Below are 117,347 nucleotides of genomic sequence, written 5' to 3'. Positions count from 1 at the left end.
TATGTTCAAGGTTACAGCTGCCATTAAGTGGTAATAATTGAATATTCAAAATATTGAGGAAACAGCTGAAGTTATTTCCTCAACATTTTGAGGCATATTTAAACCTTGTACCTTTCTTTGTTATGCCCTTGCTCCACTGCTAATAATTAACTACTGTGTAGTGCGTCAGGAGTCAGGCAGCTTTTTATAATGTACCTGCTTGAAGGTTAATCATTATGCATAATCTTAATTTGAAGTACATTACCTCGAATATGTAGACTACATTCAAAGAGTTCTTATCCACTCACGCAATATGTAAAACTCCATAGCATGACCTTAGCACATACTTTAAAACTCAGAGCATGTGCTGATGTCATCAGCTGTTATTGTCTCCTGCTCCCACGCCGGCTGGTCGGTTTGTCTGCGTTATGCCTTCCTGTGTATTAATCACCCAACAAGCCTGAAGAAGCTCGCAGCGCTCACGGGTGGTTGATTTGTATTGTCTGGGTGGATCGCAGCGCGCTGTTGCTCCGCCCTCGATTATTCAGCCTGGTCGACGTGCGGCTGCTGCACAGCATGTGAAGGCAGAAGCGTCCGACAGGGATCGGAGCGAGGCTGCTGGAGTCAGATTAGTGTTGTTGTAGGGAGGGAAAATAAAAAAAAAATCCTCAATTCAGGTTCACACGCTGCAACCTCTGGATTAAAAACACCGCAGTGTTTTCTCAGGCGTTTCCAACAGGGAGGACGGCACTGAAAGGATTTGCGCAAATCGCTGTTATAGAAGTTTGTACGCGGAGTTTCGAGAGTAGTTTCGGGTGGGCTGACCGAGCTAGCCCGGCTGCCCGCTGTGCCTCCCTCCTGTCACGGCCAGCCAGCCGTAAGTGAGCCCGCTGTCCTGCTCTCCTTCCAGCTGTGGTGAATCATGGCGCTCAAAGCCAGAGCGCTGTACGACTTCAACTCTGAAAACCCCGGCGAGGTGTCGGTGAGGGAGAATGAAATCCTAACTTTGTACGGCGAAAAGGACATTGAGGGCTGGTTGGAAGGGGTGAACAGCAAAGGAGAAAGGGGACTGTTCCCCGCTTCGTACGTGGAGATCTTGAGGAACGACGCCGCCTCCACGGTCAACAACAACAGCTGCAGCACATCTGGGAACGCTTACCTGGACTCCAGATACGCAAACATCCCATCCGGGGGGTTTGACGGCTCTCATAAACCTAAAGTTGATAACTTATCTAAACCGTCTGCTCCTGCTTTCGCCACTTTCTCTCAGCCTCTGCAACAGCCGCAGCATCACAGTTACCAGCAGCCCAGCCAAGGGAGCGATGATGACTGGGATGATGACTGGGATGACAGCTCCACTGTGGCAGATGAGCCAGGTACTATTGGAGGACGGTACCATGACTATGAAGGCAATGGGCCCTCTACTTACAGAGTGACAACATCCTCAGTGTCAAGAGGTAATGCGCAGCAAGCAAAGAGCTCTGCTACAGTCAGCAGGAACCTGAACAGGTTCTCAACTTTTGTGAAGTCAGGGGGAGAGGCGTTTGTGCTCGGGGAGGCATCTGGCTTTGTGAAAGATGGGGATAAAATCTGTGTGGTGATGGGCACGTATGGTCCAGAGTGGCAAGAGAACCCTTACCCATTCACCTGCGCGATTGATGACCCCACTAAACAGACCAAGTTCAAGGGCATGAAAAGTTACATTTCCTATAAGCTGACACCCACGCACACGCAGAACCAGGTGAACAGGAGGTATAAGCACTTTGACTGGCTGTATGCTCGGCTGGTGGAGAAGTTTCCTGTTATCTCAGTGCCGCACATTCCAGAGAAGCAGGCCACAGGGCGCTTCGAGGAGGACTTCATATCCAAGAGGAGGAAGGGCCTCATATGGTGGATGAACCACATGACCAGCCACCCTGTCCTGGCCAGGTGTGATGTTTTCCAGCACTTCCTCACCTGCAACAGCGCAGACGAGAAGGCCTGGAAGCAGGGGAAGAGGAAGGCGGAGAAGGACGAGATGGTCGGAGCCAACTTTTTCCTCACCATCAGCCCCCCACCGGCTCCACTAGACTTCCAGGAGGTGGAGAGCAAAATAGACGGATTCAAGACTTTCACCAAAAGAATGGACGACAGCACCTTGCAGCTCAATGCCACTGTCAACGAGTTTGCCCGAAAGCAGATCAGTGGCTTCAAGAAGGAGTATCAAAAAGTAGGGATGTCATTTAAGGTCCTCAGCCAAGCCTTCGAAATGGACCAGCAGGTATATTCTGTAGGACTCAACCAGGCTATCTCCTTCACTGGGGACACATTTGAAGCCATCGGAGAATATTTTGCTGAGCAGCCGAGCAAGGATCTCGACCCAATCATGGATTTGTTAGCTCTTTACCAAGGACACCTGGCAAACTACCCAGACATCATCCATGTCCAGAAAGGTAAACACAGCCATAGACATTTTCTAGATTTATCACCTTTTCCTTCGAGGAGCCTCAGTAGGCAAATTCTTCTTATTATTATTATTATTTTATTGATTCATGGCACATCAGGAATTAACTATAATCAATGTAAACAAATGTATGCTGGGAACATAAAAGACCAAACTGAACTACAAAGCCGGGAATGTGTGAGATGCGCACAGTTCAGATCCAGGAAAAACACTAGAGGACAAAAAAAAATTCAAATGTTTCTTAATCCCAGTGTTCCAGTCCATTTAAAACTCACCACATATACACTTAAAGTGTGTGGCAACTGCAGGATCATAAATACTGTTTCTAGGCTTTAGTTTCAACCACAGGTCTGGCTGAGGTGCAGCCAGCAGGTTAAGTAAAGCAATAAGTGTGTTTTCTAGCTGTCACAAGATAAACAGGGTAATTTGTCTGAGACATAGTTGCTGTTGTTAGACTGCAGCCAAGTTATTACACAGGATATGGTATCTTTGCAAAACAAATAGCCAGTATTTGCATTTAGAAATGGGTTTACCTGCTGCTGCCACTGTTTGACCCACCTGTTGAAATGATTGGGTGGAACCCTTTGGTCTCTGTTTGAGTTTCCATTGCTGGTGAAGCATCACGTGGACGCAGAGAACGTCCTTCCCTGACGAAGCTGAGTCATTCCTAAATGATGTGCGCTTGTTTTTTTAGTCTTTACACAGATTAAGTAAATTGTTAGACTAATCTAGGCCATCCTCCTTCCTACAGGGCCCTGACCCAATAATTGTTCATTGTGTGGCAAAATGTCACTCTCATGAGAGGCAACACTGTTACGCAAAAGGCACCGTGGAACTGTTTAGAGGGACGCTCTCACAACCGCTGCGGACAGTACATGCTGCAAAGTTGCTTCTTGAAAAGAGAGAATAATATTGCAAAAGAAAAAGAAAACCCAAACTGCTCTTCTGGTCTGTAGGTCATACCTGAGAGGCCGCCTTCCGCTTTTGTAATTACAAACTGAGAATCCTATCTGAAACATTGCAGTTTCAGATAGGGTCAGCATACACTCAAACGAATCCTTTTAGTGCCCTGTCCTGCTAAACACATCGTCCTTGTGCTTAATTTGTCAGATATTTAAAAAAAAAAAAACAAAAAAAAAACTTTAAAACTTGCCAAAATTACATTATGGCAGTGATTTAAGTTGAGCCCCTAAAAACATTGGGTCCTTTCACTCCACCCTCGATGACGGCGGGTGAGGAAACAGGACAGGCTGTGTCGTGGCTGCGGTGGGATGCAAACTTCCCAGTCAGCTCAAAATCAAGATCGCCACGTAGGCCACATACAGCCCCAAATAAGGTGACAGCCACTTACACAGTCTGGTGTGATAAGCCCAGCCTAATTCCACAGATACGATATTTGGAAGACCTTGCTGCAGGCACAATATTAAGATGACAGAGCGGTGCAAGCACAGCTGTGAAATAAAGACGAGAAAAGACAGGGCACGCAGCAGATGAAAGGAAGAGCATATTGAATCTAAAATTACTTTGATCTCCTCTTGCTCTTTCCCTTTTTCTGAGTCCAGTTGAGCTTGTTGTTTTTCCCCATATTAGTATTCCAGTCCTTGTAATCATTCTTCAATAGTTTATTTCAAACAAGACAGAATTACAGCTTTATTCAAACTTATCATATCTATAAGAGACTGTAAACACTTATAATCCTGCACGGTAGCTGCAGACATAGAGGATGTGCTTACTTTACATGAAATATTTCTAAATGTGTTCTTGTTTATGACACCTGAATGGAAGCCTGTCACTCAGACCGGCCGAGGAGCATTAAATGCAAATACCTGCTGCGAAGGTATCCATGCAGGTATTAATATATTCAGGCTCCAGTGTGTATTTATATTGTCTGCTCACCTCTGTCTTGTATAATTAGCCACCACTTGACAACTGCTGGTTAATACTGCAGTGAAACACTATAATTAGAGCGACGGGTATCTGAATGATTAAGGTTTATATGAAACACTGAGAGCTTAGATTTCACTGTCACATTGTTGAAAAGACAATACCGCGGGGATGGGAACTTAAAGGTAAACCAGCCACGTGCATGCTCTTCAATAATACTCTTTAATGATAAACTTTCATTTTCATTTCCATCTATTGCTTGGTTTTAATCTGCCGTCGCCACATGCAGAGGAAGTGTCCCGTTAGCCTCCCTCTGCACCCGAAAAGAGGACAGACCACATCCTTTGTTGTCAGAAACAAAAGCACACGTTTCCAGAGTACAAGTGACATCAGCTGGGATTGAAAGGAGATCTATGTTACTTTCATTTCCAGCTTGATATTTTTATTCTTGGACTCCACTTGAGCAGCTTCACATCTTCTAAATAATCCTGTGCTTTTGTGCAGCCCCTCACTTCACCCTCTGTCTGAAGCAAAGCATTCCTCCCCCACCCTTTTAAAGCCAGCTTTCTTCTGATTGGCTGGCTCTTTTAAACCAAAGGTTAAAACAACACCTGGGTGGGGCTTCTGCGCTCACAGTGTTATGCCTGGTAAATCCGTATTAGAGATTTCTCCTCTCTGTGATGTCACACAGAGCCAAGAGTAGAAAAAGACTGCAGTGAAATGGAGTGTTTAAAGCGGGGTGAAGCCTGAGCTTTTGTCTCGCAGGGATTATTTGAACACATGCTGGCCTCCTTATTTGAAATTTTAGTCATATTAATTATGAACACCCACATGATAACAGCATATATATGACAGAAAATAAGGGAAAGCAGAAAAGGTTATCACAGTGTCATTTTTCCTTTTTTTATTTTTTGAAGGTTATCTCTGGAGGTGGTCTTGCACAGATATGATGGTTTTTATCTGTGATAAAAACACAGCAAAGCAGCTGCTTATCAGTCTATTTTTAGTTTCCTGTTTCTGTCTCACTGGGACCGCAGACTCCAGGCAGGTTTTTTAGTTGTCTGAATACAAGTGACTAGTGAAATGTGAGCTTTCCTGCAGAGGGACATTGACCGTCACCCTATTGATCTCCACCTCTGCAGGGACCACATTAGCTGTTAGAGTGCAGCCTAGCAGGGACAATGCTAGCTCACACTATTGACATCATATATGGCTTTGCTTTAAAAAGCCTGTTGAGCTTTACAGCCATTATATTTACAGTAATCTAATATTGAGGCTCGCATTGTTGCGATGTTTCCACTAACTTGAGGCTCTTGAGAAACGGTTATTAGGATTTTTGCCATCCAGGAATAACAGTGAGTACAATTTGTGTTGGTTGTCAAAGAATAGGGGTGTAACATGAACACGAATATAAAAAAACAACAACTTTTGACTGTATATGTTTTGGTCTAAATTTAGTTTAGCTGCTATCAGTATGTAGAAGTGAAAGTGCAGCTTTTTTTCTTCTGAGTTGACCTTGTCTGTTAGCCAACATTAAACAACAGCCACTTCAGCTGCTGAAATTTCCTGTTCAGATATAACTTTGTGTGATAAAACTGATCTAGCTGTTAGTTTTTCTTTGAGGAAAAATGTGCTGATTGCATGCAAGAGCACAACATTATGTTCTGATCTCTCTAATATAGTAGCATTTCCTCAAAAGATGTGTGTTTTTTTTTTTTAATCAGTCAATTAAAAATGCTCAGACACCAAGTTTTTATCAGGCTTAAAAAGTAGTATTAACACATCATTGTACTTGGCTGTAAAGAGGAAGTTTACTGTTGCTTGCTGTCTATTTTAATCCCATAGATTGCACACACAGCACACATTCAGTTAGAGAGCATCTAAAAGTTATGTTGAAGGCAAAATGTTTTTTCTGTTTTTGCTTTCCCTCCTTTATCCCTGTTCTGACCTTTTTTTTTAATTTATGGATTTAATTCCCTTGTTATTTTTACCAATTCAGCACATCCTTAAGAGCAGTATTTTGTCTGATCTCATCAATTTTTATCACCACATGGAGTTATAAAACAATGGCAGGCACACAAAAGGAAAGCATCGATTTACAAGGATGTCAGGCTTTCCTGCTGAGTCAGCCTTTCAGCAGGCACCCCTTCTGTGCAAACTCCGAGGGTCTGTCTGATATATTGTTGACGGGTATTTAAATGTCCTCTGATGCACAAATGGATGGGAGAGGTGACAGAGGGATGAGATGGGCATTGCAGCTGGTTGTCCAGGTCACGGGCTCGCTGTAGCTTGGTGTTGTGCAACCAGGGATTACGTAAGACCTGAAACGGCTGCCTCCAGTAAGCCCAGGAGGGCAGGGTGCCACCTCCGTGCGGGGAGGACTTCTACATGAACACTATCAGTGATGGGTTTATGCACCTATCAGTATATCTGTATCTAGCAAATATAAAATAAGCTTCATCTCAGATACAGCGAGTAGCTTTAAAACTGGAAGGTGAAGAAGCCACAAGGAGAAGTAGAAGTAGTAAGTTAGAACTCAGACGTCACATACAGTATTCTGTGAGACCTGCCACGTTATATGGTTTGGAAATGGTGGCACTGCCGAAAAGACAGGCGACAGAGCTGAAGATGCGAAAATTTTCACTGGGAGTGACTAGGATGGACAAAATTTGAAATGAGCACATTAGAGGGACCGCTCAGGTCGAGCAATTAGGATACAAAGTTAGAGAGGCAAGGCTGAGATGGTGTGGACATGTGCAAAGCATGTTGAATATGGAGCTGCCAGGCAGGAGGAAAAGAGGTAGATCACAGAGGAGGTTCATGGATGTAGTGAAAGGGGACATGTAGAGGGTTGGCGTGACAGAAGAAGATGCTCGGCCCGTGGTCTTGTTAATCCGGCCCGTCGAAGATTGGTACAGAGTTACCCAAATCAAATCATATCATAATTATGACTGAGGATTCTGAGAATTGCTACAACAAAACTAACTCCAGACTTTGATGCACTGGCAAAAACAACACTGTTCCCCCTAAAAGTAAATGTGAGTAGTAATACTGTAATGCCTTTTTTTGTTTTGAATTTATGCTTGATGTATGCATCTGGTGCTGGCCCGGCCTGTCTGTCAAATTTCAAAAAGTTAATGTGGCCCCAGAGCCAAAAAGTTTGCCCACCCCTGTGCTAGGGACAGGGTGAGATGGAGGCAGACAATCCACTGTGGTGACCCTGAAGGGAACAGGCAAAAGAAGAAGAAGAGGATTACACAAGATAACAGTTGCTCTTGTTTCACGATTGTTTCGAAGAATTTCCTCAGCAGCGATAACATGAACACAGTAACACAGTGAGATTTTACCTCACTAATTTCTGTTCCCAGTTTGCCTGTGATTGACTGATGAAGTCTGCAGTGTTACATATTCCACGTCTGAAAAAGGCTTCTTCCCCTGTTAGCAGTTCTGATTGTGCAACAGGTCTGCAAAACTAACCTGCAGCAGGAGTGAAAATCACACGGCTCTGCATATTACACTTGGTTGACACCATCTCCCCTGTGACCGAACTCTTGCCTTTCTCAAAGTCTCCAGGGTAACAGGTATTACCTCTTAATCCATTAGTGGGCTTTTGAAACACAGGAAGGCAGAGACATTTAAGGTACAGGTAAATACCTTCAGGATTAATATTTAAGTCTTCTATATGCTGTTTCCACCACTGAGATAATAACCCAAAATTTTGACTTATGAATGGCCAAAAAAAAAAAAAAAGCTCTTTTTTTCCAGTGGTGTTTAAAGCTTCCATACTTTAAACATCTGGGGTTAACCTCAGGTGACTTTTTTTTTTTTTCCCACGCCCCTTCACCTCTCTTTCTGTCATGTTCAGTCTGTTATACGTCACACTAATCGCAAAGATGTGGGTTAAACTGCAGCTGAATGAAGTACAGCCAGAAGGCAAACTGAGCAGATTTTGGCCTCGATCATATGGTCTTACAGCTTGAGTGTATGTAAAGAAAAAGGAAGGCGCTTTCTGCAAAACCAGGGTGGTGGGTTAGGTCAGTATGTCCTTTGTGGTGTCACATTTCAGGAAACAAGTAAGCTGCATCTGTGTTTCTACTGAGTGCTGCTGGTGACTCAGCTCATATAATGATAACAACAACAAAAAAAAAAAATCCCATGACACAAAAACACAGGAAGTTTTTCATGCCTTAAGGCCACAAATCTCACCTCCAGACTGTGAAGCCACGATTGCAGTTGGCTGTGCCGTACGTGTTGTTTCACTCCGCTTGCTACATCACGCCAGTGTCAACACCATCCATCCACGTGCAGTGAATCACATCAGCGCTGGTTTCAAAGTATGGGTCAAACCAGTGTTTCAGCATGGACCAAGGTGTTAGTTACTCTGGGCGTAATTTTCTGGACAGTTTGGTTTTGGAAATGCTGTAAAATGACAAGCACGATGTCTTATTTTGTACACGCAGCAGTCCACAGAGAACACAGAGAATCAGCAAGTCTTCACAAATCAAAAACTGGAACTATGTTATACATTTTCTTTGAAATACCCTCCATTTCTCTAACTTTAAAGCTAGTTTCATACTCCCTCTTATCGAAACTGTAGAAACTGCAGTTATTTTTGATTAGGTCAAATTCGAAGAACCAAAAGGAATTGTAAGAAATTGTGTGGGGGCGCACACGCGGCTTTCATGTTCCCATCTGTGGCTGTCCTGTTTGCTTCCAGCTGTGATATGTGATCATTTTTTAAGTAGCGAGTTCAGAGTGAACATCACTTCCCACTACTTTCTCTCACTCTGCAGCTTAACACTAATTTCTCGTGACATTTCTTCCTTTTAGTCGGTCAGCAGTTTGACAAGTCATCAGCCATGAGCTCCTGGTGTTGTGACTCTGCTTTCTGCTCTCATTGAACCCCCTGTCTGGAAAACTGGAGGCTAATTTCCTGTTTTGTTTTTTTTTTCCTTTCTCTTGACTAAAGGTTTATTTTTCAGCAACCAAAAGTAGGTAGTGCGTTCTTGTAAATGAAGCAGAAATTGATAAGTATGTGAAAATGCAGGCTTATAAACCATCATTTCTGGTGCTCTGACACCACAAGAGTCCACCACAGTGACGACAGCAAGTAGTTCTTTGTGGATGTGCGACGGGCTCGAGCAGGCACTGCTGCTACTTTCAGTATGAGTATGATTTTGTGGGTTTGCTGCAAGGGCTTCACTAAAGGTGCAATCACAGTTTTTCATAATTCACACAAATGCACAACAAACATGCAACACTTGAACTCGATCAGGTATTCGGATGAGTTTGTAACGACCAAATTACCCATTATAATAATTTGCCCCTTTAGTCACAAATATTCTTGGTAGTTGAGAGAAACTGCCAGGAAAATCCCTTAAATGGTTGGCCCAGGCTTTGAAATGACTTAATGTGATGGATATTTTTAGACTTGGGCTCCTAAATATAGATACAGATGTGTTCTCAGAGAGTTGTTCATGCTCGAAGTCTTCCAACTATTTTTGGTCAGTCTGATAAGTTAAAGGTTGAGTTTAACCAAATAAGAGAGGTTTCAAGTTTTGTTTTTTTTTTTGTTTTTTAAAGGGAAACTGCTCATATGTTGTTTTATCTGGTTGTGTCTGGATGTTTTTACATTAATACGTTAAAGCTCGACTGTGGGATTTTTACGTACGGTTTATTTTTTCAAACATGTTGGACTTTCCTGGATTATTTTTTTGTAAATAAAACCAGAATCTAATAATTTGCACAGTGTTTGAACTCTGTTAATAGTAGGAAACAATATTTAAGGTTGATTTCTTCTTTCTTTTTTTATCTATTGGTACATCGATCTTCTAAAATGCTTTTGAGCGGAGTTTCCTGTCTCTCTCCCCTCAGCCCAACCGGTCACAGCAGATGACCCACTGTCACCAAGTGCTGCTCACAGGGGGTCGTTTTGACTGTTGGGTTTTCTCTCTATTATATTGTCAGCGCCTTGAGGCGACTGTTTGTTGTGAATTGGCTCTATATAAATAAAGTAAAATAAAATTGAATTAAATTAACTGCTCATCTGAGTTGTAGGGGTAGCTGGAGCCTATCCCAGCTGTCACAGAGAGACAGACAACCATTCTCACCAGTTAACCTAACAAGCTCATGTTTGGACTGTGGGAGGAAACCCAGAGAGAACCCAAATGTGCCCCCAATGGCTGGCCATCGGATTTGAACCAGCGACTTTTTTGCTGTGAAGTGATATTGCTAACAACTGTATTTTTTTAATAGATGCTCTCTTTAAATTTTACTTCCAGCAACACATTTGCTCATTGGTAGCAGAATACTACATCAGCCAGAAGTTACTGTTTTGCCAGCAGTGAAGCAGAAATAAGTAACCAAATATGGCTGCAGAGAAGACTCACAGCTTACATGACAAGAAGGCTTACATGTGTGGCCTATATCAGATAGTGACAACAACAACTTGGAACCTGGTGGAAAAACCATAGACGCAAGCATGACATCATCCAGTGATTCATCCTTTTCACTGTGACTCAGTATCATCTAAAGAGGGATGCTTACTTTGGGTAGTGAAAACCAGACTTGCAACAAAATGCACCTACCAGAGGAACTGAATAGCCAGCTCCTGTGAGTGTTTTCCTTTTTTTAGAGTGTACGCATGCTAGGCACAGTTGCCAAACACGATCGTCCCAACCCCGCCTCTGACCTGAGTTTGTATTGTACTTAAAGACCCAAGCCAAGTAAGCCAAAGTTTATGTCAGCATTTCAACTCTTCTTTCTCGTGGTTGATCACTCTTTTTCATGCATACACACACTTTTTAAAAAAAAAAAAAAACCACAGTGAGGTTCCTGAATTCTTGAATTTTGTGGCTTAAATGGGATCGTATTTAGAAGCAGTGACACATTGCCTGAAGCTATCACAAGGCTTAACAGTAATTTTCACTGAGATAGCCATCATAGAGGAAGCAATGGACTTCCTTCTTGGACACTTAGAGGGATCACAGTGCACAAGTTTCTGATGCTGTGGTTAAGCATGCGTGCACTGGTGTGGCATGCAATCACCTGAAGCATACGCATCCCAATAATGCATATCTTTGAAGCTTGAATGGATTCATTTTGAAAAAAAAAAAATCACTCCAAGTGCTGATGTCACAAATTTCCTCGTTCCAGGCTGCAAACCTCTATTCATTTTGCAAGGTTGCATATATAGTGTTAAAAAATGGGCATTTTGCAGTTCTGGTTCCCTAATGTTAAGGTCAGTGGGTCCTGAGGGGATTAACACCACTTCAAACGTTTCCATCTTTTGTTCTGCAGCATAAAATATGTCAGTAAATGCACCACTTGTGAATTCTGAAGCCATTTCCTGTCCCAGAGAGGGTGTTTGCTAGCAAGTTCTGCACCGGAGGTGTAGTGGTGTGGGTGTTTTTCTGTTTGTCGAACATTGTCTTACATGTAACAGAAAACAAAAATAGTTAATAATGTGATTTTGGAACGAATAGAAAATAAATCTAAAAGTTCCTGCTGTTTTTTAATGTTTTTAAACAGGAGCGCTGACGAAGGTGAAGGAGAGCCAAAAGCATGTGGAGGAGGGCAAGATGGACCGGGCGCAGGCGGAAGGCATCAACGATCGCTGCAACATCATCTCCTGTGCTACGCTGGCTGAGATCCAGCATTTCCACCAGATCCGCGTGCGAGACTTTAAGGCGCAAATGCAGCACTACCTACAGCAGCAGATCACCTTCTTCCAAAAAATCACGGGCAAGCTAGAAGAGGCTCTGCAGAAGTACGACAACGCGTAATGGATTGCTCGTCTCGATCCACTGGTTTAGACTTGGTGATGAATGACCACGCACTCCCTTTGTCCAGCCTGCGGCATCTTGGCAAAGATCAGCCAGCTCCACACACACACACACACACACACACACGCACTGCTGAATCCTGCTTATCCAGCAGGGAGGGATTTTAAAGGAGATTATCCTCCAGTAATAGCAAAATTTCAACCAAATCCAGGTTTCAGTGTGCGTTGGCCACCTTTTCTCGGGCACCGGATGTCCTTGTTTAGGAGAGGATGGGTACTTTAATGAAGTTGGGTTATTTTTAAAACAAACTAAGTCTAATTCTTCTAGGTTTCTTGAGAATCAATAAAAATGATGGTGCGCCAGTTTGGTCTGTGGGTGACTTAAATCTAACTTTGTATTCGCTGCTGCCTACACATCTGGTGCAAAATTTCATATGTTAAGCATTTATAGCCTTTTATCTCTGGTGTGAACTGCTGAAGTGGCTGCCGCCTCAGGAGCAGCGATGCTCTCGTGGCCAACACACTGCCTTCTGGAAACACTCGAGCCCTTCCTGCTATAACTCTTCTCAGACAAACAGGACAAAATGTTTACAGTCTCCTCACTGTCACCACTGTGTCGCTGTGCCTTCTGATCATGTATCTCTGGTTATTTTTGTTAATAGCTCCTTAAAAGCTTTATATATTGATTGTGTAGAAATATGTTGTATTTGTTATTATAAAGCTACACATTTTGCAGTCTTTGGGGGAAGAAAAGATCGCCATGCTTTGAACGAGGGCAGTGGCTTTGATGGGGAATGATGTTACCTGATGATTATTTGAGGACTTTTTTTCTTAACGCTTGCAGTGTGATGACGTCAGGATCAGAGATGACCTGTTTTAATAATTAAAAATCCATGCTTTACTTACTGCACAGCAAACTGATTTTAGGGGACAAGGATGATGGAAACCTAACCATGCCGGATGCCTGAATTTGTTTTCAAATGCTGGTTTTCAGCCTTAGTTTTGAGGTAGTGCTCAGAGCCAGGATGCAAGGGGGTTCAGGGGTTCCTCACCTGTTTTAATAATGCAGTCCTTTTAATAGCACACTCATGTTTTTAACATTTTATGATGCCGGCTGCGTCATAAGAAGATTAATGTAGAAGCAGAGAGGCGAAATAAATTCCTTCTTCACAGAAATGTTGTTTGGTCCTCTGAGTTTTGTCAACTGCTTGAGAAATGTAATCACTTTATCTTAATTGCGTTTGGTTGCGAATGCGTTTGGTCAACAACTGGGGAAAAGCCAGCAGAAAAGGGTGCATGTGCTGACAGTTAATTAGCTGTCAGCAATCTTTCGTAGAGCCTCAGACAGACGAGCTTTCCATTTCACAACAGCACAAAGACAAAGAGAGCGAACTGCACGGCTCTGTGTGTTTCCTTGGCTGCATCCCCGGAGGAGGACCCGCTGCCGTGTTTGTGTTTTCTGATAAGCTCATGCTCAGCGCGCAGATCTGCTGACAGCGCAGGAGCCCGGCCGCCCATACGGGATATCTGGGACATCTGGTCACCGTTAAAAGTGTCAGAGTGGATGACAGTGAACACGTAGTGAAGAGGATGAGGTTAAATACAGCGGCTCGGAGAGGTTTTCGGTAGCTATTATCATCCCCACCAGTGGCGGTTTCTGATATGGGCGACATGGGCAGCCGCCCAGGGCGGCATTTCATCTAGGGTGGCATGACCGCCCCCCTCCCCCCAACGCATTGCGATCGCCGCAGCAGCGCCTACCGCACTGCTCCACTTGTGGGGTAATGGGCGCCCTCTGCCTGCTGTGTATTGCATGTAGCTTTCTGCAATGGTCAGACAGGTTGTAACAGAAGGAAAGGGGCAGGCGGGGGATTCTCTGTCTCGCTGTCACTGCTTCACTAGACCGTCACACACACACAGCGCTGCCCCGCCCCCTTCTCCTGCGAGTCAAGTGAAGCAGTGATGGCGTGAGAGTGAGACAGTCAGCCGGGTTCATTCATTCATGCCTGTACAGTTTTGGCCTGGTTACAGCCAACAGTAACTGCTGAATTATAAATAAAGGCAACTCACCCAAAGCTCTGTATATTTACCTCCGCCAAGGAGGTTATGTTTTCGGTTGCGTTGTTTGTTTGTCTGTCTGTCTGTTTGTCAGCAGAATTACTCCAAAAGTTATGAACGGATGTCACTGAAATTTTGTGGAGCGGTTGGAAATGACAAGAGGAAGCAGTGATTAAATTTTGGTGGCGATCCAAATCACGATCTGGATCCAGGAATTTTTTTTAAGGATTCTTCAGTATTGCGGGATACAGGCAGAGCCTTCCCCTTTAAGAGACACCACCCACTTTTCTCTGCCCCGTGTGTGTGTATGCGGGCTAGCGTGGGAGACGAGCGCGAGGGAAAAAGTGTGTTCGGTGGCGGTGGAAAAAGGAATAAAAGTTCTGTTGCTAAAATCCTTCGACTTGCTGCATTTCTCCGCCTTGCTAAAGGTGACCCACATGGATGAGCAAGTTAGTTACTAGCCACGAGCCAAGCGAAGTAGAGACCAGAGGTCTCCCTACTACGGTTAGGAGCCGCGATCTGGTCGAGGTAACACACTATTGCGGGATAGGGGGTTATTGTTGTCTGGGAAAGATGAAAGATTATTTCAAAGTATTTAGATACACGTATTACAGCGTCAGTGACCCTATGGCCTTGGCGGAGGTTTGCGCTCTCTGAGTGCTTCTAGTTAAATATATATCACACCTGGTGCTATTAACATGAGTTTCAATGGAGGTTTTGTTGTGTTGGGCTGGCAACTGTCAGTCAGATCTGACAACCCTGTGGATGGGCGGTGGTTATAACCTATTCAGCTTCAGTGCAAATTACGGCAGATGGAAAGGAAAAGGTCAAAGCCATCAGGTGTGCAGTTTAGGAAAAAGAGAAAAGAACAGGAGAAATAAGCAAAGATGAAGGTAAGCAGAAGCTGTGTAATATTTCAGTTTCTTCCATGTTTTTTCAAATAAAATTTAAAAGAAATTCTGAGTGTGCCTGTGATGGTGGGGAGACCTTCTGTTAAAACCTGTCTGTCAGACCATGGCAGAAAGCTACATGCACCACACAGCAGGTGCTCATTACCCCCCAAGTGGAGTAGTGCGGTAGGCGCTGCTGCGCGATTGCTATGGGGGGTTGGGGTGGGGGTGGGAGGGCGCCGGCAGGGATGCTCGCCCAGGGCGCCAAACAGGCTAGGACCGCCACTGATCCCCACCACCCATTACCGGGAAAACCAAGAAGCAGAATGACGCAAAATGTCTTATTTGTCAGGAAAAACTCGCCCCGTACAGGTCAGCCTTTGTTTCCTCTCTTGAGGCGGATACACTGTGAAGAACTTCAAGAAGACAAGAATTCATTTTGATAGGTGTGATATTGAAACGTTAATGTCAAATGCTCCCACCAGCAGATTATCGATCTGCTCGAAAACAGAAGACAAATGCAGAGGGTTACCACGAAACTGGATATTCTCCTGGCAATACATCCAACTGAAGGCAATTTTAAAATTATGCTAATTAAATATACCAGGATAATACTCATTACTATAATAAAACGCAGACATTAAAGCTTCTTTATGAGCAGTTAATGAATCCATTTCCCAAGGGATAAGCAGATGCCTTTTAAATCCAAAAAGACTAATCTTCTGCAGCCGTGCCAGCAGCCGTGTCACTGTACTCACATTGTTCCGAGCAATAACATTCTCACAGTGTTAATGTGTAATTTAGCACATTAATATTTGTTAATTAACCTGGACATGGTGCTAAATGAAAAGTTGGGGGGGGGGGGGGGGGCTGTCCTGTTTGTAAAACTGCCAAATCAATTGTCAGATACTGGTCATACCGAAGGAAAAAGTAAAAAAAGAAAAAAAAATAGGACTTCCTCTTCTGAGGTTTTGTGGTGATGCATCAAATAATCGTTGAGAAAATTCAGTACAAAGGGATGGACCATCTGACGTGGGCGCTCTCACCACGTCTTTTCCTGTTTTCTGTCGTTTCTGTTGAAATCTCTGGATTTCCTCTCCTGTGCAAACTCGACAACATCCACGCAGCCGTGAGCGAGCTCATCCCTCAGGCGCTCTGTCAGCGCTGCCAACGCCTGAGGAAATGGGTGCTCCTGTTTTTACATTCTTGTTCTGGCGGGCCTGAAGGTTTTTTTTTTTTTCCTGAGTGTGTTAAACATAAATGTTAGGCAAAAGAGTTTGGTTGATTAAGCTTAAGCACAGCTACTCTTTCTACGTGTGATAGTTGTGAAAAGTAGAAATTGCATGATTTTTAAAGACACCGATGTCACAGGATTGTATTTTAAGTTCTGCAAGAATGTGTCATTGTGTAAAGCCATCATGCAGTGTGCAAATGTCATCTCGAGAAAAGGGTTGGTGGTGGGCGGCGATGGTGTCTTGCTCACCGCAGTCTAGCCCCTGCAGGAAACAAACAGCTCTTAACTGACACTTGGATTGCTCATCAGGCAGCACAGTGTCAGCAGCCGGCCACATTCCACAGAGAGAGGAAAAAAATCAACGGGTACCAGAGCAGTGCCGGAAATACCGACTGGGGGGGTTAAGGGGTTACAACAGAGCACGGCGCAAGTGTAAATGGGGATGAGTGAAAAAGAGGGCGCAAGAGTCACAGCACTTCAGCACTAATGAAAAACATCACATGTCCAAAATAAGTTAGCGCTCCTCCTCTGAGACTTGGCTCTCTTCCTTTTGGACTTGGAGTGGATCTCTGGAATTCGCCGAATGTAACCCCAAAAATATTCTTTAGCCTCTCCAGCTTCTCTCCCTCAAAGGATAAAGTAACACTTGGATAGCTTTCACCTCTGCCCTCAGTAAACAGCTCCTTTCACCTTTTTAAACCCTGTTAACACAGATAATGAGAAGAACAGCAGCTGAGTGAAAGGGAGTTCTCCTGCATGTGACCTGGCACTGACTCTGCATTTGACCACATTAATTTCATCAGAACTGAATCAGTGTCTCGAGATCCTCGTGGAGATTATATGCTGCAATACACAGGTCCGATTCTTCCCAGAAACTGGGACAAAAAAACAAAACAAGACACTGAAACATAATTGGAACCTGTGCCAAAAAGCTGTGCAGCGTTTCACATCTGGTACCCTTAACTCGTACACCCCCCCCCCCCCCCCCCCCCCCCCCCTTCTTGAGAGCACTTGTACTCACATGACATAATTTCACACCATTCCTGCCATTGTGAGTTTGACCCAGGCTTCCTCTTATTGCTTCAGCTGATTAAAGGCTTCCAAAAGTTACATTATAATACCAGGAAATGCCCCGATGCAAACCACAACCTCGTATTTCTTTTTTATATTATTGAATTGAAAGAGGAAGCACATAACCAAACACAGGATTTCTGTTAAAGGAAACGGTTTGTTTCAAATGGCAGGGTGATATTTTATAGCTGAAGTGTGACTGTGAAATGACAGAACGTGTCATTGAAACTGCTCTTGTTTTTTTTTTTTGTTTTTTTGGTGGCTTTAATTCAGCTGTTTCAGTAACATACGAGCTCACGCCTGTAAACCAGGACTGCGCGCTCGTACTTGACTGGTCACCACCTGTCTGTGCCAGATGATGCTATATTATTGTCTGGCAAAAGTTATGCCAGGTACAGGTTTCTGCTACAATTTCATCTTCCAACATGCACAGTGGATGGGATCAAGTTTAAAGCTCCAACAGTACTCGTAGTACATAGAATAATTCAACTGAATCAGTTCAGTTCCACCTGGCTTAAAGCTGCAAGACCACATACCTAACCCATCCCTGCAGGTGCCTCATTAGCTCCTGTGAATGTGCAGTCCTGTGAAAGATTAACTACACCCTATGATTCAGTAGCTTGCAGAACCATCTTTAGCAGCAATAACTTGAAGTAATTGTTTTCAGCGTCTGACATCACTGTGGAGGAATATTGGCCCGCTCTTCTTTATAATCTCGCGTTAGTTCATTGAGGTTTGCAGGCCTTTGTTTATGCACAGCTCTTTCCTTTTTCAGACGTTCTGTTGCAGATTTCTTGGTGCGTTTGGGATCTTTGTCCTGTTGCATGATCTCATTTTTGACTCTAGAATACTTTGGTACACAGAGGCGTTCACGGTCGACTCAATGACGGCAAGTTGGCCCCCCATCTTGTGGCTGCAAAACAAACCCCAAACACTACCCCTCCACCACTGTGCTCGACAGCTGGTTTGAGGTGTTAGCGCTGATATTCTGTTTGGTTTTCACCAAACACGGTGAAGGTGCATTATGGCCAAACCTCTCCGCTTTGTCGTCGTCGATCCAAAGCACGCTGTTCCAGCACGTTGTGGTTTGTTCGGTTGCAGCTTTTCTGCCACGTTCTTGTCACAGAGGAGACGCTCTCTTCTGGCGACCCTTCCAAACAACCCATATGACTTTTGTTTGTTATGTAAGCGCTGGCAGAACTAAGATGCCAACTAAGTGACACAAGAGTTTACATTTACATTCACATAGTCACTTTGTTGTCACTGTGTTTATTTATATATTCATCACTCCAAGTCTGCATGTAAAAAAAAAAAAAAAAACTGCACACCAAAAAACTGACTTGAGTATCACTTCATAGTGTTTCCTCAGGCCATCAGGCGTCATGCAGTTCATTTTACCTGCATGTTTGATCGACTGGCTTGAAAATTATGATCCCATTTCAGGAATTTCTCTGTAAATTTTACTTCACTGGCACTGAACAAAAACATGCAGATGCTCGGATAAAATCACGCATCGCGTGTCCACATCATCCTCCGTCTTCTTTGTCCGCGCAGCTGAACAGCTTTCTTTCTTGTAGACTTCATGCTTTTGTGAGGCGTTTGCTTGTACTCAGCTGGAGGGGGGGGGGGGGGGGGGGGGGGGGGATCTGTTTTCAGTTACTGGCTTTTGATCTGAGGGGAGATTTTGCTCTGACACAGCTGACAGACTCAGGTGCGAAGGCGATATCAAACACTGAACCTCTGGCTTTAACTTGTTCTCTTTCTCCAGGGAAAACACGCAGAACCACTCTACATGAAAAACTGTGGAGGAAGAGTGAAGAAGCATGTTTTATGTCCTCCTGGGAGTTATTCAAATTTTTTTTTTTCCTCAGTGAAACTGAACCAGAGCTGAAAACTCCTTCAAGCAACAGCTGACTTTCACCATCAACAGGTCTCATATTTCACACAAAGTGCATTTTGGGAAGGCTGGTCAGTGCGGTTGTCCCCGGAGTGTCAAAGGTTTGAAGGGGGGGTGTTCAGCACGGTCCCTTAAACACGGATCACGTCGAAACACCGTCTTCCTTTGGTATCAGATCACGCGACGTGCCTGAAATATTTACGCCCTCCCATGTTTTTAAAAGAAAATGAAAGCATCTCATTTTTATGAAAACAGTTTGAGAGTACAGGATGTGCTATTGTTGTAAATGATTAATGAGGTGTTAATGAAGTCTAACACGCACTTGTGTCACTCCCAGGAGTCTGATTGCTTGCCCCACAGGGATACCGCTCACATACTTGAACTCGGTGAGTCTAAGTGGAATAAACCAAAGGAATTTCCTGATTTTAATTTCTGTAATCTTTCTTTTCTTAATCATTATATTATTTTATTACATAAGATCAACAGAAAACAACTGAAAAACAACTTCTTCCCAGTCAGGCCCACAGCAGAAAATGTCTCTTATCTTTATTCAGCTATGACGGTTAAATCTGTGAGCTGTGCGTGTTTTGGAGCTTTTCATTGCTTTAATGATATTTTGTTCAAATCCAGTACAAGTGGTTCTTAGTTGTGCAGGAACCGTGATTAGACAAACACGCCGGTCTGGTCAGCAGCTCCCATGAGATCATCCACTGACCTCAGTGCAGCAGCACCCTGCCCACTCCTGGGGCGAGGCTAGTCGTCCTGGAAAAGGCTCAGACATGCTACACCCTGCTTATAAAACATTATTTTAGGCTAAAAATCACATTTGCTGCGGCTAAATATTTTACTCTTCTTAATCTGATTCGGAATGAACACTGTATAGTATGTAGGTGGCTGTGGTCTGAAATAGCGCGAGAAGCACAACAAATACATCATTTTTGGGTTTGCCTAGTACTGGTATCATGAAATCAACATCCTGCCAGAGCCCCACCCACAGTTGGAGTTACTGGAAAATGTCCAGTACTAATTTCTGGCTGCTAAAAAAGACTTGAAGAGACCAGCTTGTGTAACTCGTCTGCTGACTTGCTTTAAGTTGCTATTGTTTTTTTTGTTTTTTTTTCCAAGCACAGACAAAAGCCAAAAGCTGCAGATATTGTTTGGAGGAACAGGTTAGGACACCGTCTGCAACTGCTGCTTCTTACATGTAGCACACAGCAGGAGATGATCCGCTTCAGACCTGTTCTCACTACCGGAAATTCAGTGTTTGGTTTAGGCAATGGAGCTGCTCGAGCAGTGAACGGAGGAGGCAGGAAGTGGGACACAAGAAGCCCACCAGCTTGTTGTAATTCACTGGACAAAAACCTGCACTATCTACACACTATCTGTGGATGTTGCAGAGACTTTGTACCAGGGAGCTGGCAGGGTCAAAACTGTTCAACATTGCCCGTTAAGTATTATCTAAAAATGTTTAAGGCTGCCTTTCATGGGCCAGCAGCTTAAGGCAGAATTACATTCAAATTTCATGGTCTTCAGAGGGTGAATTCCTCTTTTGGTGACCCCTCTGACCTGTTCTCCATTGCTACCATCAGCCCTAACAAATCCTGATGAACCTACCTGATAAGACAAACTAAACATTTTCTGCCACAAGAACAAGAAAGGAATCTTTATTTCTTCTCTGTTGTGTTGCAGCATTTTCTTAATGACTGTGACGACTTTCATGGACCACCGGCTGAGATTTTAAGGGTGAGCCTTGGATAAAAATATACAGTAGCAGAGTTTTTACCTCAGGGGTCTACACTTGCATGTATCCATACAAATGTGCCGTGGGAATTATTTTATTTTTCTGTTGATACAAGGGAAGAGTGGAGGGCACGCTGTGTGTCCTGTACCTGGCAGAAGGATCGGGAATGTGGGAGCGCTCTGCATTCTTTAGCCCCGGTTTTGTTTTTATAGCCCTCACACAGGAAGCTCACTCCAGCGGGGCCTCATTCATGTTGTCTGAAAAATGCTGACGGCCATCCCACCCCCACCTCTCTGGCTGCTCTCCAACACACACACACACACACACACACACACACACACACACACACACACACACACACACAGACCATGCATTTTTGTAGTTGTGGGCTGCAGTGCATTCTCCCCACCCCCATAGGAGAGTTTCATTTATAGCTCTAATTACAATAAACAAGCAAGAAGAACTAGGGAAGAGCCCCCCCCCCCAACCCCAAATGATAATTTCTCAGCAATAGAAGCTTTTAAATGTCATTCTCATACCAGCTCAGGAGTCTTAAGATGTATTTCCTTGAAAGGTGTTTTGGTTATTTATTTTGGTTGTTTCCTGTTGCAAACACATGTTTTCAAACTGTATTTGCTGATTTTACACAAGCTGGATTTTCAAAACTAAAATAACCTCACAGGTTCCTGCAGTTTTTACAATTTCACAAAGTTCAGGGACAGGATGTGTTTGTTCTCACTGAGTTTGCACGCTTAAACTTTCAAATTTAACTTGCAGTTTACACACAACCTCGCTTATCAGCCAGACTCCATATTTGTCCACTGCCGCCCCCGGACGTCAGTTGACTAGAGTCAACTGATGGCCTGACTTCACTTGAAGTCAACGCACACACTCCTCCCACTGTATGCATTCACTGCTCAGACATTCACACATCACTGATTGACAGATTATCAGTGTGGAAGGCGTGCGTGTAAATGGGAGTAATGAGTGAATCTGTGTGAGCAAGTGTCAGAGTTTCAAGACAACAACAATCCTGTTACATCACCTCACCCCTCTTTCATTCCTCTCCACACTGTTCAGTAATGTTTTAACATTGAGAACATGCTCCTCGGGGGACTTCAGAGAGAGCGTTTAAGGCCAAACATCTGTTTATAGTCCCACTGTGGATGATTCTATCGACTAGCTTTGACAGGGAGTTGCCATATCAGTGGACACTTGGGCGCACGGGAATTGTCCCCATGAATGTGTGTTTGCATGGTGATACTAGGAGAGGAGAGGCTGTTTATATTAGATTATACGGGAACTCCGAAAAGTATCAAACGCTGATGATCCTGTTGTCCTTTAAGAATAGCCAAAGGCTTCAAAATCAGGTCAGGACCAAACCAGCAGGACCAAATTATTAAAATGTTGCCTTTTTGGATCACATTAGAAACAAAATGCAAGAACCATTGCAACAACCCAACAACCTTTACCACTTAGTTACATGTGCAGAACCATCCTTACAGATGCAGTCATGAGAAAATAAAAAGTTTTAACTGGACTTTGCAGTCCTGTGACAAACTACACCCCATGATTGTGTATTTTGCACAACCACCTTTAGCTGCAATAACTTGAAGTAGTCTGTTCCTGTATGATTTTATCAGTTTTATCAGTAATCACATTGTTGTGCAGGAATTTTGGTCTACGCTTCTTGCTTCAGTTCTTTGAGGTTTGCGGGCGATTGTTTACACGCCACTCTCTGAAGTTCTTGCCACAGCATGGCACTTTGGTTGAGGTCTTGACTTTTAACTGTGCCGTTGCAACACTTTGATGCTTTTCTTTTTTCAGCCATTCTGTTGCAGATTTGCTCCTGTGCTTGGGGTCGTTGTCTTGTCGCACAACCCAATTTCAGCCAAGCTTTAGCTGTTGGACAGATGGACTCACATTTGACTCTAGAATATTTTGGTATACAGAGGAGTTCATGGTCGACTTATTGACTGCAAGATGCTCAGGTCACAGCTGTGCTTGACAGTTCGTTTGAGGTGTTCTGATATGCTGTATTTAATTGTACTGCCACAAAATTCAAAATTGAACATGCTAACTGAGGCCTGTAGACTCTTGGGTTTTTGCATTGGCGGTCTGACATTGGGGTGAATTTTCCAGGGTCTCCACTCCTGGGAATATTGGCAACGGTCTTGAATATTTTCCACTTGTGAATCAATCTGTCACAGTGTAGAATGACAGACTTGAAATAGTTAATTCCTCTGGAAGCAGTAAGGGTGTGCTTAGTGATTCACACCGAGTCATGTGAAAACTTTACATTTCACGTGACTGTAAATTAGATGATCAAACATTATCGTTTTCCTGGCTATGCATTTCTTTAAAAACGTGCATGATCTGTGTTTTCTGTGCCACTTCAGATCACATCAGACATGTGCAGAGAAGAGGGGGGAAGCTCCACTCGCTGCCAAAAACAGAGAAAAGCCTGTCATGTCTGTGAATCAAGCAGCTAATCTCTTCCCCAGCAGAGGAGAAACGTATAAGCACCCAGATTAAAAAAAAAGGCGCCTGATTCTGATCCTGCTTGGGTGAAGAACTCTGGGAAGGAAAAAAAAAAATAGACAGCTTGCAGCAAGGCCTTTTTGTTTTTTACCCCATCATTTGTGCAGTAGTGCTTTCTCCTAAAAGGAAACCATCTTGGCTTTTGGCACCAGCGTGATAGATTCTGAAACCTTTTGCAGTATTTTACGTGCCTTGATTAGCTTTTAGGAATAAACTAAATGACACTTCGTGGATGGTTTATTGGTGGCTTTTTCAAGACAGCGACATTGTTATTGCTGCAGCCATTTAGTAAGTATATGCAGTCTTTTTCCAAACTGAAACACAGTCTTTGTAAAATCCAACTGCGAGCGGAAGAGATTCAATTACCCATCTGGGCTGAGTGTGTGGAACCTTATTAAACCAAATGAGCCAAGACGCTATTGTCTCTCTTAGCCCTGCCTTACAGGGTGCTATTGTTCTTTAACCCTCAGCCCCACAATTTCCAACCTTTAAATTACAGCAATTACGCTGAGATCTAATATCTGAGGGCAAGAACCCATCATCTCACAGTCTCTATTGCTCTGTTTTGTTGCCCATGAGTACAAAGGGGTTAAATGCTCTCTGCATTAGCTCATTTTTGCTCATCAGAGCTGCAATTTAAACGCTGTGCTGAGCCGTACTGCTGCAACTTTGACACACTTAAGTTAGCATGGCACTGGATCTCTTAAACTCTGACTTTTCTGAATGCTGAACATGTGACCACACATGAACGCACGCTATAATATCAACCTCCTCCACCTTCGTCCCCATATTTGTCTCCCTTTTTAACGTTCATGGCAGTACACTCATGTGTACTCATGCAAAATGAGTAATAAACATATGCAATACCATGCCAACACAGTTAGAGATATAATGTATCTTAAAGTGGTAACGTTAAAGTTCAAATTGATAATGAGTGCTGCAGACAGGTTTTATCCATGTTGTTGCACCCATCAAAGCTAGATTAGAACTGATGTCATGTTACAGTGAGAGGCACACATGCATGACAGGCAGTCAGCAGTGCACATCGTGCTCATTCTTTTCCGTGAGAGCTGGATGCGTGACTCTGCTGGGCTGTGATGTCACTCCATTTTGTTCCAGACTGAAACCTTTTGACTCTCACAATAAACTGGGGCAGATTCCTTAACTTGACATATGTATGAATGTACTGAAATATATTTCTGTAGACATTTTGTATTTCGGGGGTAATTTTAGGAACAACAAACTGTGTTTTGTTGCCAGTGTTAACACTGTCTTTCTCAACACGGGGACATGAGCAGCAAGGTTAAAGCAACGGTAAGGTACAAGCACACAGAGCCACTGGGAAATTTTCTTTGACAGCTTACTGGATTGCATATATGTGACATCTCTGACATAAAAGTGGTAAGTTTAAAACCCAAAACATTTACATGTTTTCAGGAAAAACCTTAATTATTCTTTGAGATTGTAAAGTGATACATTTGCACGGAAAAACTAATTGTGAGATAAAAGTGAAAACTGGGATTGAGAGGATGTGGAACAGTAACCAATAAAAAGCTTGTTCTCTTCTGAATCGGCCCAGCTCCCTCTGATAATACGATGATTCAGGGCTAAAATACCAAAACACTCCTTGCTGCAAATAACACTGTTCAAAAAGAAAAGAAATTACAGGAACATTTTTTAATCAGAGTTAAGCATCAGGTCAGTTAAACTTTTGGGATACTGATCTGGTCAGTTAAGTAGCGGAGGGTGTTGTTAATCAATTTCAGCTGCACTAGAGGGGCAACAATGAGACAACCCCTAAAACAGGAATGGTTTTACAGGTGGAGGACACTCACATTTTTCCCTCCTCATCTTTTCTGTTTATTAACTAGTTTTGCATTTAGCTGGGGTCAGTGTCACTACTGGTAAAATGAGGCGACACATGTATCCTACAGATGGTGCACAGGTAGTCCAGCTCCTCCAGGATGGCACATCAATATGTACCATTACCAGAAGGTATGCTGTGTCTCCCAGCACAGTCTTAAGAGCATGGAGGAGATTCCAGGACACAGGCAGTTCCTCCAGGAGAGCTGGACAGGCTCGTAGAAGTTCTTTAACCCATCAGCAGGACAAGTATGTGCCACTTTGTGCAAAGAGGAACAGGACGAGCACTGCCGGAGCCCCGCAAAATGATCTCCAGTAATCAGAAACAGACTACATGAGGGTGGCCTGAGGGCCCAACATCCTCTAGTGTGCCCTGTGCTCACTGACTAGCACCGTGGAGCCTGATTAGCATTTGCCACAGAATACCGGAATTGGCAGGTTTGCTACTGGGACCCTATGCTTTGCACAGATGAGCACATGTGAGAGACAGGAAAGGGTATGAAAAGCTGTGGAGAACATTATGCTGTCTGTAACATTGTTCAGCATGACCAGTTTGGTGGTGGTGGGTCAGTGATGGTCTGGGGAGGCACATCCACGAAGGGATGCACAGACTAGGCTAGGCAACAGCATCCTGACTGCCCTGACTGCCATCTGGATCAAATCCTTGGACCCAGTGTCAGACCCTACGCTGGTGCAGTGGGTCCTAGGTTCCTCCTAGTACATGACAATGCCTTTATTTGTTATTATATGGAATTTACAATGAGATTGGAGATTGTTCTTGCAGAATGAAGGAATTGATCCCACTGACCGGACCTCATGTTCGCTTGACCTAAATCCGATAGAACACCTCTGGGGAATTATGTTTCGGTCCATCTGCACACCAGATGGTCTGTCCAGGAGCTCAGTGATGCCCTGGTCCAGATCTGGGAGGAGATCCCCCAGGACACCATTCATCGTGTCATTAGGCGCATGCCCTGATGTTATCAGGCATGCATACAAGCACATGGGGGTCATACAAACTACTGAGTACCATTTTGAGTTACTGCAATGACTAGCCTGCAGCATTTTTTTTTGGGGGGGGGGGGGTGTCCTTGACTTCAGCCCTCTGTATGATGATAATTTTCATTTCCATCAAATGCTGTGACATCCTTTCATTCCTAACACATTACCCGGTCCATATCAGTGTAGATATCCAGCAAAATTTTTTCCCATCGAGACCTGTTGTGTTTTTAAGTGTTCCTTTAATTTCTTTGAGCAGTGTACAATTGTTGCACCAACAAAGTGATTCCCAAAGAACTATTAGCTGTAAACTTGACATATGAGCATCCTGTGGAGTGTGTCCTTAAAAAAACTGAGGAAAGGGAGAATAAAAGAAGTGGTAGACCTAAAAAAAAAACAAAAAAACCCCAAAAAACAAAAACCTATGTACAGCAGATGAACAGTATCTGAAAGTCATGTCCTTAAGACATAGGAAAAAAATCCACCTACTGTTCACTGAAACCTCATCAGAAATGGTCTGAATGGAAAGATGGCTCTCAAGAGGCCATTCTTAAGGGAGGGAAACCGAGAAGAAAGGCTGAGATATGCCAAATTACACAAGAACTGCACTGAAAATCAGTGGGAACAGGTCTTATGGAGTGATGAACCCAAATTTTTGGTTCAGCCCGAATGAAGGAGGTCAGGACAACAGTGAGCATCTACAACCACGTAAAACAAGGTGGAGGCTCTGCCATGGCTTGGGGCTGCATTTCAGCCACTGGTGTTGGAGATGTAATCAAAATGGATTATGAATGCAGAAAAGCCTGGCAGTGTTAAAACCATATCTGATATAACCAGCTTCCCTTCTGCATTAGCATCCTCCCTTTTTAACACCATGCTGGGTGTGGTGTGGCAAATTATGATAGGGCAGGCTGGTCCTTCATATCATCTGCACTCGTAAGCACAAACAGGCAATCGCGTCACAAAAAACAGTTGTGTGTGGTCTCACTATGAACACACGTGTTTGTATGATGTCTCTTTGGCTTGTGTGATGATGAATTCAAACAAAGTGGTTTTGGCACAAAAAAATGTTGGTTTGACAGTTTGGGATTGAGGTCTGAGGTTTGGATTTGAATATGGGGAAGTACAGGAAAGGACAATGACATGCCTGCGTGTTTGTTTATGCTTGTGTGTGTGTTCCCTTTTTTGTCTGTGCCTTTTAAACAACTATGACGAGTATTTTTCAAACTTCCTAAACATTTCCCAGTACTGTAGTTTAAAAAGCATAGCTACACAGCTAGAAGAGTAGCCTGGTATCGAAAAAACCAGGTAACCTCTACTGTACTGTTTCTGTTTCTTATATACATTATACATAAGAGACATGATACAAAGTTGGTCCTGAAAAAAAAAAATGCCAGATTTTGGCATGAGATGGTGACACACAGAATTGGTTCAGTCCCTCTTATCGGCACAGTGGACCTATTGAAAAAGTACTGGGCAGTTCTGATTAATGCTCCTAATTGTTGTCAGAGTGTATGGGGAGTTAATATTAATAATGTAACACTTACACTTATACAGCTGCAGCCTGTCCCCAAACCCCCGGACAGGTTGCTAGTCCACTGCAGGGTTAACACTGAGTGACAATCTCACGCTCTAGAATCACCAATTAACCAGAGAAGCTGTAAAGAACCCACACATGCACAGGAAGCACACACTCCACAGTGACAGGCCTCTGCTGACCAGGTGGTTGGATGAAAGTGTTAACCACCAAGCTGCTCTGCACGCAGAACCTTTACAACACGAGAGGGGGTGTTACAGCCCGAGCATGCCCACTATGGGTTGTTGTATGGTTCTGTGCGGAGTTGCTCTCTCACTTCCTCTCCTGCATCAGGTACCACCGCTCTTCCTGTGGAGCGCGGATTTGCACACAGCTGACTCCACTTAGCAAAAAACCTCAGGAGTGCAAAAGCTAAGTGAGAGGAGATATCCAGTGTTGCTGTGTCATTATGTTGGCAGCATTTGGGCTGTGTCACTGTTTACTTCTGTGGGTGAAGGAGTGTGTTTGATTTACCTTTTTTTCCACCTACTTAAACCCTTTCTGACTAGAATACAAGTTTTGCTGCTGTCCCGGCAGTCTCTTCAAATTCATTTGCACAAAAAAAAAAAACGGCTCCCTGACTTTTTTTTCCCCCCAGAACACTGTTGTTATTGTCACATCCCCTCATTCCTGGAATTTGTAAAGAATGCAACAAATTGGGTATGGAAACACACAGTCCGAACTTTACGACCTTTAAGAAAATCAGTTTGTGCCACCGGGCAAATTGGGACTTTGACCCTGTTGTTTACCCGATACTCAACCAGCCAGCCATCCTGAAATGTAGGGAGTATTTCTGAAAAACACCAAGAAAGATTTTCCGATCAATCAGACCCGAACTGCAAATCCTAGACTGTGTAGTTGGAACAGTGATCAGTAAAATTTGGAATGGCAACATGGCACCAGCTCTCAAAAATTCAGAAGATTCTCACACATTATGGTCCAAGGCATGGATTACCAGCATTACTGTAACAATCTGGGGAGGAAAAGATGATGTTTGAGTTCTCCTGCCAACAATGTGTTCAGGACAGGATTTCGCTTGAGTTCATCTGGTATGGCCCATGATGTTATGGCATTTTCAGAAGCCATCAACACTGAAGAAACCATGTTCAAATCTTACTGCCCTTCACAATATCTGTTAGTCTCCTGCTGTTTAACCTCTGCATGGACCAGATCACAGCTGACGTGCAAAGACCACATCAAAGGATGCTGTTGTTTACCAATGAAGCCCCTCTCCCACCAATGAAAGAACTGGATCAGAGGAGTATGGATTAGGGATGGCCATCAACAAGACAGGATGAATGGAAATGAGTCGATAAAGACAAATTATGGTCACGTAATCAAACTCAAGTAACTTGGATCAGCAAAATGCAGACCTACCTCAAGGTTAAGGCTTACAAAATGATCGTATCTGTATCCACTCTATAGAGAGTTGCTACGAGAATCTAAATATGCTTTTTAATGTTGTAAAGTTGGACATTTAAATATGGGAGGCTGTGGACATAGCCTCCCTTTTGGAGTTTTTGCAGCTTCCCTTTGGTTGAAAAGCAGTCAAACAAAGAAAAAAGATAAAGTGACTTCTTAGTTTTTACAGTGCCTTTGGCCCAGTTATTGTTCATCATGTCTCATCTTTTTATGAATTGCAAATGCTGCATTTCATCTACACTGGGAGAGCGTTCAGCTGGCAGTATAGAATGCCATGCAGGTATATCTACTAGTGAACTCATGGAAGACGGGGGAAATGTTACGTTGATGGTGAAGAGGTTCACCATTTACACCAGAGCTTTTGTTTAGGACTGTGTTCTGCTTTCTTCTACAGAGCCTGCACACTCCCGTTCTAACAGTAAACTCTACAATTCGTTGATGCTCTTCCTAAGCGGTGTTGCACTTTCACTTTTGTAACTGACACGATTGTGGTCAACAGCAGTAGCCGGTACCCAGTGAAGGTCAGTAGACTCTGTGGCTTGTCATCACTGTGTTAGCTTTGGAGCTCACATGCGATGCAGATGCTCACTGATTTCTAACAGCTCATTTACAGTCAGGACACCCCCCCCCCAGATGTCCAGCTCCGACTGCGTACGAGTCCTGAGCTGCGTGCGTTTCTTGCATACTTCATGAGCTCACTGCCATCTTTAATTAACACCTGTAATGTCCCCTGTGTTTGTGTGCTTGGGGGGTCAGGAAAACAAGTAATTGCTTTCTTCACACGACACCGTCAGCCATGTAGACTGACTCACAGCGGGGAGGCTTCAGCTAGAGAAAACGACTCTTGTGGTTTTGCAAATCACATTACATGCCGAACATGTTGGCAGCCACTGAGATTCATCGGCATTTGCTTTGAACAAAACACATTTTCTTATGAGAAAAAAGGCATCTTAGTGCAAATAACATCACATGAACATCAATTAAAGCAATTGCAGGAAACTGTGAGGATTCATGGTGATAATGAATATTTTTATAATGGTGTAATGTGCCTTTTTTTTTGCAGCAAGCACAGTGCCGCTAAGTGGAGGGTAACAGGCAGCAGGACAGTTTAAATTATAGTGATAGTGGAAACTGCCAAAAACCCATTTAGGAAGGAAAAATAAGTGATAATTTGGATGTTAATAAATTTTTTTCCATGAGGAGAAATGGACCAATAGCACACCAGAAAGACTGCACATGCATATGATGCTGCTACTGCAGAGAGTAAAATTAAAAAGAAGTTTACAAACTTTAGGTTTATTTAAAATATGGTATAAATAAATATGACACTTCTGTTACATAACTGAGTCGAGACTAGTCAAGACTAAAAGGACAATTCTCTTCAGTATAAAATAATATCACGCTAACAGTGGTTTTATCTGGCCTGTCTCATTTCCCAAAGCAGTACCATTCATTTACAGTGGATACATCATTACAGCGTACAGCAGATGTGTTCAGTAATTTGACAGCATAAGTTAAAACAGGGTAATCAGTGATAAATAATGAATATATTGCAAGTAAAAGCACTCATTTCAGTCAAAGAAAACTTGTTTATCTGCCAGTAAAGATCTGTGCGCTAAAACTCACTCAAACGTGCTCCACCTCAGGTCAGCCGTAGATTAATGAGCTCATTTTACAGAATAATCCTCGTGTTTCATATTTAATTATTGAGGTAAAGATGAATGATTACAGTGTAGATTTGTATAATTTCTAAGATCAGTGCCTTGATTTTTCTGTATGTGGTTATATTGGGAATAGTAAAATAAAATTACATGAAAAAAATAATTAGTGCTAACATTTAACCCAATGTGTTGTCAATGAATTGATCAGGTCTATAAAGAAGACACTAGTACAAAATCTGCCATTTACTGTACAGCCATGCTGGGAAACATTTCAGACAGATTTTTCTTTATGTTAAAGTCCTGTAATTTTAAACAGACCTCAACTAATGACAATACATGCAACCCTCAGTAAAGGTACATGACAAACTTCCTGAGTATACAACATTTTTATACTATAATATATAATAACAATATAAAATCTGCACAATCAATTGAAATGCCAGTGTCAGTCTTAGTAATTCACAGTTATTAGAATCATCTTCCGCTCTGCTGTTCATAACTCTTAATGGGAGAAGCTTCAACATGCACGAGGACAACGGTGGTTACATATACATTAGGCACAAACATCGTTTATAATTCTCTACAATTACCACTTTGTAAATGCTCCAGTGAACAGATTCTGTTGCACCAACTGAACGTGCAGCAGTGGTTGTGGTGTCGGATTGTAAAACACAGTTCACTGGAAAATTCAAAGCTGTCCTGTTTCTGATAAAAGTATCGCAAAGGACTTTGGAAGGAGTGCTTTTGTTCTTTATCCATCATGAAAGCTGCAGGAGTTACTTAAGCACATGTACAGTTTTATGTCCTTAAAATTTTTTTTTTTTTAAAAACTCACATGTCCAGCAGATACAGAATATTATCACCTTGCTGGTGTTTTAGGTGACCTTTTAACTTTGCTACATGCAAACTTTGTGTGGTTCCCTTTAGCTTCCTGGAGCTGCTGAAAATGGGGTGTTAGCATGAGCCTTGCAAAACCAAATCACACAGTTGTGCAAGGCAGAAAAACCAAACAGAACAATGACCCATTCGAGGCCAAGTCACATAGACTGAAACCTCTTATATGACAATATTGCTTAGGCTATGCAACAAGTAGTAACCACATATAAACTAATTTAAGCACACAACCAAATTTCAACCTGCTGTTTCTCAAGTGATTTCATGCTCACATTGCTCAAGAGTTGTCTGCAGTATTGGATGTAAAAAAAAAAAGTGCATTTCCCAACTGGATGGCGAGTAGCTTATGGAGGATGCTGACTGCTGCCAGGTGTAAAAGTTGTTCCTCAGAGCTTCAGCCAACATGTTTCCAAAGGTGCATGTTTTTTAAAACTCCTAAAGCAAACGGTTTCCACAGTTTCACTACTGCTCAGAGAGTAGCCGGTGAATGTCTGCAGACAAGTTGGCGTCAGAAATCTGCGAGTGACCAAAGCAATCACGTGGAGATTTTTGGAGGGGCAGAATATACCTCTTTGTCTCTTATGACTGCTAGCGATCATTCACTAACCAGGTGGGGAATACACATTTTTCCTGTGCAAGCAGTGGCATCACACGTCCAAAATGGTGGACAAATTACCATCAGTTTGTCAGTGGTCATGTGACGTGAAGTTTGGCTGTGAGAGATCATACCCAGTACTGATTCTTCTGCAGAGTGGGAGTGGCGGTTCTAATCATGGACGATGCTGCAGGGGAACCATCACTCCAAGAACTTATAAGCATGTTAGAATCTATGGTATTATAAGTTGTGCCCTGGTTTGGTGCCAATAATCTACCTGGGCTACCTGGGCTACCTGGGCAGGTGTGGTTTAAAGGAGTGACAGTCACACTGGGAACTGTTGGGCTCCTCTGGGCTTGCCCTTGGTAAGACAAACTGTTCGGAAGATCAGTGGATGTTGTCTCTTGTGTTGCGGCAGTGCTCTGTTTTCTTTGCCTGTTATGTCGAAGAAAGACAACCAGCACCACAAAGATGATTACAAGCAGGAGCAGAGCAAGCAGTGGTAAGATAACCAGGAGGGGGTTAGACGTTTTTTGAGGGTAGGACTCTACACGAACTGGTGTGTTCTTGAAGAGAAACTCCTCTGTTTGAGATGGTTTGCCCAGAGTCGTACTAAAAAAGCTCGTTCTGTTGGAGTTTCCCCAGCGGTTGCGTCCCCTGAATTTTTGCTGATTTATGCTTGGTTGCTGGGTGGAGAGGAAACCTGGAGACAGGACGGGCAAAGCAGTCTTCATTGCTGTCTGAGGCACAGATGATGTGGCTGAAACAGGACTCTTTGTGGGTGGATAAAGTGCTGGCTCATATGGCACAACTGTAAAGTGGAATTCCCCTTTAGCAGGTTGGATGCCATCAGCTTTCAGAACAAATACGATTGAGTCATTTAGCTCTTCAACACCAGTCATATTAGCGTTCAGCTCAAAAGCTACCTTGCCCTGCACGACCTCTTGAAAGGTGAAGGACTCTGCTGGGACAGCTTTTCTGATCATTTTAACGTTTGGTCGAACCACTTTCCCACACTTAGGATGGGATATTATTTCAAAGACGGGGTCACTGTCACTTATATTAGCCAGTTCAGATGCATCAAGAAAGTTAGTGTTAAATCTGACAGTAATCCCACTGGGAACCCTCAAACCTTTCCCAGTCTGGAGCAAAGGTTTCACAGTTATGTTAAACACTTGTCCAGTCAGATTTGCCTCTGAAGTGAAGGCGGTAAACTCAAAGCTGTCTTCAATGGAAGAAAGGGAGATCATATGGTAGGACAACTTTCCTGTCTGGAGATCTTCCTGGTCAAATTGCACAACTTCTCGATTGTCCCTCAAAAGTTTGCCAAAGTTTGGAGGTCTTGTAATCTGGTAATGAATGGTGACATTTTTCCCATTGGTCTCAGCAGCGAGGTTGTCCTCTGTCAGAGATGCTGAAGTCCTGCCTTGTTGCAGCGTCAGTCCAGTATTTTTTACCATAGAAATTGTGATTTCTATCACTTCTAGGTTAAAGAGTTTGTATATTGGTTTATGATGGCCGTCTGTGACACTGAAGTAGAATACTCCAGAGAGGGAACTTCCGTCATGAACGAAATAGACACTTCTTTTATTGATTTGCACTTGGGTAAAAGCCTCTACTGATTCATTCAAGCTTCCTTCGAGAGCTAAGTAACCATTGCTTGGCTTGCTAATCACAGAGAACTTTATATCTTCAGGAGGATTGTCCAAGTCTTCAACGTTGAGATTCTCTGGCCCAAGGGCTACTGTATCTCCTTGTACCACCTTGAGACTTGGAGCTTTGGTTTTTAGCAAAGGTGGCTGGTCATTCACAGGGATGACTGTAATATTAAAACGCTCCACAACAACATCACTGTCATCTTGAGGGCGTTGCGCAGTTTTCCCCTTAGGATTAAGCCACGCACTGAATACAAAAGAATCCTGAGTCGTCTCTGAGTTGTCGTGTTTGTAGGTGATACCGTATTTTTTGACAATGAATTGTGAGAAGTTAGGTTTCTCCTTGGTTAGGTTTCTCTCACCCACCACGATGACGCCATGCTGAGGCAGGGATGTCACCTGAAACCACACCTCATAGGAGCTCCGCTGAGGAGTAGGCAACTTGGACATCAGGTTAGTGGCATCGAGCTTGGATTCGTCAATGACGACACTCTCCCCTTCTGTCACCTCAGCACCTATCACGAAGCAAACTTCAATTAATGAGCCCCGACAACCATGTTAAACACTTTTAATTTATAGTTAGGGCCGGATCAGGTGACCCTGAACCCTCCCTCCCATGTATAGTTTTAAATAAAATGTCTCTTTTAGAACTGAGCAGGCTGCCTTAAACTTTATTACATTCATTTATATCCCTTTTAGTATCATGTGTAAGGCCTTTGATGCTCCCATTTTAGTTCAAAAAGACTTCGTTTTATGACCACTAATTTACAAAACTAATAAAAACCTTTACAATTTCACTGGAAAGGGTATGAAAGGTTATACTCCTTATACAGTTATGAAGAAAATCAGCTAATATACTCTCAGCTTTATAATTTTTTTACTTGACATTAGCTCCCGTTTGCTTTTAGAATTCAGTTTAAAATTCTCACTCTTACATACAGAGCACTAAATGGACAAGCCCCAGACTATTTATCCCAACTTCTTGTTCAACACACTGCTGCTCGCTGCCTTCGTTCACAAGCTCAAAACCTTTTAGTTGTCCCTGTACAGCGCTTTGTGACCTTTTGTCTCTGAAAAGCGCTATATAAATAAACTTTACTTACTCACTCCCTAAAAATCTGTCCTGGCAACACCCTCAAAAAAAATAAAGGTTTATGTCAAGTGGTGGTCAAAATGATGCTTATTATTATATGTCAACAAATGAACACTTCTGATGACCCTGCTCACTCTGCCTGCTTTGTTGCCTCTTTCACCCTTTGTGTTGGAGGTGGGCTGGTTGTGTGAGGCTGGCCCTAAAAGGAAGCACATCTGCTAATTGTTTAAAAATAGCTTAGTAGCTAATATTCTCCCCAGCAGGCAAGCACATGGTTTGTTCATTTTTTTAATATTTAGTTAATGTATATTTCTTTTAACTGTAATTTAATTAAATACATTTTGGTTCTGTTAAACTTCATTATCTCTGTGGTCTCCCAATTTTGTCTGAACTCTGAGCTGCTTCATGCCATATTGTAAGCATGCTTCCATCATTGTGTTAATGTTTATCTCAAAGCAGCAATGTGTCTGAACAGAGCTGCGGACACAGCTGCAGAATCATGTTCATACCTGTGTTTGCAAGCAGGACTGTGTTGTGTTCAGGTCCAGTATTCTCATAGGAGATGTCAAATCTGAAGGTCTGAGTGTCCACTGAAGCAGGTGGTGACGCTACAGAGAAGGTCACAGAGTCCGTGGCTTCCCAGCCCGCTGACTCGACAGGAGTTTGAATGTACAAAACCTCCTTCCTGTCCACCTGCGGCACACAAACACTCCAAAAAGTCAAGCAAGAAATGTAGATCCCTGAAATCAGCAATCCTCAAAGTGGACATAATCAACGGTGTAAACTGTTCAGCGGCATTATTTTTAAAGACGTTACTACAGACTGTAATCATTACTTTAAATCTGCTCTGTTCAGCAGTAAATATAGCACAGCCATCACAGCTGTGATTGTGTCACATAATAATCCACCAGTAATAATTGATTACGTAAAAGCATTACATGTTTTATTCAGCTAAAAGATGCACAATGTCAACTTCCTAAATGAGAATGTGCAACATTTATTATTCATACAGAGGAAATCTGGTACCTTTCCACATCAGTGGAGAAACTCTGATGTTTAACATTTCTCCGGTTCACATCACATAATACACGTAAGCCTGATAAGTGTGGGCATGACCTGCAGCTCCTCACACTTACCATATCTTGTGTGAAAGTGGAGAGCTCTGCTGTTGAGTTATCAGGCTGCCTCATCGCCAGACGCCCCAGTTTAGGATGCCGGATCACGCTGAATGTTATGAGGCGGTTCGAGGTGTTGCTCAGGTCATTGGTCACTGCTTGTAAGTGCTCATTTGTGATTGGTCTTGAAGAACCTGTAGAGAGGTGAGGAATTAAATAACTTTACTGATAAAGTGGCCTGTTTGATCATCTGTCAACAAAACAGATTGTTTTACTGCATCTCGTATTCAGCTTAGCTGTGACCACACTGTTAAAACCATTTTTTTTTTCCCCTTTGAAAGTGTTCCACATCTTTTTGACTCCAAATTATGCAAAACAAGGTCTGGAATAGACCGATGAGATTCCTTTGATGTGTCAAATTAAAGCAGCACTGCAGACATCAGAGACGTTTTACAGCACAGCCAACTGCAGTGCGGGTGTTACATAAAATCCAAACAAGAAATTAAAAGTAGATCGGCTCCTCGCAGACGTAAATCTCACACTTGGGGAAAATGTGAAAAGAAGCATCCACTGAGCGAGATGACTGACTTCTGAGGAATTCTTTCTCCTTAAGATGAATTACACAGATTTCCACAGGCCTGCTGTCACTGCGAATATTGTCGGGATCCTAAAAGACTGCTGATGAATGATGGAAAGCAATGATAGAGAGAAAGAGGGGTGAAAGCACAGTGTAACTCATTCATCGCCTTTTTCCCTTTAATGCAGCGTTCCCACCATCCATATCTCTCGTGGGAAATTTCCTGCTTGGAAGAAGCGAGAGCGACGAGTTTCTTATCTTTTAACAATGAAAACCTAGCTTGCAATAATACCCAATATTCCCGCCATTAGGTCATTAGCTAATTAGATAATTAGCTTTGTGTGTTAATAATAAGAGTAAATGTCCTCACTTTTTTTTCTGTGTAAAATTTACAGCTGAAACCACCATGACTGTCAGAATGGCTTTCAGGTAAATGTGGTTTCTTAATTCAGCATATGCAACCATTTAGCAAGTAGTGTCTGCACAATTTCCCAGAAAACACCCAGACATTTGAGGTGTCTGTGAGGAAAGAGGAAAACATCTAACTTCCCTCCACACTGTGAGAGTGTTTCATGCCACCCCTCACCCCATCAAAACCCTTCATTGTCAGTTAAAGCTCCCATCTCTCTCCCTCTCTCTCTGTCTGGGTCTCTCTTTCTCTCTGGTCGGCCTGGCACAAAACACAAACAGGGCTGCCTCAGACAGACAGTGGCACAGCTTTTCAAGTACCCACTCACCCTGTGGCTGGGAAGCTCAGCAGAGCGTGCCAGTTGGCTGTATTCTCCCCTCACCATATTCACACTGAAAATCTCCGAAAACTAAACATGTTTGCAGACAGACAAACCCAGCTGGCCTATTTTTATCTCCTGAATATTAACAGTAATAAAAATCAAAACATTCAGAAATGCAGAAGCTGATTCACCAGTCTGGTATTCGAGGGAAAAAAACAAAACAAAAAAGAAGTGGTTGCTGCAGCTGTTAGAGATGTGCTGAATTATTTAACTAAAAAAAAAATTCAGTGCAGTTCTGCAGCGGTCAGGCTGAACACACAAGCAGGTTGCAAAAATACAGTTAATGGGAGATCAAAGGTGTCAGAAACAGTCACTCTTTCAATGAAGTCATGCAAAAATAACTCCCCCCACCCAAAAACAAAAAACCAAAATAAAAAGAGGAAGCCAATACTGTGGTCATGGTTCTTACTAGTACCACAGAAAACCAGTAGGAGTTGATCACTAAGACAAGTAAAAACAGGCAGTTTCAGTTCTTTTCAGGAAGCAGCTGTGCACAAATACTTTTTTAAAATCGCATTATTAGAAGAGAAAATAAAACAATGGGAATCCCAGATAGGAGTTCAGGTAGTTTGGTGTAAGTCTGTATTTTTCTTACCATCAACAGATCACATTAAAAGACTAAAACTAGTTTTGACCAGTCAGATTAAGCTCTTTACTTCTGTCAAGGAGGTGATACAGTTGTCTAGGTTTGTGTATTTGTGAGCAGGATTACTTAAAAAGTTATAGATGATTTGATCCGGACCTAGATCCATATCTGGGAATTTTTGGAAGGATTCCTTACCGATGCAGGACAGGGCAAAATTCCATATTTTGCATCATATGCTGTAAATAAAACTGAATAGAACTGAATATTTTTAAAACACTTCAAATTAGCCTAAAAAAATTGTTCAGTTCAAGACTATCAAAATAATCTAATTCAGATATAAATATTCAGATTTCCTTCTGGATCAGGAGAGTCCGTTCATGTAAAGGGTGACGGGGATTTTCAGGCTTGGCAGAGGTGTGCGGTCAGACTGGTTCACTGTGCCGCTGAGCTCCATTATTGTCAAAAACCATTAAAGACGCATCAGTCTGACACACACACACACACACACACACACACACACACACACACGTCTTCATTCCCATGTACGGACGCGGTCAAAATTGTTGTTAAAGAAAGAAAATCCCACAACAGTCACTGAAATAACTTGAAACAAAGTAATAACAAATAAAACTTTAGTGAAAAATTGGCCTGGACAAAAACGATGGTACCCTCAACACAACCTTTTGAGGCAATGACTACAATCGAGTGATTTCTGTATCTCTCAATGAGACTTCTGCACCTGTCGACAGGTACTTTGGCCCACTCCTTGTGAGCAAGCTGCTCCAGCTGTCTCAGGTTTGAAGGGTGCCTTCTCCAGACTGCAGGTTTCAGCTCCTTCCACAGATCAGGGCTCACAGAAGGCCTCTTCAGAACAGTCTGCTGTTTTGTTCTTAGCCATCCCTGCGAGTTTTTAGCTGTGTTTTGGGTCATTGTCCTGTTGGAGGCCCATGACCTACAAGTGAGACAAATCTTTCTGATGCTGGGCAGCACATTTCGCTCCAGAATCCTTTGATAGTCTTGAAATTTCATTGGACCCTGCACAGATTCAAGACACCCTGTTGCAGCAAAGCAGCCCCACAACATAATAGCCTCCTCCATGTTTCACGGTAGGTGCAGTGTTCTTTGTGGAGCTTTGTGGCTTGTCATTATGTATTGTGGCAAATTCCAGTCACTTTTTTATGGTTTGCTTTCAGCAGTGGTGTCCTCCTCGGTCTTCTTCCATTAAGTCCACTTCAGCTCAAACAGCGGTGGATGGTACGATCGGACACTGTTGTACCCTGACCTTGGAGTTCACCTCTAATCTCTTTGGAAGTTGTTCTGGGCTCTTTAGTTACCATTCCTATTATCCCTCTCTTCCATTTGTCATCAGTTTTCCTCGTGGCTGCGTCCAGGGAGGTTGGCTACAGTCCCGTAAGCCTTAAATAACATGCGCAACTGCAGTCACAGGAACATCAAGCTGATGGGAGATGATCTTGCAGCCTTTAACTTTAACATGCTTGTTAAGAATTGTCTCTCTCATCTCATTTTCAATATTTTCTAGGGGTACCATCATTTTTGTCCAGGCCAGTTTAATTAATTTGTTTTTTTAAAATAATTCTGTTGAACCCTAATTCAAAAGCAATGCCTGATTTTCATTGGTTAACTTTCAGTAAATTTTTATTTATTATTACTTTTGTCAGTTTCAAGTTATTTCAGTGCCCATTGTTGGTTTTCTTTATTTAACAAAAGGGGACCAACAATTTTGCCCACATCTGTAGTTTATTTTAAGTCAGAGAAATCTATTTTATCCAGTGTGGTTTTTTTTCTAAAACCGAAGTGCTCATATGTTTAAGGAGATTATAAATCAGATATTTTAACCCTGTTTTCATACCTTCTGTCTTGAAGCTGAGCACCAAAGAAGTGGGAAAAGTAAAAATATTAACAAATAAAACAGTTTAAATTTTTTTCATTAATATTTGAAATATATACTAAAGCCACTTTTATGATTTGATGATTATACACTTCTCAGAGAACGCGTTTACCTGGAAAGACCTTTAGTGGTAGATTTTTTTCTAAACTGAGAATGAGGGCTTTTGCAGTAATACTGAAGATCTGCCTGGGAGTGAAGTTCACACCATCATTGGCCTGGAAGTTAAATCCTCCAGACATAGCACCTGGAAATGATATCAAACAAAGCAAAAATATTAAAAGATCAAACAGTCAGTATCTGAGGATAACTGATATTTCCATTATTCAGAAAACAACAGCCTTTTGAGTTTTTTATGTACATGTTTTTACTATGTTCCTGGATGCACAAACAAAAAGGCCCAAGGAAAAAAAAATAACACAACCCTGAACTTCTAATTCTTTAACACTATCATATTAGTGTGCGTGTGTATACAAGTCTGTAAGACAACAACAAGAAAAAAAGACATTCCTCTGCACTTGCGCACTGTTACTGCAGCCTTTCATGGTGATAGATACAAAGAAAACAGTAGATATGAATCAGAACAGAAAGCAGAAACCTGATCTGAGCCACCATCAAACGATGACAGAAGGTTTTCACTGCGTCACTTCAGTTCCCAGACTATGAAGGACTGTCACCTACGACCTGGCTTTCAGCCCAATTGGCCTGTATCATTTCTGCAATCAAGTTAACGGCCAGGGAAGACACTGTTCCTGCAGATGATTTAATTCACTCAGAAACTACAAAGTAAATCAAATAATAACTGCCAACAGCACCTTCTAGTGGACGCAAGAGGAACAACAAAAACAAAAAATGTTAAAATTACATTTGGTGTTTCTGCATTTAATCCAAACCATACAAGAGAATGAAAAGACTCCGATCACACAGGCATTTATTAATTTTAGGTTATAATTAGTGAAAGAAAACCAAAATCAAACGTCAAATTATAAAATTCAGCAACTACGTCTGTCTTCTCTCTCTGTTCTAGCACCGTATGCGATAGGAAAATAAGTTTACCTTTGTGAACAAACACCAACTGTCCCTGGTCTATATGGGCCTGGGTGAAGTTGAGCACGGCCTTCATGGGGGCGCTCTTCAGGGCCAGATGTCCATTGCTGGGTGGAGTCACCATGAAATGCAGTTCCTCTGGGGGGGTGTCTTGGTCCTGCACTCTCAGATCCTCCAAAGTGATTTCTGTCACAGAGGACACCCAAACCTGGACACACGACAAACAAAGACAGAGCATCCGCCATCTGACCTCAAGGAATCTGCAAGGTTTTGTTAGACAGGGGCTCATAATGTAGAGCCTCACAGTGTTTGACAGCTAAACCCAAGTTTGACATTTATTGTGGTATTTTCAATGAAAGGCTGTCATATTTGATTATGAAACAGCGGCACGACGCTTGCTAAAATAAAGCTCATTTACATTTGTAAATGCCACTCTTTTCCCAATTAATCTAGGCAGCCCTGAAAAAAAGTCTGTGAGGGTGAACAAGATTATGCCCCGCTCACTCTACAAATTAAAAAGCACGCGCGCCGCAGCTAAGCTACACCTACTCTCTGCAAAGATACAAACGAAATGAAAGAGATGCACATAAAACAGCACAGAACTCATGTGTCCCTGCCATTCATTAGCTAATGCAACAGACAAAAGATCCTTTGAGTGTGAGTCCAGCTCTAAGGTTATTTCACAAGCTTTGCTCCCTCTTTCTTTTGTCCCGCCATCTTTCTACTGTGCAACATAACATCCACTGAAGTAGGACTGCTACAAAAACACTTTCAAACTCAGGCAAATATAGATGTGATACAATAACAACCTCAGGAAAACTGTCACTCAAATCAAGGACATTTTGGGCCTAAATATAGCCATGCAGACTTTGTGCACAGTTAGATGTTCTGCAGAGTGTTGGTTAGGCACAGTGAAGCACTGCTTCCATGTAAATTCAAAAGCTAACACGAAGGAACAGAGGATTTCATTGACACACAGAACACGAAACTACTGAACTGTGCAGACACTTGACAACAAAAGATGAGCTTCTACACTCCAGGCCAGAAGAACTGTTGCATAACAAGCCATTGTTGCTTCGACAGGTTGTCACGCCGCAGTAATTAATCCAATGTTGTGATCAAAATGATGGGAATGTACGGCCTCTGAAATGTGCTGAACTGAACAAGCCGTCGCCCCTGCAGACATTTTGAGCCGTCGCAGTGAGAAAAGCGTAGGTGTCACATTGGATATAAACAAACTGATCATCATCAATAACAGATCGCTGAAACTGAAGCAGCTCAAAGGAATGCAGCCATCATTAATTCTATTAACATCTGTGCTTTTCATATTGACTCAAACCCATCTTCTGTGATGGGATGATCAATGTCAGCTGTGATAAAGTAGGATGATGGCTGTGTTATGTGTGTATTTGACAGGGCAAAAATACATTTCAGTTTTATACATATAAAAGGTTATGAAAAAGCTTTTCTTATCATAAAACTAATGATTTAATAAAATAAAATGTAATTAATTTAAATTTGAACTATTCTTTGATTATTATGTAAACATTCACAACTTAAAGTCATAGAGAATAACTATAAGTAAAAAGCTTACACGTTCGGTTAATACAGACCAAGGCTGGATGTTTTATTATTATTTTTCAGCTGCCCATCTACAATAACCAGCGTTGGCTGATATACAGGGGTAGGTGCATGTGCAGGGTGGACAGTGATGGTGTTTCAAGATGGCGATCACATTACCGATCATCACTTTTCATTCTGTTTGGTACACCTTTCACATTACTAAGTTTACAACAATAAATTTCATCTGTGAACAACTTACTGCGAAGACATCATTTTACTTTGCACTACAAACTGCTACAAATAACAGTCTTTCACACTGAAAAATGGAGTTGAAGCTGCTTTTCTATACAAACTATGTGATGACAACATCTCTAAATTAGCTAGAGAATCTTTTTTTCTGCATCATCTCGAGCATAAAATAAAAGTTTCAAGTCAATGTCAATGTTATTTATACAGCACATTTTATTACATGCAAACTCAATGCGCTTAACAAAAGAGATAAAAACACAAGAAACTAGCTAGGTCTCCAGTGTCTTATGGCAATAAAAACTAAACAAAAAATGATAAAAATATCACGTTAACATGCACACACAACAAGCGGCGTGTTGGCCTACAGAGCTCTGCAGTCAAATGTTTTACATGTACAATATGTGATCTATTGGAAGGGAAAATAATCCATCACTGACCTAATACCTTTTGTTTGCAAATTTTTAAAACTTGAAAAAATAAATAGAATCTGTCGGCATCATTATGTAGATCTTTGCCCAACACTAATGTACAGCATTTCTTTAAAATTATGAAAATTCTTTAAAAAAAAAAAGATCAAGAAAGTCAAAAACTGAAAATCCATCCATCCATCCATCCATCCATCCATCCATCCATCCATCCATCCATCCATCCATCCATCCTCTTCCGCTTATCCGGGGCCGAGTCGTGGGGGCAGCAGCCTAAACAGAGAAACTCGGGCTTCCCTCTCCCTAGCCACCACCACCAGCTCATCCAGGGGGACCCCCAAGGTGTTCCCTGGCCAGCCTAGAGATATAATCTCTCCAGCGTGTCCTGGGTCTACCCCAGGGCCTCTCCTCCTCTATTTCCCCTATTTTGTAGAGCCTTACCCAAAGAGTATTTGTGCCAAGTTTCAGAAGATTTCAAATATAAATGATTGAGGATTGAGTAGCAAATTTAGCAAAAAGTCTGCTCTGCTGACTGTCGTCTGTCTGCGAGAGCGGAGCTGAAAAACACAGTTATCATGTTTAGGCCTGTGAAAATAAAAAGGTTTAAGCTTGCTTTTGAATGTAGGCAGAGTTGTAACTGACACAGGACAGCAGGCAGTTCATATCAATGCATAAGGGACACCACAAATACTGATTTTTTTAACAAATATGGATTAAAGCAGCTTTAAGGTCACAGTAAATGTCACTGTTAGGCTTGGTGGTGGGAACTCGTGAGGTTTTCCTATTTAACAGATGTTCCTTTAACAAAAAAAAAAAAAATTAAGATATATCACGTGTAGCATTTTATGAGAAGGGTGTGATCACAGTTTCAAAGTGTTCACACATTAACCAAGCAGACTGTTGTCTATTGGCAGCCTTCTGCTTTGTGAAAAATGATACAGTTTGCAGACGTGAGCATTGTGAGCAAAGCAGCAAAGAATGACAAAATGCATGTCTTAACAAAAACACAGAACACAAAAGTATCTCAGGGTGGCTTTTAACTTAAATAAAAACACTAAATACTGGGTGAACAATTAAAGGTATAATTGGCAGTGAGCTGGCTTTAAGTGTTATATAATGAAACACAAGCCTCCACATCAGCCCTGAAGCAGAACATCTCCACATACAGTGAACGTGTGCGCCTCTGGTGTGAACTGACTCCGCCTCCAATAATTCCCAGTTTTACAGGAAGTCACAGCAGGACCAGTGAACAGCATCAGAGTGACTCATCAGATTCAAAGAGAAGACACATGAGATCAGAAAGAGCCCATGGACCCGACGGCACCTGCCTCTCATCAGGCCCCAGCTTTGGTAATGGTGATGACTGTTAAGTTTAATTCCTGCGAGTCGTTAGCGCTAATCCTGCTAAAGTGTTTGATGTTTCTTCTAAATATGTTTTTAATAGGTTTTTATTTGATCTAAATTTTCTCTTAGCACAGATTCATAAAAACTGAATATTAGACTGTGAGACAGAGTACTCACAACTTAATGTAACAACACAATGAAGATACAGTCCTGATAGCTGAATGATATTAAAACTATAAAATGGTTGTTGGTCTTTATTTCACTGTGAAGCGAGACATGGGAAAAGGGAGTAGGGGCTATGACCTGCAGCAAACAGCCAGCCAGCTAGATGTCACATCGAGCACAGGTTTACCATGTGACGTGTGCGCCGAGCACTCAGCTATCATCTCTCATACTTGTCTACTTAATTTCTACCTGCACTGACAATTAGTGCAGCATTGCCAAGGGTAGATAACACATACCGATAATCCCAACTTGTAAAATGAAATATAGCAATCATTTTTAAAATTACTGAAAGAGAGAATATCTGTTTAAATTTTTTTTTAATAAACTTTGCATGTAAATATATTGATTGTAAGGTGACTCTCTTAAAATCATTTGTAGGGCATTTTTAAGAGAAATGATTAGAAGTGGAACAGGGCCACCTTGTGGCCGCTGAGAAAGCAGCTCCCTTTAAAAGCCCTGATTTCTCACTTAAGATGTATTAGAACACGATCACATGATTAATCTCATCGAAATTTAACAGACCAGACATCCATCTGTGCAGATCAGTTTGTCAGTGAGGATCCTCTCCCTTAAAAAAATGGTTTGGGGCATTTATGACTAGAACCACTTTTCTAACTGACTTACCAGCTGCTCTTTCACACAGTAAATTTTAGAAGTTGCTCTTCTGTGAGTCTGCTGAATCCCAGAGGAATTTGAGGCATTTGGGGCACAAAGACCTATGTATACTTTAAGCTCTCTTTACAGCTGGACCTCTTCCAGCTCCAGCCACTAAAGCTGACACGGCTGGATGTGTGTTACTGAGCAGCACAAGACAGCACTGCTCAGCAAAACATACACAAAAGACAACTTGTTTAATTTATACATACACATATTTATACCATGTCTAAGTAGTGATTGCTTTTCACGCACAGTAGCAAATTACCAGGTGATTTTGTCTTGGTAAGAAAAAGGCAGAAAAAGGTGAAGACAGATATGAATAGAGGAAAGTTGTTACAATGTTTACCATTTTTAGACACATGACACTCAAATATTGTGGAATGGATTTAGTTTATTTTTAACACTGGATATACTGTCTGTGTAATGACTGGAGATAAAGCATGGGGATAATTCTTGACTTAAAAGTCTTGTATTTATTATAAGCCTTAGAGATAATTTCCAGCCACCCTGGACTACAAAAAAAATAGTAGCTCCTTGTTCAAGTCACTGAAACAGCAGTGATATATTTTTGATACTAGGGGTGTGTGTGTGTGTGTTGTTTTAGGATTTAATCTCTAAACATCATATCAGACTTTCCTACGAGTCCCAGACAACACCTCCTGTTCAATGTCAGTGCCTATTCTGTGCTGTGCCCCTCTGGACCCTCTTCCACATAGCAAACATAGTTTCCCTCATCCAGCCAGCAAGCCAGCTATGGCAACTTGTAACACTGCCCAAATGAAAGTAAGCTCTGGTGCCAGACCTCCTAGTAAAAAAAAAAAAAAAAAAGTGTCTGAAGTTTAAATATAGAGCAGACTCACCCTGAGGACCCTGTTGGCTGTAATAACAGGAGGCTCATCGTTGACAGGTTTAACCTGGATGTGCACCATCTGAGCTGCACTCTGCTTCCTCAGGCTCGTGTCATTGGCCACCAGAGTGAAATTGTCGGCTGAGGTTTCACTGCTGTCGTGCACGTAGTAAATGAATTCATGCTCCACCTGGTTAATGATCATAGAAAGGATAACGGAGACTAGCTTGACAAAGGGTCATCCAAAACACAGCAGTACACAACACTACATTATGACACTTAGGTCACTATAATGCCTTGCACATAATAACATAAATACACAACATAATAATAAAACATGTAAAACTTTTCAGAAAATAACTAAGAACATAATGACAATGTGTTAAAAAATAAAATCACTGTTGGCTGTTAGTGCTACCACTCGGCCTCCTGGCACTGAACTCTTTAGGTGGCACAAATCCCCTGGAAGTACAATTTCTAGAACACATAATTACCAGGTCTCAGTAGATATTCATGGGGTGCAAATGAGCCTCAGTGACTTTATTCACCTGATCAATTCAATTCAAATGGTAAGAACCAGGAATAAGAAATGCTAAAATCAATCTATCTAAACCACTGAGAATACTGTCAGTTTCTGCGATTGGCATCATTATGGTAAGAACTAAGTCATCATAGATGTTTAGTAGAGTCATCTATGGCATTGGTTTGAAAGTCCTTGGTCACAGTTGAGTTATTGCGTTCATAAGATTATCAGATAAATTGACCTCTGACTTCGACCTTGAGGTCAAGGTCACCAAGATTTTTAGTAGATGTATCTATGGTATGAATGTAAACATCCTAGGTCTCTAGTTATCGCATTCATAAAGTTGAAAGTTGGCTGCCTGCCTGCCCACCCAGCGGGGTGACGACAATGCCCCATCAGCCCTTTCAGGCTGAGGACTAAATAAATGATAGCAGGATGACAATACTCCAGCTGGGTCAGGGTGAGAGAAATGCTCTTTTTTTCCTTTAATTAGGACCAAATCTAAGGTTATAAATTTAGTAATAGTCCGTAGATTAGGGTGAAAATTTTTAAAAAATGTAAATAATTACTACAAAATTAATCAGTCAAATAAATGATCTAATAATTGAGGGAGGTATTCTCTAAATTCTAAAAATCTTAGGCTGATGACATGACAAATAAAGCAAAGCAAAGAAAAAAGAATGCCTTCAGCTTTGCTGCGGAAATGAAAAATATTACTGCCATACTAAATCAAAACAGTTGTCCATCCACCTACTGCCAGTCTACTGCAATTTTCTCTTGAAACTGTAAGAGTGTTTGTCAGAATATCTCACCTGCCTCCTGGTGAAAGTGGTTATGGGCACACCAGGATGTCGTGAGTGCTCAATGTGACCATGCTGCGGGGGCTGAGTCAAGTTATAAAAGAAGTTGATTCCCGAAAAGTGGCGGTTGGTAACTTTGAGCACATCCTGCGTCAGTGCTTTGGATGCACCCTCGTTCAGTGTGAAATTGGAGATATGAAGAGGGATGAGCAGGGGGATGATGTCGACAGACATTTTAATGTCAGTGACATCAGTGACCCCGTTGGTAGCATCAAGGATGAAGGTGTCGCTGACTTTGTTCGGCTCCACCTGCACATACTGGATGTTCCCGCTGTTGATGTCGTTTTGGGTAAATGTGTTGACAGGGGACTGTTTGGTTCCGATGTAACGTTCCTCCGCTTCGACAAAACGCCTGAGAAACCCATGAGATGGGGCTACCTTTATGGTGAACACAATCTCAGATGGCAGGTTGTCCTCATGGGTGACCTGCAACATTCAGAAAACATTTGGTGGTTAAATTTGAAATGTCTCATGTGCCACTGAGGTTTAGTTTTCATGCAATTCTCAATGTAAACTGGCAACATAGTAAATCATAAAAAGAAAAATCTTAACCTTTCAGCAGCATCAAGATACAGGCAGTAGATGGAATATTTTTTTAAAGTCAGATTATTTATTTCACCCATTTATCAGAAAAAATATTAACACTCAAGGACAGAAAACCCTTAATTTGAATGCTTTAAAGAAATCATTATTCTTAAAAAAAGAAAAGTAGAAAACTGAATAACAGTGACAAACGTTGCATGAATGTTAATTTTCGAATACTCACCTCTAGTTTAGTTTCATCAATCTTTGCCGGTTTTCCCTCTTCCACCAGTAAAGTATCATGATGCTGCACAATGGGGGGTCTCTGATGACTTTCCAGGTAAACCTTTACATTGACCCGGCTTGTGAGCTGAAGACTTTTAGCTTTCACTGTTAAGTTGAAATAATCTACCAGATGTTTGCTGTCACTGTGCCGATAGGAGATCAGCCCTGCCTTTAAGTCAGCCTGTGTGAACGCCACCACCTTTGCTCCATTGTGATAAAGACTTCCATACTTGGGATCTTCATCCAACTTGAAGATGACCTCCTTGTCATCTCGGATGTCTAGATTTGACATTACACTAAAATTGCTAGTGGACAAGCGCACTGAATGTCCCTTCTGCACCAACAGGCCGGTGTTATTGTCGATTTTCAAGAAGGGGTCATGTGCACTGATGTCTAAAAGTCCTGATACAAAATGTTTTCCATCCGAGACAAAGAGTACAAATCGGCCGGTGCTCACACCTTTGTGAATGAACAACACTCGCTTTTCTTCCAAATCCTTCTGTCGAAACTGGAACAGCCGATGAGTAGTGTCATTTACCAGCACGAGGTCTCCCATTGGGATTCCACGTCGAGTGTAAACCAACTGGCTCTCATCAAAGTCAGAATCCTCATCTTTATATCGCAAATCTTCTATAGTGAGTAATTTCTGTCCATCCCTTACTACATGGAAAACTTTATCAATAACACGTACTGGCTTTTGGTCATTCAGTAGCTGAATAGATATGTTAAAAACTCCTTCTTTGGAGCCAATTTCATCTTCTGCAATAAAAGGTTTAAAACCCTGGGTGGTGGAGGATATGAAGGTGAATTCATCTTGAGTCATTTCACTGTCATCATGGATGTACATTATCCGTTCCTCTAAAATATCTTTATTACTAAAGGTTAAGATGTTATCATAGCTAGCATTGGAATTTGACTGACTAATACGGGCTAGTTTTCCATGTTTTGGACTGCTTATAACTGTGTAAAACATTTCCTTTGTGCTCAAAGTCTCTGCAAAGAGCTCATCTTTGGTGATAAGCTTACTTTCGCCCTCCTGAAGTGAGAGTCCTTCGTTTCTCATGAACACGCTGTTAACATCAGCCTTAATAGAAAACTGAAAATCATAATTCTGTGACTGAGCATGTTTGGAAACCAGATGAAATTTGAACCTGTCAGTTGTATCCTGGTACGGTCTGTCAACTAGCTCGTAATGCACTTTTAGATCGGTTACATCTCTTTGGCTAAAGGTAGAGTTCTTCTTTAAGACTGTGGTGTTGAGAAGTAATTTCCCTTTCTTTGGTGTAGTGAGAACCCGAAAATATAGATCCTCCTCTGAGAGAGCCACACCTTCAGCTGTGGCAAAAAGACACTCTGCATTTAGTGTCACTTTCCTCAATTTATCCAAGTCTATCATAGTATTTCTCACCAGGTGGTACTTAACCCACTTCACAGTGATTGGGAAGAGGATTTCAGTGGTTTCCCTTGCAGCCACGTTAACTTTACACTTAAAGTAATCAGTGACATTAGAGGTCTGGATGTCTTGGAAAGTACTAACATATCTCAAGCGTTCTTTTTCTAAAAGCCTTTGTGAAACGAGTCAGTATGCCTCCATTCACCGCTTGAATGAAGTCTCTGGAGTTCTCCATACTGAGGTGGTTCAATGACATCGTACCTAATGTCTACAACCTGTTTCACAGCATTTGTTTGCACAGCCAACTGCTTTGAACCAATAATAGAAGTTTCTCCTTGAACAATCTCAAGTCCTGTGTTGTTGGCAATTTTATACTCCAGTGCTACAGCCATGACTCTTAAAACTACAGTGTGCTGACCTTTTCCCCATCACTAACTCTCAGAACTATCCTTGAGTTCGAACCCCTGTGTGAACATAGTATACCCTCAGTTCCTCCAAGTCTGTATATGAAAATGAGGTCACTGCCTTGCCTGGGTTGCTTTCAATTTCCAAGTATCCTGCATCAGCATTCAAGTTCCCAAGCACGGAGAAGAAAAGTTCGGTGTAGTTGCTGTCAATGTCTGTTGCCATCAAACGTCTGTGGTGAGGTGTTTCTTTGAGTTCTCCAAGAGGACAAAGAGATTTCCTTGAGGGAGACTCAACTCAGGTGCATCATTGGTGGGTGTCACTGAAATATTGTAGCGGTACAATTTGGTGCCCTTTAAATAATCAGGAACTTGCTTTCGACTACTAGAAAAAATTGAAAACATAAAGAAGTCATCTGGTTCCTCAGAGCCTCCGTGGATGTACATCACTCGCTCATGCCAAAGGTCCAACATGCCAAAGGTATTTTCCTCTTGATCCTGATCGACATCAAGCCTTATCTGACCGTGAACTGGTTGCTCCTCAATCCGAAACATAATTTGAGACTGTCGAATGCCAAGCTTTTTGAAGTCCAAGAGAACCTTGATGTGTTTGGCTTCAAGGGATGCTCGACCACCCTCTTGGACTACAAGGTTTTTAAGCTCCACAAAATTGAAACCATACCTTCTGTCCAAGCCCCACGCAAGGGTGGACATATACAGTGATGGAGTTGGCGTTATCATGTGAAAAAGGGATCCTGGAATATTTGTTGGATTTAAAGCAGCTGGTGGTTCTGGTCCTTTCTCTGGCTCACAGCCAACTGAGATATCCTTGGTGACTACAGCATTGAAGAGACCCATCTTAACTCTGTTGACTTCAATGTTCTTTAAACATCCTTTGAAGGAACCACCCCTGGCCCGCTTTCCAGACACAGAGACAAGCCCCACCTTTTTGACTTCAGCTCTTGTGCCATCATCGATTCCTCCAACAAAACATAGCCTTCAAGCTGAAGCACCTTTGGACCAGAGACAATGGCGATTTTCACCATCTCTCCATCAACAGTTAGTTCAAGGCTTTTGGAACTGAAATACAACTTGACTGAATGCCATTTTCTGTCACTGATGAATTTGAGTGAACGAAGCTCCATTTTGGTCCCACCTTTTCCAAAAATGACCACAGGCAAACCATCCTGAATCTCCAGAGCTACAAAATCCCCCTCTCTGGCTGAACTGTAGAGGATAATTCCCTCTTTAGCTGAAGTGTGTACAACACACTCAAATACAGCTTCCTGCTGAGCATTCCAGGTTGGAAGTGAAATGTAAGCTCTTGAACTGAAGAAGCTGATAGGGTCCTCTTCAGTGGCAAAGAACTGGGGGCTGCAGCCTAAAGACACTTCATGGACAGTCTTGTAGCCAGTATATGGTCTAAGTGATGATAGCAAGTCACGCTTATTGAAAAACACATCATCCATGCAGCCTCGGAAGCCGACAGGGTCTCTGAGCAGGTAAGATCTGTCCAAGCCCCCTGAGCCTCCAACATAGAGACTATCTATGTTGAGACTGTAATGGGGACCTGGCATCTTTACACTGCTGTGAGAGTTTGAGTCAACAGTAAGAGTGATGTTAAACTGCATGTGATGAACTTCCACGTGGTGCCAGGCCAGATCGTTGAGATGGGTGCTTCGGTCTGATTCTAGCATCTGCTCTCCTGATCCAAGATCCAATTTCAGCTGAGAGAAGGAATAAAACAACTGGATTACAAAATATGGCATTTTACCTAAGTATAACATAAAAGAACGCCAACACATCATGCCACAATCTAAAGAAACTCGAGAACAGATGAGACATTTGCCAAAAAACATCTTGATGATCCTCAAGACTTTTAGGAAAATATTCTGCGAACTGATAAGACAAAAGTTAAACTTTCTGGAAAATTCTGTTACATCTGACATACAACGAACACAGCATTTCATAAAAGGAACTTCATACCAACAGTCAAACATGGTGGCAGCGTGATGGACTGGGGATGCTTTACTGCTCAGGACCTGGACAACTTGCCATAACTGATGGAGCCATGATTTCTGCTCACTACCAGGAAATCCTGGAGGAGCATGTCCAGCCATCAGTTCATGATCTGACGCTCAAGTGCATTCGCAATATGCAACAATGATGGCCTCTGAATGGCTCAAAAAAAGAAAAGAAAAAAAATAAGGTTTTGGAGTGGCCAAGTAAACGTTCAGACTTATATCTGATTAAGGGGGTTTGGCATGATTTTAAAACAAGCTGTCCATCTTGAAAACCCTCCAATATTTTTGAATTAAAACAATTTTGCAAAGAAGAATGGGCCAAAATTCCTCCAGAGTGATATTAAAGACTCACTGCCAGCTATTGCAAACACATGATTGCAGTTCTTGTTGCCAAGGGAGGCTCAACCAGTTATTAGTTCTAGGGAGCAATTACATTTTCACACAGGTCCAGGTAGATTTGGATAGCTTTTTTTCCCTTAATACATGAATTTAAAGACTTAAAATGATTAAGACTGTATTTTGGTAATTACTCAGGTTATTTTGTCTAATATTAGAATTTGTTTCATGAGATCAAATGTGTGACAAAAAAAATAAGAAATCAGTAAGGGGGCAAATACTTTTTCACTGCACTAAAATGCTTCTTTCCCTTATATTCCCCATATTAAATATAACTCATTGCTAGCCATGTTAGTAAGAGTATAACTTGGGTACATATCGATTTATCTCAGGAACTACTGGATGGACTGCCATCAAAATTTGGTACAGTCATTCATGGTCCCCAAAGGTTGAACCCATCTACTTTGGTGTCTTTGAAGACCTATCAACTTTTCTCTAAGGAGTTTATATCATGTTTGTTAGTGACATTTTCAACATTTACTGCATGAACTGACATTATTGTGACACGGATCTCTACAGAGTATAGTGTTTTGATTTTAATTATCCAACAACACTGAGTATAGACATTGTTGGTTCTTAAAACAAGAATCCTGATATATTTAGTGATATCCTGAATACCTCGATACCTTGAACACCATCAGCAGTTTGACAGAAATGACACAGATATTCATGGATGAACAGTAATAACTTTAGTGGCTCCTTAACCTTTTGTCCAGCAATGCCAAATCACTTCTATGCCAAAGTACATCATCACAAAACCCATTAATAAAGCTTTATACTCTTTTAAAAAATAACATGTTATGTAGTATGATCATAACAACATTATTGAAAATAATATTTTGGTACAATCTAAAAATATTTATACAGTCTTACACATGGAAAATAATCTGAAAATTCTTAAAATATTTTCACTGTATGAGACAAAATAATTGTCTGTTTGAACCCAGAAGGGAAACAGGACTTAGACTGTTTATATTCTATGATGTCACCTGTTATTATAACAATGAGCTGTGTGTGTCATTTAAAGCAGGAAGAGCACCATTATCTTTTTGCCTTCAGCTATGTCCTCAGAGAATCACATCACCTTCTCAAACTAATGCACCATTTAGATGATGTGCTTGTCAAGGCTTGCTGTTGAGTCGCCACTATTCATGCACTGGTTTCCGGGGAGCGATGCTCATGTCTGACTCACACGAAATGAGACCCCCAAGCCAGAGGAAAACTTGTGTGAGGGAACAAAAAAAAAAAAAACCTAAAATGGTAACCAGTGCCAGTTTATGAACACACAGTTCGCGCCTCGTGCTTACTGAGGTACAACCCTGCAACACAGTTGTCAGTGTGATTCATTCCCAGCAGTGAAAGTCTAACACAAATAGATGCTTAGTCACAGGGATTTCTCTAGTCTGAAGCACAAAAACTCTAATGCATATCTGAAGACTTCCTATGTTTCCTATGAATGTCTGCGTACTAAAAAAGGCTTCTGGCAGTATATCTGTACATTTTGTAAGTTGATTTAGCCTGGCAGGGCTGCTCCCAGGATGCTTTAAAAACTATCTTGAATTGACATTTCTATTTACTTTTAAATTCTCCCTGCAAAGCTTGTGTTACAGGTGCTGAAAGCTTGTTACACAAGCATTTAACTTGCTAGTTTAAAGTATATAATTCCTGTGTTTGATGTAAACTTATATTTTCATAAATACAGTCCCAAAGTTGGCAGTGAATGTTACATTTAACTATTATATTTACAGCCAGATGAATGCTAGTCATTTTACCACTAACAGTTTCACTTCAATGCAGTGCTGCTGTTGAAATATATATTTCATTGTTTTCTACTCGAGTAATCAAAGCCTATTCTAGTATGAAACTCAGTACCCTGGGAAACAGGAAACACACACTCTGAAATATTCAGTATTAAAAACTATGATCCAATTTCCCATTACAAAGCAGTGACACAAATCTGAATGGTACATTTTTTTTTTTTTTTTTAATTTTCAACATGTTTACTTCTTTTATGACACAATTTCCAGTCACATGGTGGTACATAGCAGCACTAGGCATCAGTGTGTGAAGCAAAACTGAGTAAATGAACTTAACTCCACATGGATCCATCTGTCTATTCAATCATGCACAGAACATCCTAGAGTCCAAATTAAAGTTCAGTCCCAGTACCTCTAGGGGTTTCTTCCATTTTTGCAGAAAAACATCCATCCTACCTTCAGCATGATATCCAAGTTTTATCATAACCGAAACGTCCAGGAGTGTTGACATCCATATAGAAATGGAGGGAGGTTTGAATGGTACATTTTTGAATACTTTTGGCTTTGATTTACACTTTATAAAATTAATCCATAAAGTGTTTGTTTTTTTTAATCCAATTAGCCTTTGTAGGCTGATTTTAGGAGTGCAGAAGAGAGTACAGCACTGAATAAAACAAAAGGCAATGTAAAATTAAGGTTTAGGATTAGATACATGAGCAGGGTTTGGAGGTAGGGTCACTGAGCAGACTCATGACAGCATTACTGTGTAAAAAAAGAATACCTTCTATAATATATTATATTAGCTATTGGCATGTGGAACATTACATAAAAAAGTGAAATGTATCAGACGGTCGATTGATTAATGAATTTGTTGCAATTACAAATGTCACAACTTTATAGTACTTCATGGATTAAAGAGTATGTCTTTTGCTTAGTTCAAATGTTTTATTATTGGACTCTACAACATCTTTGCATCATTTACAGATTACCCTCATTCATCATATATTGAACATTGTTGCAGCTCCTCAGTTTATCCTCAGTCCAGAACAAGATGTTTTTAAGCCGGTGCAGCTTAAAAACAAAAAGGTGCTTTAAGGGTACATCATGGAGAGTAAGAGTAGAAAAAAAAAAAGGTCTGAAACAGGGAATTTAGAGGAGTCTGAAGTCTGAGATTTTGGCTTACATGCACATATGTTGGCCTCATTATTTGAAACTTTGGTCATGTTTAGTATGAGCAGCCACCACTCAAACAGATGTGTGTTTCACTGGAATTCACCACTGACATCCAGCCTCTCAACTGAGTGGTCTGAATGACTAATCTGTCAATGATCTCAAAAATCTTTCATCATCTCGTAGTGTTCACTGTGACAAGAAGTGACTAGTATGGCATTAAGACTCAGCTCACACCATGCAAGCTTGTCAGCTTGTGTTAATGTACTCAGAGACTGACACTGTCAACAGAGACGGAGCCACAGTTAATGGTGGTGAGTGTTTGTGGGTCCATGATGCACATACACGTAGTCATGCACAAAAAAAACCTGGATGTTCAGTATCTATGTACATGCTGTATATGTGCATGTATGAAATTATACGCCTGAACACATGCTCATGTGCTGGGGCCACAGATGTACCCACCTGCAGGCGACTGGCATGGAGCTCTAGTAGAAAGTAGTGGGTCTGTCCAGCGGCGAGAAACAGCAGGCCATTTGTGCTCGAGGTTCTGAAGCGAATGTGAAGCACGTTACGGTCGGACGACTCTCTAGCCTTGAGCTGTACAAAGCCGTCACCATAGAAGGAAGCTGTAAGAGGAAAAAGGGATGGAAAAAAATTAGAGACTTAGAGGAAGCGTATATGTCCTCAATTTGGTGTCGTTTTCAGGCTACCTCACAATTATTTAAACTGAGCTGAGAATGAGAGAGAACTGGGACAGGAAGTACAGTAGCACTGACTGCAACAAACAGAGCAAGTCAAGTCAAGCATTGCAGTCTTAATGTAGCCGACGTGTGACATTTAGATATAAAAGCCAGGGTAATTATCATTATAGCTGTTCTTTACAAGTGAGCAGAGTGTGTGTAAGTGGGAAGCACACACACACACACACACACACACAATGTACAAATTATACCTCTCCTGATTTCAAAGACTGCCTGTCAGATTCTCTGGATCTGCTGAGTTTAGTCTTCACGGTGGGCTAGTTGTACTTAAAAGGCTCCGTGCATTCAATTACAACAAGAATACCATTATCACAGCTTAAAAGCTTTACCTATAGAATAATAACCACCTTTAGGATGGAACAAAACTCAAGCCTGCAGAGCAGAATTGCAGGTTTACGTCTCTGCTCGTTAGTAGCTGTAGGAGAAAGTGGTTCACGGTTTCTCCTAAATGTATAGGAAATACATATGTTGGCTTTAATGCCATAACAGCAGTGTACAAACTGAGGCAGTGGATGTGGCTCGCAGGGATTCAGTCATGTTCGGGCCTGCCCTGCCCTGACAGGAACCTTCAACCTGAACATGAAAGGCTCTGACGTCCCCACATTGTCTGTGGCCCCATGTTCCAGAAACAGTGTGGCGGACGGACCCAGCTGTTTCTTCTACATCACCTCCCCGCCATTTCACATCACCCTGTAATCTGGGCTAACATGCTCTGAAGCGTTTTTGTCTGCGCCTCCATGCCCGGGCACCACCAGTTCAGTTTTTAATGAGCTCCAGAGACCCCAGCGTACTGAATGGTTAAACTGTTTCGGTTCTGTGAAGAAATGTGCCCATTTCACATTTAATTTAAAAAAAATTTTTTTTTAGCTCATTACCCTGCTGCTAATGAGCTAAAGTGCTCAGTGGGGAAAGCTACATAAAGTTAATGTGTACTCATGCATTGCTCCCACTCCTAAAAGGGTTAATGCACTAATGGGCAGTTTGCTTTACCAGATCCAATCTATATGGATCGTGTAGTATTTATTAAAGCAATTAGACTAGTTAAGCATGTAAATAAGCCCGTAGGGCACATTAAGATACAATAATCAATCGGCATTAACTTAAAACGCAAACAGAGAAAAGAAAGCCAAATAAAACTGTATGAGTGAGATGGAGTCTTAAATCTCAACAGAGTATATCCTTTTGCTTCATTTATAACACATTTTGCACGTTCTTAATTTGTTAACCTAAAGTTATACAATTTTGGCTTGTTTCATGTGCCAACAACCAACTCTTATTTACTCCCAGCAAATAAAGTCCAGCCTTTCACTGTCAACCAGTGCTATTTTGTCAACCGAGAGATAAATCATCTGGTTAATATAATGTCCAAAAATTAAATAAAAATGCTATATTTTGTGCAACCAACACAAACACCCGAGATATACTTACTTATTATCTATTATCTCACTAGTGAGAAGTCATAAGCACTGAAATGCACATTTTTAACATATTAAAATTAATTCAGTTCAATTCAGGTTTAATTATACAGCGCCACATCACAGCAATCGCCTCAAGGCACTTTATACTGCAAGGTAAACACCCTACGGTATCTGGGAGAACCCCCCCCCCCCCCCCCCCCCCCATGAGCAAGCTCCACTCAACTAACTTCAACAATCTTATTACCAATTAGGGCTGCAACGATTAGTCGACACTGTCGACAATAAAAATAGTTGATGAAGAATTTAATTGTCGATAATAGTCGTTTTTTATTACTGATGATATATTTTTTTAACGGAGTGAGACGTCTTCCTGTCCGTCTATCTCTGGCGAGCTTCACACATGCGCAATCCGGTTAAGTGATGATGTAGAACTCCATTTCCGGGTCCAAACTGCGACGTGATCAATATGCCGCAATGCTGTGTCCCTGGTTGTTTTAACCAATCCAAAATACACTCAGCTGTCATTTTACCGATGAGAAAGAGAAGCGGAAATGGCTGCAGCTGATAAGGTTTGTTACAATCATCTTTAATAGTGAACAGTCACTGGTTATGCCACTGCTGTTTATTTAGGAGCATTTGGACCCGGAAATAACGTCAGCCTTAAAGACCGGATAGCATTCAGCGGCATGTTTAGACATGTAAGTTTGTGTTTATGACTGTATTGTTACTATTTTTGTACAATAAAGTTGTTAAAAAAAAAAAAAAAGCGGCATGTTTAGTCATGGCAGCTACTGGTGAAACTGTGCCAACTTTGTTTTACAGGGAAGAAAAAGTAATATATATTTTATTTATGGTTGGAAAAATGGACCGTTACATTTATATCAGCAGCAAACCTGATTAAAATTTTTGAATGAAGTATCCATCTTCCATGTGTTTACGCTAAATGTAAAAGCTGATAGCTAAACAAGTGCCATTTCATAATTATGTGATTCATAACCCGATTAGTCGACTAATTGTTTCAATAGTCGATGACTAATCGACTACCAATAAGACATATTTACAAGGCCAAACCTTTAAAACAAAATGCACATAACTACAGGAGAAAATGAAGAACACAGATAAAAACAAACCTAACGTAGCTCTCTTCACATAGGCACACACTGTTTTGCACACCTTGGGAATAATTTTAGGGCTCTAAAACCCCGCATACAGATGTCTTTGAAATTATATATCCTTTAGGTTATGGTATTTATATCTAATTATTATATCATTTAAATATAATCCTCATAAAAATAAAGTCATTTTCACCTGATGTCTAAAATGAAATGAACTGACCAGTAATTGCCCTAAGTTATAAACCCTGTTAAGATGTAATGACTGTTAAATTGTTAAATGTAGCTGGAAATAAACAAAACCGATTAGCCCACTCAGCATTACTCCAGCCATATCTCCATTTATTTGTCCCGTGTCATTCATCTCAGTGATTTTGTGTACATAACAAGGATTAAGCTCTTCGCCAAAACCGTTCAAGAAGAATGCACAAGCATTTTTCCCTTAAATTCACAAGGACGGACATGTATGCTCAATTGTATTCTTGCGTCATCAAAATGACGTTTAAATCATATGACTGAAAGTCACATTTGGTTAAAGCAAAAGGATCAGAACCTCTCCATCCCTCCCTGTCCCAGTTTGTGTGTAAGGAAGTGGATTCTTGGTCAGCTGAACAATGATTTAAAAAAGTAAACCTGCATTTTGACATGTCCAAAAGTTGACATTTTTTAGGGTGTTTTAATTAAAGACCATTACAGACTAGTCAGAAAACAATACCCGCCTGGATGTGCTCCTTCAAAAGCAGAAACTGGTGGTGTTCGAATGCTGCTCTCTAATCTAGATTTCAGCAGGGTTGGTTTCTGTGCATTAAGCACATTTTTTTGTGAGACTTCACTCACTGCTCTTTGAACAACAAAGCTGGGGAACACCTAACACTTAATTTGAGGGCCAGCAGCAGTGCTCGTCATTGGCTGTTTGCTCAGTTTATACAACAAATCAGAAATGCAACTTGACTGAGGTGCCTCTTTGGTGGGGTTTTTTTTTTTTTGGTTGCTCTTGCTTGTTTCACAATGCAAAGAGAGTACAGATGAAGAAAACATACAGAAACGCACTGAAGTAAATCAAATATCTTTACTGCACTCATTTGCAATGAAGGATATGGTAACTCTGAAATAATTCCTGAGGCCAAAGCCTGGATGAACTCTGAATTTAGATGACACATGTCCAGAATCAAATTATTCAAATGAGCTAAGGAATGCTCACATGGATGCAAATAATGTACAGCTAAGCTGAAAAATTCACTTTCCTCCCCTTTAGGTTTCTCAAGGCAGCAACAACTGTCCATTTCTTTGAATTTAATTGAGTGTGCTACTGTCACAGTCTGATAGTTCTTCCACTGCAGTGGACATCACAGTCCCATTTCTGCTGCTGTTGTCTGCCTCTGATAATGTCAGAGTACTGTGGGCGTCCATACATGCACAGATTATTACAAAGTCCGCAGGGGGAGGGAGAAACTTAAATGAGAGGAATGCTGATGCTTTCAGCTCAGTTAATATGAAAAATTACATAGGATCATGCTGTTTAAAGACAAAACCAGTTTCTATTGCTGCTGGAAGGAATCGTGACACTGCAGCCAAAGGACCCAGCAGCCTGTCTTCATTCACATCCTATTTAATCCTGTTACACTGAGGTCAACATTTTAAGACCTGTGAAGCGGAGCAACCCAACACCGCGTACAGAAATCAGTCAACAAACTACGGTTAAGTGATACTAAGACTAAGCAGTACTGTAGTGTATCACAGCCAGCAAATATGGTGAACTGTACCCATAAGTAAGGAGGTATTTATAAACTGTCAATCACAGCTAGACTGCAAACTACAAACAGCGGAACAACTCTTCAAAGCTAACCAGGGTAAGAGAAAAACTTCAGTGTGTATACCCTGCTATTGAACGCACCACTAAATAAGTTCATATCTGTTGTTTTCATTGAGTAAAGTCGGAGGAGTTGCAGTTGTTACCTCCTGACGCCAAATGGACAAGGAGCGACCACCAAGCAGACCGCGGAGCCACAACTTCTTCTGGGTGTTTTTCCCAACAGAGTCCATCTTCCTCGTCTCGGTGGAAACGCTAATGTTTCGCGGGCTGTGAAGTCACATATTTACAGACTGACTTTCCCTTCTTCGCGCTTCGGTAACGTGAAACACGGCGGCAAAACGCTGGTGGTCCGACCGGTCAGGAAAAATGTGTGTACTGCCCGAGCAGTCAGCAGCAGCAGACGCCCCCCCCCCCCCCCCCCCCCCCCCCCCGGATCTGAAGCTCCGACAAACTCCGCCTCGTGCGCGTGCGTGCACGGTGAATTTCAAATAAAAGCCAGAAGATGAGAAACTGCTGGCGGGGGTTATTCAGTCAAACAGCTGCAAGTGGAAACAAAGACTCTAAATATAACAGAAAATTTAAGGAGCACACAGTGAAGCTGAATTATATCATTCACAGTTATTAAAATTTAAACAAATTTAAGCCAATATGTGAATCTGTGAGAATCTATTTGAACTAAAAAAATGTTTATAATCATTAATGGGCAAAATGCTCCTGATAAGAGAACTACAGAATAAATAGGCCATTACCAAAAGTGTGAAGGATGCTGTCGGCAGTAGGATAGTGCTCAAATAAATTGTTTTTAAACTTTTTTGTGCCCAAACCTCTCTAACCTATATTCATATCTGCAGAAAATAGGCTCAATATTGTCAGTTGTTCTTTGCACTTCGGGTGATGGAGCAATAAGCTCCACTTGTACATAACTTGCCTCCATGCCCTTATCAGACGCTTTCACACAATCCAGCAAAAGGTCTTGCTGCCTCTGGTTCAGAGCCAGACATTTTTTGTTGAAATGGGAATTTGATGTGTACTAATATATTATGTTTCAATGCCATTCATTACTTTTTGTGCACTTTTTGTTACTTGAAAAAAAAATGTTTGGTTGACAGAAGAATCCAGGGGAACACCTGGAACTGCCTTAAAGCACACAGTTTGAGAACTGCTGCTCTAAATCAGTTCCCCTTGTATGACTGGCCCATAAAGTGTCCAAGGCTCAGTTTAACAGAAGGTGGGAAAACGCACTTAAACATTGTAATCTGTTAAGGGAAATTATGGTTATTGGTCTTTCCAAGTGTGAGTCAGCTCCTGCAGCAGAGTCCAGTCACAGAAAAATCTTTTAACATTGTAAAATGTACAATTATACTCTGAGTGAACTCACAGCATGTTTTGTTGACTGGTTTTTACTCAGTGCCAATGAAATTTAAATATTTTGTTTGTCTGCTATAAATGCATAAGTGTTGGTACTGTCATTACATGTAAATAAATAGAATAAATATAAACATCTACCACACAATTTTTATAAATAAGGCATAAAATTTGTATATTTTAAAGCAAAGTTTTTTAAGTAATTTATGACTACTGCTCTGCAGTGAAGATCTAAAGACATTTAACACAAACTCAAGGCATAAAAAAGACTAAAAAATATGTCATTTAAAAATGTAAAATGAATTCATTTTAATAGAGAACAACATTTACATTTCATATTTAATTAAATAACGGGTATTTAGTACCTGGATTTAAATCCCATGTCTTGATTTTACTTTGTGATTACTTATTTGACAGCAGTATGAGAACATCTCTCCAAATCAATCACAGTACTGTTAAAAGTATTATATCACTGTCAAAGAACTTTAAGTCAAACTTGAGGTCTTTTCAGGTCTTACAGCGAGAATCTAAAACATGTGGAACATTCAGTACAGAGATATGTGAGTATTTTTCTAATGACCGGCAGTCAGCAGGTACTCAGAAGTTTTCTGTACTCTTGTTTGATGTATCTGTAGATCGGATGGTAGAGGCGTCTGTCTGACACCATGAGGTCAGTGAGGATCTCAGTGTGGCTGACTCCAGGAAGCACATACAGTGATACCTTAGCAGAGCGCGAAGTGAGCAGCTCGGAGAATCTTGTGGTAGACTGAACAGGAACCATAATGTCATTGGTTCCATGCAGCAAAACAAACGGAGGTAATCTGGCAGAAGTAGAAAAATGTTTGTAGTGTTTTTGTGTTTCAAATAAATTATCACTGATGTTAAAACCAGTGCCTGATACATTTTCCCCTCACCTGTTGACTTTGTCCTGGCGGAGCTTCTTCAGTACGTGTGCTGGTGAGTAGTATGGAAAGTTTTCCACACCATTCATCGCTTTGTGCATGGGGGAGACGTATTCGACCGCTCGCTTCTGCTCGTGCTCGTAATGGTCCACGATGTTGTAGACGCCGCTCAGACCTGTCCAGGGAACATAAGACAGTTAACTTAACTTAGTAACAGGAGCAAAGAAAAAAAAAAGAAAAAAGAAGAGGGCGGGGGGTGTTGACCCCAACCTGCAACACTAACATTAATGACAAAGAGGTCATTTTTTGACAAATGTAACTCGTTAGTTTTCATATTTTTTTTTAATTACAAGTAAGATTCGACCTAATAAGTATTTAAGATGAAATTTTAGTTTTACAAATGATTTAGATTATTCCAGATTGTAAAGGTACATCTATATAATATAATGACTGTAGATGAAGAACATTATGGAAAAGATCAAAATGAATTTTGAATAACAGGTAGTATTAGTTATGCTATAATACAGAAGGTATAAAAACACAACAACACAGAGCATTTACTGTGAGACAGACTGAAAAGGCCATTGCCTACAATTTAAAATGAATCCCACAGTTGGCTACATTAAAATAAAAACAATAAGAACAAAGAAATTTCATCATCTCTTCCACATCTGCCTCCACTCCACTGGACCTCCATCTCTCTCTCATCCACCAGTCACACTGAGACACCTCCATCTGCAGTTCTCCTCAGGCCTGAAACCCGCCTGATTCAGCTGCTCTGCTCCAGATTTCACTCGTTATTTGCTCGGATTAGTGCTCCACACTCTGGACTTTCTGCTCAGTTCAGTTCATTCCCTGCTGCTCTGCAACCTGTCTGGTTCTCCACACATCCAGTAACACACTCTGCCTTCCTGTTCCCCACTCCACCCCGGCTCAACATCCTATCCACAACTCATTCAGCTCTGATGTAATTATTTCATTACTGATGGAATTATTTTATCATGACCGTGACCAGAACTATGACCAATATTGACTCAATATTGTGTTGGTCCCAGTTTTTCTGCCAAATCAGCCCTGACTCTTTGAGGCATGGACTCCTCCAGACCCCTGAAGGGGTTCTGGGATATCTGGCACCAAAATGTTAGTAACAGATTCTTTAAATCCTCTAAGTTGCACGGTGGGGCTTCCGTGGATTGGACTTGTTTATCCAGCACATCCCACAGATGCTTGATTGGATTGATTGATTGGTAATTTGGAGGCCAAGCCAACACCTCAAACTCATTGTTGTGCTCCTCAAACCATTCCTGAACCATTTTTGCTTTGTGGCATTATCCGGCTGAAAGAGGCCACAGCCATCATGGAATACCGTTTCCATGAAAGGGTGTACATTATCTGCAACAATGCTTAGGTATGTGGTGCGTGTCAAACTAACATCCACATGGATGGCAGGACACAAGATTTCCTAGCAGAACATTGCCCAAAGAATCACACTGCTTCTGTGGGCTTGCCTTCTTCCCATCATGCATCCTGTGGCAGATGCACCGGGTCATCCATGTAATGTAAAAGAAAACGTGATTCCTGATGCTCACATGCCCATTGTTGGTGCTTTCAGAACTTTCAACAACTTGAGCAACAGTTGCTCATCTGTTGGTTCAGACCACACGGGCCAGCCATCCCCCTCAGTGTGCATCAGTGAACCTTGGTCGCCCATGACCCTGTCACTGGGCCTTCCTTCGACAATTTTTGATGATACTGACCACTGCAGACCGGAAACACCTCACAGGAGCTGCAGTTTTGGAGATGCTCTGACCCAGTCGTCTAGCCATCACAATTTGGCCCTTGTCAAACTTACTCAAATCCTTACACTCACCCATTTTTCCTGCTTCTAACACATCAACTTTGAGGACAAACCGTTCACTTGCTCCCTGATATATCCCACCCACAGTAACAGTGTTATTCACTTTACCTATCAGGGATCATAATGTTATGCCTGATTGGTGTGTGTGTGTGTGTGTGTGTGTGTGTGTGTGTGTGTGTGTGTGTGTGTGTGTGTGTGTGTGTGCGCGTGCGCGCGCATGTATATTACACTAATTTCTATGGGATCAAAATGACGTCCTCCATTCGTACCTACAACCATCCTCAGTGGTTCACGATGTAAGTGGTCATAATTTCTCTTTTTTACCCCATTTTTCTTAAATTCAGAAACTTGTTTCATACCCTCCAACAATAATTTAGATATCTATGTGGCACATATCACATCCTGAAAGTTAACATGAACAAGTTTTTTCCCCAGGCACTAAGATTGGATGATGAACATCAGTACTTACCAATAATTCCTCTTATTGACAGCAAGATATCCTGGCACTTATTTGACTCTATGAGAAGCTCCTCTCTCGTGCCAACAAGAAACAGTGTGACAAGTGTGCACAAATGTGCACCTGCTGAATGGCCAACTAATACAATGTTGTCCTATAATAAAACAAAAAACAGAACAGCATACTGTATCTAATTATACATTTTTACTTCATGAAGACTGAGTGAATACACAAATACAATGATTTTTAAAAAGGCTCTTAACAATAAATAAATAAGCACGAGTATCCTGTTTATGGCACAGTGGCTCAAAGCTTAGCATTGTTGTCTCACAGCAACATGATTCTGCTTTTGAACCTGAGCAAATCCCTTTCCTGTGGTTTCTGTGTTCAGATGTTCTCTGGGAGCTCTCCTTTTTCCTGCCGCCAACTAAAAATGCTGGCCCAGGACACAACAGCAACTCTTTATTTCAAGACGTTTACTTCCTAGTATGAGAAGAATTAAAATTTTTTCCAGCAAAACATCAGTATTTTACGTTATTAGTCCCCAGATGAAGGCGGGTATCTGTTGACTCCGGGCATCGTAGACTGTTAGAATAAGGAATGTCACCTCTCTAGTAAAAGATCTAGGACAAGAGGTGGCGTGGTACCGACTGATATATAGCTATAAGTTTGCATACACTCATCAGCATACATCTTCAATAAATTTAAAAATGGGTGCACAAGTTTGAATTTTGGATTTTCTCTAATCCACACAGGGTCAAAAGTTTACATAATTACCAGGACATTTATGCCCATATGTAAACTTCTGATCACAGCTATAGTTGGTATCACCTCCAGCATAGCAAAGGTTATGGAACCAAACTCCAGGAGAAAGGCTGGATTCTTTCCTTTTTTGCAGTGGCCCCCTGGTGAGAGGAACCGGGTGGAGTTTTTCCCATACAGTGAGAGGATCGTCTCTTTGTGACTTTGAGTCTCGGAGAGCAAGGCTCTGACTGCTGTCTGTGCTCATGCACCAAACAGCAGTTCAGGATACCAGGAGTCTTTGCTTACCTTGCACAGAGGTATTATTCATTTTCTAAAGAAGACTTAAAGAATACTGCAGTGTCTTACTTTGTCAAAGTTGAACTTCTCTCCATTCTGGTGGGCCCAGATCAAGCAGTCAGTGATATCTTGGACCATTCCTAAAACATTCCCCTGCAAACAGTCAGATTAGAAACAAGTTTAATTTTTTAATTTATATTTATTTGCCGTGTAATTTTCCTCAGTGCAGTTCACCAACTCACATACATATGCTACATGTGAGATAAAAATATTATCAGTCATAACATCCTTAGGATTAGTGTGCTGTCCTAAAGCTCTCACCTTTGGATATGTGCAGTAATCAGGACAGATTACTGTTGCTTTCAGTTCTTCAGCCATCTGCCTGCCCAGTAAACAGTAAGTGGACCTTTCTCCTGTGCTCCAAGCACCTCCATAGATAAATACTACCACCGGTGATTTCATATCTTCTGCTTTTCCTGCATTTGGAGGGTGGTACAAGTCCAGCTTGTTGCCTCTGCGCCCAAAAGTGATGCCCTATTAAGTGTCCACACAGTCAAACTGATTATTGACACCAATATAAATAATAATCTGGAAAACAGGCAGCAAGTTTCTCAGCATGTTATCCTTAACACACCTTTTCATAATACTTGAGGTTCCTCTCATCTTCATACCATGACCTCAGCTGAAAGTAAAGTCTCCCATACTGCAGGTATTTGAGAAGATCCAGTGTAGCGAGGGTCAGACCGTATATTCGCCTGATCGAGAGGCCGAACATGTTAATTAAGATTTGAAACACACTCTTCTCAATGAGTGGGACAAAATAAATAAATAAAGAACCCATCTAAAGTCTTTTAAAAGTCACCTTGGTTTTAGAGCTTCTATGTACTTCTTATATCCAGGCTTGTCAGGCCAACCATTAATCCACTGGAAGGCTAAGCAGAAGGAGTACAGCAGGCCCACCAGCACGACACCCACAGTCACAGACAGTGACATGTAATATTTTATATCAGACCTTCAAAAATAAACTATATTCGGTTAAAAGGCATTAAAAGTATAAGCAGTTAATGTTCTTCAGGATGATATATTTGAGAGGATACAGCTTACATTTTTTGGCTCTGTCTGCCTCATCTGCAAACATAAAAAAAAAGATAAATTATAAGTAACAGAACATAAGCAACAGGAAACAGTATAAACTGTTATAAACAAGGCTCCATTTTAAGGCTTTCAGTTGTAACGTCCAGCTAAACTTATATTCAGTACATGTTCACTAATGCTTTACAACCTGTATAAGTAGTTAGGAGGCTGCCTTCATCCTGCTCCACCTCTGGAGGAAAAATTCTGCAGAACATCTGGACTAAATAAAATCCATTAGCTGCCTTGACAAAACCTAAAATCACAGTCAGTGATAGATGCAAAAGTTTGTTCTTATGGTCTCATGTGATACTCTTTATACACAGTATTCTATTTTATTTCACTGTTATTTTACCTGGGTTTCAGTTTGCATATATCCATAGACTGACCTTTATTGAGCCATATCTGACAATCTTGGATTCAGAACAGTAGTAGTTGTTATTAAATTTGTACCACAGCGCTCTCTAGTGGGGTTTTATACAATGTGCCACTATTCAGAAAGGCTTGTTTAAACCTTCTTTAGTGCTACTCACTCTAGGACATATTAAAAATCATACAAGCCTTTTCTAACGATTGCTCATAAATTTAATAAAAGCAAGCTACATATCAGCAGTTCTGGTATCGAAGCTAAAATGTGTTCGCTGTCATCTGCTTTTCACAGTTTTGGTGCAAAGGCACCAAAACCAGTCAGAAGAACTGGTGAAGATATTGCAACCACTGGACCTTTTGTAGCCATGGTAGGCTGTGTTTGTGACTAATAAACTTCCTTATTTTGGGGGTAGGGCAGAATATCCCACATTACCTCCTACCTCCTTCTCCTAATCACTTTTCTTTGCTCTGGGCAGTGCACAAAACATGTGGACCAACCAGCACGTGGGCTACTCGTGCTTGTGCTGTTGTTTGTCCATCAGCCATCCGGGGAGTAGAGTGAAGTTAAGTAATAAAGTGTCCACAGCAGCCAGTGTCTGTACTTTTCATGGTGTGTTTTTGTAAAGGAAGAATAAACAATAACTGTAGAAAATATGAAGAGCTTGCACACATAATACCAAATGGCAACAATATGGTGGATTATAATCCAGCCAGCCAGCCTGAGTGGTGTTTAATGATTTGAGAGTAAGTAAAGAATAACCCTCCTTCAGCCTGGTTCTGCTGGAGGTTTCTTCCTTTTAAAATGGAGTTTTTCCTTCCCACTGTCACCAAGTGCTGGCTCATTGTTGGGATGTTGGTTATCTCTGTATTACTGTCGACTCTTTGCCTTACAATATAAAGCGCCTTGAGGCAACTGCTGTGATTTAGTGCTACATAAATAAAATTGAATTGAATAAATATAAAAACAGAAATCAAAATTAGGCTACAGGAAAATTAGATATAAAGTCAGCAAGTACAAATAGGGGCTCTGTTTTAGGATCACGTGTTAAAGCTTAAAGAACAATACAATTGTTGTGAAATTGTTCGCAGCCAGCAGAAAAAAACTTAAATTGTTGCCTCCAAGAATTTAAATTTCTTACTGATCATCAGGGAAACGGATACATTAGACGCTACTGGAAAACTTCAGACCCTCCTTCTGTCGGCATACAGAGGTCCGAGAGATCTTCCAGGAACGGTGACGCTATTTTCCGGAGAATTGATCGGTCAATAGGTGGTGATTTCATATCTGCTGATCTCTAATCTGGAACACAACCTGTTCTGGAGCAGGTCACACTCCCAGCATAAATTACCAACTCGATATATACCCTGATAAGAAGTGAGCCCCCTTCGTAGTACTGAAAACTCCGATTTAACTCTGAAGTCGCCTGGATAAGACGAATTCCTGCTCTGTGGTATGTCTGTGGGGCAGCCTCTGTTCCGTCCCTCTTGTCAACCAATCAGCGTTCGACCGGCGCACAGGTCATCCGCGTCCAGCGGCGCACGGTTGGGATTTTAACCACATATTTAACGTTCTGTAACTGCGGATATTTGTGGTGTTGAAACTAAAAGGTGGATTAAAAAATGCTCATCTACCCAACGTGTTCTTACCGCGTTCGTTCATGCAGGTCAAATAAACGAGAACCACAGGAGAAAAAAAAAATCGGTCCAAAGGTCGGAATTCCAGCTCTCCTCCCAGCTGAGTGTAAATTTATGGCACCAAACATTAGAAGGCTAATGCAAACTGAACTACACCGATCATTAGACGCACTTTGCTCAAATAGGCCCAATATAGCTCATAATCTTGATTTAGATAGTATATGTATAGTGTGCATGAAAGGCAATACCTCGAAGCGGGTTTTAGTACAGCAGCACAATGTTCATAGTTCAGGTTTATCAGCCCGTTCTTGAAAATTCAAATCCTGCCGGCAGGTTATCGAAATGGAAAATAAACTTACAATCAATATTTTCATGAACTTTGTCACCTTTGTTGCTAAATTTCATGAAGGGGTGGCGCGTCACTATGAATTATATCCTTTCATGAAAGATAGTCCAGTGTATTATATATTAAGGAGGTAATAAAGGAAATATTAACCAGCTTTCCTTAGTACTTAATATTGAAAAATATTTACACAGGAGAGTCTGATAAGCTTTTTTATAATGAAACTTGAAAACAATATGTGTGAGGATTTTTGAAAAAGTCATCTTCCTAAAATGTGTGTGTTTTGTGGACAAAATGCTAACTCTGACAACAAAATACTTTTCCTAATATAAAGGGGTTATTTTTAATGACATTTACTGGATGTTATTTAACTCGCTGCATTGCTTTTGACTACACACAGAATGAGGGCAGAAGAATGATCATTTTGAAGCCATCACTTAAAATAATCAAATTACTCTCATGATAACAATTAAAGGCACTTGTGATAAATTTCCCAGACCAGCTGCTACTGCCCAGGAGAAATTTATCAGCACATAAAGTTCCTGCACTGGCAGTGAAAGCCCACCAGAGGGAGGAAGAATTCTGTCACCTTAATTGTTTCACTGATTTTTGAAAATCTTGCCAGCAATAATTACCTACTGTAAGTAGATGTCAACTAGACTAAAGCTATAGGGCAATGGAAAACCTTGGTTTCAGTAATACCAATTTATGGAAAGCAGAGCCACGTATGGGTGGCATCCAGCCTGGGGGTTATTGTTATGGTTGGCCACACAGAGTGGAGCCTCTGGACCTGAGCTGGCGTGCGGCTGTTCCTCCGTCTGCCACAATGTGCAGTGTCCCAGGTGCTTTTTGTAAAGCCACAGTGGAAATGAGTGAAAGTGAGCCATTGAGCTGCACTGTGAGCACAGCCAGTCCATTGTGAATGCTGTGGTAAGAATTCACAGCATGAATTCTCCTGTTTAACAGTTGCATTATGCTCAAGGGAAGTCCAGCTGAAGCCACAAGACAGGAAGCTTTCTCGTGACAAGTTCTCTTTCTTTAGGTGGTTTTGTGGATTTATAATAATAATAATGCTTGGTGAAAAGAAAAATCTCTTAAAGCACACTGTTCTAGATTAATCTATTGTACGCAAAGCCCATAAAGAGTCCAGTCCTCTGCGGCCAAAAGTGATGCCCTATTAAGTGTCCACACAGTCAAACTGATTATTGACACCAATATAAAAAATAATCTGGAAAACAGGCAGATTTTATCAGCATGTTATCCTTAACACACCTTTTCATAATACTTGAGGTTCCTCTCATCTTCATACCATGACCTCAGCTGAAAGTAAAGTCTCCCATACTGCAGGTATTTGAGAAGATCCAGTGTAGCGAGGGTCAGACCGTATATTCGCCTGATCGAGAGGCCGAACATGTTAATTAAGATTTAAAACACACTTTTCTCAATGAGTGGGACAAAAGAAATAATTAAAGAACCCATCTAAAGTCTTTTAAAAGTCACCTTGGTTTTAGAGCTTCTATGTACTTCTTCCAGGCTTGTCAGGCCAACCATTAATCCACTGGAAGGCTAAGCAGAAGGAGTACAGCAGGCCCACCAACGCGACACCCACAGTCACAGAGAGTGACATGTAATATTTTATATCAGACCTTCAAAAATAAACTATATTAGGTTAAAAGGCATTAAAAGTATAAGCAGTTAATGTTCTTCAGGATGATATATTTGATAGGATCTTACATTTTTTGGCTCTGTCTGTCTCATCTGCAAACATAAAAAAACAGAATGTAAGCAACAGGAAACAGTATAAACTTTTATCAGGGACACAAAGGTACAAATATATGGTTGCAGTTTTCAGAAGCATTTCATATTAACGCTCATTTTGTAAAGGTTTTCAGTTATAACTTCCAGCTAAACTTATATTTAGTACATGTTTACTAATGCTTTACAACCTGTATAATAATAATGAGTAATAGTTCGGAGGCTGCCTTCATCTGGCTCCAGCTCATGCTGCAGAACATTTGGACTAAAATCCATAAAAAAAAAAAAAAAAAAAAAATCTAACTAACATTACATTTACACCCATCAACCACAACATTAAAGTCATCTGTTTTTCATCTGCTTGGCTTACAACAAGGTTTAAATGGGTGATCTGTGTCAAAGTAACATCCACATGAATGCCCAAACCGCACTGTAATGAGGTGATTAATGTTATTCCCTTCATCTGTCAGAGGATTTTAAATGTTGTGGCTAAGTATGCAAAAACATGAGATTTTTTTTTAATGTGTAGATTATGTATGGACACTCCTTAGCTATATAATAAATAACATTAGCATTGATTACTGCTTTATTGAGAGCTAATTAGAAAGGCATTTCTGAACAAGACTTCGCATCTAGGAATAATTTTCATCATCCAAAAAGGCAAATGCATTTGTATTTAATGACTTTTATACTGAACATGGTTTTGTATTTAATTAATAAATACATTAGAAAAGCTTTGACGTGAATAGGGTTACCAAGTTGTCATTACATTTGTACCAGAGCGCCCTCTAATGGCGTTTTTATACAATAACACCACCATTCAGACGCTTCATTAAGAGTCTATTTACTGCCACCCACGCTAGAACAACATTAAAATCACGTGACCGTTTACTAGCTCTAGATCATAATTTGATATGAGATATAAAACACCTAATTTATGTCATTTTTGGGAAATGTTTAACATATGCAGTGCTTAACAAATTTATTAGACCACCACTCACCACACAATGCAGGGTTTATCCTGCAGCTGCTCTAAATGAACAGTATTGCGTTTTCTTGTTTTTATAACATCCTAATAAATTTGTTGAGCACTTGAGCGCTGCATATATACGCGATCACGCTACACTTTTTGGTGACTTGTAACTTTCCCTGATGAGTATATTTGACAGGCTGGGCTGAGCCGAGCCGTCCCTTCATTTACACTGGCTACAAGCCCAGCTTTAGAGAAGTGCATGTCTTGCAGAACCAGTCAAAATGTGGGACACTGTCTCAAGATGTGGGATAAGGAATAAAAATGCTCTGCAGTCCCACATTGAGAGGATCTGGTCACCCGAGGTATCAAATAAAAATGCCCTTAATGTCGCTTCTTTTTCATAGCTTTTGTGTAACGTGAGCAGGACCACTCACTCAGCTTATAAACCAGGGGTCTTCAACTTCCTGCCTCGAGAGACCCTTCCCTGCAGGTTTTAGATGTGTCTCTGCTTCAACACACCTGAATCACATACAGAAGTCATTAGCAGGACTCTGGAGAACTTGACTGCATACTGAGGAGGTAACTCAGCCATTTGATTCAGGTGCGTTGGATCAGGGACACATCTAAAACCTGCAGGACAGGGGCTCTCGAGGCCTGGAGTTGAAGACCCCTGTTATAAATGAACAGAAGAACCGCGAGGATAACGCTCTGTTTGGTTTCCTACCTGTCAACGAAACACACAAAGATAAATACGGCGGAGAGCAGTAACCTGCTATCAACTTCCGTTTTTGCAGAGAGCTTCCGATGTTGGTTAGAAGTAATGTTAAATCAATTTCAGGCTGTGCATGTGAGAACCTCATAGGTGAGAAAAACAGAGTTTATAGTTCAGTTATTAGTGTAATATTTTAACTGTTTATTTACTGGTCTACACATGAAGATTTCCCCATGAATACATTTTATGATGTACCGAAAATGGCTTTTGTTTTGGCAGAAGATGGCGGATTTATATCTTTTAATTGTCAGCATCTTTGCAGTGATACTCCGGAAACACATGCTTATAGTGGTTTCCATGAATATATATAAATCTAAGCTATTATTGTTATTATTATTATTATTATTATTATTATTACCGAAGAAAAGAGAAATATTGTGCGCAGAGAATCCGACCCTCATATATGTGACGGCAGCTGTCTACAGTGCTGAAACTACAATGCCTACTGCAATTTTCTGGAAAGTGCGCTAACGTTAACGCCAAAAAGTCTCGGTTTGGTCCTGATGTGGTCGTGAAAGCTATTTCTAGGAATGTTCATTTATTTGGAATGAGAGGGACAGGTTACCAGAATGGGTGCGTATTTGGCACCGGTGCCGGTGCAGTGCCGTCCTGTAACTCTTCACTCTCTCCTCTGCCCGGATGTTTAGAGCCGATCTGCACATATTTCTGCTCCTTAGCGGTCTTTTCTCAGCAGTGCGCGCACACTGAGCGAATTTTGTTGAACTTCTCTCGAATCTCTCACGAACAAAAATGTCTGTCAAAATACAGCTATTAATGAGACAGTGCTAGTGTGTGAGATTAATGTCCGAATTCTACTGCATGTTACATGAGAAAAACCAACAAAACAGCGATGCGCGCATTTACGCACGGACGTGGCACAGTAATGGTGTTTTCATTAGACCAACACGGACAGCTCCGTGTTATCTGTTAAAACAGATTTGAGGTTCATATGGTGGAATGGTTTGTAATAATGCAGCTCTCAAATGGATCAATCCGACGCTCCACTTGAGCTTCAACCCATAGGACCACACACACTCCCCATTACAATATAACAGAGATAAACATATTGATTCTCCTCTACATTTCAGAGACAAACACAGTCGTAAAGCCTGCGCTTACACGGTATTATTTTGGGTTGCTCGCTCCCTCACGCGTCCTCAGCGGGTCTGAACTGCTGTTTTGTGGGATCTTGGTGAAATGAACTGGCTGCGCGTGTTTGTACACTTACAAGAGCTCATTCTGCGATTCGGGAAAACACGAGATTTTGCTTCTGGAGCCATCGCTTAATAATCAAATTGCTCTCATGATAACAATTAAGAGGCATTTGTGGTAAATTTCCTAGACCAGCCAGCCACTGTCCAGGCGTAATTGATCAGTAACATAGCACTGGCAGTGAAAACCCACCAGAGGGAGGAAAAGTTCTGTTGCTTGCGTCCTAAATTGTTTCACTGATTTTTGAGAATCTTGCCAGCAATAATTCAACCAGAAATTATCTACTCTATTCAAGGAGACTAAAGCTGTAGGTCAAAAGTTAGTTAAGATGCAAAGATATTATAAATGGTTTGAGCCTTTAAGAACTGCACAAATATTCTGAAGCGATATAATATATCTGTATTTGCAGCGTTCGATTTATAAAATCCTTATGAACCTATTAAAACCCTTAAATATTATGGTATTCTTTGTAAAAGATGGTCTTAGCTAATGTAATGCAATATGTCCGCAATGAAGTGCAGTCTAGCTGTTTCATTATCCCTACAAATGCATTCAGTTATTACACTTTAGTGTTGCATTAATGTCCACCTAGCATATCTCAACCATTCTCTGTAAATTAAGGGGTTTCATTGGCCCTGACCATGGAAAGCTTTGGCTTCAGCACTGCCAATTCATGGAAAGCATGGCCGCATACGAGTGCTATCCAGCCTGAGGGTTATTGTTATGGTTGGCCACACGGAGCGGAGCCTCAAGACCTGAGTTGGTGTAAAGTTGTTCCGTCTGCCACGATGTGGGGAGTCCCAGGTGCTTTATGTAAAGCCACAGTGGAAATGAGTGAAAGTGAGCCATTCAGCTGCACTGTGAGCACAGTCAGCCTATTCTGAACGCTGTGGTAAGAATTCACAGGATTTTCCTCTTACTGTTTAACAATTGTTTTTTTTTTTTTTTTTTTGTAAAAATAAGTTTCAAGTGGAGTGTAAAAATGCTGAAACCTGTTACAAAATGGCACAATCATCATATTCTTTTTTCCAGATCAAACCTGCACACTGATTCCCATGATGGTACAGGGACCATATCACTGAATATCCTTCAACAAGAAAGCCCAACCTCAGTCCATCATGCCATGAAACGACAATTCAGAGCAAAATGATGAATTGCTGCCGTCCACAGGGATGGCAGCAGTGTGGACACTTACATCATAAGTGCTTTAATTTTCTAAAATATTTCTATTGTTGTTTTTGGAGTGGATAATTGTTGTTCTTTTGTTTCAGATGTCTCCAAATAACTATTTTATTATCTGAATATTCTCAGCGTCCCCATGATTAGATGAAATCTTAGCAGGAAACAGCCTCTTCGTGACAGTGCTGGAGATTAGGACGTGCTGTTTCAAGGCATCTCAGGTACAGCACTGAAACAGTAAACCAAAACAAAGATGCGATCATCACATATTTCCTGCAAGTGTCACTATCTCTGCTATTGTCAGCTCTGCCATCAGCAGGTTTTATGACGTTATGCTTTTTTTTTAATGTCTGTCCAGCATGTCGCAAAAGTAGGATGAAAAAAATGAAGCAGTTTTAAAACTTGTTTGAGCTGCATAATAGGGAAACCTGTGAAATAAATAGGATTCAATTTTAAAACTATACAGACAATAATAACCTCTGAAAAATAAAATGTTCACCTCATTACTGTGACCAGTGCTACCAGTGCTGAGTCACAGTCAGAAGGGTTTGTCCACAAAGCCAACTGGAAAGGCCTGTCGTACCAGACGTGCCTTTGAAATCCGATTAATACGTCAATTCACTTCAAATAAAAATAATAAATTCATTCTAAAAATACATCCACTTTCTGTAGTTGTAGCAGGAACACTGCAAATACTAATGTTCATTTCTGATTGCTAACATTATGTTTTGAAGGACCTACAGTAGTTTTTTTTTCCTCTCACAGGATGCAAAGGTGTCCCAGCAGTCCTTCGCACAGGGAGTGTCAGGAGGATTGTCGAGCGATGAGTCATGAGTAAACTTTCTAAAATTTATATTCACATTCAGTGTGTGCAAATTCAGGAGATTTCTAATTATGAAAACAGTTTTTTTTTTTTTTTTGTTGGTAAAACTTGGCGTATAAAAACAGATGTCAGGAATATTATTTAAGTTTTACTTTTAAGTGTTGGGATCTGTACTCGCATCTTCAGTTGAACCTGTGCTTACATGGGCATGTTTACTTCCCTCCCGTGAATCCCTACTCTGACCCAGTCCCCCGAGCTCCTAAACTGATGCGTGGCACCGAGCCAGGACCCAAACATACCGCTTCTGTGTTTTTCTCCCCTACTTTTTCTTCCATCCGCTGAGCTGCGCAACTCCAACTCAGCCAGAATCGTGCTCTCAGTGGGCTCGGGACCTCCAGACACAGAGCCACCTTTTCACTGGGATTTCACAAACATGCCAGGGCCCCAAAAGACCATCCCTTGTGGGACAGTGGGAACCATGGAAACTGGCACTGACCACAAGGCCCAGTCTCTTGGTATCCCAGTACCCGGAATCACACCCAGAGTCTCACGGACACCAGGAGAGCAGCGAAGACAGAGGTTCTAGCTTTCGTGCGGGTTTTCAGGGGGCTCTGTGATTGACTGGAGAGAAACAAAGTGGCCGTTCTTGTCAAATGTACCGGATGAATGCTAACAAGTTTGTGAGGATGCGCAGCACTGCATTCTTTAGAAACAGAATGGAGAGGTTTGGCAAAAAAAAAGTAGTTGATGGAGAAACTGACAAAGAAAGTAAAGGATGTGTGGGCGTGCACGTGACTGTGTGTGCACAGTTTGGGGGTGGGAGGTGGGGGGGGGCTTCCGTGGCACCTTCCTCTTAACAGTTTGGTCTTTATATAGTCCCAGATCTACATAAGACCAAAGAGTCAAGTTTCAGCACGTCATGTCTCTTTCCAGCACTGACTGAAGGTTAAAAAAAATTAGAAAAACACTTGATCCGCTTGCATTCGCGTGTGCTTTCCTCACTTACTGTAAACTTTCAGACCCTTCACACACACACAAAAAAAAATCAAACAGCTGTAAGTAAAAGAAAAGTGAACCAACAGTAACTGTGTGTCATAAACAACCTGAGACTGACAGTTCAGCTGGGGGTGTTATATGTTTAAGATCACAGCTCTGCCCTGTGCTCAAACTGCAACATGTCTCACTTCTGCATTACAAAGCCCGTGGTTTCTCTCTGGACTGAGAATAACACTTTGAGAAAAACTCAGAAACAGTTATGCATCTTTCCAAAAATCATGAACCTGCAGACTGAGAAATGAAAACCTTTTTTTTTTTTTAAAAAAAAACCTTCTTCTGAACTACACATGCTAACAGCATCACATTGCAGAAGAAAGCTTCCACCTGCCCATGACGATAAACTCGTGCTAGTGAATGCACGGCATGATGTAAGCATTAATGCATCCCCTCTTGGCTGAGCTGTGATGTTATCTACCTGCATGTTAAATCATAGCAATGTTTCTGAATATTTTTTAAGTAACTGGGTCACAGTTTCTAAAAAGAGACATTGCTGCTAAATTTTGTAGTTTTTCATAAGACAATTGCTATTTAGCTCCATTACATTAACGAGAAGGCAGATTTCTCTACAGCTGAGAGCTCCAACTCTGAGGAACTCACACCAAAACAATCCCAGTGGATAAACACAACCACAGGCCAGAGTATATACACTGGATTTTAGGACAACTGTCCATTTAAAAGCTTACTCACTGACATGAAGCTTTATTATACCTGCACTTGAAATAGGATAACATGTCATCTTACTGTTTATGAGGAATTATGTAAAAACCTTGCTTTGTGACAGGAACATCAACTCATGATAAATGTCTCAGATGGAACCAGCAGCATGTTATACAGCCAGATTTACGCAGACTGAACCGGACGCTGATTACCCAGTGCAAAAATATTGATGACCCCACTTCTTGCTTCATTGTACTGGAATTAGATCCAGCCCCTTATCTCAGTCCACCTAGACTGTGACCTCAGTCCACCTAGACTCTGACACACACACAGACACACACACACACACACACACACACACACACACACACACACACACACACACACACACACACACACACACACACACACACACACACACACAGACATTGGCTTTAATAATAATGCGAGACAACCAAATGGATTGCCTAGCATGCGTACAATTCAGCACCTTTTGTTTGATTGCTTATCTCAGCTTCACACTGCTTGCGTGCATTGTGAAGCTGAGATAATCCTTTCTTCAGCCTGTCCCAGTATCAAATCCTATTGGACTGCAATATATAAACATTCCTTCTTAATTTGAGGTAAGCTAATGTATTAAAGACCATAATTTCACTTTAAATATTGGTTTTACTGCATGAAAAAAATTATTCAGGCTTGGCCTGCAAACTGCCTCAAATCCAATAATTTATTTCAAACTGGACGTGGGTTTTGTTCAGCCCTGACAGCTTCTCCAGGGAGGTGAGTGATTACATTGGCACCAGTAATATCAGATCACCCACTAAGAACCTTGGTATTATTTTCTGACCAGGATTTGAATTTTGCAAACTCCATAAACTCGTCCTGTCCTGTTTCTTTCATCTAAGAAACATTGCAAAAATTAAACACACACTGGTACCCAGTAATTTGGAGCTTTTAGTTCAGACTAATTTTCTCCTGCCTTGATAACTCACTCTTCACGTGCATCTCTCAGTCCTCCCTCAGCTCGTCTTAAATTGGTTCAGAATTCAGCAGCAAGGCTGCTGACACAGGCGTCCAGCAAAATTTAGAATTCATTTGAAATTTTATTAATTATGTATAAAGCCCTACACGGACAGGCTCCTGCATACATGTATGTAGCAGACCTACTGAGACTTTATTCCAGCTGTCGGCCTCTCCGTTCATGTGAGCCTTTGAGGCTGTGGCTGCTAAACTCTGGAACAGCCTCTGTGAGTTCGGCTGAATCAGTGATTTGTTTTAAATCACTGCTGGAAATTCATGTTAACAGGTTAGTATTTCCTTAATCTTTTGCCCATTGCTTCTAGATATAGTTCACACCAAATGTGTGTACGGAAGCATGTATGTATGAATGAATGTAACACCATACTCTTGTGTTTGTATGTTCAGACATGCACACTAATTTTTAATGTGTGTTTTATCCAGACTGTCCATTGTAGCTGTGTGTTTTAAAGTGCTTTACAAATAAAGTTATTTTTACTATTTGGTAATTAATCAACCAGATTCCTTGCAAAACCAAATGGGATCAAAAGTCTTAGGGAGGTGTGCAGAAGGAGTAAGTTAAGTACGCTTTGATCTACTGTACATTGCTATGGCAAATGGCACGTTAACAGTGAGAGGCAACACTGACAGTTCACAAATCGTGCTCTGCCTCAGGCATGCTGACCTTTAGGTACATGAAATCCCTCCAGAGCAGAGAGGAGCCTCACTTTGTCTCAGCAATCCACTGACGACTAACAACTTATTGCTTCACACTGATTAAAAGAACAGCTGATCAAAGACAATGTCAAGTGATAAAAATTAAACCAGGATAGAGCAAAAAACACAAGCTAAAGTTAAAATAAGGTTCATCAAGTGATTGTTCAGAAAAAGAATCACCTGCAGAGGAGGAACGAGAAGAAAATGGCAGCACAACAGGAAAAAGCAAAACACAAAAACAAAACTAACTTTTGTGGGCAGGTATGTGTAGTCGGTTGGTGAGAGACAGGTTGGTGCTTGTGGGAATTGGAAGAATGTGTGGAAGTGGGTGAGGAGAAACTGGGATATCTGGAAAATGGGAGGAACGGCAATGCTGATCATCAGCTGAGTGTTTAGTGTTGATACAAAGTGAACCACATGTGCAGGACAAATTGTGCTCTGCATGCTGACCGTATCTAATATCGCTGTTACGTAACACAGCAGACCAGCTTGTGTCAGTGCTGCCAGAACCATTCATAAAATTAGTTTAACTTAAAGGGTCAGAAATTTCAGTGACTCTCAGCGGAAACACAAGGTTTATAAGATTCAATGAACGTGACGCTGTGTGTATGATAAAAAAACGAACTGGCCAAACACTGAGATTAATTAAAATTGAATTATATTAAATAGACTATGCTACCTCAGACAAACACCTTTGGGTGCATTTTGAATATGTCTGAACAGACTTATTATGTGCACAACTTTCCTAAATGAAATCTCAACTGTCGGTGATTATCAGCGCAATTAAAAAGGCTGAGTTCACCCTCTTATTTCCTGAAATATCTTTATAATCATGACTTCTTTTCATTCTGCAAAACATGCATGTTTGTAAACCTGCTTGTGAGGTAGTTCCTGCTGCAGCAGGTGTCCCGAGGCCCCCAGGACGCACATGCACAGACTCGTGAGGTTAAAAGCTGTGACCTCTAGTAATAATGCAGTAATGATTACTGCACTGGAGTACCCATGGGTCAGAAAATCTGCTCATTGATCAGTCCACAAGAGGAGTACTGGCAACAAATAGAAAGCATGGTGTAATCAAAGAGTAACAAAGTACTCTCAACAACAGATTCAGACTGCTTTATTTAAGCATGGAAATTGGTCTCCACCATTTATTTTACCAGTGAGACAATGCGCAGCAGGTCAAAGGGCAGATTTTTCATCATCATTGTAATGGGAAACATCAGCCTCTGGAGCTTCTGGCATCATTTAAGCCACATGTTAAAAAAAGCAAATTGTGTTCTGTAAAAATAAAATTAAACAATGAAGAATATTACATAACTTACTGGATCATTCTCCCTTTAATCAATCCAGCACATTTCAGCAGAGGCCCATTTGTTATCATATTGTAGAGAATGATACAGCCTGTGATTAGTCCACAGTTACACCACAGTAACACTCCCTTTAATGCGCGGCCTTGAGTAAACGTGTAAAATTCCAAAGCTCTGAGAAACCTCCACAAATGTCATGACGAGTTCACGTCCAAGATTAAACAGTTACCTGCGTTTTTCTCAAAGGGTTTTGCAAAGGTTTTATCTAAGATTGCAAGACGCGTTAATCTGTTTGGAAATACCAGAACTTTCCTTTAAGTTCTTTGGCAGGTTTGTAAATCTGCGGACACGTTTTTATAAATGACGTAAATGTGTAAGATAGTGTCACATGTATGTAGCTGAGAACAAAACGAGGCGATCAAAGATCAGGCACGTGCGGCTTCTTTGCATATTTTTTCTGCTCTATATTCCGTTTGGGGTGTAAATACAGTCTTTACCAGCTGTGACGGGACTCCGTCTGTCTGTGCGCGTCATCGAGACAAAGTATGTTTTGGTGACACCTGCTGTGCAAAGACCTGCACACAAACGCACTTCTGAGTACTTTGACTTGTGTCTATACAGTGTATCACTGTCATCAATCCTAACTGTGATGGCAGTCACAAAAGGTATGTAACTGAGATAAGAATAAAGGTTGAGTTTGAAGTCTTTGTAAGGTCCACCATGTAGCATCTGTATCTGATGTATGAACACATAATATTTTCATAATCAAATCAGCAGAGTGCAGCTTACTGGTGTGATTTTATCACCAAATGTTTTCTAGTTTCACGAGCATCAGTACTTCTTGGACACACTCATCGTCACCTTTGTGGTAGTTTTATCACGTTACAAGAGTCACCAGGAGTATGATGACACACACACACACACACGCACACAGTCGGGCTGAACACGACGAACACAGCACCAGCTAAACTGTAGTGACCTGTAATACCTTCCTTCCTGAGGTATCGCTTCCTGAGAACCACCACATCTTTCTGTTTGTGATGAAGATGCAATCAGCTTTATGCTGAAAGAGCCCAGGTGGTTTCATTCATTGGTAGCGTTGTGCTCATCAGATCCCAAACTCTGCACGTTCAGAGGGAAAAACATGCCTGATTGATAAAGAGCTCTCAGACTTTGTTAAACTTTACATTCTTCGCTGTATGGAAGACCAGAACTTATTTTATAATGAATAAATAACTGAATGACTCATTAGTTGTTCAGTTAAATCAATTAAGTGACTCAGTTCTTGCCTGCTGGCAGCTGTTTCTGCTATAAGTGAGTGACATTGACAAAGAAATGGGAAAACAAAACCAGAAGTTAGTTTTTTGAAATAATATGGGCGAACAGTACTGTGAAATTAATACAGAAATTAAAAAAAAAAAAAAAAAAAAAAGATGTGAACACAAAGAAAAGGGAAATTAATGAAAAGACACTAAATGTAGAAGCAAATGAAAAAAGAAATATGTGACATTTTTTTATACAACAATGCATGAGATTTATTCATTTCTTTCTTTCGTTTTTATTATGACAGTTTCAGCCCTCTATTATACAGTATCAGTACCAATAGCAAAGCTGTCTTTTATTTGTCTGCTGTTTCATCTCTGTGTATCGAGCATTTAAGCGTCTTTGCACTGTTTGCTTTGCAAAGGCCTCATTCTTCTTTCGGCTGCACCCTTCAGGGTTCGTTCCACATCTTCTTTCATTTCACTCTATCCCCAGCATCACACCAACCCTCTGCATGTCCTACTTCACTACATGCATGAACCTCCTCTGAGGTCTTCCTCTTTTCCTCCTGCCTGGCAGCTCCATATTCAACATCCTCTATCCAATATATCCACTATCCCTACTCCGCACATGTCCAAACCCTCTCAACTTTGCCTCCCTAACTTTGTCTCCAGTTATTTCAGACCTTTAGCTGACACACATCCACAACAGCTTAGCCTTTGATAAAATAACCCCTTTGCTCCTTTGTATTTTTGAACCTTGGTCATTAAAGAGTCGTGCATCCGCTTGACATCCTCACTTGCCCTTCAGTCACTTAAGCTGTTCTGAATGTGTGCCAGCTAAAGGCCTAAGAAGTCAGTGTGAAACTGCGTGACTCTATTATTATCATCACATTTCTCCTAAGAAACAAACAAGCAATAGGTTTGAAAGATGTGGAAATGTAAATGAAAAATGGCAGCATTTTAGAAAAACAAAGATCTGAAACCAAAATGTTTCCATTTCTTTTCAAAAGGTCACACAAAAATGCAAAGTCTGATTTCACATCCCTACCACAAGCGCACTCATGAACTGCCAGTGGAGGTGGTACAAATGTTGCCAGAGAAACCAATGCACAGCAAAAAATTCAAAAGAAGTGACTATAGGCCCACGTACTCTATACACTACAGAAAAGGAGAGTTTCTCCTTTCTTCGTCTGCAGATGTCTGTCCCTAAAAAGGCCGTTTTCACACCAGGATTTAAAACAGTGAAATAAACTCTGTGCTGCAGGCACGGGAACTTTGTGGGAACTTTAATGACAACTTCATGTTTGGGGTGAAATGGTGAAAAAGTCTCAGGACGCAGGAAAATGAAGTAGTCCATCCAGCTTAGCTGGCCAGGCCCAGTAATTTACTTGCTCTGCAGTTACTCACCATGCCACTTAGCCTGTCGTTCACACGGATTAGTGACTTTGTGGTGTGAATGCCACTCAAGCTTTACATTTATTATGAGCTTTCCAGACTGCTTTGTCCCAAATCAAACTGTTATTACACAACAAGAAAATTTCCACAGGAGCACCTGGGCTGAAAAATGTAAGCTCCTGCACAACTATGCTAAACCTACCCAGATGATCTTAATTATTCTGCTCGGTTACACCTCTTGTCCTGACTGTACGTGACTGACATTTGCCTCGCTCGCCTTTTAGCTTTGTGGCATACTACTCAACCATTACATCTCTCCCATGTCTGTAGAGGTTTACTCAGCCAGAGCAATCAGCACAATCAACTTGAAAACAGCTGTACAGCTGTGTGAAGCTTTTAACTAATTTTTTATTTTTTTTGTGGTGGTGGGCAAGTGGCTCTTGAAAAATAAACTAAAATTTGACCCCAGTGCTTTTTGTTGGCAGTGTCATGTTATTACACTGTCATGCATTTGGTTGCTTGTTGGCAGAAACAGTACACCTCATCAGAGTGTGCTCCACCCCTCCCCAGCCCATCACCTGATCCTGCTACTTCCTGAGCACTTGCTCCTCTTTCCCTCCATTACACTACTTCTCACATCTATTAAGTCTTGAGGGTTGATACTAACGGGGGGCTGTGTCACCACTGCTTACAGACTGAGCATAAATCATATAGTTTCACAGAGCATATATGAACCCTTTTCTCATACATTGCCTCAGGCTTGAGCCACTCTTTAAATTTTATGGATTTTTTTGCTTCTGTGGTTTTAGCACACTTTTCTTAAGACTGTGAGTCTGCAGCAGTGGGTAATGACAATTTTTAATGATTTTTTAAATATTATTGCTGTTTCTAAAAGCTATGAGATATTGGGCTGCTTTTTTGCATGAGTAAGAAAGTTTACCTCCAGACAACACAACATGTCTACAGACATGAGTGTTTGCAGCAATGTTTAAAGGAATCTATTGTCTGCAGCCACGTGAAGACAATGGTGACGTTGTTGCCTGAATGTGGTTGCAGACTGAGTCAGTTTGCAAGAGTTTATATATATATATATATATATATATATATATATATATATATATATATATATATATATATATATATATATATCATCAGAGATATGACTAATATATATATATATATATATATATATATATATATATATATGTATATCATCAGAGATATGACTAATATATATATATATATATATTAGTCATATCTCTGATGTACAGTGGTGCAGCTGTTGGTGGGGACTTCCTGACATCCAAGTGGTGAGAGGTGGCGTGATGTGTATGAGGTGAGTGCAGTATGTGTGTGTTTGTGTATCTGTTTGGAGGTTGGTTAGGGTTGCCAGGAATGCTTTCTGTGGCCAAATTAAAGGACGGGCATGGTGGTGTGATATCAAGTCTATCTTTCAGATGGCTGAGCGCACACACACATTTGCTCGCTGTGATAACCAGCCTCCTGGGAACTCTCGTCTGAAGCCAAACTTTTTGTCATAGAGAACAAAAGTGTAAGCCAGAATGGTCTGATCTGATGAATACATTCCTTTCTGCTGTGGTTATTGCTTTTATTATGTTATTCAGGACAAATTAACCTTTTAAAAACAGCAGTGCAAGGATTAAAAGTCAATAACTTTTTTTTCTGTGTACAACATGGATTCTCCTTATCTTCAGTAATTGAGACATGCTGCTATGTGCAAAAGGAGACCCCAAAAGCAGACAAAAAAAGACTGACTGGCAGATTTGAAAATATTAAACTGTTGTTTTTAAGGACAGCATAAATAACAGAAGGCAGCGTGCTGTATGGCAATTAAGCTTTCTGCAAATAATCCACACAACTAAAGGGAGGACACAACAAAGAACAGAAGGAGGACGCAGACAATAAATACACAAGAGGTAATGAGGAAAGTGGAAACAGCTGGGGAGAACAGGTGAGCTGAAACACACTAAGGAAACAAGGAAGCAAAACTGAATACAAAATACACAATGCAAAGGGCTGCCAAAGTAAAACAGGAAGTGACCATTAACAGACCTACACATGTGAACTTGACAATGACAAGACTGAGGAAAAAAGAAGGGGAAAAAACTAATTTAAACCATACAAAGTGGGAGAAATGCAAATTATCCCCCAAACTCAACAAACTAGCTCCAAGACCCAGAAGCCATGACAGTGCCAAAAACGGCAGTTCTTCCAGTGGTCTCATAATGATGGCTCTAAAAACGAATCACTCCCTCTAGGCTCCCACATTAAAACATCCAAATTTATAGCATTAAAAACCATACTTGATGCGAAAAAAAAAAAAAAGAAAAAAAAAGTTTTGACCTTTGTGGTTATTGTTGCCCCTTGTGAAAAATCAGGAGTAAGTGGCCTGGCCACCTTCATTGCTTCAAGTTTACCTGATCAGTGTCTCACCTCCACTACAGGACCTCTCCACCATGTTTGTACTGTCGGTGCATTTTAATGCAATTATCTGATAAATATTATTGCTTGCTATGAGCTAGAGCCTATACTATGTTTGTGTTTCAATTTTGCTGGTTGAAATTCTACTGTATTAGTATGTTAGTATACTTATGATGAGAACACTGGCATACTAATGCATGCTAAGTAACATAGTATGTTATGTAACTATTCATTCATTTTTGAATTCAATTCAGTTCAATTCAATTCAATTCAATTCAATTTTATTTATATAACACCAAAACAACAGTTGCCTCAAGGTACTTTATATTTTAAGGGAAAGACCCTACAATAATACAGAGAAAATCCCAAGCACTTGGCAACGGTGAGAAGGAAAAACTCCCTTTTCACAGGAAAAAACCTCCAGCAGAACCAGGCTCAGGGAGGGGCGGTCATCTGCCACAACCAGCTGTGGGTGACGAGAGGGAGACAGGACAAAAGACATGCTGTGGAAGAGAGCCAGAGACTAATAATAACTGATGATTAAATGCAGAGTTGTGCATAAACACAGAGTGGAAAGAGGTGAGTGAAAAATAAACAGTGCATCATGGAAAGCCCCCAGTAGACTATTGCAGCGCAACTAAGGGAGAGCTCAGGGTAACCAGATCCACCAGTGACTCAAAGATTCCTCACAATGTTACTGAGGCCAAGGTAATACCATCCACAGTAAGTATCTGGTTAGACACCATGTTTCTAAGCTTTGTAGGGCTGAGCACGACAATCTCAGTTTTATCGGAATTTAGAAGCAGTCATCCAGGCCTTTATGTCTTTAAAACATTCCTGCAGTTTAACTAATTGATGTGTGTCATCTGGCTTCATGGATAGATAAAGCTAGATGCCATCTGCATAACAATGAAAATTTATGCAATGCCTTCTAATAATACTGCCTAAGGGAAGCATGTGTAGTATAAATAGAATAGGTCCTAGCACGGAACCCTGTGGAACTCCATAATTAACCTTAATGTGTGATGAAGACTCCCCATTTACATGAACAAAGTGGAGTCTATTAGAAAAATATGATTCAAACCACTGCAGCACAGTACCTTTAAAACCTATGGCATGCTCTAATCTCTGTAATAATATATTATAGTCAAACACTGCAATGAGGTCTAGCAGGACAAGCACGGAGATGAGTCCACTGTCAGAGGCCATGAGAAGATCATTTGTAACCTTCACTAATGCTGTTTCTGTGCTGTGACAAATTCCTCTTCAGATGATCAGTTAGCTGTTTTACAACTACTCTGTTTTACTACTACTAGGCTAAGACAGCTGGGTCAAGTGATGGTGTTTTAACTACTGCCACCATAAAGGCCTGTGGTACATTGCCCATTAATAGAGATGGATTCATCATATTTAAGAGTGAAGCATTAATTAGTGATAGGACTTCTTTGAGCAGTCTTTTAGGAATGGGGTCTAATAGATGCATTGATGGTTTGGTGGAAGTAACCATTGAAGTTAACCCAGAAAGATCAACCAGAGAGAACGAGCCTGAACAAATATCAGTAGTATGAAAGTAACTGTACATAATGATACGTCTGTGGGATGGTTATGAATATTTTTTTCTCTAATGGTTAAAAGTTTATTTGTGAAGAAATTCAAGGAGTCATTACCAGTTAAGGTTAAAGAAATATTTGGCTCAACAGAGCTCTGACTCTTTGTCAGCCTGGCTACAGTGCTGAAAAGAAACCTGGGGTTTAAAATTTTTTTTTTTTAATAGAGAAACAAACTCTTTTTTCAGGTTAAATGAAGATCTAAATCAGTGAAAGGCCACCATGGCTTTCCCATCACCTTTGTGCTTCTTATGTCCTGTTTGTTTTACATTTCCCCTGGAAGAGGAGAGGAAGCTGCGAGGGGCAAAGGATGTCTGAGCACCTGTGTTTCAGATGAACTAAAAACCAAAGTGGCTGTCCTTTGGTCCAGCTGGCAAATCCAGATGTCATCTTTCCTTTAGGCAGAAGCAGCCAGGCTGTGTTTACCATGCAGTTATTGTGAAATGACTCAACTGCTCATTATATCCCAGAGGAAAACACCAGACGCTCAAAGTGCAAGCATTAGTCTAAATGAGTTCTGTGTTTGCTTTTTGGTTAGATCGAATTAAACGTGATAGCACCAAGAAGGAACTCTACACCTTATGATGCATGTCTGTACCTTCTGATTTGATTTCATATTTACAGTTGCAGCCCACATTGGCATATCTGGATGTGTAAACAGTTGGTTTGATTTGTCAAAATAAACATGGATCAAAATGCTAATACTTAAAATGTAGCAGGTAAAATTCTTTAATGTTGGATGCTCTCAGTTCAGGGATCAAAACAGATTTTGGGTTCTTGAAATATTTGCTGTTGTCATACATGTGAATGTATGTTGAAAGGTTGAAAGGTTTTTGCTGCACACAAAGAAGCTCCATCATTACTCGCTCTGCAAATATTTTTCAGTTAGTCTTTTGTTGCAGTTAAGCATTTGGTAGCTTTCATCATTTTAGAGGACTGAAAAGTGAAGCCAGTGCCAAAGTGCCAAAAACTGTAATTCCTCTAGTGGCCTTCAAAGGCTGGCTCCAAAAGCAAGCCAGTCCCCACAGAGTCCCTTGTTAAAATGCCAAACTTTAAAGAATAAAAAAACATGATTTTGGCCTATATGGCTAGTTTCCCAGTTTATAACACTAATTTCTGCATAACTCAGCCATCTGGATACTGGAGTTAGGAGCATGGTCACTTTAATCTTGAGAGATGCAGCTTTGTCTGCTAGGCCTCACCTCTGATAATGGGAATCACTGAACTGGATCTCTGTACCATATTTGTGCCTTTTGGAGCATTTCTTTGGAATTGTATGACAATTATTAAAACTTGCTGTGAGTCAGCCTGTCCAAGAAGTTTGCACTTTGGATTTGTTTGTGTTTGTTAGCGTTTAACACATTCTCTCTCTATATATATAACCCTGTAGTGGTTTCACTAAACACAGTGGATGAGTCACATTTCATGGATGATTCCAGAAAAGAACTCAAGCCAGAATGTATTATAGCATCAAGCTTTTCTACTTTTCTACATACTGTTATTGCTGAAGTTTTTACCTGTTTTGACCATTTTTTCCTCTCCATGCAGCTTGGAAGTTGTTAAGGTTCTTCCAGAAACCCATACTCTGCTTTTACCTTTCATGGAGGCCGGCTGCTGCATTTAATACAGAATGGGTTCTTTATTTGATCTAAAACAGGAGGTCTGGAGCCTACTGTCATAGGGTGAAAGGTGGGCCACACCCACTATCGCAGGATATTTCCCTTAAATATGCCAGTTATTAATTTTATCAACCCCTTTGGATATTATCAGCTTGCTAAATGGCCATTATCACTTGTTATCACTCACATATTTACACATATCACACGACCACTATATTCATCTACATTATCTGGGAAGCTTTCTGTTAATCACTAATTATAGCAGGGCTGTATCTATGGGAGTGATTACAACTGATGCAGTGGTTGCATATTGAACTACAACAACACTAGCAGGGAGGAGTCCCAAGATCACCCAGTGCAACTGCAACCGAAAGTGGCCCCTTTTATGATAAAAGGCTTTTCTGAATAAAGCTTTTACAGATACTTTATTATATGTTTGTCTGCATTCTTGGACAGGCTAAGACATATTCCTGCAGTGCTGCCAAGATCTGCTCGTGAGGTGGATCACAAGCGCTGTGGCGTCTGAGTCTGTGATACTCTCAACCAATGATTTCTCACTTCATTCATTGTATTTAGAGGTTTCCTCATTTAGCTATTTAAAAAATAAAAATCAGTATGCTGCACGAAGTCCCTTTTTGTTGTTCACTGATTTGTTAGCCTGCCTGAGCATCTGTGAAGCGTAACTTTATTTCCTTACCATCTCTTGACGCATATCACCCAATCTACCCAGAGTTCATTTTGTTTGTTGCATACTTCACAGCGAAGCTGGATCTAATCTAATCTAATTCATTGTAAAAAAGCAGTTCTTTAACCATACAAGAACAAGCTGCAAATACTTTTTCCAGCACCATCTGTTTGGTGAAGTGTGTGTTCATGTGTGAAATATGGGGATCATTTATATGCAAAGATGGGCAGCGGCAAGCTCAAGTGTTGTCCAAGTCTTTCTTAAAAGTCCTGCAGCTCTGTCTATACTATACAGACAGTCTTTGCATCATCACACTTAGGTGTGTTTGATGGTTGAGTCACTAGGTATGCATGCTGCACCGTGGGATCATGTTTGCCTGCATGAGTGCAGTTTTCAAAAGACATCCTGTTTGTGTGGTCTTCTTGTGTATAATGGGAAATACCCCAGAACAAAAAGTTTATAACGTAATGATGTTCTTTGGTAAATGACCTTTGGTAACTGGGCAACAACCCAAATTATGAATTATCTTTTCTGATTAGGCCATATTTATTATATAAGAAAATAAATAACCCATATTCTCAGGTAAACTTGAACCCATGCATCAGTGTTCACTTTCAGTTTTGAAAGGAAACATTGATGTTTGATATTATGACTGCAGGCAAGTAAATTTATCTTTTCTTTGTAACTGTTGGCAGGATTCAGCTTGCACTAGGAGCTCCAAGCCAAATGTATTGTATCAGACTCAGATTACTAGCATCTTGGAGAAGATCCACCATTACCAGCCTTGTCCTCTTTAAAGGCAGTCCTCCTCAGAGCATTTGTACATAAAATGTAGTGGGATCATCTTAACTTTTAGAGGATTTGCATCCTTCCTAGCTATGTCAGGAAGTCTCCAAATCCACATAACCATGGTTTAAGTTTTTCCCATAACCTGATGTAATGCCTCAGCTTAGAAGAAAGCATAGGTGCTTGGAAGAAACATCTATCACCAGGGACTTAAAGCACAGCACAAACTATTTGGAAGTGGTCACTTTCAAAAATTGTTTGGTATGTGATTTGATGAGCAATATGCTGTCACACCTAAAACATGCCCGTAGTTGCAGTTATTGACTAATAGTACTTATGAGCTTTACTGATCTGAACTGACTGTGGGTTGAGTAAAGCCTATGGCACTTTTGGCGAGATGCATCGTCTGATAATGGCAATCTTAAGGCTTGCACCAGAATCCTTTGCCAACATTTGGCTTTGTGTCACAGCAAGTCACAGCAAGGAGATATTTCTCAACAACTGAGTCCCTATTTTGCTTTTCTAATGCATAGACACTGGGTTGCAAATGCATGTATATGTGCACACAGATATATTGATGCAACATACTTTCTCACCAATACTGTCACATGATTTCTGTGGCATATAGCACTTCACCAAAATACAGCACTGTGCCAGTAAAAGTAGGTCAGAAGAAGGTTGCAGGCTAGTTTGCATGCAAGTAAACAATGCTGGTTTTGGCTTGCGGGAAAAACAGATTTGCAAATGTTGTGTAAGAATTGGGCACTATTTAAAGGCACCTTTAGCCAGGCACAATTAGAATGCTGTTAATTCATAATTCCCCTGAAATACCAGAAAAACAATGTTTGCATCCACCTTTCACTAGTATAATCTAGATGTGTTGGTAGTGTTAAACAAGAAAGAGAAAGCCAAGCAACAAACATAGCATGAAACCTTTTGGACTGTCTACATATCACAAAGAAAGCAAAATTTCGAGGTATGAAAAGGCTGATAGACTTTTTACAAAGTTAATTATACAGTAAAAATGTATTTAAGGCAGGTAGGATAGCCATATCGGCATAACCTTTTTTTAAATTTTAAATTTGTTATTTGTTTTCAGTACGCTTGATCTGTAGCCATAAAAATATGTATTATTCAAAAAAATGTACACTGCATCGTGTTGATGTTTGGATACTAGCTTGCTAGCTGCTTCTCTTAAGTACTGAAGGCAAGTATCTGCGGTCTCAAGTGTGCTCATCATCTGTAATATCTAATCATCTAATTTTCACTGTCAAAAAAAAGTGTGCTCAAGAACATCTTGACAGCAGCTGAAGTCCTACTGGATGAAGAAGGAGTGTTAGTGAGTGGTTCAAAAGTAGCTCAGCTTTTTAAAAACTATTTTATTTTATTTTATTTTATACTCTGTGCACAATGACAGCTTAAAAAAAGGGGTAATGACTGGAGAAACTCTTTTTTTTTCTGTATATTTGAGATCAAAAATGAGTTTGGTGGGGAAACAACTTATCACAGCCACTTTCCCACCACGCACTCAAGTTAGATTTATCACAAAGTCCCTTTGTTTGGCACGCATTCAATGGCTAACATTCAAAGGCAGCACAGTGTCACAGCACAGGGATTAGGGTCAGTTTAAAGGTTTGGTGGAGGAGAGGGGGGAAAGGGTCGGGGTTAAGGTTAGAACTGGCTCGGGGGCTGGCTCAGCTACACAAAGCAGGAATGTGCATACGGGTACAAATGAATGTAGCGTGAATGCTGATTTTATGGTCCCTTAGTGATGTTTTCCCAGTGATTCCTTTCCTTGCCACTGCTGACCACTCTGACACATGGTCTATCTCACATTCGCCTGAACGGCGTCTGAACTAAGAGGGAAATTTTTAACATATCTGAGGATTAATGTGACTTCTATTGAATTTATGATGAAAAGCAAGACAGCTATACAATAACGAGTGAACACTCAGGTATGCAAAATCATTGTCTGCACATGCTAGAATGATTGTTGCTTATTAGAATGACGTGTCTTTGTGGTGAATGTAGGTTCTCAGCCATTCCAACATGCACATGAAATTCTCAATGTCAATGAACTGGAGTAACCCTCTTTTAAGGTGAGGCCATACCTCTCAGCCAATCACAATGGGCCTAGAATCAGGCACCCTGCCCTCAGCCAATCACCACGATTGTGGGTTTTTTCTCCCCCACTCCCTCATTCAGTTTCCCTGGTTCTTTCTCATTCTTCTGGAAATAGTATTTCATGACTAACAACTAACGGCCACAAGCGGAAGTGTTACCATTCAGGTTTTTTTTTTTTTTACCCCCATAAAGCTCTTGTCCTCGTGTCTCCTGAGCTTGTGTGTCATTGTATGGTGTGTGCTACTCATTCATTTACAAAGCACACAATACAAGGGGAAATCCCTCATCCCTAAGTTTGTCGCTGATAACCGTGTCTGTGTTTGGACTGGACGGACATTTATCCCGTTTATCACCTTTGATCATTTCCTCTTTGGAGAAGTTGCAGGAGCCGTGCGTGTCTGAGTACGAGTGCACCAAGGCATGTGTGCAGATGTCCTGCGGAAAGCGTAATTTGAGGCTTGTACACTGTCATCTTACATTGCCGTTGCATACACAAGCAAAGACACGCCTGCTTCTTACTCAGCCCACAGAATACCATAATAGTAAAAGCTCAGGTGGTCTGTTCCCATATGTGAGAGGGATGGGAAGGCTGTAAGGTGAGCTCCTCTTGATAATAAGTCATTGTTTTGGCTGAAGGAGCTCTCTGGGATAAAATAACTCAAATCTTTTAATCTACTAATGCAAAAATGCATGATGGGGAAAACTGAAAACAAGCAGAGTCTAGTTTACTAAATGAGCAGTTTGCAGCCGATACATTTACCTCAGAGAGCTTTACAATTTATATAATGCATCTATCCTTTGCATTTGCATTAGCAAACTGCATAAAATATATCAGATCCTATTTTTAGTTTTAGTTTTGCAAGCATGCTATATTGTATCATCATAATTTAGAATTTTTTCAAAAGCCTGTGAAATGAAATCTAAAGTAATTAAATTATGTAACTTCAGATGAAGCAAATGCTGCAGGATAGAAAATTAATGGCAACAAGGAAGTATATATAAAAAAAAAGGTTTTCTTCAAAGCTAGCTGAGCCCTAAAGGTCCGCACGTTATAGCAGAAATCAGCACAGCCTGATACAAAACAAAACGGTTTTGGTCCCTGGAATTGATTTCCATTTCACGAGAACTGCATTAGGAGTACCTTTTAATACACTATTTAGGTTCCATTAAAACTTTAATTTATGCATAATAGAGGGTGTAGGCACTTTGAATGACAGATGGGTATTGTTTTCTTTTGTCAGTGCCAACCATAAACCAGTGACGCCTCCAATTCAACCGACATTCCTTTTAACCTCATCATAGCAGGGAAATACTCACAAAACTGCATGTGCATACCTGACGATCCGCCTTCCTCACAAAGTTGTAACTGACACATCGTTCCCACCAGGAATATGAATCAATAAAAGAAAAGCATCAATAATTTATTATCCAGTTGAATCAGCTGCTATATGCTTTGGTTTAACCTGTTTGGGTGAAGAGCAATGCACAACCCAGCCATGGGGGGGCCACTAGCCAGTGTAATCTCAAATAAAACAAGCAGAGCTTCAATGGGATTTCTATGCCGGATTGGTCGGATTAGTAACAACCCCCTCCAGTGCCGCCGGTGGAAACTGTGCTACTGTTGGCCAAAGACAAAGGAAGACTATTTTATAATTGTGTAGAGAGGAAGAGGATGAGTAAGAGTAATGTTGAAGGGAGAGTACGTGAATGGTGTTGTGGAGGTGAAGAGAGTGTCAGACAGGATTATGAGATTGAAGCTGGAAATCGAAGTGGTGATGTTGAATGTTTGTATGCCCCATGAGTTGGATGTTAGATGTTAGAAAAGAAAGAGGAATTCTGGAGTAAGTTGGATGAAGTGGTAGAGACTTTCCCCAAGGGGGAGAGACTGGTAATTGGAGCAAACTTCAAAAGAACGGGAATGGGGTGATGAGGAGGGGTTGGGTAGGTATTGTGTTATGGAGAGAAGTGCAGGATGAAAGATGCAAGTGGAGTTTGCCAGTGGACATTTTAACCAGATTATTTTACACAATCTTGGAGAGTGAGAGGATGCCTGAGGAATGGAGAAGGAGTGCACTGGTACTGATTTTCAAGAACAGGAGATGCACACAGCTGGAGTAACCATGAGGACCAAAGTTGATGAAGATATGGGAAAGAGTTTTTGAAGCTAGGTTAAGAAGAAAGGTGACAATCAGTAAGCAGCAGTGCCGAGAAAGCACTACAGATGAGATTTTTGCTTTGAGAGTGTTGAAGGAGAAGTATAGAGAAGGTCAGAATGGAGTTGCACAGTGTCTTTGTGGATCATGAGAAAGCACACAGTAGGGTTCGAATAGAGGAACTGTGGTGCTGCATGAGGAGTGACACATGGGTTCAAGGTGGGGGTGAGAGCAGGTGAAAGAGAGCCTGGAGAGGTGGAGGTATTCTTTGGAGAGAAGAAGAATGAAAGTCAGTAGAAGCAAGACAGAATACGTGTGTGAATGAGAGGGAGACAGATATAACAGTGAAGCTGCAAGAAGCATAGGTAGTGAAGATGGATGGGTTTAACTACCATCCAAAGCAACGGACAGTGCACGAAAGAGGTGAAGAGGAGGGTGCAGGCAGGCTGGAGTGGGTGGAGACAAGTGTCAGGGGTGATTTGTGTCAGAACAGCAGCAAGAGTGAAAGAGAAAGTTTACAAGATGGTAGTGAGACCTACTACGATGTATGCTTTGGAGAATGTGGCACTGGCAAAAAGGCAGGAGGCCAAGCTGGAGGTTGCAGAGCTGAATATGTTAAGATTTTCATTGGGAGTGACCAGAATGGACAAGATTATAAATGACTGTGTCAGAGAGACACCTCAGGTTGAGCAGTTTGAAGACAAATTTAGAGGGGCAAGGTTGAGATGGTTTGTACATGTACAGAGGAGGGATAGTGGATACATTAGACAAAAGAGCTGACAGGCACGTGGAAAAGAGGAAGCCCACAGAGAAGATCAACGGCTCTACTGAAAGAGGGCATGTAGAGGGTTGGTGTGACAGAGGAGGATGCTAGGGATAGGGCGAGATAGAGACAGTTAATTAACTGTAGCGACCTCTGAATGGCGTAGCTGAAAGAATAAGAAGAAGGAGAAGGAAATCAAAGAAGAAGAAGAAGGTGAAGAAGAATGCATTTTCATCCTGAGGTTGTACCTTCACCTGTCAGACACTTTCTTTTTTCTCAAAAGAAGACCTTCCACCTTTCTCAAAGCTTAAAAAGCTGACTGAGAACTTTCTCTCTGGAAAACCACATAATCATCCATCCATCCATCCATCCATCCATCCATCCATCCATCCATTCATCCATCCATCCATCCATCCATCCATCCATCCATCCATCCATCCAACAGCAGTTGGCTTCATGAAGCAATGCTCCAGTTTCATTTTTTATGTCTATATCTTGGGGTAAGTAGTCTCAGAAGTAAATTTGTTTGTAATCAAGAAGAAAATCATTATAAAATTCCAACAATTTTTTTGTCATTTGATGAACCATCGTTGATAATTCAAAGTCATTGTTATGAAATACCCATTTACAAAAAGTTTAGTGTATGTAGAATGAAGCTTTAAAATACATTCGCACTACAGATGAAGAAAGTTCACTGGAAGATCTACTCCATCTTCAAACCTTCAGCCTTTCATGTCAAGACAGCTCCAAAAAATAAACATGGGAACGCTTTCATAAATTTTCTCATGCTTGGTATTCCAAAACTCGTCTCCTGGTGTAACTGCCCTTCAAGGAACGCCTCAGGTTAAAGTGATGATTCATTCCTAATGTTGGTAAATAAGACAACAGATTAGACAGGAAATACTATGTGTTAAGTACTCCCTGTACCTGTGCTCCAGAGACAAGGAGTACTTACTTTAAACTGCCACCTGGAACATGTAATAAATGTAATAGCCTACTGCACCATCATTAAAGTTAAGTAATTTTGTCCAATTTCTTCTTGTGGCTGACCTTAAACCAGAGCTCTGACCAGCTCTGGTTTAGGGACAAAGTAAAAATTAGTGTCATTACCTGCAGGGACATGAGTCACAGATGCATCCTTGAGGCTAATTACTGAACCTCAACTTAACTACTTGTACCTTTTTCAGGGCAAATATGTTCCCAAGCAGTAAAAGGTATACACATGCACCATTTCACCTAGATTTTGAGGCAAATGCAGATGTGAGATAGACAAAGTTTTGCATGGTCAGTAAAAAAAGGAAAATGCTATAGAGATAAGGGGAAAATAAGCACCTTCTCTCAAGGGTACAATGAAAGCTGTACTGCCCCAGTGACAAGCCTATATATTTTGTGAAAGTGCATGCACACGGACTCTCTGGGAGTTTCCTGTGGTGTAAACAGGATGCTTGCTGCAGATCTTTTGGGTTGCTTGGTAGCACATCAGTGGATCAGGCTGGAACAACTGAATTTGGATCAGGTGAGTTTGTATCCTGGGTTAACATCTTTGGACTTTTAATGGCTGATTGAAAAGAACAAACGCTTGGCTGAGAAGCAGCTATTGCTAAAGGCTTGTGTTGACAGTGGCAAAAGCCCACTTTAATCACGAGTATCTTCCATGTTCCTCTGCTTCTGATTAAGATAAGAACACAGTCAGCCCAGCAAATATGTGATATTAGGCATTTATCTTCTTGGAAATTTAGAGCCAATATTTTTTTTTCTATCAGTGATAACAGTTATCAGTTTATCATCATTGCTGCACTTTAGATGGTCTTTTCCTTCTTGTTTGATTCACTGTAAAACTAACAATAAAGATTAACTTCTAGTGAAAATCAGACTAGTTTTCTTTTCTTTCTGAGTTTGGCTATTACTAATCTATTACGCAAAAATGAACATATTACATTACTGCTGGTAAAATACACAATGTCAGATAAGACAATGTTTAGGAAGCGAATAGTTTCTGTAGTAGAACAAATAAGATTTTACGTAATATCTGTTCAATGACAGTAAAATATCTCAAGAGATCATCTCTATTAAAAATCCCTAAAAGAATCATTCATTATGAATTCTTTGCTTTGATTTTTCTGTATCGACTGACTGCATGTTTTTCTCACATGGTGGTACAGATCATGCTTATAGGATGGTTATCACATTCACCTTCACATGAAAGATCCTCGGTTTGAGCCAAAGACCCAACCTCAGGGGTCACAAACCAGCTCCTCATGCTGGTCCCAAGCCAGGACAAATGGGATGGTTGTTTCGGTAGCAACCCCTTGGGAAATAAGGGAGCAGCTGAAAAATCCCCATCTTTCTCTGTCTGCACCCAAGTAATAATCATGAGGATTAAATTAACGCCTTCAGTCCACTAGCTGTTTGGTGTAAAGTTCAGATGTTTCATGTGATAATTTATGTAAGACCATTTCCAGTGTATTTTATGAAACTATTCCAACTTTTTTATTGTCCTTCACATGTCATTTAAAGTTGTGTTTGAACAGCCTTCATACTGTATACACACTGGCCACTTTATTGGATACTTGTTCATCTGCTTGTTAATGCAAATATCTAATTAGCCAATCACGTGGCAGCAAGTCAATGCATTTAGACAAGTAGGTGTGGTCAGAATGGCCTGTTAACGTTCAAACCGATCATCAGAATGGGGAATAATGATAATGTCCATCTCTTTATGGCCACAGTGTACCCATCTTCTGATTGCTCTTTCTAGCAGGATAACGCACCATCTCACGAAACTCAAATCATCTCAAACTGGTTTCTTGAACATGACAATGAGTTTGCGGTCCTCTGACAATGTCCTCTGACAATGAAAGGCTTCCATAGTAAGTAGAGGATTATATAGTATATTATGGTATAGTATAGTAAGTATAGTTAGTGTGCTGTAGGACCCGGGAGGCATTTTACTGATTGATATTACAAAATCACACCATAATTTCAGAGTAATTACATGGTAATTATTAGGATTTTACAGTATAATTTGCAGAATTTATAACACAAAAACTAAAGTGTTATAAAGTCCTCAGTTTGAATTTCCATATGTTAAGGATTTAACCTTTTATAGAGGGACTTATTGCCCCTGCTGACTGTCTTCTCCAAGAGGAAAAAGAATTTGTTTCATTGGTATTAAAGGATTAACAGTAAATCCTTATTCCACAGCAGCATAGCTCTGATGAAAAGTGGCACTGCCTTTGAGGTTGGTTCTGCCTGCTGCTGCAGTGAGCTCAGCTGAGACACTGTAGTGTATTTGATCTACTGTACAAATCAATCTTCAAATCATATGATACAAACCATGTGACTTCAAAGCCAAATACCTTCACATACACTCCGAGGATTTGGCTCAGCAACAACACGGTGGCTGAAATCTTTATGATAAAAGACCAACTGGCATTTCACACTGCATTTTTTTTGTATATTACAAAATGATGCATGTGTTATATAAACTTAAATGCTTCCTTGTTTACCAATGCACATTATAATAAAGAAGAAACATAATGAGTCTCTGGTTTGTCTTTATTTACTTAAAATAAAGTTGATTATTGTTTTATACAGACAAGAAAAGGTGTGGTAAACTGGTCGTGTACATACAGGTATGTTCAGGCAAAAGAAGTGAGTGGTCTTAAATAAGCCAAAGCGCTGCCATGTATCTATGTAGCAAACTCGTGGTGTCAAAGGTATTGTTCTAAAAATGACTAACAGCTAGAAACAGCCGATAGTGCTGATATACGCATCCCCACCCAGTCAGATAAGTCAGATCGAAACCTGCATTAGAGAAAAATTAGCCAGTCTTCTTCAATCCTGTAAATATCTATATAAATCTAACTGATGACCTTTGTTCTCATATCCAGATTTCATTGTAACTTTAACTGTATATTCTGATTTCAAACATTGTTTTGTCTGTGAAATTAAGCCAAATCAACATGTTTATTCTTAAAATTCAGATCTTTGGGTCTCCTTTTCTAACATGTCAGAATTACCTAAGTCCTGTTGTCTGCAGCTGATCTTTTTTTTTTTTTTTTCTTTCAGCTAGAAGGGCATTTTTCTGGATTCATCACACTCGTCTGGCTTATTCCCACGAGAAAGTCTCAGCCTACTCTTCTGATGCCATAAAATATGGGAACACAAGAAACAACCAGCCTCAGATGCTCTGTGTGTGTGTGGCAGTGTGTGTCCCAACAGAGTGAATCAGCAGTTTTCTATATAATATAATTCCATTAAACTGAAATACTTGGACATAGAAATGGAAAGAAAGAAGGCCAGTTTAACTGAAAAACATTTGTTTTTAAATGGAAACAATTTGAGTTTTGCTTCCTTTTAGAAGTACAAACTCAAAAAGAAAAGGAAGTATCAGTGCAAAGTTCGAAAGGTTGGTACTTCCTTCTTCAGTGGGGATTTTTAAAGGTTAAGAGCTGGTTTAAAGGTTAAGATGATTAAAATTTGAATTCTATTAAGGTTAAAAGTTTTTAGACAGACTTGCAGACTTGCAGTGTCGTGATCCTGGGCCATTGACCTTGTGTTAGTGTTTTTGTACTCCTAAGTTCTGTTTATCATTAATTATGTTCATTTTTAGTTTGCTTATTGTCTAGTTTTTCACCCTTGTGTATTTCCTTTGTGTTCATCTCCAGTCACAGGTGTTGTTTGTTTCATACTCTCAGTTTAGTCCTTAGGTTTAATAGTTATAGCTCTCTGCTTCTCTCATGTCCCCTTGTGCCTTGTTTAACCTTAATCTCTGCGGTGTTCCTGTTGTGTTATTTCCTGTTTTATTTTGGTAGCCTTTGTCTCATGTGTCTAGTCCTGAGTTTGACTTTCCCCAGTCTTCTTTTCCCAGTTGTTTGCACCAGTGTGTTCCCTGCAGCTGTGTTCTCCTTCCACGAGTGGCCCTGTGTGTGTTCATATCCTCAGTTTGTTTCTGTACATTGTTGTGTCATACTCTCTGATTCCAGGTTCCTGCTGTTATCGTTCCTCATGTTCTCCCTGACAGTAATTTAGCATTTTGGATTCTGTTTGCTTTCACTCACGTTGGTTTCTGTATGGACTCTTTTGGCTTGTTAGGTGGATGTATAAGAGATACAAAGAGAGCTAAAGTCTGCATCATTTCTCTCAGCTGTCACTGGCCTTTTAAAAAACCATTAAGTTTTTACTGTTGCTATTTGAATCTGGACTTCTGAAGTTCTGCTGACTGTACAACAAATTGCTAATCTGGGATAATAAAGACATCATTGATCTTTAATCCTTGACATTATGATGAGGTTGCTGCAGAGAAACAGATGAGGGGACATGGGGGGCCTGGGGTTCCAGTGTTGAACCAAAACTAAACGCTCAGTTATTTTTACATTACTATGCTTTTTTTTTGTTGGCTCAGACGCACTGTTTTTGTCTGTATCTGTGGTTTAGATGAAGGTCAGATCACAGTTTATGTTCTATATGATACTCAGTTCTAGTCTAATAATTTAATCCTTTTAACAGTCTTGTAAAAGCAACACGGCACATGTTTCATCACATGGATCCAAAAATTGCCTTTGAATGAAATGGGCAAATTGGGGCCAAATAATGTGCAGATCATTTTCAGATGCAAAATCTGGTAATTCCACACAGTTCCCACAAAAACAAAAAACCCCAAATCGAATATGTAAATAATTTTCATTGTTATTGTGGAGGTAACTTATTAATTCATGAAACTGCCAATATTTTTCCATCACCCGAGTAAAACTAAAATCACCACTGGGTGTGTTTAATATTCAGGTTAAAAACATGTGACCACTGTAAAGTTTACAGGCAAATCAATCACACAGTAATGGTGGCTGTGGCTGGGGTCATCTACATTCATAAACTCAGTGGTTTGAGCTCCGTCTCCTCCAGTCAGCATGCTGAAGGATTCTTGAGCAAGATACTCAACTCCATGTTGCCCCTGATGCATCCATTAGTGTTTGTGTGAGTTGAGCACTGAGTACCAGTATATTTACATGCTGTGGTATCAGAACATGCCGGATAGTGTACGCCTAATTTTGGCAGCACATGGAATGTTTGTTTCCTGAATGATTTCCCGAGCTACTGAATTACTGGAACAGAAGGTTACACCTGCTGTATGCGCTCACCTTTGAGCAGTGGCCCTGAGCAGCAGTATGAGTGACTCATTTTATCCTATTTGGAGTTTCAAGGTGTATTTCTTTGCAACCGACGGTTTAGGTGCAGAGAAATCCATCCATCCATCCATCCATAAATCCATCCATCCATCCATCCATCCATCCATCCATCCATCCATCCATCCATCCATCCATCCATCCATCCATCCATCCATCCATCCATCCAGTTCAGGGTGAGTAGAGCACTGGACCCTATCCCTGCTGTTATAGGTCGAGGGGCGGGGTTCACTCTGGAGAGGTGCCCAGTGAATCACAGGGCTAATTATAATAATTTTTCACACCGATTCATCATTTTGAATTTAGCTTTAGTTAACTGTAATTACAGCTTAGTGCTAAAAAGTTTGCTGGTCAAAATAATAAAAACTTTATTTTTAGTTACCATAGAACTACAAATTCTGGTTCTCGTTCAATTTACTGTGTGAACTAAACAAATGAGAAAAAAAGTGCAAATAAATTCAATTTTATTTTATTTTTATTATATAGTGCTGATGCACAACAGCAGTGGTCTCAAGGTTCTTTATATTGTAAAGTTACAATATTGTATTGTAAGATACAATATTATAAAAAAAAAAACCCAACAATCATGTGAGCAAGCATTTGGCAATAGTGGGGAGGTAAAGTCCCTTTAAACAATTCCTTGAGACAGCTTCATTGACAGTTGAGCTTTTACAGTACAGTACAGTTTACAGTCTTGTGTTAAATTTCCCTTTAAAAGAGAAAGAACTGAAATTAAATTAAGATACTTCAGCAGAAAACTGGTCTGTTCCCATCATTTGTTACATCTTTCCACTGTTGAACATCCTGTTTGTGAGATAATTTGGCACTCCTTCAGAAGCTGTGACAAATATGTGACTTTAAGATACAGCCAATAATTCTCCTCATTTTAAAGGGAATTTCCATGAGAGAAGAAGATGAGAACTGAAGCCGATTCAGCTCACAGTCAGTGGGGTCAGAAGAGTTCATTATGGTCAGCTCCAGCACTACTGGCTCACCGGTCTCTCCACTTGTGCTTTCGCTGGCACTTAGTAGTAGGAGTGTGGTCATAATAGGACATTGCTTACTCAGTAATTCATCGCCTGAGGGGGCACTGAGGGCAACAGGGAAAAAGCAGCAAAGAGCCAGGCAGAAGTCCAGCTGCGTAGGAGCTCTGCATCAGGGCAGCAAACCCCCAGCCTGATCTGACCTTCCATTTCTGTGTCATTTAACAGATGAGTGGTCATTCCAGAAATGTATACTGCTCAACAACAATCACGGGAGCACAAACAATTTTTAATTTGGATTTTTGGGGTGATTTTGAATACAGCACTCAAAGGACTGACAATTTTGGCATCCACTGACTGTTGTTATGGCATTTTGTTCTCATTGAACTATAAAGTGAACCTCAGAAAGATTTTCAACTTGACTATTTAATTCATAAAAATCTAATTATCTTTTTTTTAAAACTACAGCCAGTCTCCTCAGTTCATGAACGTTAAAAGAAGAGGTGAACAACACAGTGATAAACATGCTGCCATCCCAGCTTTTTTGAGACACATTAGCATCAAATAAAAAATAAGTATATATATATATATATATATATATATATATATATATACATATATAGTACTGTGCAGAAGTCTTGAGCCAGCCCTCATTTCTTTGTATTATATTACATGAGGCAATAACAGAGTTTGTATAATTCTAATGAGCTTGAAAGTCAATATTTGGTGTGACTGCCTTTAATCGTCAATACAACCTGAACTCTCTTAGGCAACCTTTCTGGTAATTTCATTCCATAATCTTCAGGAATCATTCTCCAGGCTTCTTGAAGGACTTTCAAAGCTCTTCTTTGGATGTTGGCTGCCTTTTGTTCCATTCTCTGTCAAGATGATCCCACACTAATTCAATAATGTTGTGGTCTGGGGTCTGGGGCAGCCAATCAATGACTAACAGTATGCTGTCATATGCTTTTCTATCCACGTATGCTCTTACTGCACTGGCAGTGTGTTTTGGCTTATTGCTGTTTTCAAATGCTGTCCAGATTGTATGAATCAAAATCTAACAGTGGTTTTCTACTTTCATAATTCTATCAATTTTGACAAGATCACCAACACCACTGGTTGAATGCAGCCCCAAACCAGGACAGAGGCTCCACCATGTTTTACAGACGGCTGCAGACACTCACTGTTGTTCCTGTCTCCTCAACTCTTCATCCCAGAAGAGCTGTTGCCACTGATTTTCAGTCCGGTTGTTGTGGGAGACCTCAGCCTTTTTTCCCCCCTGTTTCCCTTCTTTAATAATGGCTTCTTGACAGTCACTCTACCATTTCTGATGATGCAGAAGTAGATTGATGCATATTGCAGGTCCTCTGTCAGATCTTTGCTGGATTTCTTTTCCTATTTCTTAAGGACATGACTTTCAGATACTGTTCATCTGCTGTAGATATTTTTTCTTTCTTTTTTTTTTTTTTTTAGGCCTGCCATTTCTTCGTTTGTCCCCACTCGTCAAGTTTCCTAAAATTCTTTAATCAAACACTGCACATCATGCCGAAACATGCCAAGTTTTCAACTAATAGCTTCTTGGGAATCACCTTGTTGAGCAAATGTGCTTTTTTTATGCCTGTCAAACTGTGATGTTGTTGGCATGTTTCATAGATTCAGCTAAAGAAATGGGAACAAATCATGTGTTTTTGTGACAGGCTGCTAATAACAAAGTGCCTAAAGACACGATTTAAAACAGGTTCTTTGCTGAGTTGTCAGTTATGTATAGACACGACTCTGGTTCATCCCTTGAGTTAGGTGGATTTTTTATGCTTGAGTGATTTATTGATCAGTGTTAAGCGATTCAACAAACAACAACAACAGAAATATTCCTCTGAAAATGGTCAGGTACGAGGACTGGATGGAAAAAGAGTGAAAAAGCAGCCAGTGTCCAAAGAAAAACTTTGAAAGACCTTCAGAAAGCCTGGAGAACAATTGCTCAAGAGCAGGTGAGACCCTCACAGCCCTCTTAGCCAGTCACAACACTGAATAACAGTGCTGATGCTGCCCACTCTGGAGAGTTAATGTAAACACAAAGAAGCAAAAGTTACATCATAACAGTGGCATCAGTTACAAGAAGGAGACTTGTGGAAATTTCACCCCATCATCAAGGCCCCACCACCCCCCACCCCTTCCCACACCCCCCACCCCTTCCCACACACACACATTTCAACATAGGAACCAGGGTACAGTATAATTACAGCCTCTTTTAAACAAACATGTTATGTGCTTGTGAAACAGTCTGACCTTAAAGCATGTGACCTTCTGATTGGACACACATTTTGACTGACTACTTTATGATAGGCTAATAACAACATTCACAGTGGGTGGCACATTCCCACCTTAAAACAACACTTTACTCATGTATGTGAAGTCAGCACATTTAACATATACACAACAAGCAGCACGGTACACTTATACACTATACATGGTATAGTTAAAAAAGAAACTATCAGGTAGATTTCAGTGAATTTTTTTTTTACACATATTAATGTTCTCTGCCAACCCTGCCTACGAAAAATATGGTTTTGGCTTTGGAGCATTCAGGTGTTTTTTTTAGTGCAATGCCACAATCTTGTCAGGAGTGGATGCCTCAGGAAATTCACCCCAAGATCAGACCATGTAAAAACCTAAGGCTACATGTCATCTACAGATCTCAGTTAGCCTGTTAAATGTTAAAGTTCATGATAGTACAATTAGAAAAAGACTGAACAAGTATGGCTTGTTTGGAAGGGTTGCCAGGAGAAAGTTTCTTCTCTCTAAAAAGAACATGGCAGCACAGCTTAAGTTTGCAATGTTGCACCCGAACAAACCACAAGACTTCTGGCCATAACGCACAGCAAAACATCAGGAGAAAACCAGCAGATTATCAGCTCACACACCTCATACCAACTCTCAAGCATGGTGGTGGAGGGGTGATGAGTTGGGCTTGTTTTGCTGACAGAGGACCGGGGCGCCTTGCAGTTATTGAGTCAACCACGAACTCCTCTCTATAGCAAAGTACTTGAGTCAGATGTGAGGTCATCCAACAGCTAAAGCTTGGATGAAAACAGGTTATGAAACAGGATCCAGTCAAAGTCTAGCCTCAGTTAGTCTTTGTAGGCTAAATATGAAGATACTACAAGCAACTTCATGTCACACAGTAAAAATAGTAATGTTCTCATGAATTCTGGTGGAGAAGCTGAATAATAAGAACATTTACTAAAATATTTATAGATATCCTCCAACATCTAATTACATGAACCAACTTTTCCTCTTTTTTCTGAGTTGTCAGGATTTGGATCCACATCCATGGGACTGAATCCCCTTACACTGTAAGAAATCAAAATTTCACTTCATCCAGTCCTGTGGTTTACCATCAAGTGCAAGCAAATGACCATTCAGAACAGGGTAAACCTTTTTTTTAGAATTAACAGAACTGCACTGAGAATGTGAGCATGCTGGTATGTTGGCATGCTGACGTTACCACATGGCTCAAATCACCTGTTGCAAATCTAATGGAGGTTAGTGGATGGGAAGTCAAAAGTGCCTGTTGAGTAGAGTGGAAAAAAAGAGAGCTACCAGCACTTATTTTCTTTCTAGAAGTGCTGTCATCATTCATACACTGGGTCAAGTTCTCCCGCGTGGTAACTTCTCTCTTTTACACAGCTGGCCCTTTATAGTGAGGTGACCGCAGATGTGTCTGTAAACCTCCAAATTTTTATTATAACATCTCCAACAAAAAACTTTATTCTGACATTAAATATCTAGTAAATTGTTCGTTTATACAAATTATACAGTTTTACGCCCGACTTTGTCAACTTTGTAACAACTTTATTAGAAAATTTAGCAGATTTCTTCCTTGGAAACACATTGCATAAATGTGACCTTTAATTGCTTTCAGCTCTTGCTAGACTGGTATGCCAAAACCACTTAGCCGTCAGCACACTTAGTACAGTAAACCCAGAGAAGTCAACAGTCATTTCTGCTGAAAGCGTTTCTAATGCAACCACTGTGATGTCACGAAAATCCCTGGAAACAGCCTTCAAATGGTTTCTCCCTCTCACCTTGGGATCATGTGAGGTGAGCTCCCCCGCTGCCCTCGCCCAGCGCTCTACTATTGATCAGCGCTGCAGTGGCTGCCACAGTGCCAGCATCCCAACATGTGGCAAAGTACGCACCACCACCCTTTAATCTGCGAGGCACGTGGCTCCAGGGTAGCCAACAACACAGGACAGCTCGTGGTGCGTTGCTGGGAGAAACTGCAGGGCCGCTGCCTGCAGGACCTTGAAACAAAAACATTTAGATTTGTAACTTTATTTGAGCTTATTTTCCTTTTTTCCAGAACATGCACAGATGAGTTACAGCTGGACTGCAAATGTAGGGCAGGTTAGGCTAAAACCTATTTTAATCACAATTCTGCTTCAGAGACGAGGCCCCTTTTAAACAAGCACACACTGGCAACATATAAACACATGCGGTCTGTGGCTGATTGTCCATCTTATACTGCTATTTCTTGATTATTACAATTTCATGACAGCAGAAATGCCATAAATCTCCAAATCCTGCTGATTTTGGTGATTCCCCTGACTTTACCTTTAGTGGCTTTGTGAGATCAGTTATCAATCTGCCCGTGTACTTCTTCAGAAGGACATGTGGGATGGTCAAATAGCCGCGGGGAGGCTGAGTCTGAATGTTTCTCTAACAGTATGGATCCAGAACCTTCGCACGGTAGTGCTGTTTCAGAAAGGTCTCACAGCAATCATTGTACAACATGCACTGCATAGAACAGATGTTTTGAAAGTTCTTTGTTCTCTTAAACGGAACATTAGTGGTTTCAGTTTTGTAAGTGGAAAATCCCCCGAATTCTGGTATTTAATAGAAGATGTCATGCAGAAGCACGCTAATGATAAGTACATTTCATAGAAATTGAAACCACTTGATCCTTTCAGTAACAATGCATATAGATACACAGGAACAATACAAGTTTCCACATGCACGCAAAATGATGACAATAAATTCAAACATAAAACTGACATTTTGTAATCATTTAATTAAATCAAACACATCAGCCACATGGAAAAAGTATGTCCAGTTTACATTAACAAAGCACTAACAACTCAGAACTTTAATTTGCAGAAATCAGAGTTTGTTTGGTATTTTATATTTGGCACACATTAATCTATGCACTAAATGCTCAGTTTCACTCATAAGATGTAACATTGTGAAATGATTTAGATGAATTTGTTAGAGATGCAAACAAATCTATCAGCATCGTAAACCTGTAAGACCTTCGATGTGTTTGATTTTAACACACGTGCTGCATCAGCTCAGGGATGTCAGCTCTGACAGAACATGTGTTGTTTTGACATTTTTAAACTAAATTTTATGCTTTTTTTAAAAAAACACGTTATGTTAAAATGCGCATAAAATGTGTAACACGTGTAAATACACATTTTAAACAAATCCTTTCTAAAAGTATATCGTGCCTTTAAATAAAACTTTCAGGAGGGCTCAGTCATGAGAAGCAGGTTGGTTGATTTATTTATCTGGAAAACATCAGTTGCAACCCCCAAGGTACAAAAATATGCGCTCACTGCATTTTATATCAAGTTCAATATTCCCTCCTCTTGGTCCATGATCACATCACATTAGGCTGATTAAATTATTTTTAAAAAATTTTTTGAAAACACTTTGCGGGTGCTGAACTTACCATTCTTCAGGTGCTTTTACAGCATTTCTGGTTAAAGCAGACAGTTTCAGACAGTGACTAAAGGTTGTGGTTTCTTCTTTATTCTGGAGGCAAACAGCATTAATGGCATTAAGATACTCTATTGCTATGAAACTGGAGTGAGTCACTGGAGCAATATTGTGTGGTCACTTTAGTGTGGGGGCAAAACCAGCTCCACTGTCTTAGTCACAAACATGTTCTGAGCAGATGTTTGTCTTTGGGAAAATAGGTCAGCAGATTTGTACAAGAGCAGAAGTAACCACTGAAGATGGCAATCAGAGAGCAGAATAGGAGATAGGAAGCCAGTAGAGATGAGGTTGATATAGATCAGGGCTCTTCAACTTCAGGCCTCGAGAGCCGCTGTCCTGCAGGTTTTAGATGCGTCTCTGCTTCAACACACCTGAGTCAAATATAGAAGTCATTAGCAGGACTCTGGAGAACTTGACTGCATACTGAGGAGGTAATTCAGCCATTTGATTCAGGTGTGTTGGATTAGGGACACATCTAAAACCTGCAGGACACCGGCCCTTGAGGCCTGGAGTTGAAGAGCCCTGATATAGATAATAAGCAAACAGCTGCAACAACCAGAAAAAAAACCATCTCATGTTACATACTGCACATCTGAAGGCATTCCTGTTCCTAGAAACCTTCAGTTGTGTAGAACTGTCAACTTATTACACTCAGTTTCCATGTTCAGTCAATTCAACCAAGTCGTGTGGATGTGTTCAAAGGTTTGCAGTGAAACATGACAGGAAGGAGGTGGTAATTTGTGGTGGGGGTAAATATTTGTTCCAACAAATGGATGTCTGGGAAAGTTTGTGGCATTAATCCTGCTGGCCAGAAGTTTACTGGATGTTGAGAGAGTTCAAGCTATAAGACTGTTCTGTTTATAAGCCATTAAGTATTATAGGTTTTCCTGTTTATTCATGATCTCTAGTTTAGAAGAAGCAATGCTGAAAGCTAACAAGATCCTAAACCTGGGATCCTCAAATCCAGGGCTCGAGGTCTGGTGTCCTGCAGGTTTTAGATGTGTCCCTAATCCAACACACCTGATTCAAATGGCTGAATTACCTCCTCAGTATGCAGCCAAGTTCTCCAGAGTCCTGCTAATGACTTTTATATTTGACTCAGGTGTGCTGGATCAGGGACATCTAAAATCTGCTGGACACCGGACCTCGAGCCCTGGATTTGAGGATCCCTGCCCTAAACAGAACATAAATTTTATAAGTTGCTAAATGATTCAAGCAGAACAGAAAACAAAACAGAAAGCCCCCCCCATTTCCCAGCAGCATGAGATTTCTTTCATAATTATAAAAAGTGTTTACGTGTTGCATTCCTTCCAGTTATGAAGTGCATCCAGACAGGAGGCAGATAATGTAACAAGCGCAGTTGAAGCTCAGTCATCAGGCTGCATGAGCATGTGCTCACAAGTGGTCAAAAAGGACTTTCACCTTCAAATTTGTCAAATTTGAGTCATACAGGAGTTTAACATGTACACGCAGGAGGCTGCGAGTACAGCACATCTAGATTACTGAGACATAAAATGAATATTAAAGTTAAAGTTGTGGGTCTGTCAGTGATGTGATGCTGAAAATGAACAAAGTATAGCTGCTACAAAGAAAAAGGTGAATTTATTTTTCAGAACAAAAACAAAAAAATTTACATCATATACTGACCGACCCGCCCCCACCCCCCTCAAAAAAAAAAAAAAAAAAAAGCCACATACAGTTACTGTACACACAACAGCTCAAAAAGATAGTATTAATGAGATCGCATCTCCTTCAATTAAACAGTGTATCAATCTCATTCAGCAGAAAGGCACACTTCACAGGCACAAACATGCAAACATCAATACACAAATACTGCATTTGGAAGAAACTCATTCAACATACGCTCTGTTCTGGTGTGTGCTCCGATAAATAACAGTCTTGCAGTGCTTCCATTTTTTTTTCATAAATAAATAATATTTTAAAAAATATACAGTACAGTGACTAACTGCTGGTGTGTCCACTGGCACAGATTTGTTTTCTACTTCACTACCCCAACACAAAGGAATGTTCTGTAACTCCTCCTCAGGCAATCCTCATATTCAGGTTGACACCACTTCCAGGAGTCGCACCATTTTTGCTTATCTTATGTTGAACAGAACACCATAGTTCTCATTTTCAGAGTCCAGTGGAAATCTTCCAGAGTCCTAGACCTGAATCCCCCCCCTGCTCACCACAAAGTGCTCAAAGAGGGCAGTGCTTCTCCCTGATTCATGCTGGGTCCCCATGGTGATGGTGCATTGGTTGTTGGAAGTGCTGAATTGTTACATGGGCACCCTGTTGATCAGAAAGAATAGAATAACTGCATATAGCATATCATTTAATGATTCTGACCCCCCCCCCCCCCCCCCCCCGCCTTATTTTTCCACCGCATGTTTCATACCGTTTTCTTGGTTTCACATCCCAACCGTCAGGGCATTTAACAAAAGTTATATGTTCTCCTGGAGAGATTTCTGTTCTTGAAGGGTCTTGGGCACAGAAAGCATACCTGCAGCAACACAAAAGAATCATCAGTAAATGTCTGAACAGGTTAATGAAACTGAATTCTGCACCACAAAGACGTGGAGCGAGTTTTGCCCCTTCAGCTCACTTTTTCTGCGTTTCTCCAGCTTTCACGCGAATCCGTCGAACTTCCAGTATGGGATTGGAAGGCTTGTTGTTCCAGAATTTATTCCTGATGTTCTTCCACATAGAGCTCCAAGAGTCAGATTCTCCTTCCCAGCTCAGACGGATCTTGAGCAGGTCACCGATATCCTGCTCAGTAAACACCAAGAAGGTGTTTGTCAGGTTCAGACCGATGCCGTTATCATGGCTGGACAGAGTAAGAAAAGTCAAGTTTTTAAAAAAAAAAAAAAAAAAAAAAAATGAAACTACCACCAACTCCACCATAGTTTAACATTTTAAACATTTGCAAGTAACTAAAAGTAGACATCTAAAATCAGCCTTCAGAAAGCTGACGCATTGCCCTGGCACACCTTTACATTTATGGAAACTGCTGTTGCTCTATCAACAAGTTTGTTGTGCATCGCAAATCCATGTGACTAAAAAAAACCTGTCAAGTTCAAATTCCAAATTTATACAATGGCAGTCCGTGTTCTCGGTATACATGCAGTCAGAAAAACTACCAGACTGTGCTTACAGAAGGATTTGCACGCTGTCATGTTGAGACATTGTGAGAGAAGACTGGTTTGGCAGGAAGGTTTTGAACTTACACGTCGACAAACATATCAGTTGTATCCTTGTGTTCGCCGTACAACTTGATGTTGAAGATGGGATCAGCACTGTTTGAGTCTTTTCTGTTGAACACGTGCATCTTCATCTGGTAGTGGTAACCTTAAAAGATAACCAAGAGTTAGTACTTGATTAGGGTAGGGGTGTGCACAGTTGTAGTTTACAATGCAATTGTAGGCTCATAAAACAAGTTAGATATTGGAGGTTAAAGATAAGCAACTACTATAACCCAGTCCATTTCTTATCACTCATTCTATGACATACACAGTTAAACCGACTACAGTGCATATACATATTATATCTTTGTTGTATCTCACCTGCAAAGGGAGTATCAGCACGGGTCTTCAGGTACATTTTAGTGTTGCGCCTCTTGCGCATTTTTGTGGCATTGTAGCCGATTTTGTTGCAGCGGTTTTTGCGACAGCTGAGGCAGATTCCCTTCTTGAAGCGACTGGGGTCAGTGCACTGGAAGGCATAGCTCATGTGCTTCTTATTCATCAGGGAATCCACAAACAAGTGCACAGCTCGCTCATGTTCACATTTCATCACCTCCATGAAATCTAGACAAGTTGAGGATAGCAGGTTAGAGCTTAAAGGTCAGATAGAATGGATCCATTCTCACTTAAGAGCTACATGCAAAATTCCTAATTTTAGAAACTGAAGTACATGAAGAGCCAACAGCCGCCACTTACTTCCCGTCATTGCCAGCACATCACTGAGTCCACAGCCTGGCTGCACATCACCGCCGTTGGGGTAGATATCAATGTCCCCAATTGGCTGCTGGATTCCAATGCTCACACCCAAAGCCTCCCGAGTGTACGTGTGCAGAACATCCACAAAGTCAGCATCATCTGGAGAGAGGCGTTTCTCTTTCTCTACACCCTCAAACATAGGTCCTGCTGGGTCTAACCCTAGGAGGAAGATAGATGAGAAATGTCAGGCAAATGAGGCAATGCCTTCATTAAGGGGCTCTTTTATGCTGACTTATGTTGCTTTTAAAATTACCAGTGATTCTGCCAACGGTCCCTCGTACATATGTTCCTGCGTAGCCTGCCACATGAGCACCTAAACTATAGCCAATCAAATGGACGTTCTCCAGAGGGAGCTGGTGCTCATCCTGTTTGAATTTAAAGGAGAGCACGAGAGAGAGAGAAATGTCAGTTGCTGCCACAGTGAATACGAACCAGTAGTGACCTACAGTGGACAGAGGCTGGATTTCAGCCAATGATGAGTTGTGCCTACAGCTGAGCAAGCTCAGTTAACCCAAACAGACTCCACTGATAGTCCCTTCCATGGAACAGTGCCTCCACCATCTGTCTTAGTTTGTCTCCGTGACACACTCTTTGTCCACGTTTACAACAACATGGCAGGACGCCCGAATCCTTTCTCAATTGCCATTCATGCACTGATCCAATTTTGTGGCAGGTCTTCCGAATGAGAATTGTTCCCTTTGCCTTAGAAGTGCTAAATGGACTGATCTTTTTTAGAAACTGATAAGTGATCAAAAATAAATAAACAAAACAATGAAAAGCCAAAACACAATTGTTATACACTGAAGAAATGGAGCTACCATATTGGGCTATATTAGGAATATGAAAAGTATCCAGCACAACATTTCCCTTCTTCACATGCATTATACAATTCTGGTACACTTATGAAAGCTATGATGGAACTCATCAGTTCTACAAATGCAGCCACTTTGACCTTAAAAAAAATAAAATAAATAAATAAATTATGACTAATGCATGAGTGAATCTTTGCATCCAGTGGAGTGTTCCAATTAACTGGTTTCACATCAATGTCTTAGTTTTTATATTTAAAAAAGAAATGAATGCACCTTTTTAGCCTAACATTAACATGTTTAATTTCAGTGCACTGATACACAATTCATAAAATAAAAAAATCATAACTCAAAATATATAAAAAAAACAAACAAACAAAAAAAAAAGCTATAAATGGCGGTACACACCTGAAGCCAGTTGAGCATTGCTGCAATATCAAGGCCAACACCATGGGTGTGGTTGACTGCATCAGGGTATAGCTGCTGCGCCCTGGATATCCAATCAACCACCACCACATTGGCATCGCTTTCACGTTGCATCACAGCATTGACAAGCTTTTGCATCCAGCTTTCAAACATCCCGCTCATCTGAGAGGAAAAGAAAACAGAAGTCAGTCATCGGTCAAACTGCTAACCTGGGCATCTTCCTGCCACATAGTTATTTAACATTTACATGGTAAGTTCCAAATATCAAAACACTATGGAAACACTTCCATCCATCAAAACAATTAAGCATTATTAACTAGGAGGATGAGTGAGAGACCCAGGAACCCAAACAGATCAACTTCAACCAGACAGGGACGATAAGCATAAATCTGTGTACCGTCCAGCCATGGATGATGAAGATTGTCTTGGCTGTAGTATTGAAACCACATTCCTCTAGACAGTCCTCCCTGCCAGTCTTCAGGTAACATCCCTCCTGGTCCAGATCGACATGCTTTCTCATGTTGTACTTGATGATGCCAGCTGCAGCCTGGCTGTTTGTTGACAAATCATCCAGTTCACTGTCTTCACCTTAGGGGGGAGAGAGCACAATTTTAAATATAAAAGTAGTAGAAATTATGTATAAAACTCAAACTTTTAAATTAGATTCAGAAAATATGAGGTCACAATTCCTATATTGGACTGCCTGAAATAGCAAGTCAGTCTGCTTTGGCTGCCAACATCTGCTGCAAGAGTTATGCTTGGACTGAAAAAGTATCAGAGCCAGCGGCAGAGAGCCGCCACCCCTCTTTAGTTCATCTTTTTGACGAAGCTGCAGCCAGAGCTCATAATTATACCATGACTTAACACACTAGCCTCAAGACTTAGACAAAAATGCTACAATTACATATGCCGGATAAAAGAAGCTGACAGGTTTCAGGTTTAAAAATAATAGGAGTGTTGGTAATAAAATATCTAATTTGAAGATGTACGAATTGGTTTTGCATTGGATTTTTGAGTTGAGACGGCAACTGAACTTTACAGTGTGTGCTCAGCATGAACTCATCGCCCCAAATGAACCCCACAGACCAAAATGATTTCAGCTGAGCTGGGTAATAAAAACGATCTCGTGGTGTCTGTGGTAAAACGCGGATGCAGCAGGACATCCTTCCCAGGAGAGCGCACAGACGTGGCGTCGTGTCCTCCACTTGGGGCTCTGCTTCAAGACTCCTTCCAAAAAGGACACGTCGCCCACTTGTCTTTTAAATCCATTCCACTTTTTCTGGTTTACTCCGCACCGCCACACTTGTTCACATGTGTAATTTAGCCTAAAAATGATGCACATTAATCAAACGTGACGTGGGAAATTTTGTCGTTCCCCATTTCTGAATTTTCTTAAGCGCCTTGTATAGTCCGCTGTATGCCAGAGTTGCGATGTTTTCACCCTGTCCCTATATTTTAAAGAAATGAATGAATAAACAGACACAAAGCCATTTCTTACCTTTAAGAACGGCGTTTTCCCCAGTTGCGAATGCGAAGAGTGCATAAGCACAAATGAAAATCCACATTAAAATGCCTTTTTGATTCATTTCTCAGTCACAGACGAGAGGATAAATTATAAGCTTTCTTAGGATTTAAAACGTCTTTTGTAATACTGCCGGAAACGAGGTATTTTGGTAAACGTGTTTGAATCCAGTGGTAACAAAAGAACCGGCGGTGCGTTTTGGAGAGCACCCGTGTAGTCAGGACTCCACAGATGTGTAAGCTGTGAATGAAGAGTGTCATTAGAGTTTTAAATAGTTTCTTCTTTCCAGTCATCTGATCATCGGCTGATCTATCGTGGCTCTTATTGGTCAAGCCCCCATTTGTTTACGTTGAGGGCGTGGCAAACTTGAATGAAACCGTAGTAGTGTTGTATTAACCCGTGCGCGGTCTGTAGGCGTCTCACGCATTTAACAGCTTTGTGTTGTAGGAAGGTCACATGAGTCATATCTTTATTGCCTGGTGAAAGCCTACCGTACTCATATGAGGGTGAAAAAAGTCAATAAACAGTAGAAGATGTGATATATTTACAATACCAACATCAAAACAAACAAAACCCCGCTTACATTTCTTATCATACAACAATATCCAATTGGAGCTATTACAGGAATATTTAAAAAGGCTCTGGTGTGTGTGTGTGTGTGTGTGTGTGTGTGTGTGTGTGTGTGTGTGTGTGTGTGTGTGTGTGTGTGTGTGTTCGGGGGGGTGAAGGAGTCCCCTCTCCCCCTGCCTGGCATGCTGCCAAATCATCAGCTTAGTTTACAGACAAGTTTCAGTTGATTAGATGAAGAATAGGCACACTCACGCAAAGGTGCTCGTTAAAATAACACCGCTGTTTTGTGTGCGTTCATCACCAGTAGAACGTGCCACTTACCAAGAACCGCTGCCACCTCACATCTAAACAGCTCTTAGGCATCTCTAGAAAACAGTTACAGTTGCAATTTATTATCTATCTATCTATCTATCTATCTATCTATCTATCTATCTATCTATCTATCTATCTATCTATCTATCTATCTATCTATCTATCTATCTATCTATCATGTAAAACTGCAGTGATGGAAATGCTCCTCCACAGTGCTTCACTGTACTTTGTGACTCACGTAATGAGAAATTGTCCTTTTTTTATTACAGATTTCCAAAATCAGAAGTCATGCAAAAATGTA

At 40.9% G+C, this 117,347-nt stretch overlaps 4 protein-coding genes and 1 long non-coding RNA gene across 7 annotated transcripts; 1 reads left to right on the top strand and 4 right to left on the bottom strand.

Annotated features, from left to right (window-relative positions):
• The first annotated feature begins 576 nt into the window (after positions 1 to 576).
• On the top strand, positions 577 to 12,219 carry snx18a (sorting nexin 18a). The gene is made up of 2 exons (XM_030737212.1): positions 577 to 2,411; positions 11,837 to 12,219. The coding sequence occupies exons 1-2, from the start codon at positions 902 to 904 to the stop codon at positions 12,088 to 12,090; spliced, it is 1,764 nt and encodes a 587-aa protein (XP_030593072.1). The 5' UTR covers positions 577 to 901; the 3' UTR covers positions 12,091 to 12,219.
• An 18,462-nt stretch (positions 12,220 to 30,681) lies between these two features.
• On the bottom strand, positions 30,682 to 61,434 carry cspg4ba (chondroitin sulfate proteoglycan 4ba). Its single transcript, XM_030738274.1, is given in 16 exon segments — positions 30,682 to 34,701; positions 35,789 to 35,972; positions 36,416 to 36,588; positions 40,370 to 40,501; positions 41,311 to 41,509; positions 46,625 to 46,801; positions 47,947 to 48,420; positions 48,761 to 50,373; positions 50,376 to 50,606; positions 50,609 to 50,653; positions 50,656 to 50,829; positions 50,832 to 51,590; positions 51,593 to 52,325; positions 56,411 to 56,574; positions 61,196 to 61,231; positions 61,234 to 61,434. Coding segments are annotated over 16 exon segments (7,185 nt in total). The 5' UTR covers positions 61,283 to 61,434; the 3' UTR covers positions 30,682 to 32,659.
• Positions 61,435 to 62,773: 1,339 nt separating this feature from the next.
• LOC115786225 (probable isoprenylcysteine alpha-carbonyl methylesterase ICME) lies at positions 62,774 to 70,135 on the bottom strand. 3 transcript variants are annotated; one of them, XM_030738282.1, is made up of 9 exons: positions 70,059 to 70,135; positions 67,780 to 67,803; positions 67,538 to 67,687; positions 67,310 to 67,430; positions 66,997 to 67,209; positions 66,745 to 66,828; positions 65,647 to 65,788; positions 63,332 to 63,494; positions 62,774 to 63,238 (listed from the first exon to the last, which is right to left on the bottom strand). In XM_030738282.1, coding segments are annotated over exons 2-9 (1,110 nt in total). In that variant the 5' UTR covers positions 67,782 to 67,803; positions 70,059 to 70,135; the 3' UTR covers positions 62,774 to 63,003. The 3 variants fall into 3 exon arrangements, with proteins under 3 accessions (XP_030594142.1, XP_030594141.1, XP_030594140.1); XM_030738281.1 differs by lacking the exon at positions 70,059 to 70,135 and adding an exon at positions 69,823 to 69,869; XM_030738280.1 differs by lacking the exon at positions 70,059 to 70,135 and adding an exon at positions 69,315 to 69,631.
• A 1,169-nt stretch (positions 70,136 to 71,304) lies between these two features.
• Positions 71,305 to 71,779, bottom strand: LOC115785407 (uncharacterized). The gene is made up of 3 exons (XR_004020361.1): positions 71,654 to 71,779; positions 71,426 to 71,546; positions 71,305 to 71,327 (listed from the first exon to the last, which is right to left on the bottom strand). It is a non-coding gene; the product is annotated as an uncharacterized LOC115785407 (long non-coding RNA).
• Positions 71,780 to 111,098: 39,319 nt separating this feature from the next.
• Positions 111,099 to 116,452, bottom strand: lipg (lipase, endothelial). Its single transcript, XM_030737736.1, has 10 exons — positions 116,141 to 116,452; positions 115,040 to 115,230; positions 114,625 to 114,804; positions 113,661 to 113,772; positions 113,348 to 113,566; positions 112,973 to 113,215; positions 112,637 to 112,757; positions 112,015 to 112,236; positions 111,808 to 111,912; positions 111,099 to 111,701 (listed from the first exon to the last, which is right to left on the bottom strand). Exons 1-10 carry the CDS (start codon positions 116,226 to 116,228, stop codon positions 111,689 to 111,691), a joined length of 1,494 nt encoding a protein of 497 aa, XP_030593596.1. The 5' UTR covers positions 116,229 to 116,452; the 3' UTR covers positions 111,099 to 111,688.
• Between the last annotated feature and the right edge of the window lie 895 nt (positions 116,453 to 117,347).

The sequence above is a fragment of the Archocentrus centrarchus genome, chromosome 9 (assembly GCF_007364275.1).
Source record: "Archocentrus centrarchus isolate MPI-CPG fArcCen1 chromosome 9, fArcCen1, whole genome shotgun sequence".
NCBI lineage: Eukaryota > Metazoa > Chordata > Actinopteri > Cichliformes > Cichlidae > Archocentrus > Archocentrus centrarchus.
The sequence above is the reverse complement of the archived record's forward strand: the minus strand, read 5'-3'. Positions and strand labels throughout refer to the sequence as shown.

Excerpts from the sequence above, each read along its gene's own strand:
- snx18a (XM_030737212.1), top strand. The coding sequence starts at position 902 with ATGGCGCTCAAAGCCAGAGCGCTGTACGACTTCAACTCTGAAAACCCC. Across the intron at positions 2,412-11,836 it reads CATCATCCATGTCCAGAAAG|GAGCGCTGACGAAGGTGAAG; the intron begins GTAAACACAGCC and ends GTTTTTAAACAG.
- LOC115786225 (XM_030738282.1), bottom strand. Across the intron at positions 67,431-67,537 it reads ATAGAAGCTCTAAAACCAAG|GCGAATATACGGTCTGACCC; the intron begins GTGACTTTTAAA and ends CCTCTCGATCAG. Across the intron at positions 63,495-65,646 it reads GTCAATAAGAGGAATTATTG|GTCTGAGCGGCGTCTACAAC; the intron begins GTAAGTACTGAT and ends TTCCCTGGACAG.
- lipg (XM_030737736.1), bottom strand. The coding sequence starts at position 116,228 with ATGAATCAAAAAGGCATTTTAATGTGGATTTTCATTTGTGCTTATGCA. Across the intron at positions 115,231-116,140 it reads GGAAAACGCCGTTCTTAAAG|GTGAAGACAGTGAACTGGAT; the intron begins GTAAGAAATGGC and ends CTCCCCCCTAAG. Across the intron at positions 113,216-113,347 it reads TGTGCTGGCAATGACGGGAA|ATTTCATGGAGGTGATGAAA; the intron begins GTAAGTGGCGGC and ends CAACTTGTCTAG.